Genomic DNA, 144,179 nt, shown 5'->3' with positions numbered 1-144,179 from the left:
CCCCAGAAAAGTAATAGAGGGGAAATTTTCCAATGGGGACACTAGTTCTGGTGACCTGGGGGTACCAAATGAATACCCTTAATTTGCAGGGATTTCCTGTCACTTCGGATGAGACAGGAAGTGAAGAGAAATCTCCGCAATGCAACACAGAAGGCAAAAAAAAAAAAAAAACCCCCGAGTTATAACCCTCCCTTACTCTATCCATAACAAAAAAAAAATAGAGTTTTGGCTATAGTTCTTCTTTAACCACTTGCCGACCACTGCAAGTACATTTACTGCGGCAGTCAGCCCCTCCTGGGCAAAGCGACGTAGTACTACATTGCTCGCCCAGGAGCCTGTAGGGGGCGAGTGCGCCGCCGGAGGCGTGCTCCCGCCCCCGCTCGTTCATGGCCATCCCCGCGCTAGTGACCGGCGGCTCCGATGTCCGCCGGTCACTCGCGATCTCCCGCTGGAGAGGGAGAAAGGCAGGCGGCTGATGTAAACAAAGCCGCCTGTCATTCTCCCTGGTGTAACTGCAGAGACTATACGATCCTGCTATGTAGGATCGTATGCCTCTGTGGTTTATTCAAAAGCCACGCCCCTTGACAGTTAAAAGCACACCCCTAGGGACACACTTAACCCCTGGATCTCTAATAAAGTTAACCCCTTCCCTGCCAGTGTCATTTTTACAGTAACAGTGCATATGTATAGCACTAATTACTGTAGTAATGTCACTGGTACCCCCCAAAAAGTCAAAATTTTAGTCAGGGGTCCGATCTGTCCGCCGCAATGTCGCAGTACCACAAAAAAATCGCAGATCGCCGCCATTACTAGTGAAAAAAAAAAACAATAAAAATGACATAGATCTTTCCCTTAGTTAGTAAACGCAATAACTTTTGCGCAAACCAATAAAAATACGCTTATTGTGATTTTTTTTTTACCAAAAATATGTAGCAGAAAACAAATTGGCCTAAAATGTTAAAAGATTTTGATTTTTAAATTTTTTTGGGGGGAATTTCATATAAAAAAATGTGAAAAATATTGTTATTTTTTCAAAATTGTCGCTCTTTTTTTGTTTATAGCGCAAAAATAAAAAATCGCACAGGTGATCAAATACCACCAAAAGAAAGCCCTGTTTGTGGGGAAAAAAAGGACGCCAATTTAATTTTGGTACAGCGTCGCACGACCGCGCAATTGTCCGTTAAATTCACGCAGTGCCGAATTGCAAAATAGGCCCTGGTCTTTGAGCAGCCAAATCCTCCGGGGCTTAAGTGGTTAAAATCAAAACATATAAAAAAGCAACAAAAACAATCAAACAACTTTGACCCCTTCCATCCCCTCGCTGCATTATCCGTGCGAAACTGCTCTTTCTCAGGATCCAGACAGTTACATCCATCCCCCACACAGCCCCAGAGTTATGGTTCCATTATTTCTTAATTGTACATTTCTAATCTCAGCTAGCAGATGCATATTTTTGCCATGCAACAAAACGTGCCCAAATACTTGGTACAAAAACACACGAGGCTCAGGAGATACTTTGGCGTATTTGTTGCTTGTCAGGCAGCCCGTTCATTAAAAATGTTGTAAAATAAATAATGGCTGATGTCTATTTTGTATTATTGTTGAATTAGTTTTAAATGGAGTATTCAATGGCTACTATAAGATATGTGATACAAATCTGTGGTAGTCCATCAGGACTAGTTTATGCTTGTGGTGTTTGGCTTCAATATGTCCTCTAGATCAAGGATAGGCAACCTTTATAAGGCGGAGATCTACCTGGACAACATGGAAGAGTTTAACGATCCTGAGGTGCAGTGCCCTTTAAAAAAAACTATCAAGCCCCCAACAAAAAGATGGCATGAAGAACACAGTGTGTCTTAGTACTATCCTCTGCCCCCTTCACATTACCCCCCACAGTCCTATCCTCTGCCCCCCATTCAAATCACTCTCCACTGTGATCTCCTCTGCCCCCCTTTCACATTACCCCTCACAGTGGCATCCTCTGCCCCCCACATTGGTGTCCTCTGTCACCTCCTCCTTTAAATTATTCTCCATAGTAGTGTTCTCTGCCTCCCACACAGTAGTGTTCTTTGCCTCCCGCACAGTAATGACCTATGCCCCCCATAGCAGTGTAGTAGTGTCATGTGCACCCCCTCCCCCCAGTAATACCCTGTGTCCCCAAAAGCAATGCCCTATGTCTCCCAAAGCAGCTGTTCTGTGCCTCCCAACACTAGTGTCTTGTGCACCCCAAAGCAGTTTCCTGTGCCCCCCAAAACAGTGTCCTGTACCCCCAAAGAATTATCCTGTGCCTCTCCCACAGTAGTGTCCTGTGCCCCCAAAGTGGTGTCCCCTGTCCCCAAAGTAGCATTGTGTGCCCACTAGAGCAGTGTCCTGTGCCCCCCCCCCCCGCAGTAGTGTCCTGTGTCCCCTAAAGCAGTATCCTTTGCCCCCCCACAGTAGTGTCTTGTGCCCCCCCCCCCAAAGCTGTGTCAAGTGCTTCCCCACAGTAATGTCATGTGCCCCCCCAAAGCCGTGTTCCTATGCCCTCAAAGCTGTGACCTTTGCCCCCCCCCACCCCCACAGTGTAGTATCTTCTGGCTAATTCACAATATCCCCCAAACTCATACAGCAGTCTCCTTCACTCTCCTACCTACACAGCTGTACAGAAGAGCAGAGAGCAGGAGGCAGCACAGTTCTGGAAGGAAGGCCGGAGAGGGAGGTGCTGGAGTTAAAGTTTCATATTGCTAAGCTGCTGTTTGGTTGCTAGGACCTCCTTGTGTCATAGCAACCAATTACCTGCTAGTTAACTTGAAAAGTTATCTTGGGCAGTTCCCTCTCCCGCCCCTGTCACCTGCCTGTGGTCAAAAGGTAGATCTGGATTGGCAAGTTGCCGACCCCCTCCTAGATTTATAGGTATGGATATTTTATACATAGCTCCAGCTTGGATCAATGTATCTATGTATACAGTATAGGGGGCTGATGCCCCAGAAAGCAGGAAATCACTGAAATAGACACTGATGCTCCAGTGATCTCCATTTGCTTCTGGGTCCCCTACTGAGCAGCAGCTGCTCTACTGCATTGTGAACAACAGGAGGTCAGTTGCTTAGCACATGCACTGTTTAAATAATGCTTTGCATTATTTGAATCAATGCAAAGTATTCTCTGATTGGATGAGGTAAGGAGGCTTGGCAGTGAAGTCTAAGCAGAGAACGCTTTGCATTCATTCAGAAATTAAAAGTATTCTTTGAATGGCACCCATGCTAAGTAGACGACCTCATGTGTTCCTATTGCAGCAGGGCAGCTACTCAGCATGGGACCCAGAAGCAAATGGAGATCAATGGAGTAGTGGAGTCTGCTTTAGTGACTTCCAGCTTCCAGTTGGATCAGCCCCATGTACTCTATACTGTACATACTGTAGTTGCATTGATCCAAGCTGGACCTATGTATAAAATATTCCTACCTAGAAATGTTCTTATGCGTCGGGAGTGTCACGGGTCACGGGTCATCCCTTCTTGAACCTTATTATGTTCTAATCTGACATTCAAAGGCCCACATTGCTTTGCTTCAATAACTGTCAAGAGTGCATAGTGACAGTTAAAGTAGTACACAATCTAAAACCCTGGACTGAATGGGAAATGGTTGGAACGTCTATGTGTTTTATATATTGTTTTTTGTGTTCCCACTAAACACATTTCCCATCACTTCCTGGGAACTCTGAATATGTTCCAAATGTTTCAGAACAAAAAACAAACCTTTATGCAGCGGGCGCAGCATCCTTAGCATTCCAGATGAGCATTCCCAGTACTAGGAGCTCCATCTAGTGAATCATAAATAGCTAACAGCCCCATAATCATCTACTGCATATTTCAATAACAATGTGTTAGCAGACAACAAACACTTTGCTAACATGCCGATATAAAGGTACAGAATGTGTTCCTCTAACATGCCTACGGGTTGTGGCTCACAGGTTCCTAGCCCTATGGATCTGCTAATGACAGCTTATTAGCACATAGCGAACACGCTTACTCAGTGGAGGTGTGTACGCTAATGGAAGCTAAGATTTACTGGTTACTCACACAGTTCTTGGCAACTGAAAGGTAGTCTTCATTTTTTTTAATCCGCCTACTTATTTTTCAGTCTATGTCAGGGGTCTCCAAACTTTTCAAACAAAGGGCCAGTTCACTGTCCTTCAGACTTTAGAGGGGGCCAGACTGTCGTCAGTGGGGGGTGGAAAATGTCCCAGGCCCAGCATCAGTGAGAATAAACATGGCTACAAGCTTCATGATCAGTAAGAGGAGGAGTAGTGTACTATCATTGGTATTAGTGGAAGAAACAGTGCCCCATTTTGGGTGTCAGTGGAAGGAATAGTGCCTCATCATTGGTGTCAGTGGAAGGCATAGTGCTCATCATTGGTGTCAGTGGGAGGAATAGTGCCCCATCATTGGTGTCAGTGGAAGGGATAGTGCTCATCATTGGTGTCAGTGGAAGGGATAGTGCTCATCATTGGTGTCAGTGGAAGGAATAGTGCCCCATCATTGGTGGCAGTGGAAGGGATAGTGCTCATCATTGGTGGCAGTGGAAGGCATAGTGCTCATCATTGGTGTCAGTGGGAGGAATAGTGCCCCATCATTGGTGTCAGTGGAAGGGATAGTGCTCATCATTGGTGTCAGTGGAAGGGATAGTGCTCATCATTGGTGTCAGTGGGAGGAATAGTGCCCCATCATTGGTGTCAGTGGAAGGGATAGTGCTCATCATTGGTGTCAGTGGGAGGAATAGTGCCCCTTCATTGGTGTCAGTGAAAGGGATAGTGCTCATCATTGGTGTCAGTGAAAGGGATAATGCTCATCATTGGTGTCAGTGGGAGGAATAGTGCTCCAAGAGCCGGATAAAGGTTATCAAAGGGAAGAATCTGGCCATTGGGCCACAGTTTGGGGACCACTGATCCATGTGACAGGCCATCTCTGAGTTGCAGACAAAAACTTGCCACACCCATTGTAATCTAATTGTGCAATTTCTGTTAGATTTGCCAACTATGTAGTGCAAGTTCTTGTCAGATAACATGTAAACTAAATGAATTGTTCTTTGGTCTTTTGGTGGGTTCTTCTCTTGGTCAGGTCAACTAATCCTGTGATATAAATATGGGACAGTGGTCCAGTACGAGAGTCCCCCAAGAGAGCCCCTGAGAGGGCTGGCTAGGGTGCATTCGGGTTTGAGTTACCTCCAACAGCATGTTCTCGACAAAGGCCTAATGGAGAGCCTGCAAGGGAGTGAGACAGTGAATGACACCTGTGAGGAGCAGAAGGATGTTGCTCATTACCACCTAAATGTAAAGTTATCAGAACTTGGGGTTTGCCGTGCAGAAGTGGTGGAACTACCGGGGTCGCAAGATCATCCGTTACAGAGGGAGAAAGGCAGACGGCTAATGTAAACAAAGCCGCCTGTCATTCTCCCTTGTGTAACAGCAGAGATCATACGGTCCTGCTATGTAGGATCGTAGATCTCTGCTGTTACATGAAAAGCCACATCCCTGCACAGTAAGAAGCACGCCCCTAGGGACACACTTAGCCACTGCATCACTAATAAAGTTAACCCCTTCCCTGCCAGTTACATTTTTACAGTAACAGTGCATATGTATAGCACTGATAACTGTAGTAATGTCACTGGTACCCCCAAAAGTGTCAAAAATGTCAGTCAAGGGTCCGATCTGTCCGCCGCAATGTCGCAGTCCCGACAAAAAAATTTGCAGATTGCCGCCATTACTCGTTAAAAAAAAAAACAACAAAAATGACAAAAATCTTTCCCTTAGTTAGTAAACGCAATAACTTTTGCGCAAACCAATCAAAAGACGCTTATTGTGATTTTTTTTTTTTTGATTTTTACATTTTTTTGAGGGGGAATTTCATATAAAAAAATGTGAAAAATATTATTTTTGCAAAATTGTCGCTATTTTTGTTTATAGCGCATGATCAAAAAATTGCACAGGTGATCAAATACCACCAAAAGAAAGCTCTGTTTGTGGGAAAAAAAAGACGTCAAATTCATTTAGGTACAGCGTCGCACGACCGCCGAATTGCAAAATAGGGCCTGGTCAGGAAGGGGGGTAAAATCTTCCGGGGTTTAAGTGGTTAAAGGGGAATGCTGGGAACAATGATGTAAGTGGAGGTTTGGGTTACCAGGGACCCCCTTATATCAGAATAACCCTTTACACCAGAGTCTGCAGTGTTCCCTCTTACATCAGAGTTCTCACTGTTCTTCCTTAAATCAAAGTCCCCAGAGTTCTCCCTTATTTCAGAGTTCACAGAGTCCGGCTTACAGTGTAAGGGAACTCTGCAAGTTCAGATGTAAAGGGGAACGCTGTGGCTTCAGATGTAAAGGGGAACTCAGCGTATTCAGATGTAAAGTGTAACTCTGTGGACTCTGATGTAAGGGGGGACGCTTGTGATTAAATACATACAATTAGAATTGTTATTTAACCACTTGCTGACTACCGCAAGTACATATACAGCGGCGGTCAGCCCCTCCTGGGCAAAGCAGTACGCCGCTCGCCCACAAGCCTCTAGGGGGCGAACGCGCGCCGCCGGAGGTGCACTCCCGCCCCCGCTCGTTACCTGACTTCCCCGCGCGAGTGACTGGCGGCTCCGATGTCCGCCGGCCACTCGCGATCTCCCGCTGGAGAGGGAGAAAGGCAGGCGGCTAATGTAAACAAAGCTGCCTGTCATTCTCCCTGGTGTAACTGCAGAGACTACACGATCCTGCTATGTAGGATCGTATGTCTCTGTGGTTACCTCACAAGCCACGCCCCTTGACATTTAGAATCATGCCCCTAGGGACACACTAGGGACACACTTAACCCCTTGATCACTAATAAAGTTAACCCCTTCCCTGCCAGTGTCATTTTACAGTAACAGTGCATATTTATAGCACTGATTACTGTAGTAATGTCACTAGTACCCCCAAAAGTGTCAAAAATGTCAGTCAGGGGTCCGCAATGTCGCAGTCCCGAAACAAAAATTGCAGATCGCCGCCATTACTAGTTAAAAAAAAAAACAATAAAAATGACATAAATCTTTCCCATAGTTAGTAAACGCAATAACTTTTGCGCATCCAATCAAAATCCGCTTATTGCGATTTTTTTTTACCAAAAATATGTTGCAGAAAACAAATTGGCCTAAAATGTTAAAAAATTTTGATTTTTACATTTTTTTTTTTTGAGAATTTCATATAAAAAAAATGTGAAAAATATTGTTATTTTTTCAAAATTGTCGCTGTTTTTTGGTTTATAGCGCAAAAAGTAAAAATCGCACAGGTGATCAAATACCACCAAAAGAAAGCTCTGTTTGTGGGGAAAAAAGGACATCAATTTCATTTGGGTACAGGGTTGCACGACCGCGCAATTGTCCGTTAAATTCACGCAGTGCCGAATCGCAAAATAGGCCCTGGTCTTTTAGCAGCCAAATCCTCCGGGGCTTAAGTGGTTAATCACAAAATATACGTATAGTGTATACTAAAAAGAATTTGGTGTGCGCCACTAAAGTCTTCAGGTTTGGCTTGATGAAGAGGTGGCAACCCTACCCAAGATGGCAGGAAGGGGCCCCCTACTGGACCATAATAAAGGGCACCGTAAAGGGAGTAAAGGACCCCAGGATCAGTGGGAAGGGCACCAGGACCAGATGTCAAGGGAACCCTTCATGGTTTCTTGCACCAGAGTCCCGAAGGTTCTAGTTATGCCTCTGCCCTGAAGACACCAACACTGGAGGAATGCTTCTGATGGACTCTGCATTGCATGAACACTATCTCTGCAGGTATGCCAGGGCAGCACACTGCCTGTAGTTAGAGTGGGGAAGTAAAGCGTTTGAAATGTTGTCCCTGCCTGGTCTGAAGTTACTGAAAAGGGTATATTGCAAGTGTACAGGTCGCCGATGGTGAGTCCTGGAAGGACTTTATATTTCCCCTCTGTTTGGACTGTGGTCCCTTTAAGGAAACAAAAGGGGTTAACTCATTGATCAGAGGAAGTGGGTTTAAAAAGACAGGAAGTTGCAGGTGTGGTATGGTGGAGTATAGAGGAGACTTTAGATGGTGGACTTTTGTACAGCCGAGACGGTGCATGTCAGTGCCCTGCCTGGAAACCTGTTGCCAGGGGATGTTACCCTCTCCAAAATTGGGGACTGTTTAACTGCAAGGGCAGATCTGAACTCTTCAAGTCAGTGAGACTGTTTTCCTTTGTTGAGTTTTTTTGCTGCTGTGAAGCCCAGAAGTGGGTGTTTGAGTTAATAAACACTCCTTTGATTGCAACACCTGTGTCCTGGGATCCAGCTGATTCCCCAAACATTGCACAAGTAACCAGAACACAAAGTCTACCAAGTGGGTCTATGGGGTATACGGATATTGGTAAAGAGTGGAGCAGTCTAAAGACACAAGTCGTTCTCTGGGGTAGCGGAAGTCTATCAAGCAGCCTGTCGGTAGCGTGTACCTGATATAGGTGGAATGGCCTCTAACAGCGAGGGAGATGTTGTCGGCACTCCTTTCCTCAGCAGTTTGTCTCCCAGAGCAATAGGAGCAGATTTGCACTGCAGTGTTACCCATCCTGTACCGAGGTGCTTAAGTTCAGACTGACACACAGTCCGGCTGGGTCATCATTGTTAAACTTCCAAGTTTTTTGCTGTCAATAAAAGTCCTGTAAGTGCTGAACAGAAAGGGGAACTAAAGCCTGCAAATACTCACCTCCGCTGCAGTAGCGCCATGTCCACTCATTTCTAAAATGTACACAGCCCTGCAGAGCTAGGCTGGTTGGGTACCTTGACTTTACTACTGCTGAAGAATATGTAACCCCATGTGTAAATTAGGAATTGTTTCTAGTACAGTTTTATAGTAAAAAAAGCATCCTACAACACAACTTACAAGACAAGCTAAAATACCAGAACTATGAGAACACAATGATATTTATCACACTGAGATTCGGTTCACAGTACATTGCAATTACATTATGTAAACGCTGTTGACATGCTTGATCAGATTGTGCATGGTTTTATTGTAAGAGGGTCTGATCCGTCAGCACAGCGAGGGCTGGCGTTCAGAACATTTGATTCCTGTGCATGTCTGAGCCTGTCGAGAATTGTTACATCAGACCTGTAATACCAGGCACAGTACAGAACATTGGTGTGATTCCAGTGTTCTCCTTCCAAGTATTGCTTTGCTAGTTAACCGCTTCTTAGATAATGATCCTTTGTTGGCATGTGACCACTTATGTGTCAATCTTCTTGTATATCAGATTTTTTTCCCTTTACTGGGAAGAAAAGTATTAAGCATTTTAATTACAGTTATCAAGGTTTTTTGCTTCACGTTCACTATAAAATCAATGTAACATATACATGGTGCCATTTTACAAACCACTTTGTAATTATTAAAAAAAAATCCTTACCCTCTCATATGCATGGAATATGTCCCAATAATATAATACTTTAACTTGAGAACGGCTTTTATTGCAGGTAACACTCCCCTCCTTGGTATGTATCCTGTCCAAGCAAAGTATGCTGCTGAACCCTTGTTTTGTTTTTTTGGGGGGAATAGTGAATATTATTAGGTGCAGTGGACACACATACATTGTGCCCCCATTTCTGTCTTTCTCACATTTTTTATAGCTGTGGCTCTATTGCGAGTGGTGCAAATACCTTTGCCTTAACATTTGTTTCTCATTTTCTGACTGCTCTGTGCCCCCCAAACACACCAAATACAGGGAAGCCCTATGGGGCCTTACCCCAACTTGTATTAACCTCCTTTCTTCCATCTAGAGCAGGAGAGTCAAACTCAATTTAATCGTGGGCCACATCAGCATTATGGTTGCCTTCAAAGTGCCAGTTGCATCTGTAAGACTAGATGTCCAGAGCATCCCAACCCCCCCCCCCCCACATCAGATGTCAAGAGTCTCCCCCGCTATTAGAAGTCATGAGTCCCCACACTCCCTTACATCACAGTGCACCCCCTTACCATGTGCTGCTGCCAGTAAGAAGCCAAGGGTGGAGCTGGGAATCAGAAAGTGCCACAGAGAGGTGCAGGATCTCTAGGAGCAGTTCTGTCTTCTTCTCTGCTACTGACTGCTGAGACGGTGTGGGGGATTGGACATGAGCTTCTGTGCGGCTGCACAGAGAAGCGCAGGATCTCGCAGAGGAGTTCTGTCCTCTTCTCTGCTGCTAAAACATGGTGGGGTCAGAGATGAGGAGGGGTGCCGTAGCTGCAGGAGAGGTGTGAGGGCCACATGAAATGGCTTGACGGGCCGGATTCGGCTCCCGGGCCTTGTGTTTGACACCCGTGATCTAGAGGGTTCTAAACATTAACAGGGCCAGCTCTTTCTATAAGAGTGCAGAGATTGCAGTGTCAGGTATCTATCCTTGCTTGAGTTATCTAGACCCCCTCCTTCCCCACTCACCCTAAGAGCTGTCTTTTGGAGTTTGGATTTCTAGCTTCATATATATCAGTTCTTGGTCTGTCACAGACTCTCTGGTCCTATGTGTAGTCCAGGTCCAAGGTGCTCCTATTGCTCAGACCAGGCTGTAACTGACATTGTTGCACATGCTGCAGTAGCTCACAGGTGTCCGGTAACAGCTCTGAACCAGAGAAAAGCCCGCCCACCACTCTGGAAAACAGAGAAAACAAATTGGGATATCCCCAACCTTTACTTGATAAAATTATGGCTCTTTATGACTTCCCTACTGTGAGAATTTGTTTTAATGGCTCCCATTTGACCCAGTCATGACTCCCAACGGCACTCTCCAAGGTTTTCCACTCCTGCCTTATCTCTCGAGTTGTCATGAAGGGCTAAATGCAAAAAAAGGGGGGAGGAATAAATGGACTTTGAAGGCACCGTAATAAAAAACAACACTTTATTTTAGATACGCATTAAGACCACAAAAGTGTGTATCGACCGATCAACATGGACAATTTCATTGATCAGAGGATACAAATGATAGGTGAGTGGGGAGGACCTCACACCTAAAGCATACAATGCAACGGACAATACAAGATTGCATTTGAATGATATACAAAGGAGAAATAGGGCGCTATACGCTGCACACAAGCCGCACCACGGTGCAGGCAACGCAGAGCGTCCTGTACAATATTATAACAGCTTCCACAAGGAAATAAACCAATATATCCAATTGCTCTACATGTTTCGCCTGGTGTTCAGACTTCATCTGGAGCGGTTTGGAATATAGATTCTGTGTGGTAGGATACAATGGGATTAGTATAGTAACATACCATCAGTAAAATGAACATTGATGTTGCAAGTTGAATATGTCCAAGCAATTAACATGTCGCCAGTTAGAACACTAGCTGGCAAATTGCTAGAGTGTTCTCATGATTAACATCTAAAATAGTACAGCTGGCACAGAGGGGGGGGAAGGGAGATGGTAGACTCACCTCCAGTCATGGTCAAACTGGGTGGGCTATGGATCACTGATACAAGGGTCTCAGGAGTAGAGGGGTCACTATGGGGAACAAGGGAGAAAGTAGCAAGACATAAAGGATCATATAAGTCAGGTAACAATACCTACCCATAGGAAGATGTTGCTGGAGCCAACCAGTAGGCACCAGAAGAATAATAAACCAATCTTGTAATTAGTAATCACGAGGGGTGACCTGTTGAGGTAGCTGGAGGAGCACGCACTGCTTATGGTCAGATTAAAAGAGAATCAGGTAGTCACAATATAGGGTAAGCCTGTGGTAGGGAGTGAGATGTCATAGGGCCAGTTAGAGTAGCAGGTAACGGCATCCAAGAGATATAACAGGGGGTAATTATAGCGGCAAATAGCAATATACCCAAGCCAAGAAATATCCCACGAAAATGGAGATGCAGAAAGCACAAATAGCAGCAATGACAAGAACCAGCACCCACAGGGTTAATGAAACCTAATCAGAAGAGTAGATTAGATATATGGAACACCAATACCTACAGAGAAAAATCACAGGAGGGAAGTGCCGAATGTCTAAGGACAGGGGCCGTGAAGGGTGGCCAATGTCGGTGTTAAAGTTAGTATATACTCACCTGTCCCATATATAGCCGGACATAAGGCATATAGTAAAATAGCAGGCAGTTCCTCCAAAGCGAAAAGAGCTAGCAACAGATAGACAATTAAAAACTAGACTGGAACTTTAGATGGACAGAGCGGCGAAATAGGGAGATAAAGATTACCATGCAGCGCGTCCTCCAAATGCTCCTCGAAGATACAGATCAGTGACCCCCGGATGGGGAATGACCGCCATAACGGAGGCTGGATATCTGCCTCCTTTATAGCTCAATTGTTCCCGGGTCAGTGAGTCACCCGGAAGTGACGTCAGTCTGACCCCGGCCGTCCAGCCCACGCATGCGCCAAAAAGCCGTGCGTAAAAGGGTAGGAAACGCCGGACTGGCAGGGCGTGGGAGGGGAGGAGCCCACCAGAAGCCCGAGGGTCTAATGGGCTCATATGCCACATCGAAAGCCTCCAACAGGAAGCGTTGCAATGTGGCTCCCCGGCCGCACAGTGAAACCTAATAAACTCGAGTAGACCGTTGACAATGAAGCAGCGCCACCCAGTGGAACCAGGACATAGCAACATCCCCCAATGACAGCAGCACCTATAGAAAGAAAAAGAAAAGAAAAACAGGGATATATTGAATTAAATATCAGATCCATGAATAAATGATGTTAGATATAGAAAGGTAAATACATAAAATTCCAGCCATGGCAAAAGCCCAACCATATGGGCGTCTGCAATGAGAAGGAACAACCTTCAAACTGAGGAAATATATATCGAAAAATGAGGGCGCAAAAAATGCGCACCAGGTCCAATGAACCATATATGAATCACAGGAATAATCCAGAGAAGGGGGAGGAGGGGGTAGGGTTGTGGGAAGGGGAAAAGGGGGGGAAAAATGGTAGAATTACAGAAAAGATTTGAAAGACTGTGCCTCATTCAACCCCGGGTGGCAGGTGGCATTGAGGCGTAAAATCCAGAGTGCCTCACGTTGTAGGACACGCCTGTTCCAATCGCCTCCACGAGGGTCTTGAGGAATCACCTCTAGAATAAAAAAATGTGCACACCGATTATTAAATCTGTGGTGCAGATCTAAATGTCTGGTGACAGGAGTAAGCATCTTCCCTTTAGAAGAACAGTATACATGGTCGTTAATACGACGTCTGAGTGGGCGTACAGTCTTCCCTACATAGAAGACCCCACAGTCGCAGTACATTAAATAGATCACCCCTTGGGTATTGCAATCCGCTCGAAATGTTGGAAATAAGGTCTCTCCATTGAGTAACAAAAATTGGGTGCCTTCAGCAACCCAGGGGCAGTAAGCACACTGATGGCATCTGAAAGTGCCCCTGTTCCTGGGGGGGGCGCTCTAGACGGTTGATAGAAACTGCTTGTCAAGCGATCGCGTAAAGAGCGCGTCCGCCTGAAAGTCACCTGTGGGGTGGGATTAATGTGTTTGCGGACAATGGGGTCTTCACCGAGCATGTGCCAGTGCCTATTCAAAATACTTCTAAGTAAGCCTTGGTGACTCGAGAACTCAGTGATGAGTCTAACAGTGGGTTGGTGTGGGGCCACGTTGGGTTTATAGAGAAGTTCGGCCCTGTTTTTAGAGCGGGCACGATTATAAGCTTTACGTAATATGCTTTTACTGTACCCTCTCTGAAGGAGGCGGGTACGTAGGAGGCCTGCTTGATGGTTGAAATCAGTAGTGAGCTTGCAATTGCGCCTCAGCCTGATATACTGGGCATAGGGGATGCTACGTAGTAATGTGGGTGGATGCGCACTGGAGGCATGGAGAATAGTATTGCCTGAGGTCGGCTTACGGAATAGGTTGGTCACAACCTGGCCCTCCGAGTCCTTCATAATGGTCAGATCTAGAAAGTTGACCTCAGTAGGATGAAAAGAAAAAGTAAATTTCAAGTTGAACTCATTGATGTTAAGGAGTTCGATAAACTTGGTCAGGGTATTGGAAGAGCCTAACCACACAATTAGAACATCGTCAATGTATCTAAGCCATAATTGGATATGGCAGACATACTGAGTGTAAATTTCTTCAGAGAAGATGTAACGTTCCCACCCCCCAGGTACAGGTTGGCGTAGGCAGGTGCACAGCATGTGCCCATAGCCACCCCCTGTACCTGGAGGAAGTGGGAACCATTGAAGGAGAACCAATTGTGGGTAAGGACAAATGTTAATAGTTTGAGAAGAAACCGATTGAAGGGCCAGGTATGACGATCCTGTTCGGAGAGGAAGGTACCTATCATCCCGACGCCCCGCTCGTGAGGGATGCTCGAGTACAGAGCCTCCACATCCAAAGTCACGAGCAGGGCGTCAGGAGGAAGGACCATCCCCTCCAGGGTCCTCAGCAGGTCCACAGTATCCTTGATATATGAAGGAAGACCCACCACATGTGGAAGTAAGAAGAAGTCGATAAAACGACTGGCGTGTTCGGTGAGGTTACCTATACCCGACACAATAGGACGCCCAGGAGGGCAATGTAAATTTTTGTGCGTCTTAGGGAGGGCGTAGAATGTCGCCTCCCTAGGAAGACGCACATTTAAATAGTTATATGTGTCTTGGTCAATAATGCCATTCTGAAATGCTCCTTTGGAGGTGACCCCTCCATCTACCCACAGGAAGTTTAAACCTAAATCCACCGCCTTCCCTGACCTTAACACCAATCCTAAGATTTGGGCCTTTCTGATAGCTTGTGCTAGCGATATCTATAGATGCCAATTGCCACCTTCCCGTGGTAATCTCACATCTAAACAACATAGAGCTTTACATAATCTACAACGACATCCAGACTTAGTGATTAAAGCCTCGGACAAGGGGGGCAACGTAGTTCTTATGACGAAGGCAAGCTATGAACAAATGTGTTACGACATACTTAACAACACCTCGTGGTATAGGAGGATAAATTGCTCCACGACTGTCAGGTTCGGTGAGGAATACAAAACCCATTGGCGAAGCATTTCAGAATGGCATTATTGACCAAGACACATATAACTATTTAAATGTGCGTCTTCCTAGGGAGGCGACATTCTACGCCCTCCCTAAGACGCACAAAAATTTACATTGCCCTCCTGGGCGTCCTATTGTGTCGGGTATAGGTAACCTCACCGAACACGCCAGTCGTTTTATCGACTTCTTCTTACTTCCACATGTGGTGGGTCTTCCTTCATATATCAAGGATACTGTGGACCTGCTGAGGACCCTGGAGGGGATGGTCCTTCCTCCTGACGCCCTGCTCGTGACTTTGGATGTGGAGGCTCTGTACTCGAGCATCCCTCACGAGCGGGGCGCCGGGATGATAGGTACCTTCCTCTCCGAACAGGATCGTCATACCTGGCCCTTCAATCGGTTTCTTCTCAAACTATTAACATTTGTCCTTACCCACAATTGGTTCTCCTTCAATGGTTCCCACTTCCTCCAGGTACAGGGGGTGGCTATGGGCACATGCTGTGCACCTGCCTACGCCAACCTGTACCTGGGGGGGTGGGAACGTTACATCTTCTCTGAAGAAATTTACACTCAGTATGTCTGCCATATCCAATTATGGCTTAGATACATTGACGATGTTCTAATTGTGTGGTTAGGCTCTTCCAATACCCTGACCAAGTTTATCGAACTCCTTAACATCAATGAGTTCAACTTGAAATTTACTTTTTCTTTTCATCCTACTGAGGTCAACTTTCTAGATCTGACCATTATGAAGGACTCGGAGGGCCAGGTTGTGACCAACCTATTCCGTAAGCCGACCTCAGGCAATACTATTCTCCATGCCTCCAGTGCGCATCCACCCACATTACTACGTAGCATCCCCTATGCCCAGTATATCAGGCTGAGGCGCAATTGCAAGCTCACTACTGATTTCAACCATCAAGCAGGCCTCCTACGTACCCGCCTCCTTCAGAGAGGGTACAGTAAAAGCATATTACGTAAAGCTTATAATCGTGCCCGCTCTAAAAACAGGGCCGAACTTCTCTATAAACCCAACGTGGCCCCACACCAACCCACTGTTAGACTCATCACTGAGTTCTCGAGTCACCAAGGCTTACTTAGAAGTATTTTGAATAGGCACTGGCACATGCTCGGTGAAGACCCCATTGTCCGCAAACACATTAATCCCACCCCACAGGTGACTTTCAGGCGGACGCGCTCTTTACGCGATCGCTTGACAAGCAGTTTCTATCAACCGTCTAGAGCGCCCCCCCCCAGGAACAGGGGCACTTTCAGATGCCATCAGTGTGCTTACTGCCCCTGGGTTGCTGAAGGCACCCAATTTTTGTTACCCAATGGAGAGACCTTATTTCCAACATTTCGAGCGGATTGCAATACCCAAGGGGTGATCTATTTAATGTACTGCGACTGTGGGGTCTTCTATGTAGGGAAGACTGTACGCCCACTCAGACGTCGTATTAACGACCATGTATACTGTTCTTCTAAAGGGAAGATGCTTACTCCTGTCACCAGACATTTAGATCTGCACCACAGATTTAATAATCGGTGTGCACATTTTTTTATTCTAGAGGTGATTCCTCAAGACCCTCGTGGAGGCGATTGGAACAGGCGTGTCCTACAACGTGAGGCACTCTGGATTTTACGCCTCAATGCCACCTGCCGCCCGGGGTTGAATGAGGCACAGTCTTTCAAATCTTTTCTGTAATTCTACCATTTTTCCCCCCCTTTTCCCCTTCCCACAACCCTACCCCCTCCTCCCCCTTCTCTGGATTATTCCTGTGATTCATATATGGTTCATTGGACCTGGTGCGCATTTTTTGCGCCCTCATTTTTCGATATATATTTCCTCAGTTTGAAGGTTGTTCCTTCTCATTGCAGACGCCCATATGGTTGGGCTTTTGCCATGGCTGGAATTTTATGCATTTACCTTTCTATATCTAACATCATTTATTCATGGATCTGATATTTAATTCAATATATCCCTGTTTTTCTTTTCTTTTTCTTTCTATAGGTGCTGCTGTCATTGGGGGATGTTGCTATGTCCTGGTTCCACTGGGTGGCGCTGCTTCATTGTCAACGGTCTACTCGAGTTTATTAGGTTTCACTGTGCGGCCGGGGAGCCACATTGCAACGCTTCCTGTTGGAGGCTTTCGATGTGGCATATGAGCCCATTAGACCCTCGGGCTTCTGGTGGGCTCCTCCCCTCCCACGCCCTGCCAGTCCGGCGTTTCCTACCCTTTTACGCACGGCTTTTTGGCGCATGCGTGGGCTGGACGGCCGGGGTCAGACTGACGTCACTTCCGGGTGACTCACTGACCCGGGAACAATTGAGCTATAAAGGAGGCAGATATCCAGCCTCCGTTATGGCGGTCATTCCCCATCCGGGGGTCACTGATCTGTATCTTCGAGGAGCATTTGGAGGACGCGCTGCATGGTAATCTTTATCTCCCTATTTCGCCGCTCTGTCCATCTAAAGTTCCAGTCTAGTTTTTAATTGTCTATCTGTTGCTAGCTCTTTTCGCTTTGGAGGAACTGCCTGCTATTTTACTATATGCCTTATGTCCGGCTATATATGGGACAGGTGAGTATATACTAACTTTAACACCGACATTGGCCACCCTTCACGGCCCCTGTCCTTAGACATTCGGCACTTCCCTCCTGTGATTTTTCTCTGTAGGTATTGGTGTTCCATATATCTAATCTACTCTTCTGATTAGGTTTCATTAACCCTGTGGGTGCTGGTTCTTGTCATTGCTGCTATTTGTGCTTTCTGCATCTCCATTTTCGTGGGATATTTCTTGGCTTGGGTATATTGCTATTTGCCGCTATAATTACCCCCTGTTATATCTCTTGTATGCCGTTACCTGCTACTCTAACTGGCCCTATGACATCTCACTCCCTACCACAGGCTTACCCTATATTGTGACTACCTGATTCTCTTTTAATCTGACCATAAGCAGTGCGTGCTCCTCCAGCTACCTCAACAGGTCACCCCTCGTGATTACTAATTACAAGATTGGTTTATTATTCTTCTGGTGCCTACTGGTTGGCTCCAGCAACATCTTCCTATGGGTAGGTATTGTTACCTGACTTATATGATCCTTTATGTCTTGCTACTTTCTCCCTTGTTCCCCATAGTGACCCCTCTACTCCTGAGACCCTTGTATCAGTGATCCATAGCCCACCCAGTTTGACCATGACTGGAGGTGAGTCTACCATCTCCCTTCCCCCCCCCCTCTGTGCCAGCTGTACTATTTTAGATGTTAATCATGAGAACACTCTAGCAATTTGCCAGCTAGTGTTCTAACTGGCGACATGTTAATTGCTTGGACATATTCAACTTGCAACATCAATGTTCATTTTACTGATGGTATGTTACTATACTAATCCCATTGTATCCTACCACACAAAATCTATATTCCAAACCGCTCCAGATGAAGTCTGAACACCAGGCGAAACATGTAGAGCAATTGGATATATTGGTTTATTTCCTTGTGGAAGCTGTTATCATATTGTACAGGACGCTCTGCGTTGCCTGCACCGTGGTGCGGCTTGTGTGCAGCGTATAGCGCCCTATTTCTCCTTTGTATATCATTCAAATGCAATCTTGTATTGTCCGTTGCATTGTATGCTTTAGGTGTGAGGTCCTCCCCACTCACCTATCATTTGTATCCTCTGATCAATGAAATTGTCCATGTTGATCGGTCGATACACACTTTTGTGGTCTTAATGCGTATCTAAAATAAAGTGTTGTTTTTTATTACGGTGCCTTCAATGTCCATTTATTCCTCCCCCCTTTTTTTGCATTCTGACATTCAGGACGTGGCACATGTCTTTTTATTTTATTACGCCCCTGTTCTTTGCTGCACCAGGGATAGGCGTAGATATTCTATTTAGTTAAACAATTTTGGGTGGAAGCACCCGCCAGTCACCATACTGGCTTTTGCAGCTTTTTTACCTCAAGGTTACTACGATACCACTCATGTTCAATTATTATACCTATTGTGAATCATTCTTGTTCCTGATCACTGACTGCCGACACTTGGTTGTCCCCAGTCCCTGACCAGGCTTTTTGTGCTTGTTGTTTGTTTCCCGTGTCCCCTTTTTTCCCTATTCTCTCCTCCCCTTTTTCTGTGTTTTATCCCCCCCTTTTTTCTTTATTTTCAACAGTGTCTAATTGTGATCTGAATACTTGGTTATTGGACCCCCCCAGTGGCACCGGGATGGAGTTTATGGGTGAGGCATGGACTGGCTATATGTCGGAGCTGCAACAGAGTGTTGCCACTCCAGTCAGCGATGATATAAGCCTGAACCAATACATCAACACAGTCAAGAAACTACTCAAACGTAAGTCCAACCTGTTTTGGCACATCGAATATTTCTGTAAATATATTCAAGATGGGATATGCCCGATGGGTCTCAGAGTACAACTGTTCCCATCATTTGAGATCACTTCAGCTGAGTTCAAGATACAGTGGGAGCATGCTTTGACTCATTGTAGCCTTGAGCTATGCAGACTATTGGTGACCCAATACAGGTTGGACTTGACGGTTCTTGACTCAGAGCTAGCCACTCTATATGGCAAATATGAAAATATTAAGAAACACGCTAACTATGATAAAAGATGGTCAGAAGTCAAGGAATATACAACTAAACTAAACAAGGACATTATTCACAAGAAACAACTCAAATTTGTAAAGGACAAGTTGGCCTTCACTGAAGGCTATGCCTATCATTGGCAAGGTCCATCTCGTTCCAGACGACCTAGACAACCTTATAATGCTACATCTAGTTCCAGGGCTTCTGACCACAGAGAGACGGACGGTGAATCTGATTCATCGTCCTTCTCCAATACCTCACAACAGTCTGGTACTTCCAATCGCATGCTTACCCGTTCTAGGGCTCGCGATGGTCTCCACAATCGCCCACCTGCTGCACCCAATCCTCCGTTCAAATCAGCCAAACGGTCTGGCCTACCAGCCAAGAAACAGCCGTCTACCCATTCTAACAACAGCCATTCTAGTGCTTTGGGCCCTGTGGATGCATCGGGCCCTGCCCCTGATGCCTACCTGGGCAACATTGCGGCCCGGGCACTGCAGATGCTCCAACCTTCCCTGGCAGACAGTAGCAATCCCCCTGATAGCAATACGGGCCAACTGGGCATTAACACCAGCCCTGCGGTGGGGCCCATTTTGCCCCAACAAGGGGCCTCTAACCCATCTTCTTCGTTGGGTTTACTGCCTGGCAGTAGACAAACTACACTGGACTCTCACTTCAGTCTTCCAGGGTCACAACCCTCCCTTTTTCAGCCGAGTCAACCCCCCATCCCTCCCACCTAAAGTCTAACCTCTCTGTCATCAACCTGACTGGGTATGTGCTTACCCCCGCGGAGGTGGAGCTGCTGGAACTGGGCCTAACTTTTTGCCCCACTACTCCATTAGATAGGTACAACACTATTAAGGATCTATACCTGTTTTGCCGCAACCTAACATACAGGTTCATTTTTGATCAGGAGCATGTCCGCCAGAATAAAGAGCGCGAACTCTCCGAACAGATCAAAAAGTTCACTATTAAAGAATTCATGGCTCTACGTGATCTGATCCTCCTTTTGGAGGAAAATGAACGCACCCCCTCTTTTCCTCCATCGGGCCTACTTTCAGCTGCTCCACCTCCTTTGGAGGTGACCCCTCCATCTACCCACAGGAAGTTTAAACCTAAATCCACCGCCTTCCCTGACCTTAACACCAATCCTAAGATTTGGGCCTTTCTGATAGCTTGTGCTAGCGATATCTATAGATGCCAATTGCCACCTTCCCGTGGTAATCTCACATCTAAACAACATAGAGCTTTACATAATCTACAACGACATCCAGACTTAGTGATTAAAGCCTCGGACAAGGGGGGCAACGTAGTTCTTATGACGAAGGCAAGCTATGAACAAATGTGTTACAACATACTTAACAACACCTCGTGGTATAGGAGGATAAATTGCTCCACGACTGTCAGGTTCGGTGAGGAATACAAAACCCTTATTGGCGAAGCATTTCAGAATGGCATTATTGACCAAGACACATATAACTATTTAAATGTGCGTCTTCCTAGGGAGGCGACATTCTACGCCCTCCCTAAGACGCACAAAAATTTACATTGCCCTCCTGGGCGTCCTATTGTGTCGGGTATAGGTAACCTCACCGAACACGCCAGTCGTTTTATCGACTTCTTCTTACTTCCACATGTGGTGGGTCTTCCTTCATATATCAAGGATACTGTGGACCTGCTGAGGACCCTGGAGGGGATGGTCCTTCCTCCTGACGCCCTGCTCGTGACTTTGGATGTGGAGGCTCTGTACTCGAGCATCCCTCACGAGCGGGGCGTCGGGATGATAGGTACCTTCCTCTCCGAACAGGATCGTCATACCTGGCCCTTCAATCGGTTTCTTCTCAAACTATTAACATTTGTCCTTACCCACAATTGGTTCTCCTTCAATGGTTCCCACTTCCTCCAGGTACAGGGGGTGGCTATGGGCACATGCTGTGCACCTGCCTACGCCAACCTGTACCTGGGGGGGTGGGAACGTTACATCTTCTCTGAAGAAATTTACACTCAGTATGTCTGCCATATCCAATTATGGCTTAGATACATTGACGATGTTCTAATTGTGTGGTTAGGCTCTTCCAATACCCTGACCAAGTTTATCGAACTCCTTAACATCAATGAGTTCAACTTGAAATTTACTTTTTCTTTTCATCCTACTGAGGTCAACTTTCTAGATCTGACCATTATGAAGGACTCGGAGGGCCAGGTTGTGACCAACCTATTCCGTAAGCCGACCTCAGGCAATACTATTCTCCATGCCTCCAGTGCGCATCCACCCACATTACTACGTAGCATCCCCTATGCCCAGTATATCAGGCTGAGGCGCAATTGCAAGCTCACTACTGATTTCAACCATCAAGCAGGCCTCCTACGTACCCGCCTCCTTCAGAGAGGGTACAGTAAAAGCATATTACGTAAAGCTTATAATCGTGCCCGCTCTAAAAACAGGGCCGAACTTCTCTATAAACCCAACGTGGCCCCACACCAACCCACTGTTAGACTCATCACTGAGTTCTCGAGTCACCAAGGCTTACTTAGAAGTATTTTGAATAGGCACTGGCACATGCTCGGTGAAGACCCCATTGTCCGCAAACACATTAATCCCACCCCACAGGTGACTTTCAGGCGGACGCGCTCTTTACGCGATCGCTTGACAAGCAGTTTCTATCAACCGTCTAGAGCGCCCCCCCCCAGGAACAGGGGCACTTTCAGATGCCATCAGTGTGCTTACTGCCCCTGGGTTGCTGAAGGCACCCAATTTTTGTTACCCAATGGAGAGACCTTATTTCCAACATTTCGAGCGGATTGCAATACCCAAGGGGTGATCTATTTAATGTACTGCGACTGTGGGGTCTTCTATGTAGGGAAGACTGTACGCCCACTCAGACGTCGTATTAACGACCATGTATACTGTTCTTCTAAAGGGAAGATGCTTACTCCTGTCACCAGACATTTAGATCTGCACCACAGATTTAATAATCGGTGTGCACATTTTTTTATTCTAGAGGTGATTCCTCAAGACCCTCGTGGAGGCGATTGGAACAGGCGTGTCCTACAACGTGAGGCACTCTGGATTTTACGCCTCAATGCCACCTGCCGCCCGGGGTTGAATGAGGCACAGTCTTTCAAATCTTTTCTGTAATTCTACCATTTTTCCCCCCCCTTTTCCCCTTCCCACAACCCTACCCCCTCCTCCCCCTTCTCTGGATTATTCCTGTGATTCATATATGGTTCATTGGACCTGGTGCGCATTTTTTGCGCCCTCATTTTTCGATATATATTTCCTCAGTTTGAAGGTTGTTCCTTCTCATTGCAGACGCCCATATGGTTGGGCTTTTGCCATGGCTGGAATTTTATGTATTTACCTTTCTATATCTAACATCATTTATTCATGGATCTGATATTTAATTCAATATATCCCTGTTTTTCTTTTCTTTTTCTTTCTATAGGTGCTGCTGTCATTGGGGGATGTTGCTATGTCCTGGTTCCACTGGGTGGCGCTGCTTCATTGTCAACGGTCTACTCGAGTTTATTAGGTTTCACTGTGCGGCCGGGGAGCCACATTGCAACGCTTCCTGTTGGAGGCTTTCGATGTGGCATATGAGCCCATTAGACCCTCGGGCTTCTGGTGGGCTCCTCCCCTCCCACGCCCTGCCAGTCCGGCGTTTCCTACCCTTTTACGCACGGCTTTTTGGCGCATGCGTGGGCTGGACGGCCGGGGTCAGACTGACGTCACTTCCGGGTGACTCACTGACCCGGGAACAATTGAGCTATAAAGGAGGCAGATATCCAGCCTCCGTTATGGCGGTCATTCCCCATCCGGGGGTCACTGATCTGTATCTTCGAGGAGCATTTGGAGGACGCGCTGCATGGTAATCTTTATCTCCCTATTTCGCCGCTCTGTCCATCTAAAGTTCCAGTCTAGTTTTTAATTGTCTATCTGTTGCTAGCTCTTTTCGCTCTGGAGGAACTGCCTGCTATTTTACTATATGCCTTTTGTCCGGCTATATATGGGACAGGTGAGTATATACTAACTTTAACACCGACATTGGCCACCCTTCACGGCCCCTGTCCTTAGACATTCGGCACTTCCCTCCTGTGATTTTTCTCTGTAGGTATTGGTGTTCCATATATCTAATCTACTCTTCTGATTAGGTTTCATTAACCCTGTGGGTGCTGGTTCTTGTCATTGCTGCTATTTGTGCTTTCTGCATCTCCATTTTCGTGGGATATTTCTTGGCTTGGGTATATTGCTATTTGCCGCTATAATTACCCCCTGTTATATCTCTTGGATGCCGTTACCTGCTACTCTAACTGGCCCTATGACATCTCACTCCCTACCACAGGCTTACCCTATATTGTGACTACCTGATTCTCTTTCAATCTGACCATAAGCAGTGCGTGCTCCTCCAGCTACCTCAACAGGTCACCCCTCGTGATTACTAATTACAAGATTGGTTTATTATTCTTCTGGTGCCTACTGGTTGGCTCCAGCAACATCTTCCTATGGGTAGGTATTGTTACCTGACTTATATGATCCTTTATGTCTTGCTACTTTCTCCCTTGTTCCCCATAGTGACCCCTCTACTCCTGAGACCCTTGTATCAGTGATCCATAGCCCACCCAGTTTGACCATGACTGGAGGTGAGTCTACCATCTCCCTTCCCCCCCCTCTGTGCCAGCTGTACTATTTTAGATGTTAATCATGAGAACACTCTAGCAATTTGCCAGCTAGTGTTCTAACTGGCGACATGTTAATTGCTTGGACATATTCAACTTGCAACATCAATGTTCATTTTACTGATGGTATGTTACTATACTAATCCCATTGTATCCTACCACACAGAATCTATATTCCAAACCGCTCCAGATGAAGTCTGAACACCAGGCGAAACATGTAGAGCAATTGGATATATTGGTTTATTTCCTTGTGGAAGCTGTTATCATATTGTACAGGACGCTCTGCGTTGCCTGCACCGTGGTGCGGCTTGTGTGCAGCGTATAGCGCCCTATTTCTCCTTTGTATATCATTCAAATGCAATCTTGTATTGTCCGTTGCATTGTATGCTTTAGGTGTGAGGTCCTCCCCACTCACCTATCATTTGTATCCTCTGATCAATGAAATTGTCCATGTTGATCGGTCGATACACACTTTTGTGGTCTTAATGCGTATCTAAAATAAAGTGTTGTTTTTTATTACGGTGCCTTCAAAGTCCATTTATTCCTCCCCCCGTTTTTTGCATTCTGACATTCAGGACGTGGCACATGTCTTTTTATTTTATTACGCCCCTGTTCTTTGCTGCACCAGGGATAGGCGTAGATATTCTATTAAGTCATGAAGGGCTAGTCTACAGAGGGTGTGTGGATAGGTAAACATTACCACAAAATGGATTAATGCGCAGATGATTTCCTCCTTTGTGTTTCCAACCCCAGCATTGCCTTTCCTGCTATCCTTTGGAAATTTGCCACATTCAAAGCCTATGGTAATTTTAAGGTCATTGCCCACAAATCGGTCACACTTGGCATTTATAAAAAATACCTGGACACCCACTGTCTCCCAAGATATCTTTGCGCTTTAGGAGGAGTCAGTTAATTAACTGCTATATTGAACAATGATAATACAGACTGCTGCTATTTAACCAAATAACGAAAATATTTGTTTGCAAAGTAAAAATGAAAAACTAGTAGCGCAAGAGTCAATGTGAATTGTCTCAAAAGGACCACATATACACATATAAACTCAGTAAAAGAGCTGATGAAACTCAATATGCACTCTAAGTGTTAAATTAATAATCTCAGGAAATAAGTCCTTGTAATGAATAAAAATGTCCATAAAAACATCCGAAGATTCGTGACGTTTATGCAGGATCACCTCTTAACCACCACCAAGTGACAAACCGAGGAGTCAGAAGAAGTGGCAACTCACTAAATGTCGTTGCTCAAATGTTCTCAAATATGAGCAAAACACGCAGGGTTTAAATTGCTGGATTAGCAGGTAAACATACAGTGATCCACACCGCTGAGAATTCCTATCACCTCCTTCTCATAGACTCCTCTTAAGCAATGGTACCATGCAAGAAAGAATGGCTCCAATAGTGAAATACCGTCAAATCATAAACTTTATTGGATAAAACATAAGTATTGCACTCACATTTGATGATGATAAACTAGATTTGAATTGCTTCATTAGTGATTCGTGATCCAAGTTCCCCTTGTTTGTGCTCCCTGTTGCTTGGAGTTGATATCTTTGTCTGGTTGTGAAATACTAGGGTATACTGGTTATTTAGACACTATGCCTTAGACAATTTTAGAAGGATAATATACAGGTTATTTCTGTGCACTCTGAATTTATTTTACTATATGAATTTTTATGAGATTTTATGTCCTTTTTATATTGATTGTGAGTTTGAATGTCTTAATGGTTTTTATGGAATATATTTATACTATAGGTAATATTATGTACATTACCGATCGGCACATTGTAATCTGCCCAGATGATTTTTTGTCTGGATGACACAGTCATTTTTAGTATATGTTTATTTTTCCTCATTATGAATTTTTCCTTGTCTGTGACCGTTTTGCCCATTTAGCGGCACTTCCGGTGCTTATTAGAGCATCAGAAGGGTCACTACATCTATTCTATGTAATTAGATGCAGTGTTGAAGGATACGAGTCTTTGCTTCCGCTATGGTGAGTGCTGGCTCTCCTCCGGTCAGCTTGCTGTGCTGCCAATTGGTTGGAGTTGCGCTCCAGCGGGGGTATTTAGATTCCGCGATGCGCCGTCTGAGTCACGCCCCCAGTTGAAGTCGGAAATGACGAAACTCGCCGGGGCGTGACCAGACGACGTATCCGGCATCATGTGACACGGCGGAGGATCACCCCGGAAGTAACTGGGCTGGCGTGGAGCTAGTCCGGTGTGCAGAACAAGTGTTGATTCCTATCCTGCCGTTTATTCAATAAGTGCCTGCTTTATCATCATCAAATGTGAGTGCAATACTTATGTTTTATCCAATAAAGTTTATGATTTGACGGTATTTCACTATTGGAGCCATTCTTTCTTGCATGGTACCATTGCTTAAGAGGAGTCTATGAGAAGGAGGTGATAGGAATTCTCAGCGGTGTGGATCACTGTATGTTTACCAGCTAATCCAGCAATTTAAACCCTGCGTGTTTTGCTCATATGTGAGAACATTTGAGAAACGACATTTGGTGAGTTGCCACTTCTTCTGACTCCTCGGTTTGTCACTTGGTGGTGGTTAAGAGGTGATCCTGCATAAACGTCACGAATCTTCGGATGTTTTTATGGACATTTTTATTCATTACAAGGACTTCTTTTCTGAGATTATTAATTTAACACTTAGAGTGCATATTGAGTTTCATCAGCTCTTTTACTGAGTTTATATGTGTATATGTGGTCCTTTTGAGACAATTCACATTGACTCTTGCGCTACTAGTTTTTCATTTTCACACTTGACATTTGCTTGCCCTAAAGGTGATAAGCAACATCTCATAGATCATTTTCCTTTGCAAATAGGCTTCCACAACAAATAGGTATTCAGAGATGCAGATTCTGATTCTACACCCCCTTATTGGCTGAATTAACCACTTCTCTTACAGATGTCACTTAACATTATAGCATTATAGCATTTCTAAAATGGATATAACCATGTATGCACTATGCCTTTTTTAACTATTGTCAGTTTTTTTCCTACAAAGTTTATTTTCCTATTTAAATTCAGCGTAACTTTGATATGTTTGGGCAAACACCCCAGGCTGTTTTTCTATGATATACTGGCTAGGTCCAATCAACTGGGAGGACAAAGCCTCCTTACACATTGCTGTGTACTGTAGGTCAGTGTTCTTAGCATATCTTGGACTGCATTTTCCATGGGAAAGACAAGTTGTGCGTAGCCAATATGCTCTTTTTTACCTCTTACCTCTCTATTATGGATTCATCCCTAAGCACTGCCGACACCATTCCTCTTTCTTGTCTGCATCTCTCCTCTCAATTGAATTAGTGACTATGTGATTGGACATTGTACTATCTCTTCCTATGTGGATCTAATGACCCCGGTTATAGGGATCCCAGTTTTTCCCTTAGAGCATTATTGGGCCTCATATCTCTGGTGGTCACATGCATCTCTGATTTCTTTAGCCAAAGCACTGAAGGCCAGTCATCTCAAGTTGCCTAAATCACTTACCAAGGATCTTCTTAACCACAGCCGCTGGTTGCAATATTTTTTAAATACAAGCATTGCAAGACCAACTTAACAAATCAGGCAAGATCTATAAGGAACTTACATAATTTGAGACCTTGTGTCTTAAAATGAAAGTCACTTTTCACCTTTTCTCATTGCTTTATCCCATTTTACTACAGTATGTTAGCTCCATCTCCCTCATATAAAATTTGAGAAGAATAATTGGATGGAAACTGTTGCATGAAACTAACCTTTATAAGGTATTTTACTCTCACCCACAAGGCTTATATGGCATCCTCAGCCCAATAACGAAGCTTTATTCTCAAACCATGATATTTAGGGAATTTTCTCCTTTGCATCTGGCCTCTGTTTGCATTATGAAAGGAAGACTGGGATTGTGTTACATATTTGGCGCTACTGCCTGGTAATCAAACCTTTTAGGGCTCAAGTTTTTGCAACGTATAAAGCAATGATGGGCTTGAACATTTCTATGTCAGAAATCGCCCTCCTTTCCATACTCCCAGGCTCCATCGTTATTGCCAAAAAAGGTCTTCTCCATTTTTTATTTTAGTTATCAGGGCAGTAATTCTAAGGCTTTGAAAAAAACACACACAAACAGTAAAAGAATGGGTTTCCAAATAAACCCAAATTCAATGTATAAAGGAGTTGACTACCCAGCTTCAGGATTCCATACTACTTACAGTATATGAGTATATGGGCTACCTGGATAATTTACATGGGATCCTCAGAATTTAAAGATACCTTCATGCAGAGACAGTAGCTTAACAATAGTCCTGGAAGCACTTTCCTCTTCCCCCTCTTAGCACCTGGTATTACCTCCTTCTTGTTTAATATTGTCATTACAGCTCTGAGACTGACCAGGTGGTTATAATGAAGGCAGATATATAGTATTGGATATTCTGTAAGTTACATGACTGTTTCCTTTCTAGAGGATCGAAAATTGGTCATGCTTGATTTAGAGTCGGTTGTGTACAATCCATTACCAAATATCAATGGGGTGAATTTTCTTTAATGCCAAGATAAGATGCAGTGCATGCAACCAGGGATTTGCCCCACATCTTGTGCTGAGCGCTCTGGGTCCCAAGATCGCTCCACCACAGCAGCCAGCAGCCCTGCGCTGCCACACTGCTAATCACTGAAATTGAATTCAGACCCAAAGGAAGCTTTCTGAGCTTCTCTTTGGCTCTGATTTTTGTGGTGGGGAGGTGGGGAAGCCATGTGCTGGGAGCTGAGAATTTTGGGGGAGGGGTGAAGACTTGCACTGGGAGAAGAGATTTCAGAGGGAAGAAGATTTGTGCTGGGGTGGGCATTTCATCAGAAGAAAGAATGTATGTCCTGGGAGAAGGATGGAATTTTGGCTTTCAGAGGGACCAGAGGCCGCCGTGCATGCAAGAATTTTGTCTGACCCCTGCACTCAGTGTGTTACACACCCCAACCTCTGCACGCAGTGTATTACACATCACTCACCTCTGCACTCTGAGCATTACATACCCATGACGCCAGTGCTGTCTGCATTATATACTTATAACCCCTGCGCTCTGTGTTTTACACACCCCTGACCCTTGTATGTAACATGTCACTGACCCTATCAATCGTACCTTTGCATTTCATACTTATGACCCCTGCACTCTGTTCATTGTCTCAACAGTTGCAGGTTATTAAGCAGTTTATGACTATTTTATTGAAGTTCTTCATTAAGGTCGGCTCAGACATAGGGGTGGATTTACTAAAGGCAAATAGACTATGCATTTTGAACGCGCAGTTGCTGCACAGCTTAGTAAATGAAGGGAAGCTCTGCTGACATCCACCATCCAATCATATTAAGCAAAAATTCTTTTTTTTTTTAATTTTACATGATATGATCTGGTATCCTTTGAAAAAAAGAAGCTTTATCTCATTTACTAAGCTCTGGAGCAACTTCAAAGTGCACGGTCTATTTGCCTTTAGTAAATATGCCCCTTAGTATTAGTTCCCTGTTTGCTTTCAGTGTGCACAAAAGCATATGCAATGAAAATGTTTAATGTTTCAAAATTGATTGTGCCGAAATGTATACATTTCTTTGAGACTCTTGCTTGTGGCACAATAATTAAAGCATATTTTATGGGTACAAGAACTGTGGCACAGCGAGTAGGCTTGGCTTTTATTTAACCATGGCCCTGTAAGTCCTTCCCACTGTTAACCCAATTTGGCGACAGACACTATTCACATTATTACTCCCCTATGTGTGCCCATAGGTGCCCCAGGTCTTTTACAATCCTAGCAATGCCTTAGCATCCAATACAGATAGTCTGTATCTGCCCCTTGGAATGATATGCATTTAATAAATGTATTACAACCTGCATTAAATGATTTGGATTGTTTTTGTTTGTTTTAAAGAGCACTCTTAAATTATTCAAGGTGTCAAATAATTTTTATAATGACAAAAAGTGCATCTTAATTTGTCAGTTTTGGCTCCATAAGTCTTAATAACCATTAACACCCTTTTTCATTTTTTTAATTATTTTATTGTTTTCTTAATAAAGTTTTAATAACCTTTTATCTATACATGGAACAGAACCTATTTTAAAAACAATGCAGTTTCAGTGTGCAAAATATAAAAGTAATTGTGTTTTACAGCTCTTGCAAAATACAATATATTTGAAGAAGAAAAACATACATGGCATGAAGACGATGGTGACAAAAGGATTGGGGGAAGGCAAGTTATCTTTTCTTAAGTACCTGGGTCAATAGTTGTGATTGTGGCTCTTGTAGGGTGGGCTGATTTTTATTTATCTCAATGAGTATATGATTGAACACATTTTGTAAAATGAGATATGAGTCTCCAGTAGTGATCCACCGCAATCATAGTTTTTAAAATGTAACCAGATCACCCAAGTATTAAAGTAAGTTTAATAATCAATGTTTTTTTATGACAGTAATCTCTTCCATTAAGTATAATATATCTACTTGCAGTATCTATTTGGATACGGCTGGTGGTCTATAGGTTTCCTAGTATTTTGGAATTAGGCACTTTCAGGCTGCATTTAGGAGAGTGGGTATCACTTATTTCTCAAATTTGGGGTTGAAAATGGGTGTATTGTGGAATAATAGTACCCATGGGTCATATTAAAGAGCCACTGTATTGATCTTTGATATCAAATTTTCAATCTGTCTCCAAAAGGATTTTATTAATTAAAAACTCCCACCAAATATGAGAAAGAGTGCCTTGGGCAAGTTCACACCTTAGGCACAACTGCAAGGTCTAAAAGCCCCATCTACTTAGGTAGGCAGGGCCCCTATACCATTTTACAAGGAGCTTATAATTGCTCTATGATATGTTAGGACTAATAGAAAGAGATGTCTCAGTTTTGGGTATATATAATGTGACATTTGGGCAACTCTGCTTGGTGCCATTACAAAGATTAATAGTTGGTTGCTTATATAAGGCCATTATTTTGGAAGGTCATAAACACCACTCTAAAAAATCAAACACCTTATTATTAGTAGACACAAGAAGCATGAACAAGAAGAATGCCAACATTTCATACATTTTTAGATTTACATTAATCAAAAAAATTTCACAGTTCTTGCCAATAGAAAAATTAAAATGTAGGCTATACTTTTTGTGTGCCTGATTGAATATATTTTGAGGTACAAGCTTTCAAATACACTTGCTTTCCGTCTTCAGGCCATTTTCTTACAAATAACTGAAAAGTCATATTTACATACAAAGAGCGGTACATATCAAAGAACAAGTTCTTGCCAAAAAACCATCCTCATAACGTGACATTTTATAGCATATACAGTAGTGTCTAGAAGATAACCATGGACAAAAGTTTAATTTACAGTTTACCCTTGTCTCCCACAAATGCAGAGATCACATATTCATTGAGTCCTCCATGTGTAATATGTAAGTGCTATCTTAATTTAAGTAATAATGAAAAATATCCACCTGGAATTGGGGATTTCTTATAATTACTAAATAAAGATACAGCGCAGGAATTTCACAAACCTCCACCATTATGGGATCTAACTGCACAGAACTGATTGTTATAAAAGCAAATATCTTTTTTGACAACTTAGAGTAAAAGCAATATTGAACAGTAATATATATTTTTATATATTTTTTCCTTTCCTAATATATTATTTTCTGTACTAAAAAAGTGTAAAACTTACTTTTTATCAGGTAAATATAAAAATAGTATGTAAATATGTTATCTCACTAGTAGAAAGCAGGTGGAGCCTTATGCCAGAGTCCCCATGCGATGGGAAGTTTCACAAGAGGAGAGCGGAGGAGAGGAGCTGTTGTGCTACTAGCAATCCTGAATTACTAGTCCACCATAAGAAGTCAGCATCTTACCACTAAATATAAAGAGGCAGACACAACGTACAAATACAGTCAATGCTAGGCTTTCCTAATAGAATGCTCAGTATTGCAAACTGAATGTCATGGGTGCACAAGTTAATAAATATTTATTTATAAAATTAAGGTTTTTTTGTGCATCTAAATAGTATATAAAATATACATGTTAATATTAAAAAAAATAATGTGACCACAATGAATTATAATCTTACTTTAAGTACTGTCAGTACTGATCCACTTTTATCCTGTCATTTTCTCCCAATGTACAAATTTCCTTGGTGGCTGTGAAGTAAAACAGCCTGTCTGTGTTCTGCTACTGTTCAACACTGATAAACACTTGAGCACAACAACTTGCATAGGAATGACAAAAATATGTTTTTACTTTTCTTGACTATTGGTGAACTCTGGCATTTAAGTGACATTTGGTAATTTTAGCGAAATAATTTGGAGTCAGCAAGGAAGGCAAACTTAAGGGTTATTATGGTGTGTATATATATATATACAGTGCCTTGCGAAAGTATTCGGCCCCCTTGAACTTTGCGACCTTTTGCCACATTTCAGGATTCAAACATAAAGATATAAAACTATAATTTTTTGTGAAGAATCAACAACAAGTGGGACACAATCATGAAGTGGAATGAAATTTATTGGATATTTCAAACTTTTTTAACAAATAAAAAACTGAAAAACTGGGCCTGCAAAATTATTCAGCCCCCTTAAATTAATACTTTGTAGTGCCACCTTTTGCTGCGATTACAGCTGTAAGTCACTTGGGGTATGTCTCTATCAGTTTTGCACATCGAGAGACTGAAATTTTTGCCCATTCCTCCTTGCAAAACAGCTCGAGCTCAGTGAGGTTGGATGGAGAACGTTTGTGAACAGCAGTTTTCAGTTCTTTCCACAGATTCTCGATTGGATTCAGGTCTGGACTTTGACTTGGCCATTCTAACACCTGGATATGTTTATTTGTGAACCATTCCATTGTAGATTTTGCTTTATGTTTTGAATCATTGTCTTGTTGGAAGACAAATCTCCATCCCAGTCTCAGGTCTTTTGCAGACTCCATCAGGTTTTTTTCCAGAATGGTCCTGTATTTGGCTCCATCCATCTTCCCATCAATTTTAACCATCTTCCCTGTCCCTGCTGAAGAAAAGCACGCCCAAACCATGATGCTGCCACCACCATGTTTGACAGTGGGGATGGTGTGTTCAGGGTGATTGCTTTACGCCAAACATAACGTTTTGCATTGTTGCCAAAAAGTTCGATTTTGGTTTCATCTGACCAGAGCACCTTCTTCCACATGTTTGGTGTGTCTCCCAGGTGGCTTGTGGCAAACTTTAAACAACACTTTTTATGGATATCTTTAAGAAATGGCTTTCTTCTTGCCACTCTTCCATAAAGGCCAGATTTGTGCAGTATACGACTGATTGTTGTCCTATGGACAGAGTCTCCCACCTCAGCTGTAGATCTCTGCAGTTCATCCAGAGTGATCATGGGCCTCTTGGCTGCATCTCTGATCAGTCTTCTCCTTGTATGAGCTGAAAGTTTAGAGGGACGGCCAGGTAGATTTTCAGTGGTCTGATACTCCTTCCATTTCAATATTATCGCTTGCACAGTGCTCCTTGGGATGTTTAAAGCTTGGGAAATCTTTTTGTATCCAAATCCGGCTTTAAACTTCTCCACAACAGTATCTCGGACCTGCCTGGTATATTCCTTGTTCTTCATGATGCTCTCTGCGCATTAAACGGACCTCTGACACTATCGCAGTGCAGGTGCATTTATACAGAGACTTGATTACACACAGGTGGATTCTATTTATCATCATTAGTCATTTAGGTCAACATTGGATCATTCAGAGATCCTCACTGAACTTCTGGAGAGAGTTTGCTGCACTGAAAGTAAAGGGACTGAATAATTTCCAATACATTTTGTTCCACTTCATGATTGTGTCTCACTTGTTGATTCTTCACAAAAAATTACAGTTTTATATGTTTGAAGCCTGAAATGTGGCAAAAGGTCACAAAGTTCAAGGGGGCCGAATACTTTTGCAAGGTTCTGTATATATATATATATATATACATATGTCCATGTGGTCTATATGCCATAATACACACAGTATATATATTTTTTGTTATATACTGTATATACAGTGGAGACCATTTGCTAAAACTGGTGCACGTAGTATTTGCTGGAGCTGTGTATAGTAACAAATTAGCTTCTAGGTTTTATTGTCAAAGCTGCACCAGATTCTTTGTGCACCAGTTGTAGTAAATCTCCCCCAGTATATCTATACTGTATATAATATGATATATAGACCTAAAGGGCACATACAGTTGAATGACCCACAGTTGTGCTGCCTAGTCTATATTTACATCAAGAGGGATTATAGGAAAGGAGAGAAGCTGTTGGGTGATACATAATTCCTCATTTCAGTTTTTTTTAACAGATGAAGCTAAAGATCTCTAGGAATAACCATATGCTTCATACAGTATAATGTAGAGTATCGTCACAATTGTATTATTAATCAGTTACTCAATACATCTCTGGAAAGATTAGGGTTAAAAAAAAAAAAAAACTCAGACAACATTTGGTTCAAAGTTTGCAGACCTAATCTTCATGGCAACAAATTTTAAGGAATACCACCATCCATGCCATGTGTACCAAACAATCCCATCATCTGTTTTAGATGTGTAGGGTCCTTTGTAGTAGACACCATTCAGATTAGCAGAGTGACACCTGGTGGAAATATGAAAAACATTTTACATAGACATTTATATGTTGGTAAATACATAATTTTTTTAGTAAGATTGTGTTATGCCTCTCGTGGTGCACTATAAAATGTTCACAAACAAAAGGGCTTTAAAATATATTTGTTTTAATAATTATGCAATATTAATAAGCAAAAGTATTGCATTTATGTAGATATGGTTTCAAAAAATTACAGTAACCGTAAATACAAAAAACACATTTGCCCTTTTGTTGCTACACTAAAAATGATCTTTACGGTAGAAAACATGGAAAAAGCATTCATCATCTTTTGTATTTACATTTCTTGTATTTATATAATCACACACAAAAAAAAAAAAAGAAAAAACAAAGGGATGCAAATTAAAATAAATAAATGAATACCTAATTGAAACATTAGCCAAGCACAAGGAATAAGAAAAAATAAATTAGTTAATGAGGTGTACATTAGGAGTTGATTCTGATTCCTGCCCCAGGTTAGCTGAGTATTCCTGTTGGTTTATTAGCCACTTCAATACCAGGCACCTTTAGCCCCCCCTCCCCCTTTCTGCCCAGGCCAATTTTCAGCTTGTCGCACTTTAAATGACAATTGCGCAGTCATGCAACACTGTACACAAACTCACAAACTAATTTTTTATCATTTTATTCACACAACTAGAGCTTTCTTTTGGTAGAAACTCGTTTTTCTTCATCTGTTATAATATGTTGCAAATAAATAATTGTTCTTAATGGATTTAGCCTAGAATGTACTCCGTTACATCTCTTTGGTGAAAATAACCAAAATCAGTGTATGTTATTTAGTCTGTAGGAAAGTTATACAGACTATGGTATATATATGAAAATTGAGTAGTTCTGATGTGCTGATGGAGTATCTCATTTCTTGAGGCCCTAAAATGCCAGGACAGTACAAATACCCCCAAAATGACCCATTTTTGGAAAGTACCAGTCCAAGGTATTTAATAAAAGGGAAGGCAGGTTTTTTTTAAGTAGTCATTTTTTTTAAACACTTTTTGGAAAATAAAGACATTTAAAAAAAAATGTTTTTCCATTTTTTTTTTTTTTTTTTTTTTTTTACATATTGTCACTGGTGCAGTACAGTGTCATCATATAGCTGGTGTGGCTGTGATCGGGGACACTGACTGGTAACAGTACGAAAATGTTTTTTTTATAAAAATGTTACATTTTTGTTTATCACATTTTTATTTTTTTTACAATTTTGTTTTTTAAACACACTGTGACCAGAGCAATATGTTACCATAATAGTAACATTGTACTACTCTGGAGAATTGCTCAGGATTTTTTCTTTTTTTACACATTATGTTTGCTTATACATTGCTATAAGCAAGCATTTTACTGAATGAAATGAAATGAAATTCAGTTTGTTTTGTTGTGATTAGCTGTTGCTCAAAGCTAATCACATGGTACAGATGGGCTGTGATTAGCCCTGTCTGTACCATCTTATCAAATTTACCAATCACAGCTAGTAACACAATTGTACAAAATGGATGGCATGAAGTCATCCTATATGTACAACTGTCAAGTGACCTGCTGTGATTGGTCACGGTGGTCACATGCAGAAAGCCGGTACTCTGATCCTCTGTTGATACAGCCAGTAACAGATTGTGCCACTGCGCAGCCCCGCGGCACGCGATCTGTGCTTTCTGACAGCACGTTATATGATGTCCAGTCAGGATGGGAAAGCATCTGCTCGCCTGTCAATTGACTATAGGCTGGGCAGGAAGTGGTTAAAGCAACACATGCCCAGGTCTGCTACTTAGCTCCCTACCAGTTGTGCCCTGCCGCCTGTGCTACCTGTTGGCCGACTCCTCCTTGCTGATCTTGTACCACTCTTTTGGATTGCTGATTGCTGCCTGAATTGAACTTGGAACTGTTTACAGGATTGCGCTTGCTTGCTGCCTGCTCTGACCTTGGACAGTTCACAGATTTCTCTCACATTATCAGCCTCAGGACTACAGATACCATTTCTTACTAATTTCATTTGGTCCTGGTGCCGTCTTGCCAGGAGCTATAGTTGTCAAGGTCTTACCTTGCACTTCTGTTGCCAGCCATCTTGGACATGTGCAGACTGCTGCCTCTTATAAACTCTGATTGCATCATCACTTGCCTGCTGTATGGGTGTCGCACAGTGATGATGCTGGACACCTGACAATGTCTATCACCTGATGGGTTGCAATCCTTGCCCTTGCGTTTGTGCTCCAAGGGGCATCTCTGCTAGCAGCCTTCTATTCTCCTTGCTCCTCCGTGTATGACTTGACTTGGCTGACGACTCTCCTGCCTCTCGACCCAACATCAGCAGACTACCCGGCATCAGCAGCCTGCCTGCTTCTGGACTCCACCCTGGCTTTGACTGACTACCTGCTTCTGTACTTGACCCCGGCTTGTTCCTGCTCTTACTTCCTCACTCTTGCTGTGCATTTATTGTTGTTTGCTCCAATAAACTGCTTTATTTTACCTGCATCCCCCTGTAGTCTGGTTTCCCGGTACCCTGACAATAGCATTATGTTTAAAGACCTGGGAGCAACCAAGTACCAGTAGGCCTGCTTGCCTTAAGGGAACAGGGGCTGTTAAAGTCAGAAACAGAATCAGAAACACTGACTGGCTATAGTTGCTGCCTTAGGAATTGGGCTGAGCATCACAATATCGTAGGGATTACCCACAATCTGCATGTAAAAGTTGCAACTAATTACAATGTAATGAAACTGTTGCATTGTTTAATACATCAGTTTTGTGTTATAAATATTGTCGCATTTTCCACCTGCCAATTTAACAATGTCATAAGTTCTATGTGGTGTTGCACCATCTGCACCAAATCATGTTTAAAGGACTATACAACAGTTTCTATAATGTAAAGTCACATATGCCAAATTAAACACTTGCACCATTGCTCTAATTTAAAAACAGTATTAAAATATACAACATTCCCAGAATGGTGTAGATAGGATAATAAGGATGAGTGGATATTGACAATCAGCACTGCAGCAAGGAGAGGAAATGTGTATGGGCATTACAGAGTGAGCTCACTCAAATCTGGGGCAACACCACAACCATGTGACAAATTAGCAAATTGGAATGCATCAATTTTATTAACTTATTTTAAAAGGCATATTGAAAACTTTTGGCATGCTCCAGTATTTGTTAATTCCCTACTGTTTCTAAATTATAATTCTTACAAGCTGTTATAGTGATCATTAAGGGTTGGTTCACACCAGAACACAGTGTTGGAAAGGCGCACAGTACCATGCAATTTGGTGCGGTGCATTTTTCAAAAGTAGTGCATGCACTACTTCTTGTGAGATCTGGTGAGATTTGAATTAGATGAAAATCGCACTGCAGGGGAACACACAGGAATCGCACAGAAACTCACATGGCACCTTTTGATTCTGGTGTGAACCAGCCCTAAGGGCATATTTACACTGGCTGTGTCACCCAGCATTTTGTAAAGCAGATGTAATTCAGAGTGCAATCATTTCAAAAAGAACATGTTTGCGCATATCTCCTGTGTTGGATTATGTTGTGAGAAAAGCTAACATGTTAAAGTGTATGTACAGATTTGTGCTGTTGGTGTATCACTGGGGGGCAGTTCCCTTCACTTCCAGTCCCAAGTTAGAGGAATCTTCCAAAGGGAGGGCAATTAAAAAAATTATAGGAAATATTCTGATGCTCTCCTTCCATCCCTTTTAGATATAGTTTTTAGAGCTTTTGATGATGATTTACATCATCCCTCCGTGTACCAAGCCAACATTATATTGATAATGAAATCAGACAAGGATACTTCCCTACCGGACACATAAAGACCCATTTTATTATCCAATACTGATACAAAACTACTGGCAAAGGTTTTGCCTTACTAATTGTTAAAACATATGACTAAGTAAGTGCATGAAGACCAATGTGGTTTCATACCTGCTACATCTACCTCCACTAATACATGGAGAGTGTTTTTTAATATACAACATCAATCAGAGGAATCAGGCTCTAGGGCAATACTATCTCTAGATACAGCCTAGGCCTTTAACAATATTAAATGGCCTTATTTATGGGAAACCCTAAATGCTTTGGCATAGGCCCTAAATGTATAGCTTGGGTACAACTTTTCTATGCCCAACCAGTGGCAAAAGTCAGAGTCAATGGTCAATTCTCCCCCTTTTTGTATTTCTCCAGAGGCACCAGGCAGGGGTGTCATTTATCTGCCCTCCTTTTTGCTCTCCCTATGGTGCCATTGGCAATGTGCATGCCATAAAATGTTTTAGACATGCCTCATTAGAGGAAAAGATAGTACTGTATGCTGACAACACCCTATTTTTTCTTCAGGATACCAGTTTTTCCTTAGTTAATCTCATCACCCTGATCCAAACATTTGGGCTATTCTTAGGCCTGGAAATAAACTGGGCCAAATCAACCCTCATGCCTCATAAATCTACTTGACATAGAAGTGCCTCTTTCAGTAGACACATTTGAATACCTTGGTGTTCACATCTCCTCTAGCTTGACAGGGTACCTTCACTTAAACCTACATCCCTCAATCTCAAAGCTCCACTTTAAATCCAAGTGCTGGTGTCGCCTCCTTTTTCTGAGATGGGCAGTGCTAACTTAGTGAAAATGATCTGACTGCCACAGATTCTTTATATCTTGCAAAATGCACCTCTCTGGATTCAAAACTCATACATTTTCATATTCTAGATGCATTGATCCACGAGCTGGTCTAGAAACAGGGTCACTCCAGGATTAAGTTGGAAACAGTGGAGAGGCCTCTGAAGGAGGGAGGCTTGGCACTGCCTCATTTACATTTTTATTATCTGGTGGCACAACTGCAAATGTTTACAGGCCTCATCAGTGTCCTAGTTTTGGACCCCACCCTCCTTTTGATGGAACAGATTCTGAGCTCAATCCCATTTAAAAGCAGAATTTCTGTGCAAATTAAAATCTCTGTCCACTAGAGTTGGGGCGAATGGTTCGGTGAACAACCACATTTGCAGGGCGTTCAGTGGGTGTTCGCCCCGCTGACAGCCCTGCAATGCACTGTGCACTGCATTCTAAGCCCTGACTGGGCAAAGCATTGCCCAATCAGGGCACAGTAAATAGCTGGTTAAGGAGTGGGTGCCAGGAAGCTGAGTCTATAGCTGAAGAAGAATCATCAGCTGTCAATGGGCTTCCCCGCTAACAGCTGAATAAAAAAAAAAAAACATTGCCGGCAATATAAAAAAAAAAATGGCATGTGGCCCCCCCCCCCCCCAAATCCATACCAGACCCTTATCTGAGCATGCCGGGCAGGCTGGAGGGGGGAAGAGCGAATGCAACTTCTTCCTGAACCATACCAGGCCACATGCCCTCAGCATGGGGGGAGTGGGTGCTTTGGAGCAGGGGACAAGGCCCTCATTCACACAAGCCTGGACTGTGGTTGTGGGGATCTGCAGGCAGGGGGAATCTAGAAGCACGCTTTAAAAAGGAGCCCCCAGATCCCGCCCCCCATGTGAAGGAATATGTTGTACATAGTACCCCTACCCATTCACCAAAAAAGTGTAAAAAGTGTTAAAAAAACACAGGAGGCAGTTTTTGACAATTTCTTACCCGGGAGCACCGCCCCCATTGTGACGTCAGCAACTGGTGCATGCTGGATTGGTGACATTACAAGGGGGCGGTGTCGCCAGGTGGCCCCGCCCTTACCTATACAGTATAAGAACTGTCAAATTGCCAACTAGGCATTCAGTGGTTTGCCTTAGTTGACAGCTGAGTGGTTTTTTTTTTGTTTTACTTTTTCGGGTCTCGCGTCGGCAGGGTTGTCGTGATTGACAATGGATTTACAATGGGGTACACTTTTTTTATTTGAAATAAAGGAAATGTTAAAAACTGCCCCCTGTTTTTATTTCCTTTTTACAATTTTTTGGTGAATGTGTAGGGGTACTGTGTACCCCATACTCATTCACATGGGGGGGGGCAGGATCTGTGGGCCCTCCTGTCCTCCAGTTGTGGGCTTCCAGATTCCGATAAGTCCCTTGCCTGCAGACACCCACAAACAGCAGCCCAGGGTTGTGGGGATGCTTTGGGGTACTTTCGGGTTGGGGGGCAGAGCCCCACCTGCCCCAAAGCACCCCCCCCCCATGTTCAGAGCATGTGGCCTGATATGGTTGGGGGGGCATTCAAGCAGCTTTCCTGACCTGCCAGGCTGCATACTTGGATAAGGGCTCGGTATGGATGGGGGGGACCCCCATGCATTTTTTTTTTACATTTATTTATTGCCAGCAATGGTATTACATTGCAGGCAATTTAAATGTTATTTGACTTCATTTTTTTTTTTCTTTAGAAATGTCAGTTTTGCTACAGCAGGTTCTATACATGGTACAGACGTGTCACTGTTCCTGTAAAAATTATATTTTTTTAAAAGATGTTTTGCATTGATACATGTCCCCCAGGGCAGTACCCAGACCCCCTTTTATGGCCAATAACTTGCATAAAAGTCTTCAAATAAGACTTTTTCTCTAGGCAGGAGTTCTGGTCCGAACAGAACAGGGGGGTATTCAGCCCATCTCTTTTGTCCACTATGCTGATTTTACAAAGATTTTGGGACACTACTAAGTCTACCTCGTGATATAAGGGATACTTAGAATACACTCCATTAGGGGATAACATTACTTTGCCAGAAATTGACAAACTGGGCACCTTTGTACAACGGAAGTGGAGAGGTATTACGCTAGTTTCCCAGCTGTTTAGGAACAATGCCGTTGCAGGGCAAAATTTATTTTCCCTCACACCTATCTTTACCAGCATCTCCAGCTGAGACACGCACTACATGCCCAACACAGTTTAACCCCACTCAACACCATACTCAAGGCTAATTGTAAGAGGGGTAACGTTTCCTATGCGTACATGAGTTTACTTAACTCTGTTTTCCACGAAAATCCTTTATCTGGCAAATCTAAATGGGAGCAGGATGTGGGCATGATTTCTGGGGATTACTGGAAATCTATCTTACAAATGATCACTTTATTCTCCCTCTCTAAATCTAGGCACCCCTGAATGGTTAAATTAATACTCTCCTCTATTTCCTAGATGCTTGAGGGACACTGGAAAGTTAAATCACATGTTCTGACGTTGCCCTCAATTATTCAGATATTTGCATGAAATTGTTGATTTAATTAACCTGACATTTAATACTATTGATTTAAATCCCTTAATATACATCTTGGGCTGGCTGGAGATGCCTGAGGACAACCGATTTACAGCTATATCCGTAAGAAGATTATTATATTTAGCAAGGAAGCTGGTAGCTGCGAGGTGGCTCTCAGCTACTTCTCTTACAGTTGCCCAGTGGATCAGGTTGGTCAATGCTACACTCTGATTGAAGAAATTGACATATCAAAAAAGGGGTTGTCCTAACAAGTTCGAAATAATGTGGGAGGCGTAGATGGGAACATTCAAAGCAGCTACAAGAAACCACACTAGAGATAAATCATCTTTAGTTCCCCCCTCAAGATATACACACTTCTAGGTAGCTGTAAGATATCTACATGACAAAGAGAAGGGCAGGTGGGAGAGTCTGTGCAGTGTACAAGGTGCTAGGGATAGGTCCTGGATGCCAGATATATTTCACCACTATTTAGATTGTGGGCCCTTTAAGGGGGAACTGAAGAGACATTATTTGTACTCAGGAGTTCCCACCCATGAAGGGTAAGGGGGTCCAGAGTGGTCCAGATGGAAAGGAGAGGACTCATTTTCAGTACTCTCTGGATTGATAAGTCCTCATTTTAGGACCCTGAATTCTGAGGTTTGGAGAGATTTCCGGGTGGGAGAGAACCTCCAGCCCTTATTACAGAGAATTTCGTTGTGAATTAACCTGTGTTCATCAATGTCCAAAAAATGAAGACGAAACAGTCGGCGCCTGTCTGTGAGGGAAAACGCAGAATACAGTTGTGTGAGCAATGTGGGCTAGCTTGTGGATGAGACACGGTTGCTAAACTGTGGTAACCTCCTTTTTGGGACCCCTGAGGCAGACAGGAGCTTGCACATACCCTGTAAAAGACGAGTGCGATTAGCAGTAAGCCGACTCTTTATTTTTGCTTGCTTTTCCTTGCTAAGGAAAAAGCTATTTTCTGTTTGCCTGTTTTTTTTTTTAATAAAAGGACTGTTTGCTTTTACCAACGTGCTTGGCTAATGATCTCGGGCTCCAATATCACAGCAGTCAAGTTACTGGGTTATCATGTACAACTCAAAAGATAAACTATACGAACGCTAAGAAGTTACCCAAAACTGGGAATGGCGGGTCTACAGATGGTAACTAGACATGGAAAGGCCATAATAGTGCTAAATTCAAATGTGGGAAATACTGTATTTGTAAAGGAACAATACAGGGAACTTAGCTCCTCTTTCTTATACAAATGTTACCTGTTATACCACCATCCACCTTTATCCTGATCAGCACAGTTCTCCTCATAGTTGTCATTGTCTCGATCCCAAGTGCTGAATTTCATCCCATTATGGTTTGCCCACCATTGCACTTCTGGGTGAAATCCTCCAGTGAGAGAGTCTCCAGCTGTACCTGAATACTCTCCACAACTAATCTGGTAACTGCTCTGAAAACAAGGAAGGAAGTTGTAGTAAAATATCTAGTGCAGATTATAAAACTGATTGACATTAAATGTGGTTAGTGTTGTTTTTTTAAAATATGTTTTTAAAACTACTCAAGAAAACTGAAGCATGACTGTAAATCATACAAATTAATCCAAATAAAATCAGAATATCATAAGATAGGCATCTAATATTTAAGTTAAAGAGCAGGTTACACTTAATTGTAGTTCCCTGCACATTGAATTGTGTAGTTTCCCCAGTCCTTCCATTACCTCTTCATTGCCAACTCTGAAACTTTTGTAGTCAGCAATTCGTCTTTGTCCTTCAAAATCCTGGAGATCAATTCTTAATGTGTAGTCGTCTGGATATGGAAAAATGACATGATAAAAATGTTTATTTCAATAAAAATATGTTACACTGTTAGTCTGAGAAAGTGCATTCTGAAAAACGTTAGGACATGTTCTGACAGGCACACAATACATGTGAAAATGAGGTATTGTTATCTGTATGAATCATTTCTTTTATTTTTCTTAAACAGCATTATAACTGGAGGGTGTGACATTAATGAGATAATTATTTCAGACAGCAAGCTCGTGTGCAAACAAATATATGGGATGTACTGTATATTTTTACTTAAAATGTCACATATATGAGGCATACTATATTTATTAAAATCACAACATTTAGTCATTTTGCTGACATTTTGTTTGCTTTATGCAATTTACTGTGTTGTGTAAAATAGCAGTTTTGATCTTAATGCTAATTTAGAGTTATCATTTCAGATGGTTTTTACTTTGCCACCCATTCATATTAACTGTACTTCAGTAGTTCTAAGAGATAGGGATCTTCCATGGCCTCTGTTATTTAACTGAGTTTTTTTTTTTTTTTTTAGAAATTGGTGTATTTTTTATAAAAGCTATATTATATACCAGCTGCACAATCCAGTATTTTACTATTTACCTACTAATATTTAAACCTGTATTATAATTTTATTACTTTTTCCCTAAATATAAATGTGGTTTAATGTATAAAGTGAACTAGCAGAGGGCTTATTTCGGCCCCTACTAGTTTAGCATAGAACAAAATATATTTTATATAAAAAAAAAAACAGCAGCACCCCAGTGGTAAAACATTTTAAAAAAAATCAAAAAGTACTGTATCTTCCCAACCCCCAAAACTCCCTGCCACAGTGCTGTCTTACAGGTGCAGCAGCAAGCATCAAGGAGGTTGAGGAAGCTCACCGTCAGCATCTGAACCTGGAACCTCTGTGGTGTCTTGCTGTTTTTTTTCTCACTGTGCCACTTGAGATGCTGGACAGCTACCTGCCTGATTCCTTGGAAAACCTTGGTTTGTGTCTTGTTTTTGATGAACCTTAAACCCTTTGCTCCTCTCATGAGCTTCCTGATTAAAGCCATGTCCCTCTACTTCTTGTTTCCGGATTGTTATGCTCCTCTCCAGCCAATATCTTGCTCTTGTCACTCCTGCTGCCGTCCGTACCTTCACAACCATTTGTTACTGAACTTTGGTTTCTTCCTTCAGCTATGCTTTTGCTTGATCCCTCTGCAACCACTTGTTACTGACCTTTGACCTGTTTACTGACTACACTTCTGCTTGATTCCTAATCCCTACCTGACACCATCTGCCACCTTTTAAGGCTTGAGAAAGGTGCACATTGCCAAAAAAATGCATTGCCTGCATACCCTGTAAAACCTGTCCAAGGTCGACTGTGCCTGTGTGCATGCAGAGCACTTTTTCTGTCTTCCCCTTGTGCGTGTGCGCTCGGGTCACTACTCTCTGCTCACTGCACTGCTGGCTGCCTGTCATTTAACAGTCCCAGCTGTGTTTACCCTACCGAGCTGTGTGCTGATCCAGATTCTCCTCTCCATCCACACTTGTCTATCTGTGTCTTCCTGTGAGTCAGTGATTGTGTCCTCTCACCAAGCTGGATGCTGCTTTTTTACATGTAAGTGGATACTTTTTTATTCCCGATAAAGTGAATTGCTGTACTCTCGCTCTGCACTCTGCCTTTTGTCTCTCATTTATGAATTTCCCGAAAGTTATCATTTACTAATCAGAAGTATGGTTCAGAAAGTTAACTGGATTCAGTAGACACACTGATAATTGTTTTCCATTCCTTTAGATGCCCCATATTTTCTAATTGGTATCACCTGATCAAGAACCCAAACCTTTCCCACACCAAAGACACACTCTTGTGAAGCAATGGACAGAACATAAGAGGTAACATCCTTATACCTCCTAACCCTAGCAATAAAAAAAAATTACATTTCTTTCTTAAGGAATATTAATGACATTGTTTCATTCCGAAAGCAAACATTAACTTTACTATTTTTAGGATCATAAGTTCAGCACCACTAGCCTTAGTAGTAGTAGTACACTAAGGAGAGTTACATAATCTGTGAAAATGTGAAAAAAAGGTTTATGTCTTTCAATTCAGACTGGGATTCAAGTCATTACTAGGTGACAGAATAAAAGGTCTGTTAATGATAATGTAAAGTACCTTGCAATGTTAAGAAGTGCAAGTTATCATTTCCTAGCCAGAATTCTCCCTTTGCTGAAGCGAAATCCCCAAATCCTTGTTTATAGTCAGTCCAATTCCTAATGGAACAGAAAATCAAGTGTTTATGTGTAGTTATAATATCGGCAATTATAGTTTTATATTATCTACAAGATTTAAATGTTTATTTTGCAACTGGATAGATGAATGGACACGATACTTATTAACGCACAATATAATTTTGATCCAAGTTAATGTCTGCTTGCTAATACAGGGTCAGGAAAGATTGTTTCCACTTAAAGGGAAATAAAATGCTTTTTGCTCAAATTTCCAATGTTTTATGAATGACTGCAAGTTTAGAAATTGATCTTATATGTCATTTTTTCATTACTTGTAAAAAATCTACAATATACAGTAATAAAAAGTGCTTCCATAACACTTTGTCTGCAGAGCATTCTGAGCGTTCTAAAAAGATGATTTGCAGTAGCTTTTCACTGGTAGGCTGGGTCTCTCTCATTGATTCTCCATATACAGTAGAGCCATATAAACTAAAGACAAGGATGATGTTAGGCCCTCTCTCTGATTCAGCATGTGTATTCTACAACAAAGCTGAATGCCAAGAGAATAGAACACACTCTCTTTACAGCATAGGGATAAAGAACTGTAGCTCTTAAGCTCCACCTGCTAGCTGCTTGAACTTGAAAAATTCATATACAGTATTTTTCATAGTTACTTATATAATGCTTACCCCCAAGGGGTCAATAGAAATATACCAGGTCTCGCTTACCTGCTCAGATGATGCCAGCCTTAGATACTAGTTCCAAAGCACACTGACAAAGGCTCAATTTAGGGGTGTTTGTTTGAAGATTTATTGTAGTATGTGAACACAGACAGGTACATAAGGGTGCAGGATACTCCAAAACATAAGCAATCATAAGAGGACAGATTCTCAGGCAAAGCCCTTCAGTAGCAGGCTTAAATATTGTTGGAGGTAGAGGGGACAGCCAGCTAGTCCGGGACTCTATAAGAGCGGTCACAGTTCTTGTAAAAACCTCTAGTGTTTATTTCTCAAAGCACAAGAACACCTGGGGATCTAGGTGAAAGGTTCTACTCATAATGTCAGCTCCCCAATTAGCTCCCCTGTGACACTTATCAGTGAAAGGGGCCCTTCTCCAACCCAGCTTCCTAAGAAAGTGTCCTCCAGCAAGTTTGTTTAAGTTCAGTTTTTCTCCAGGGCCCTCAGGCAAGCACATGCTGAGGCCTAACTGCAACAGCTCTTCAGTGCCACAGGCTGCCTCGCAGAGGCAAAAGAGAGAGAGAACTGAACAGACCATTCCAAAACATTTATCTTCTTCCCAGCCACACCTTCTGGTCCCCACTACCAGGGATTGGCTTGGGTCAGATAAAACCCAGTGGCTGACCCTCCTACTCCAGTTCTGGAAGCTTCACCCAGAGGCAGGCAGGCCTAATAAATAAATTGCCGCTCAGCTAGGTACAGCATGACCAAATACGACATTTAACCAGCCTAGGGCAGGGCACTAAATCTAAAAAGAATTAAAAAATATTTTGGTCCAGGAAAATCTGAGCGCTAGTTGTAGATAGAGCTAGATGGGCTAGTCAGCTTCTGGTTTCATATTTGTGTCTTAGGTGTTTCATCATTGAGACCTTCTTGCAATCAATACTAGCTCTGTTCTTGTCCAACTGGGAGTCCTCAGTGTTACCACCCACCTTTGAGTTTTTCAGCATCAAACAAAAGATGTACTTATAAAATGCCTCAACCTTATAAAAAGATTTACCGAAAGAAATTTTGGCTTCCATCCAAACGTCTCTGAAAAACTGTCCAGCCCCCTCCCTCAGACATGTCGCAGTACGCATAGAATGATGTGTTGCTTTGCAATGGTTTAATCTTGTAAAAGCCACTCTGTTTATGTCCATCGTTGTAAATGTCACCACAGTCTGATCAAAAAGCAAATAAATAAATAAATGACAGAAGATGAATTAGTGACCTATAAAGCCTGTGAAACTTTGGTGTATTATTGCCAAATTCGTCTGCAGTTTGTTACATATTCTGATTCTTCTATATAGAAAGATTAGACATATAAAAATAGCTGCTTTTTCTCATTAATATCACTGGACAACACTAATACATTATGAAAGGAAAGTTCTAGCATTACTTCCTGCTGACTTGGATATTGCCCATTTGCTAGAGAGCTACTCTATTTAGGAGTCCTGTAGTGAATGTTCAGAGTCTAAAGCATGGCTGGTCACTAGGCCGAGAGAGAAGGTTGCGATGACTAGTTCACATTACAGGAAGCTGTGCTGTTAATTAACACAAGACACTGGATTTAGGTATGAAAACAAGGCTGATTGTTTATGACCCTAAAACGGTTGATGAGGCAAGAACAGGTGGCGTAACTTCCAAACGTTCCATACTTTTCTCTATCCTATAGTTTAGCTTTAACTCTCCAGCATCTACTAAAAACAACAGTAATACATAGAAAGCAAAGTAAAGCCTCATAGAGATCTACTATAGCATGAATATGTTTTCATTTTGATGGATTATCAAAGAAATGGCAGAAACAATACAAATATTGTATTACTGGTTAAAGTGACTTGGCCCCAGAATTGTTCAGTTTACTGTTAAAGAAAAAAAATAGTATAATTACCTGTGCCAAATGCTGTTGTTCCATACTTCACCCCCTATGTAACCTGTAGTGGGGGGGGGGGGGGGTTAGCGGATGGAAGCACAGCATATGGCAGAAGTGCCCCAGAAGTGTCGAATGCTGAAAAGTCTGGTGGAGGCTGCAGAACTTGAACAAAGAGACCACCAGAGTAGTAAATATTCTTTCTCTTCCTTGGCAGGGAACTGCTTTGGACATATGGTCAAGACTAAAGATAATTCCAACTAGCATTAATTACATCTAGACTGGTAGAATTATATAACCCAATGCAAACTAAAAAGGACACTAAGGAACCATTTACACTATACATTGCAAGAATGCATGTGTTTTGTGCATGTAGGAGATCTATGTAAAGGCCCCCTATTAATTTTGTATGGGCTGAGTATGTATCTTAATGCACGAAAAAACAGACCTGCAACTTTTTTTTTTAACAGGTAAAAGTTTTATTAAATGTAATGCAGCATACAAAGGCCTTCAACTTTTTATTGCAGCACCCCACAATACATAGATGGTGTACTGTACATTTGTATGTTGCGGTGGGCTATAGTGCACATGGATATTGTTGCATCATATATGTGCATTGGAATAGCGTTCATTTTAAGTAGAATTCTGAATATACCTAACTTACCACATTTTACCTCAACTCACACCTCAAACACATATCAGAGAATTAAAAACATAGTGTGTATGGCTGCCTCTCCTCCATAGTTGTCAGTGGTTGGGTGAGCACTGACACAGAATGGCAGCAATTATTAACCCCTATTGATCTTAAACCTGTGCTAAACCCATCAATTTAAATGTTTCCCAAAACTGTTATATTTAAGGCATGCTGTGAATGATAACTGTTAAGCCCCGTACACACGCAACGATTATCGGCCAACCGATCGTCCGACTTTAGTCCAAGTTGTGTTTTGTTGGTTGGAATGTGCCTAGACTGCACACAAATTTTCTCGGCCAACAAAATTCAACTTCAGAAGTGATGTCATGTGTTGGTTTGTTTTCTTTGTGTTTTTTCTTCACTGAACATGCCCAGACTTGCGCATCAGATTTTTCCCTGTCAAAATCTGTACTGACTGCACGAAAATCGGCCGTTGTGTTGACGGCCAACAAAAATTTTATAGTCTGCACACCAGATTTTTTTCGGCCGAAAAGTCGGAGTTGGTTGTCGGAAGCATCATACTAACAAGCCGGAAATCGGCAGATCGGACGTTGGCCGAAAATTCCCTGCCAATTTTCGACGCGTGTGTACGGGGCTTTACAGTTGCTTCTGCTCTCAACCAAACTATCAACCCAACAAATAGGTGTATTAGCTTATCAGATGTGCAGCACAATAACAACTGAAGATCAAACAGAGGATAAGATGGCAGCTTCCTCGGCTGTAATAGAAAGGATGGTTTAGTTCCACTTTAATGCATGTCTAAAATTTAGACATAAGCAGTCCTGCCAGCTTTAAATATGCCAACAAATGTTGGCAGGTTGCATTTAAAAAGCGAAATAGATCTACAATTTTATCCTATAACAGAAATGTTATTTATAATGGTTTTACCATTTAGGGCAAAGTATCAGATTGTTGTTGTAATAACCCTCCGCTACTAAAACGTACATTCCCTGCTCCCCTTTCCCTCTTCCCTGTTCATCCTCCAGGGGCCAGGTTAGAAATCTCTGTGTATGCTCTAAGTTACTCTGCTTTAGAGCTTACACTGGATCTTCCCCCAGCCCTCACTTACCCTCACCTGCAAGGGCCTGCTCCCCTAATACCTATAAGTACCAGGCATTTCCATTATCTCCAGTAGACAAACAACATAGAAGCACAGGAAAGGTAAATATTATTTGCAGAGGAGGTGGGCTATAAAGGATACCTATTACTTTGCTGCAAATTGAAAAAAATGACAGATTTACTTTAAGGGTAAATTAGTCTAGAATTATACAAAGCAATCACGATATACAAGCCCGATTCCAAAAAAGTTGGGACACTATACAAATTGTGAAAAAAACAGAATGCAATGATGTGGAAGTTTCAAATTTCAATATTTTATTCAGAATACAACATAGATGACATATCAAATGTTTAAACTGAGAAAATTGATAATTTTAAGGGAAAAATAAGTTGATTTTAAATTTCATGGCATCAACACATCTCAAAAAAGTTGGGACAAGACCATGTTTACTACTGTGTGGCATCCTCTCTTCTTTTTATAACAGTCAGCAAACATCTGGGGATTGAGGAGACAAGCTTCTCAAGTTTGGAAATAGGAATGTTGTCCCATTCTTGTCTAATACAGGCTTCTCGTTGTTCAACTGTCTTAGGTCCTCTTTGTCGCATCTTCCTCTTTATGATGCGCCAAATGTTTTCTATAGGTGAAAGATCTGGACTGCAGGCTGGCCATTTCAGTACCCGGATCCTTCTTCTACGCAGCCATGATGTTGTAATTGATGCAGTATGTGGTCTGGCATTGTCATGTTGGAAAATGCAAGGTCTTCCCTGAAAGAGACAACGTCTGGATGGGAGCATATGTTATTCTAGAACTTGGATATACCTTTCAGCATTGATGGTGCCTTTCCAGATGTGTAAGCTGCCCATGCCACACGCACTCATGCAACCCTATACCATCAGAGATGCAGGCTTTTGAACTGAGCGCTGATAACAACTTGGGCTGTCCTCTTTACTCCATATGACATGGTGTCCCAGTTTTCCAAAAAGAACTTCAAATTTTGATTCGTCTGACCACAGAACAGTTTTCCACTTTGCCACAGTCCATTTTAAATGAGCCTTAGCCCAGAGAAAATGCCTGCGCTTCTGGATTATGTTTAGATATGGCTTCTTTTTTGGCCTATATAGTTTTAGCCGGCAACGGTGAATGGCATGGTGGATTGTGTTCACCGACAATGTTTTCTGGAAGTATTCCTGAGCCCATGTTGTGATTTCCATTACAGTAGCATTCCTGTATGTGATGAAGTGCTGTCTAAGGGCCCGAAGATCACGGGCATCCAGTATGGTTTTCCGGCCTTGACCCTTACGCACAGAGATTGTTCCAGAATCTATGAACCTTTGGATGATATTATGCACTGTAGATAATGATAACTTCAAACTCTTTGCAATTTTTCTCTGAAAAACTCCTTTCTAATATTGCTCCACTATTTTGCGCCGCAGAATTAGGGGAATTGCTGATTCTCTGCCCATCTGGACTTCTGAGAGACACTGCCACTGTGAGAGGCTCTTTTTATACCCAATCATGTTGCCAATTGACATAATAAGTATCAAATTGGTCCTCAAGCTGTTCCTTATATGTACATTTAACTTTTCCGGCCTCTTATTGCGACCCGTTCCAACTTTTTCGGAATGTGTGGCTCTCATGAAATCCAGAGAGTCAATATTTAGCGTGACATTTCAAAATGTCTCACTTTCAACATTTGTAATGTTATCTATATTATATTGTGAATAAAATATAAGTTTATGAGATTTGTAAATTAGTCCATTCCTTTGTTACTCACAATTTGTACAGTGTCCCAACTTTTTTGGAATTGGGTTGTATAAACTACAGTTGCCCTTAGCATGCATTCAAAACTAGTTATAGTTGATATTGTCAAATCAGCAAAAAATAATTTCTCATTGGTTGCTTTGGCTTACTGCACTTTATAGATTACTCTTTGCCTTACTGAATATATGCAATGGTCTTAGTGGAAAATATCCAAAAGAGTAAAAAAAAAGGAAAGTATTATGAACTTACCCGCATAGCTCCGTATTTCTCCGAGGTTGATAACTAACATCTCATCTCCCCGATCCATAAACTGCAGCTCCCTTTCTCGTAATAGATTCTCAATCTTTATTTGCTGCAACTTGGTTTGCTGCTCAAGAAGCCTCACTTGGGCCTTTAGTCTCAGCTGTTCTTGTAAACAGGCATCCAAAGCCTTCCATAACAGAAACACAGGGTATTTTTTATGGAACTGAACCAAATGATAATGCAAACAACAATAATATGATGCATTCCCAAGTAGCATAAACATTATAATTCCAATACCAATGTTGGATGCACTGTACTAAGCAAGGTCACAATGTAGATGGCTACTGTGAAAGAAATGTATCTGCAGCTTGCAACAAGTATTTGAATAAAAATTAGTTGAGTACTTTATTGGAGCTCCGCTCAAAAGGGGAAGCTTCGCTTGTCTGCCTCTTCTTCCCTTCTGCTGCCACATTTAATACCTTTTGGGGGATTGGGTACCTGGTTTTGACATGTACCTGCTCCGATCACCATGGGTTCCACCCCCCCCCTCTCCCCCCGCAGCCAGCTCATTTGCAGAGCGCAGTGCGATTTGCATATGCACAGTAGGAAACCGGCTATGAATCCTCAAGGATTCGCTGCTGGTTTCCCTTAGCCGAGATGGCGGGGCGAGCCACTTCACTTTAAGAAAGGGTTCTTCCAAAGTTGCAAATGAGCCCTAGCATACATTTAAAGAGAACGCCCAACATGACTTTTGGGTTACATTTGTCAGGACACAGTCACAGGTTGAGTCTTCCTTGTTGTCTCCATCTTGATGTACTTATGCAGTAAGAAGCAGCGTATGTGAAAAGAAGAGTATCTGGTTTTCATAGGTCTCTGATTTTCACAATGTATTTCCTAGAACCACTGCTAGTTTTTTTAATTTCTGCCACGGTCCCCATTTCTACTCACTCCCTGCCACACAGACAACCATAACAGGAAGTAAAGTGAAATCTTTTCCACGAGACATAGAGATCCAAAGAAAAACAAAAAACGACTTGCTCCCTACTCTACCTGAAACATAAAAAATATTACATTTTGGTTACAGATAAACTTTTTGGGATTTTTTATGTGGCATAACTGGGTATCTTACATCAAGCATGTAAAATATTGGTCCCTAATACTTAACATCCTTTTTATAGAGACGTTTAAAGGAAGATATAAAAGACATAAATAATGCATCTATCTAATCATTACCACATAAGTAAATGTATTTTTTAATGAAAGCAGTGTATGTACCTGAATTTGACATGGTATCAGCCTCTTGAAATGTATGTTCAGCAGGGATGGAATGTGAGAGGAAGAAAGAGTACAAAAAGCCACTTAGTTAATCTGCTGATAAGAAGCATGCTGATAGGAAGAGAAAGCAGAGTGACAGAGAGATAAGCTCATCACTGTGGTGTTTCTCCTTTCACTGTCCAGACTTGGCTTAGAAGAATTGGCCTAAAGTGTAACTCCACTTTTGTTGAGAAAAAAACATTCCCCTCTGGGTGATCTATGTACATTACAAGGATTTTTAACAAACTTTGTTGCAGATTCCTACCTTTTGTTATTCTGAAGAAATCAGTGTTTGTCCCTCTGTGCCTCTGTGCTGAGTGGGCCTAATGGGAGTGGTTTTATAATTATCTAACAGCTGTGGCAGCTGCAGGGCACTAACGGGAAAGCTGCTGGGCCTGCATCCCTTTAGAAGTGTTCCTATTGGGGGGGCGTGGCCGAGCTGCGGATGTGAGCGGACGCCAGGGACACTAGCTCCGCCGTTCATCCTGTAAACGATCCTTCCTAGCACCGGATCCGGTATCCTTCTCACCTCTGGGGAGACCCTGTAGTAATCTACACATCGGGGCGCATCTAGCGGGCGATCCCGACACCTCCTTCACTATGTCCAAGCGGGGTAAGGATGGCAAGGCGGCTCTGGCCGTGGCGGCCCAAGATGGCGGCTCCCAGCAGCGAGCCTCTCAGAAGGAGAGGTACATGGAGGCTGCACAAAAGCTTTTCGCCAAGTCAATGCCTCGGGATCCTCCTGTGGATGGCGGGTCGGCGCTGCCGGTCTCCCCGGACTCACACTCAGATGCGGATGACACAGTGCCGCTGGGTGACATCTCGCATCAGCTGAGGGATTGGGAGACGGCCGGCCTGGAGCAAATCCCAATGCATTCATCCCCTTCTCCTGATGCGGAACCCACGTTGCGGGACATTATGGCGGCTGTAACTACCTGCACTACCTCCATCACGGCTCTAACTGCTGAACTGAAGGGGGTTAAGGCCGAGCTCTCATTCATGCGCCATGATATGCAAAAGCTCAGGGAGCGCACGTCTGCAGTAGAAGGACGGGTGAGCTCCCTGGAGGATGACATGGCACCCATGCAAAGGGAGGTGAAACACACTGCATTGCTCACAGCTCAACATGCAGCCAAGTTAGACGATTTGGAGAACAGGCTTCGCCGAAATAACATCAGGGCCATTGGAATTCCAGAAAGAGCTGAGGGTAAGAACCCTGTGGGCTTTATCGAACAATGGTTAACAACTACGTTTGGGCAAGATGCTTTTACCGCCATGTTCTCGGTGGAACGTGCGCACCGAGTCCCTATGCGCCCTCTCCCTCCAGGGGCCCCTCCCCGTACGTTTATCTTCAAACTCCTTAATTACAAGGACAGAGACGTCATCCTGGCTAAAGCTAGAGAAATGCAGGGGCAATTAAAGATTGACAACTCGAGAATATCACTGTTTCCTGACTACTCTGCTGATGTCCAAAAACAGAGAGCGAAGTTTGTGGATGTTAAAAGGAGGCTGCGGGACCTTAACATCCCCTACGCTATGCTGTTCCCTTCCAAGCTGCGTGTGGTCGCCAGAGGTGAGGTCCTATTTTTTGAAAAGCCTACTGCCGCCGCCCAGTGGCTGGATACCCATGGCGGGGCGCTACGCGCTGCCGCCTCTCCCGGACGTGGAGCCCCGTGACACTTCAGTTGGATTCCAGGGTCCTTTGGATTTCTTGCCTCTTTGACTAGGGAGTACCCTAGTTATCTTTTGTTCTGATATCCGGATGTTATGCTAGACTATTGAATATTGGCGGATGCTGTTCACGAGAAACACCTGCGACTGCCCCTACCATGCTCGCAGTTCCTGAGGAGATTGCTGTGGCATCTGCAGTCCCTCCCCGGATTCCCCCTCGTTGTCCTGGTTGGACATACCCTGTTGCCCTACCCCTGTCCCCTCACGTGGCAGACGTGGTTCCCTTCCTCTCCCTCTATCCACTTATTCCCTGGACTGTGACTTTGTTCATCTATTTCTTCTGTCTACTGTTGTGGCCTGCTACACTATCGCTGGTATGGATCTTCTATGCTCAGACTTTCCACGGTGCCTTGGTTCTTCTCTCCCATTTCTGTATGCTTGCCTACCATGGTTGCTTGGAGGTCCTCTGTCCTGGGGTATCCTCACAGCTGTTAATGTGGGTACCTGGTCCTACAGGTGCGCACCAGTGCGGGCACCGGATGCTCCTCCTGCTTGTATGTTTTATCCAAGACTATGGCTGAGACTGTTTGTTTAGTGTCCTGGAACGTTCGGGGCCTGGGGGACCCGGTCAAGCGGACAGCGGTTTTCCGGCATGTTAAACGCATGCGGGCAGATATTGTCTGTCTGCAAGAGACTCATTTCCCTCCGAATACTGTGCCTAACCTAAATCCTAAAATGTTTAGTCATCAATATCACTCAGTGTTTTCTAGTTACTCCAGGGGAGTCAGTATTCTCATTAGAAGGGGGGTCAGGTTTACTTGCTTGCAAATTGTGACTGACTCAGAGGGACGATTTATTATTCTACTGTGCCAAATAGCGGGTCTTACCTGTGTGCTAATTGTAGTGTATGTACCTCCACCTTACTCCACTGGGGTCCTCAAACTTATTATTGATCATATGGTCAGATTTCCTGATGTGCCTCTCCTAATGGTGGGGGACTTCAACACGGTGCTGGATGTTCAGTGGGATAGGTTCTCCCCTCACTCCGGTGGTCCTCATGCAGCTGGGGGGCCTACGCCTTTCAGCCGGCTGGTGGGGGAAATCGGCCTGACGGATCTGTGGCGGATGGGGCATCCGGGGGAACGGAAGTACTCCTGTTACTCGGCTGCTCACTCCGGTCTCTCTAGAATCGATATGGCGATGGGAAATGGCTCTCTCCTGCCGCTGGTGGTCGGGGCGGACTACGAGCCGAGACTGGTCTCTGATCATTCCCCGCTTTGGGTTCGCCTGACCCTCCTGGTAGGACGGAGTAGACCTCTCTGGAAACTTAACTCGTTCTGGTTGTCTCTCTTCCCTAGTCCTGACCCTGTGCCGGCTTTGTTGTCTGATTTTTTTGCGCGTAATTTACGTACGGCTGAACTGGGGGTAGTCTGGGATGCTGCTAAGGCGTTCCTCAGGGGTCAATTCATATACATCATTAATGGTATTAAGACTGCCACTAAAGCCTGGGAGACCACGGTGCTAGAGGAGGTATCTAGGGCAGAGGGAGCCTATGTCGCGGATCCATCGGATGCTACTCAGAGGTCATGGTTAGCTGCCCAGAATTTGGCCACTACTGTGTCAGTTCAGCGAGCTGAAAATAAGCGTTTTTTTCTGCAGCAGCGGTACTTTGAAGAAGGGGAAACCACGGGTCATATGCTAGCTATGTTAGTCCGTGCGCAGCAACCGGCGGCGTTTATACCTATGATCAAGGATCCCCAGGGGGTACAATGGACTGCAGCGCCTGACGTTGGGAGGGTGTTGCGTGATTTCTTTGCAGACCTCTATTCTTCAAAAATCACAGCTGGTAGCCAGGAGATTGAGGATTTCCTGGATGCTTGCGAGTTGCCCACGCTTTCGGCCTCGGATGCGGCTATGCTGGATGCTCCTCTTTCAGAGGATGATATCTTTGCCGCTTTGAAATCCATGCAGAATGGTAAATCACCGGGGGTAGATGGCCTGCCTTCGGAGGTGTATGGGAGGTACGCTGAGCGACTGGTTCCAGTCTTGCTCAAGGTCTACAACGAGTCGTTCCGTACTGGAGGCCTGCCGGCCTCTATGTCCGAGGCGATTGTGGTCCTAATACTTAAACCTGGCAAAGACCCCTTACTGGCGGATTCTTATCGGCCCATCTCCCTCCTTACTGCTGATGTTAAAATTCTAGCTAAAATTCTGGCCACACGGCTTTCCCAAGTAATTCAGACAGTTATCCATCGCGACCAATCGGGATTTATTCCCACCCGCTCAACTGCCCTGAATCTTAGGCGCCTTTACCTTAACCTCCAAGTACCTGTAGATAACCCGGGCAATCGGGCTGTCTTTTCGCTGGATGCCGCTAAGGCATTTGACAGTGTCGAATGGACATATTTGTGGGCGGTCCTAAAAAGATTTGGGGTGGGTGTGAACTTTCTGACATGGGTGCAGGTGCTGTACGCAAATCCGACAGCTAGGTTGAGAATCAATGGGGACCTGTCTGAGGCTTTCAGCCTTCATAGGGGTACTAGGCAGGGCTGCCCTCTCTCCCCATTGCTGTTTGCCATGGCATTGGAGCCCTTGGCGGCGCGGATTCGCTCCTCGCCGGGGATAGTGGGCTTTAGGAGAGGCCCACGCATGGACGTCATTTCACTGTATGGGGATGACACCTTGCTCTATTTGGGCGACACCCAGGGGTCCCTGCAAGCTGTTATGTCCCTAATAGATTCCTTTGGGTCCCTATCGGGCTTCTCCATCAACTGGGACAAATCGGTCCTCATGCCGCTGGAGCCGCTACCTGCGCCCCTCCCTGACTGCGCTTCTCCGGTAAGGGTGGTGGACTCGTTTAAATACCTGGGGATTATTGTAACCAATGACCCGTCTACATACCTGACTCTGAACTTAGTGCTTCTTCTTCAGAAATTTCGCTCTAAATGCTCGAGCTGGTGCAAACTACCATTGTCTGTTGCAGGGTGTGTCAATTTAATTAAGATGGTCTGGTCTCCGCAGCTATTGTATGTCCTTCATAACTCCCCGGTGTGGATCCCTAGGAGATGGTTTCGTAGGATAGAGTCGCAATTCCGGGACCTTATTTGGCGTAAGAAGGTGGCTAGAATCAAACTATCTACATTACAACTGGGGAAGGACTTTGGGGGCATGGCGGTCCCAGACCCTAGAATTTATTTTCTGGCCTCCCAGTTTCAGCATATGGGGGGTTGGGGTGTCTTAGACCCACTGGATCCTATTGGCTCTGTTTTGATACCTCAGGACTCCCCACACCCAGTGCTGGTTCATCTGGAGGCGGGATTTGCCTCTGTGCAGTCGGGGCTTCCGACGATTAACCTGCTCAGGATGGTCTGGCGCTGTGTCAAGGGGATGCTTCAGATCCGGGGATTCCTCAGTAGGACCCTGATCTGGCGCAACCGGAACTATAGGGAACTGCTCAAATTGGAGGGGGCTGAGCTTTGGGAACGGTTTGGTATTTGCTTCATGATACAGTTGTTTAGAAACGGAATACTGAAGTCCTTCCAGGAGCTGCAAGCGGAATTTGGTCTCCCTAGGAATTTCTTCTTCAGATACTTACAGTTGAGACATGCTGTATCGGTCCAGGCACAGTCCACCTGCTTGCAGCCTGCTACTCACCGCTTGCTCGGGGATGTCTTCCAGGTCTCGGACAGGAAGGGCATGATCTCCAATGTGTATGCCATATTGTTGGGGTCCCTGCAGGATCCGGCCTCTCTGCCGGCTCGGGCAGGGTGGGAGGGGGACATTGGCCCTATTGATGGCGAGACATGGGATCTGTGTCTCTCTTCAATTCCTTTGGTGTCGGTGTCTGCATCTCACAAGGTGTCGCATCTAATGCTGTTTCACAGGGCCTATAGGACACCGGTGCAGTTGTTCCGATGGGGTCATAGGTCCTCCCCACTTTGTCCGAAATGCGATAGAGACCAGGGCACATTAATACATATGATGTGGAGGTGCCCAAAACTTTTTCGCTATTGGTCAACGGTAATTGATACCATCTCTAGAGTATATAACTTTCAATTACTGAGGGATCCGCTGGTCTGTCTGCTTGGAGCCCTGGAAGTGGAAACTTTGTCTCCAAATGCACATGTGGCTGTCTTACGATTGCTCTACATTGCACGAAAGCTCATTGCTAGATACTGGATCTCCCCCAGGGTGCCTGGCGCGGGACAGTGGATCACTCAGGTTAACGCTTCTTTAGTACGAGAAAAACTGACATACCAGCACCGTAGGGCACATCGGAAGTTTGCGTCATTGTGGCAGCCGTGGCTGGATGATCCGACCTTGGCACCGCCTCAATTGGTTCTGGATAGGCTACTGACAGGCTGATTGTTTTAATTGTGAACACCCTTTGTCGATGGATTGATGGGGAATGTGGTGGACCGGCTCTCACTATGCACTGCTGGTCTGATCCGCGCTCCTCGCTCTCCATACCCTCTTTCACCCTTCTTTCTGAACCTCTACCCCCCTCCCCTTCCCTCTCCCTCTTTCGGTCCTTCTGTTATCTGCCGCTGTTTCCCCCTCTCACTGAGCCTGTAACCACTCTGTGGTCTGAGCTGACTAATTCTGGGATTGATCCTGTGTGTAGGTTTAATGATTATTTTCTCAGCACTCAGCTCGTGATTATCCTAATAACTCCCTCCTCCCCTATTACCCAATCCCACATTGTTTCCCTCTAATTCCTCTATTGATATGTGATGTTCCTGTTGTTTACCTTGACATGGCTTGTTATTGCGGCCTTCAGTTGTATTCAGGGATACTGTTGCTGCTAACTGGTTTATGTATTACTGTTACTGCTGACTGCTCTATTTTGCATTGTGATATTTATGCCATGCAATGTTTAATATTCAATAAAGTATTATATTTTCTCTCTGAAAAAAAAAAAAAGAAGTGTTCCTATTGGGAGTGTCTCACCAAAAATGACATTTTTGTTGCAGGGGATGCCAGAAATTTGACTTGTATCTTAGGCAGACTTCTGGAAAAACTGGTGAGCCAATCACACAAGCAGGAAATGATGTTTCTGGGGTGTGGTCAGTACACATTCTGTGTACAGAACAGCTCCAGGCAGCCATATTGCATTCTATTTTCAGAAAATTACAACAGATGCAGATTGAAAAGGAAAGGTCATTTTTAATAACATTCAATTACAAAATGATTTGTGTCGCAATTGTATACGCTATATTGTTTTTTCTTTATTTGCTATTTTTTTCCCCCATGAAATTGGATTTACCCTTTAAATTATGCAAGTCATCAGAATAAAAGCCTGGTAAACACTGGGTTGAATGGGAAAAAAACCTGCCAGCTCCGTTTGGAGCCACTGTACTAACAATCTGACGTTAGTACAGTGGTCTCCCTCGCTGAGCTGTTGTGTTCTGACAGGGGGATGGCCCCCGTTGAATGAGATCGCTGATCGGGAGCTGGTCACCTGCTGGTTTTCCAGCATGCATTTCAGACAGAAGCTGGTTGAAAGGCTGGCTTCTGTCGGACCAGCTGCCATACACATAGGCTGAATGTTGGCCCGTTTTTATTAAACCGGCCGATGACGCCCATCATTTAGCCTGTGTGTACGGAGCTTAAGGACATATGTTAGTACTTTAGGAGAAATCTTTGTATTAAAGCTGAATATTGTAGCAAAAGCTAGTTTTGTTATGTTATCTTTTAATGGACTATTCAGTTGTATCTTGTTAGTTTTGGCTGAAGATCTGCTTTAGGGCTGCAGGACTCTGTCTTAGAATTAGGAGTTCCAAGATGCACTTTAGCAAATTCAAAATTGTAGTAGAACTATGTTTCTTGGCTAGGTATTACAGTTTCTCCTGGCCTGACCACAGATCTAGCCATATTAATGGGAATACAAATCCACATCCGGTAAATATTTTCTGGTGACATCTCAAAAGTTCTAGTGTTATGGTCATGAGCGAAAACAGACCTCCCAGGAATTGCTTACATTCTTGTAATAAGCTCTTCAAAACCAACAGCTTGGAAAAACAGTAGAGTCATTTAAGAACCATCAGAAGTGTTCCAAGGGATCATGCTGTCATAATTGAAGCGGCACTCCAGGAAAAAAACACATCTTTATTAGGTCTAGCATGTGTCAGCGCCAGCAATGATAACCCTCTTAAAAAAACCCTTGCATGTGTCAGGACCAGCAATGATCCACCACAGCAAGTGACAGGGCCAGCAATGATAACTCCCAACAAGTGCGGAGGGTAGTAATAAAAAACTCCAGCAAGTATCAGGGCCAACAATGAAATTTCACAGCGCAACACTCCTATCAAATGTCAGGGCACGCAATAACCCACTGCACAATAATAACGCACAGCATGTGTCCGGGGAAGTAATAACCCGCTGCACAATAGTAGCCCCCCAGCACAACAATAACCCTTAGCAACAAAAAAACCCCGCTGTTCCTGGAATAAATAACAACCCTGTCAAGAAAGGGTTCACCTGCTGGTGGCACTGTGTCTCCCAGATCTATAGGCTGCAGTTCCGGTGTCCTCCAGCACGTGTCCCTCAGCAGCCAGAAGCTCACATCATCTCATGCAATCAGTCATCACCTGATGCCGGTTGCAGGAAGTGTATGTAAACCCTATCCCTGCTTTTCATCCCTGCCTTGGTGTTCTGTCTCCATGTGCCCCTGACCTGCGTTCCTGGTTCCTGATCCTGGACCCTGACCCTGTAGCCTGATCCCTGCCTCCCTGCTCACTCTGTTTGCTGTTTCCCTCCCCCTGTCCTGTCTTGTTCCCAGCTCCCTCTGCTTGATCCCAGTGTATGACCCTGGCTCTGTTAGGACTACGATTTGTTTATCCTGTTTCCTGTATATACTTGGGTTGGGCAGTTGTTCACTATGTGTCACTATTGTTTGGTTTTTGGGTTTTGCTTTTTTTTTTTTCACACAGTTTCGGTATATTGGAGGTGCGTTTACATTTGTGTTCACTTACTCTTAGATAAATTATATTATTTTACACTTTACTTGAGCCTGATATTCTCTGCGGCAGTTCACAAATTTCTGGTCTCACCTGTTCTTGACCCCAATTTTTCCTTTCAATAATAACCTCTGGCAGCAATTATGACCCCCATCTAAAATAATAACGCCTCTATCCCCAAAAAATACCCCCCCCCCCCCCAGCTACAATAATAACCCTATCACTGATAATAACCTCCACTTTCCCCAGCAATAATAACCTGCTGTCCCCATAAACAACCCCTAGCACACCACAATACCCTTAGCAGCAATATTAACCCCCATGGTTTTCAGCAATATTAACCTCCAGCAGCAATATTAACCCCCAGCAATGATAATACTCCTATTGTCACCAAAATAACCCCCAGCAGCAATATGAACCCCCAGCAATGATAATACTCCCCATTGTCCCCAGCAATATGAACCCTCACTGTCCCCCAAAACAACCCCCAGCAGGAATAATAACCCCAGCAAAAATAACCCCCACTGCCCTCAGAAATAATACAACCCCCAATGTTCCCAGCAATAATAACCTCCAAAAGCAATATTTTTTCCTTAGCAATAATAACAACCCACACTGTCTCCAACATTTAGACTACCTAGAAACATTTGGACCATGGGTTCAAATCCCAAGCATGGTATCACCTGCTTAAATTTTAAACAGTATGCTGAAAATAGGCGAAGGCCTAATTGCCACTGCCACATCAGCATGATTGTTTCTATAATTTGCAAGCTCAATTGCATGCAATGGTAAGTATTATTATGTGGAAATAAAATAATCAAACACTAGTGAATACACTTGGTGTTAGCATGGATGGGATGTGAACTTATGACCTAAGTGCTTTTTTTTTTTATAAGTGCAGACCACTAAGCAAATGTGTTGAGTATAATAAGACTTGCATAATACACTGCTCCAAAAAAAATAAAGGAAGACTTTTTATTCAGAGTATAGCATTAAGTCAATGAAACTCCTGGGATATTGATCTGCTCGGTTACGTAGCAGAGAGGGTTGTTAATCAGTTTCTGCTGAGTTGGTGTTAATGAAACAAACAACAGGTGCACTAGATGGGCAACAATGGAACAACTTTCAAAACAGGAATGGTTTTACAGGTGGAGGCCACTAATATTTTTTTCCCTACTCATCTTTTCTGACTGTTTTCCACTAGTTTTGATTTTGGCTAGGGTCAGTGTCACTACTAGTAGCATGAGGCGATACCTGGACCCTAAAGGTTGCACAAGGAGTCCAACTCCTCCAGGATGGCACGTGCCATTGCCAGAAGGTTTTCTGGGTCTTCCAGCACAGTCTCAAGAGCATGAAGGAGATTCCAGGTGACAGGCAGTTACTCTAAGAGAGCTGGAAAGGGCCTTAGAAGGTCCTCAACCCATTAGCAAAACCTGTATCTGCTCCTTTGTGCAATGAGGAACAGGATGAGCACTGTAAGAGCCCTACAAAATTACCTCCAGCAGGCCACCTGTAGGAATGTCTCTGAGCAAACAATCAGAAACAGACTTTATAATGATGGCCTGAGGGCCCAACGTCCTTTCATGAGCCCTGTGCTCACTGCCCGGCACTGTGGAGATTGATTGGCATTTGCCATTGAACACCAGAATTGGCGGGTCCACCACTGGCACCCTGTGCTTTTCACAGATGAGAGCAGGTTGACCCTGAGCACATGTTACAGATGTGAAAGGGTCTGGAGAAGCCTTGGAGAACGTTATGCTGCCTGTAACATTGTTCAGCATGACCGGTTTGGTGGTGGGTCAGTGATGGTCTGGAGAGGCATATCAATGGAGGGATGCACAGACCTTTATAGGCTAGACAATGGCACCCTGACTGCCATTAGGTATCGGGATGAAATCCTTGGACCCATAGTTAGACCCTATGCTGGTGCCAAGGGTCCTGGGTTCCTTCTGGTGCATGGCAATGCCTGGCCTCAAGTGGGGAGAGTACGCAGCCAGTTCCTGGAGGATGAAGAAATGAATACCATTGAATGGTCCCCACGCTCGCCTGACCTAAATCCAATAGAAAACCTCTGGGACATAATATCTCGGTCCATCTGACGCCACCAGGTTGCACCTCCGTCTGTTTAGGAGCTCAGTGATGCCCTGGTCCAGATTTTAGGAGGAAATACCTCAGGACACTATCTATCATCTCATTAAGAGTATGCCCCAACGTTGTCATGCATGCATACAAGCACGTGGGGGCCATACAAACTACGGAGTACCATTTTGAGTTGCTGCAATGAAATTTCAGCAAAATGGATTACCCTGCTGCATCATTTTTTCACTTTGATTTTCAGGTTGTCTTTGAATTCAGCCCTCTGTAGGTAGATCATTTTCATTTCCAACAAACGATGAAGTATTCTTTCGTTCCTAACACATTACCCAGTCCATATCAGCATAGATATCCAGCGTGATAGTTTTCCCTATTGAGATCTGATGTTTTCAAAGTGTTCCTTTAATTTTTTTTGAGCAGTTGTAGTTTAGTTTGATTAAATAATGAACATAGATAATTAGAACTCTAAAGTCTCCTAAAAAATAAATTTAATATGAAAAAAAATGAACATATTACGAGCCCTCAGTGTCATGTTGAACTGGAACCTATTATTCCTACCAATCATATCCTAGACATCACCCGTCTTCAGTCTTCACGTATCCTGCCCAGAAAGACCTTTGTGGTGCCCACCCTTCGGTCCAAGCTTCTCAAATGAGCACATGACTTTAAACTCTTGGTGCATCCTGGTGTGCAATGTACCTGTTTACAAGTGGTAATGAGTAAGCGACTTTCCATGTCGTGAAACGTGTCTACCTGCAATTGTCCCATGTCTCACAGTTTTATCGTTGTTATTGTTTGATGAGGAATAAATCACTCTGTTTTTTATTTGAATTTCCGGAGTGCGGTCACTTCTTTCCTATGTGATCAGTTCACCGGATGAGGGATCCAACCTGCACCTGAAACTATCTCACCTGGAGCGGTCACACCTGTACTTGGATTTCAGAACAGTTTTTCTGCAATGTACCTGTGCCTTCCTGCAGGGTTACTACTGCTGACCTTCACTTCGGAAGGATGTTGAAGATTATGTTCAGGCTTGCTCCTTTTGTGTACAGTCTAAGTCTTCCATATCTGCACAAGAAGGTCTCCTTTTACCCCTACCTATTCCAGATGAACCATGGGATTGCATCTTCATGGACTTTAGTTCTGAACTACTCCCCTCAGCAGGATCTGCCATTATCTGGGTGGTTGTGGACAGGTTTTCTAAAATTTGTCACACAACTCTACTTCGAGGACTACCTTCTGCTGTCACTTTGGCTTCCATCTTTATGGTATGCCCTCACACATCGTTTCTGATAGAGGAGTTCAATTTACAGCTTGCTTCTGGAGGGCTCTAGCCGCATCCTTTGGAATCAAGCAGGTCTTCTCCTCAGCCTTTCATCGGCAGTCAAATGGGCAAACTGAAAGGGTCAATCAGAATGTTGAACGGTGTCTTTGTGCCTTCATTTCTGCCCGTCAGGATGCTTGGGTAGATCTTCTACTCTGGGCAGAGTTTTCTCTCAATAACCACACTATTTCAAGCTCTGGGGAGTCTCCCTTTTTCACTGTGTATGGTTGCCATCCTTCTGTACCATTTCCAGTTCCCGACCCTCTCCTGCAGTGCCTGAAGCTGCAGAGATGCAATGATCCTTGAATTCTATCTAGCCAGATGTTTTCAAGAATATACATCTGGCAGCTTCCAAATACAAAGTAACTGCAGATCATCATCGCCGCGTGAGTCCCAAATGGTCTCCCTGCAGGTTTAAGTCAGATTGTACTAGTATGCACTGCATGCTAGTACATTATGACAGACTTACGTACAAAACAGAGCCCTCTAGTGATGAGCTTTAAGAGCTCTCCCCAGTCCCAGGCGGTTCCATCTTCACCTGGTCTTCCTTACGGGATTCGTATTTTCAGTCACTTGATTGGCTGGGTCAGGGTGACGTCACATCCACGCATGGGTTCGGGAAACCATGGCACACAGAAAATGTGGTCTGAGTTGTGCAGCTCAGATCACTGACAGGCAGGGGGACATTTATGACAGAAGAGACATCTAGGGTCTCTTCTGTTATAAAATGGCTGCCTGTAAGCTTTTTTTTAAATTACTGATTTTACTACCACTTTGAAAACAAGGCACCAGTGTCAGCTTCCAGATGTATTCCCTTACAGTTATCCTGTAAGCCTTCTAATGGAACTCCACTTTGTTTTTTTCAGTGAAGCCTGCATAGCATTAAAACCAAGATCAGCAGATCGCTGGCACAATGCTTAGGCCCCTGCAGACTATTTCTCTATTTGCAGGTCTGTAGTGAGGTAGAGGAAGTATTAAGCGCTGCGCAAACTGTTGGCGCTATATAAATCCTGTATAATAATAATAATCAATGGACAACAAAGGCAGTGATGTCACCACACTTGTGCTTCATTGAGAACTACAAGCCCCTTTATCACAGTGGCAGATAGTACTTGTAGTTATTTCATTCATTTGATTTTGAGCCACGTACAGCCAAGTCAAATTCAAAAGATGATAGTAGCTTATGGAGAGAAAAAAAAAACTGGATTCTGTAATGGAGGGGGTGATTTGGGGGTCGGACTAACATGCAACATGTTCAAATAGATGGACTTAGCTTTTAACATAAACCTGACAGAAATCTAGAGACTACCACTGTTCCACTTTTGAAAAAGCTAGTTGTCTTGCTGCAATTCTGAGAAAATGCAGGGCGAGGGAAATTTGGGCCACTACTTTTCTCAGACTTTCCTTATCTGCATAACTGCTCTGGGTTGTTGACTACTGGTATTAAAGCCAGTGGGTAATTTTAAGGGCCAGGCAACTGGACTACTTGGAAGGTCATTAGTGGCACCTCTGCATTTTCCTTGACAGATAAACCATTACTGAGCCTCTTTAACAGATTATTGTAAGGTTCTGGCACTCTCAGTGCCTCCTATCACATTATTTCCGGGTGATTTCCATCTACCTAGATAGAAGAAACACATATAGGTGTGTTTCCCTTTAAGACTGATGCTGTCATCACTCAGCGCCGGACTAGATGGCTATTTAAATCGCCGGTTCTCACTCACATGTGTTCGTTCAAACACCCTTACCTGGATGCTAACTTGGCTTGAAGCTTTCGTGCTTGCAAGCATACCTCGCTGACGGAACCTCGCTGCGCTGATCCCTGTATCCCGCTTCCGGATCATCCGCTCCTCCTGAACCAACCTTCGGCTGTATTGCTATTAGTGCTAAGTACCCCGCAGGGGAACCCTCTATAAACTTATACTAAGCTTACACTATCTAGCTCTGCATAGTAAAGACTATTTATCACATCTGCATATCTAGATTGCTAGCTCTTAAGACTTCTGCTACTTATTCCTGCACTGGGTTGATCTCTCTTGTATGTCCACCTGCTACTCTGTCATCTGCTACCATACATGATTGCTAAACCTACCTGCATCCATCTGCTACTGTCTTACCTTCAAGTGTCTGTCACCTACCACCTCCACTCAACCTGTCTCTTAAATCTGCATCACTGTGTTACTACATACATAAAGTCACTCTAGGAACCAGCTTGTTGAGTGTGTGTATTTACTAGCTGAATTAAGACCTTCCACACATGATGAGTCATTGAGGTTGGGAATGGTATCTCAGCATCTCTCTTACATGACTACTGAAGTGGAATATTTCTGCAGCTGAAAATCCACACCATACATGAAACGCAGGAGCGTTACAGATTGAACGAACCTACAAATGGATTCAGCAGAAATAACCACTCAGGTGACACAATTAAAACAGCAAGTAACTGCGTTAATACACGCACTTGCTGAATTAAAAGAAGACAATCAGGCTCTGTCGCAGCAGGTAATTAGAGTGACACAACTTACCTCTGCTCAGTCTCCTGAACCCAAAATAAATCCTCCTTTGGTATTTACAGGCGATCGCAAAAAATTTCGCAAATTTAAAAACGCATGTGAGTTACTTTTCTTGTTAAGACCCCGTACCTACCTTACTGATCATATTAAGGTTTGTACTATTATTTCTTACCTAACAGGCGATCCTCGGGCCTGGGCAGACTCTCTTTTTGAGAAAAACGACCAGCTTCTCAGCTCCTATGCCTTGTTCCTAGCAGAACTTACTAGCCTATATGATGATCCCAATAGACAGAGTACTGCCGATTTTCAATTAAGATCCTTGAACCAAGGTGGGAGACCTGTGGAAGACTTTGTCGCAGAATTCAAGAGATGGACCCTTGATTCAGAATGGAATGATGCATCTCTGAAAACCCAATTTAGGCTTGGCCTATCAGAAGCCGTTAAAGACGAGCTCGCCCGAGCGGATCTGCCAAAAACCCTGGATGCATTGATACAACTCAGTATCACCATAGATAGAAGACTACGAGAAAGGAAGTCTGAAAAGATGGGAATGCCATTATCCAGTTCTTCTCGGATTTCGGCCATTGACCCCACTCCTAAACCCGCTCCAGATAACCACAGACCCCGGCTACCTAGGGAAAAAAGGAAACCTAATAAAAATGGTGATCCTGCCTGGTCATGGTCCAAGCCTGCCTTAAACAGTCAGCCTTGTCACTCTGACACATCCCATTTGGACCCTGATCCTACAGAGATGGATGAGGAGCCTATGGAGATTGGTGCCATACATACTAGGTTGTCCTTACAAGAAAAAAGAGATCACAGGAGAATCTGTGGCCTTTGTTTTTATTGTGGTGAAGGGGGACATTTCATTACATTCTGCCCAACCAGACCCCATAGGCCTAAGGCTCTCCCAATGGAGGCCAGGCGAATCCGAAGGGTCTTCCCTGAAAAACAGCCTGGAAATTATCAAGGCTGTTGCCAGCCCTGTCCCCGTTCTATATCAGAGAAGGACACCCAGAAATTAACAAATATTGGAATAGATATTCCTTCAACTCCAGTGAACTTGATACCACGTTCTAAAAAACCTCCTGTACCACCTCCTGAGGATACTCCTATTTTTGCAAGCACATTTTTAGCTTCCAATGAAAATATTGAGATTCTTGCACCTGACTGCGTACGCGCTTCTAATGGCACGGTGGTATGTAGGAAGGATCTGAGGATGTTTGAAGAAGCATTGGTTGCTAGGACTACTAGGATTACTTCGGATGGTTATGCGTCCGATTCTAGTGAGGGGTTCATGTAGCAGACACCCTAACAACAAGTGATCCGATTCTCACATCGGTTACCAACCTGATCCGATTCTCATATCGGCAACAAGTGATCTGATTCTCGGATCGGTTACCAACCTGATCCGATTCTCATATCGGCAACAAGTGATCCGATTCTCAGATCGGTTACCAACCTGATCCGATTTTCATATCGGCAACAAGTGATCCGATTCTCAGATCGGTTACCAACCTGATCCGATTTTCATATCGGCAACAAGGGATCCGATTCTCAGATCGGTTACCAACCTGATCCGATTCTCATATCGGCAACCATTTTTTTTTTTTTTTTCCGATTTTCATATCGGAGACCAGTCTCATCCGATTCTCGTATCGGCAACCAGTATTTTCCGATTCTCGTATCGGCAACCAGTCTTATCCGATTCTTGTATCGGCAACCAGTATTATCCGATTCTCATATCGGCAACCAGTCTTATCCGATTCTCGCATCGGCAACCAGTCTCATCCGATTCTCGCATCGGCAACCAGTCTCATCCGATTCTCGCATCGGCAACCAGTCTCATCCGATTCTCGTATCGGCAACCAGTGTTATCCGATTCTCGTATCGGCAACCAGTCTTTTCCGATTCTTATATCGACAACCAGCCTTAGAGGCCTTCCGGAGCCGGCCTTACAGGGGGGGTACTGTAAGGTTCTGGCACTCTCAGTGCCTCCTATCACATTATTTCCGGGTGATTTCCATCTACCTAGATAGAAGAAACACATATAGGTGTGTTTCCCTTTAAGACTGATGCTGTCATCACTCAGCGCCGGACTAGATGGCTATTTAAATCGGCGGTTCTCACTCACATGTGTTCGTTCAAACACCCTTACCTGGATGCTAACTTGGCTTGAAGCTTTCGTGCTTGCAAGCATACCTCGCTGACGGAACCTCGCTGCGCTGATCCCTGTATCCCGCTTCCGGATCATCCGCTCCTCCTGAACCAACCTTCGGCTGTATTGCTATTAGTGCTAAGTACCCCACAGGGGAACCCTCTATAAACTTATACTAAGCTTACACTATCTAGCTCTGCATAGTAAAGACTATTTATCACATCTGCATATCTAGATTGCTAGCTCTTAAGACTACTGCTACTTATTCCTGCACTGGGTTGATCTCTCTTGTATGTCCACCTGCTACTCTGTCATCTGCTACCATACATGATTGCTAAACCTACCTGCATCCATCTGCTACTGTCTTACCTTCAAGTGTCTGTCACCTACCACCTCCACTCAACCTGTCTCTTAAATCTGCATCACTGTGTTACTACATACATAAAGTCACTCTAGGAACCAGCTTGTTGAGTGTGTGTATTTACTAGCTGAATTAAGACCTTCCACACATGATGAGTCATTGAGGTTGGGAATGGTATCTCAGCATCTCTCTTACATGACTACTGAAGTGGAATATTTCTGCAGCTGAAAATCCACACCATACATGAAACGCAGGAGCGTTACAATTATACATTACTTTGAGAGATTTCTATTTTTTTTAACCACATTACTTATAATATTTGTAGCGCTACCCTCAAAGAAGCTGCTGGTTAAGACAGGTCCTCTCTTCTTTGTTTCAACCTCCTCAAAGGCCTCAGTCCCTCTGACACGACAGGTGCAGAAACACAGCAAATAATTATCACCCAATAACATACTCTATTTAAACAAGAACCAAGCAGTTAGCAAAGGTAAACTCAATGCATTATTACTCAGTGAAGTTGATAACCAAGCAGGAAGAAATAGGTTGGCAATTGTGGTAACACAGTCCAACATGCAGAATGGCCAACAGTGAGGGCTAGGCATAAATGGCATAAACTGCTCAGATCAGCATAAACAATAGCAGTGTCAACTTAAGTGCAGCAGTGGGCAGTAATGAGACTTGATCTAAAAATGCAGGAGTTATACTGCCCATGTACACTGATGACGGCTGTGCTAGGCCTAAACCGACTGAATAGGGGCAGTCAAAATTGAACATTATAAACAGTGAAGGGGAAATTAGGGAAACCTGCAAGAAGGATGCTAGAGATGGTCCTTAAAGTTGATCTTCTGCCAGCTAACGTTGGGGCCCTTTAGGTGAGTGTTGGTGCACTTATGGTGGTCCTTTAAACCTAAATAACCATTTTATTTTCCCAAATTAACACTTTTTGATATCTGTTCCCAACAGGATGTCTTATTTTATCATTAATGGGGTACTCGGTTCACTATCTGAGACACATCACTAGTAAGTCTATGCATAGATAAAGAATACGGATGCGGTATACAACACATAGAAACCATCTATTAGTCATATTAATCTATACATGTCCATTAGCCACCAAGAAGTATACAGGTTTATAAGTGTATAGCTATTCTCTGGAAGATGAATATCTTTCTTTTATCTTTTAGAGAATGTGATACTATTATGTGGAGCAATATCCTCTTATAGAGTCTATTTCAATCCATTTATTATAGGCTCCAAGCTGCACATATTTAATAAGTACCAAAAATACCTCTAATCTTATGTTTTTTTTAGACTATTATAAACCATAACATTATATTTAGGAAGAGCATTTGATGTGCATGATGTATTTGTATTATTAATATTATTTTTATTACTTCTCTCTTTTTTAATGTTTGCCAATCTACTTTTCCTATTCATATATTGAAAAAAGGAAGGTCTGTTAGGCGGTTCAATAAAGTTCGGAGCTACCTGCAAACTTAAAAGAGAGGCACACCTGAATACAACAGGGGGATTCTCCCCCACTTTTTTTCCTTTTATTTTCCCTTTATTATGTATGATATTGCAGTGTGTGTTTTTGGAATTGTAGTGGTATATGTTTTTTGACCACAAGATGGAGCTGTATCCAGGTACGCTGTTTTAGATCTATTAAAATAAATAAGAGTTTGTTTTTTTACTGTCAACAGGAATTAGTAAAAGAGTTTCAATTTATTTTTAATTTCCCTTTTGTTTTTAATCATCTTAGACAGACCCTAAGGTTCTTTAAAGTTGTTAGTTTCCAGCTTGCCTCTCTTAAATGTGAGGCTCGTTGGTTTAGTTTCCTGTGTGGACTGCACAGGTTATATATGTCTCACTAGTATGAGTGGAGTCTCCCCTCCTCTTCCTGTCAGTGAGACACAATTAATGTTGCAGCCACCGCCCCGGGTAGTTCTATTTATACTGTGCAATGTTGTGCGCTGACCACATTCCTCACAATGTCATGAAACGCGTAGGAAGGACTAGTGACTGTTCATTGTGTTCCGACATTGTTCAGACATCATTGCGTACTGGGACACCACGGCCATCTTGGTGGTTGGAAACATACTGTTTCCCTGTTATGATGCCTGTATAGATTTTTACCAAATAAGTGTTACTCTTTTAAATTAAATAAAAGATTTTTTGGAATACACTACACTATGATATGCCCCTTTTATCCTTCTACATCTCGTGAGATTGGCAAAGATACTGTGGGCAGTGGAGGAATATTTTATTAAGGAGAAGTGGGGGACACAATCCCGTGACACCATCAAAGGATTACTTTAAACAGGTTTGATTGACCTCCCTTGGAGGAGGTCCACATTGAGGGGTAAGAGGCAGTGTGAACAGGTGATATTTACGGCTCCTCTTTGAAAACTCCTTTCCTCTTTTGCCTTATCATTCACCACTAATCAGCGTTCCTATGTGAACCAACTATGATTATGTAAATTGGACTCATAATCTGATTTTTTAAATATTTTTTAGTCACTGCACCTTGTTTGTAATTCTTGTTGTTTCTTACGTTGTTATTCCAGCATATGTGCTAGCAGCTGTTGTATTTTGCAATTCGCTTTCAACCTAGCGCAGCCTATCCTGCTTTATATTATGCTGACATGCTTTTTTATCATGCATGTTGTAAGTGTTTTTAACCTTTGTTCATAATAAACTTGTGGAAGGCTGAACTTAGAAGTGCCTTCTATTTTCTTCCTGGTCCTTTAAACCTACATGCAGTAAGGTGACAACAGGTGCAAAATAGTTCAGTGCAAGGGGAAAATAGGAGTGAGCTAGATCTAGTGATGGTGCAAAACAACCACAGCTCAGAGTTGGCACTGGTGCAGTATGGACTTAAAAGTATGGAATTGCTTTGGATGGGTGCAGGTTGGGTGCTATAATTGTCCTGCTCTCAGCAATATGGCTACCAGGGGCCCTCTTACTAACTTCTCAAGGTGGCGGTGGGCTTTTGCGTTGGAAAGGGTCCCTTCAATCCTTTCCTGGTGTGACTGCAGCTCAAACTGTCAGAGCGGTGAATCTGGTAAATGCTCTAGCCTCTTGGCAACAATCCCACAGGGTCGACAAGGCTGACAGTGCTGCCGATTTTCCGGCGATCTTGCCCTCAAGCTCAGGCTCTTTAGGACTTGCTCTGTCTCCTGCTCACACAGACAGGTCTGGATGCGTGGACTCCTGAGGCACCAAGAGAGCAGGCTTTTCCTGGGCAATTCAATGAAAGCTCTCCCAAGCAACTCCCTACTCACACAAAGTCTATTGGAACCTTTAGTTCAGAGAGTCAGATGTACCAATACATAGTTGTGGCTTCGGACTACACCTCTCAGGATTCCAGGTCCTCTGGATGGAGGTCTATGGGTTCACTGGACTCAGATCTCCCCTTGGTGGCCAGTGAAGGGTTTTGTAGTACAACATTAACATCACAAAGGGCAAAGTAAATAGGAACAATGTCTCCTTCTAAATAGTCATAGCCCAGTACCTGGCTACATATGTTTTATAATGCAAACATTTCAGGTACTTAAAAAAAAAAAAAGACTTACCTTTGCAGGCAGTCCAAAAAAGGCAAGGATGCACACAAAATATTGAGAATAATAACTCTCCATTGTAAGAAATCTAGAAAAAAGCAAATTACATAATGTTATCATGCTAATGCCTCCATAGAGCTGGTAAATGCTAATTCCTAAATTGTATTTTAGGGCCCTATTACACTGATCAGTTTTTCAGTTAAAAAACGCAGAAGAAATATGCATTAAAAAATACATTCCTTTAAATGGCAGAGATTCATGTAGGTCTTAATAACACCACTTTTACAATGTATTATTTTTGCACCAAACTTGAAAGGAATTACCTCCAATTTGTGGGTAACAGTGGTGTAGCGTGGGGGGCGGCCGCACCGGTCGCAACATCTGGGGGGGGCGCATCCGTTCCGCAATGTCATGTCAGATGTCACTCACTCTGTCATAGGCTGGCCGCCGCCTGCTGAGTCTACTCTCGACTCTGCCCCTGGCTCACTGTCACTGTCACTGCTTCGGCTTGGCAGCTCCGCTCGGCTCCCCAATCTGATCCAGCCGGCGTCGCCCACTGTGGAGTGGTGGTGGGGGGAGACAGGCCAGGTGTGCGCCGTGCGGTGCGGAGATGGACTGGCTGGGGGAGAGACTAACCAGTGCAGCGGCCGCCCAGCGCAGCGCGGGAGACGGGGAGAGAAGAACCACACCAGGCCAGCAGAGCAGCAGAAGAAGCCGGCGCGGCGAGGAGGAGGACGACAGGACAGTCAGCAATTTCAGCAAAGAAGGTAGGTGATACAAGGCCAGAAAGCCTGGTGACAGTGGTGCTGCAGCAGCCAGGAGGAAAACCTAGCCTGGGGTCGGTCGGGACAGGTGAAAAAAAGGTAGGAGTAGTGTACTGGCTCTGGCTGTACTAGTCACTGTCTGACTGAGTGAATGTGAGAAGACTATGTAAAGGGGATCTATTTTAAGGGGAACCTGGCCTGCTGTAAGGGGGGAGATCTAAATGGGGAACGGGACCTCACCTCCATAGGCGGCTCTCTAATTAGGCAAATTAGGCGGTCGCCTAAGGCCTCGCACCTACAGGGGCCTCGCGGCCAGTGGCAGAGCGACATTTAGAAGGGCGCAGTCAGGGAAATCTCCCAAGTAAAAGATTGCTTTCCTCGGATATAAAAGTTGCAGCAGTGTGCTGCAATCCCTTCACTGCGGCTGCCACTGACACTTACCCCACCTTCTCTGCCTGGGGATTGGCCATCTGATCATGTAATCCTAAAATGTGGAGGAATCGGTGGGCGTGTACCTGCATCAGTAGGAAGTGACTGCCCGGTCAGCTCACTCTGCTATCATCGGTTGTTGCTCTGGGAGGAGAGCTCTGCCCTGGCCTGGGAACATAAAGGTAACCAGGCCCCGAATTGTCACTCTGCAGGCTGGTCATAGATTTGCAGTGTCTACTACGCAAAGGGGGTGAGGAGCCCCAGGGAAGTTGGAAGAGTCTTAGAATGGTTGGTGGAGGAGGAGGAGAAGACGAAGGCCCTGGGTGGCTGGGGGAGGAGAGGGTGGCTGGAAGAGAAGGAGAGGGTCCCTGGGTGGCTAGGGAAAAAGAAAGAGGGTCCCTGGGTGGCTAGGGAAAAAGGAGATAGCCCCTGGGTGGCTGGGGGAGAAAGAGATGGCCCCTGGGTGGCTGGGGGAGAAAGAGATGGCCCCTGGGTGGCTGGGGGAGAAAGAGATGGCCCCTGGGTGGCAGGGGGAGAAAGAGATGGCCCCTGGGTGGCTGGGGGAGAAGGAGATGGCCCCTGGGTGGCTGGGGGAGAAGGAGATGGCCCCTGGGTGGCTGGGGGAGAAGGAGATGGCCCCTGGGTTGCTGAGGGAGAAGGAGAGGGCCCCTGGGTGGCTGGAGGAAGAAGGAGAGGGCCCCTGGGTGGCTGGAGGAGAAGGAGAGGGTCCCTGGGTGGCTGGAGGAGAAGGAGAGGGACCCTGGGTGGCTGGAGGAAGAGAAGGCGAGGAACCCTGGGTGGCTGGAGGAGGAGAAGGAGAGGGCCCCTGGGTGTCTGGAGGAGAAGGAGAGGGCCCCTGAGTGGCTAGAGGAAAAGGAGAGGGGCCCCTGAGTGGCTGGGGGAGAAGGAGAGGGGCCCCTGGGTGGCTGGGGGAGGAGGAGAGGGGCCCCTGGGTGGCTGGGGGAGAAGGAGAGGGCCCCTGGGTGGCTGGGGGAGGAGGAGAGGGCCCCCGTGACGCCAGAGTCAGTTGCCAGGGAAGAAAGTGGAGCTGAGCCAGTCCTGCATATCTGACATCAAAGACAAACATGGTGGAGCTGGAGCCCTTTGCCCTACACAATGACAGCACCCGAGGTGGAAGGTGAGGGGTAGCAGGGCTGTGACATTATATAGCATATGGACTCTGTACATTATTGGTAGTTTTGGTTGGAGTTGTCCTTTAGATGTTTAACTCTGTATTGTTTTTCCCCCCCAGCTGTGAGGGACTGAGGAATGACAGCCCACTATGCTGGGACTTATAGTGCCCTAGAAAGTGGAGGACTGAGGAACCCTCAGTTCGTCACAGAGGGCACTACAAGTTCCAGAATAGCAGGCTGCCATGCATTAGTCCCCACAGAGGGCACTACAAGTCTTAGCATAGCAGGCAGTAGTTCCTCAGTCCCCTACAGAGAGCAGTACAAGTCCAAGCATAGCAGGCTTCCATTCCTCAGGGAGGAATGGCAGTGCACTATACTGGAATTTACAGTGCCCTCTGTGGGGACTCAGGTATGGCAGCCTTCTGCAGTGGGACTTGTCGTGCCCTAGACTGTGGCGGACAGAGGAAGGGAAGTGTAAGGGGGACTCTGGAAACTCTGATGCAAGGGGAGCTTTGGTGACCATAGAGTTCCCTTTTACACCTGAGTCCCCAGCTTTCCCCCTCAAATCAGGGTTCCCAGAACTCTCCTTACATCAGAGTCTTCAGCATTCCCCCTTAAATCAGGGTTCCCAGAACTCCCCTTACTTCAGAGTCCCCAAAATTCCCCCTAAATCAGGGTTCCTAGAACTCCTCTTACATCAGAGTCTTCAGAGTTACCTCTTACAGTTTAAGAGGGAAACTCTGGAGACTCTGATGTAAAGGGGGCTCTGTGAAATTTGATTTAAGAGGGGGACTCTAATGTAAATAGGAATTCTGTGGACTCTGATGTAAGGAGGAGATGCTGGGGGGAATCTGATTTAAAGGAGAACTCTTATGTAAAGGGGGACACTGAACTCTGATGTAAGCAGGGACTCAGGGAATCATGACCTATAGGGAAATGCTGGGGACTGTGATGTAAGAGCAGACATATATACATACATACATACATACATACATACATACCCGATGTTTAATGATCTTTGATTAAAGAAGAATTGGTTAGAGAAAATTCTAGAAACTGTGAATTCGTAGTACAAAGGTTAAGGCTCTTAATATATGCAATTTATACAGTTAATTTTTATCGCTTGAATTATTTTTCCCATTATGGGCGTGAGTGGGGCCTCATGTCCAAGTTTTGCCTTAGGCCTCGCAAAACCTAGAGCCGCCTCTGCGTCACCTCACCTCACCCTGGCCTGCTGTAAAGGGGGATCTATATGGGAGACCTCACCCTGGCCTGCTGTAAGGGGGGATCTATACGGTGGACCTGATCCCCCATATAGATCCCCCCTTACAGTAGGCCAGGGTAAGGTGAGGTCCCCCATATAGATCCCCCCTTACAGCAGGCTAGGGTGAGGTGAGGTCCCGTCCCCCATATAGATCCCCCCCCTTACAGCAGGCCAGGGTGAGATGAGGTCCCCCATATAGATCCCCCCCCTTACAGCAGGATAGGGTGAGGTGAGGTCCCCCATATAGATCCCCCTTACAACAGGCCAGGGTGAGGTTAGGTCTGGGGTCCCCCATATAGATCCCCCCTTACAGCAGGCCAGGGTCCGGACCTCACCTCACCCTGGCCTGCTGTAAGGGGGGATCTATATGGGGGACGGGACCTCACCTCACCCTGGCCTGCTGTAAGGGGGATCTATATGGGGGACGGGACCTCACCCTGGCCTGCTGTAAGGGGGGAGATCTATATGGGGGACCTCACCTCACCCTGGCCTACTGTAAAGGGGGGGATCTATACGGGGGACCTGGGATCTATATGGGGGACCTCACCCTGGCCTGCTGTAAGGGGGGATCTATATGGGGGACTAGGTCCCCCATATAGATCCCCCCTTACAGCAGGCCAGGGTGAGGTGAGGTCCCCCATATAGATCCCCCCTTAGAGCAAGCCAGGGTGAGGTCCCCCATATAGATCTCCCCCCTTACAGCAGGCCAGGGTGAGGTGAGGTCCCCCATATAGATCCCCCTTACAGCAGGCCAGGGTGAGGTGAGGTCCCCCATATAGATCCCCCTTACAGCAGGCCAGGGTGAGGTGAGGTCCCCCATATAGATCCCCCTTACAACAGGCCAGGGTGAGGTGAGGTCTCCCATATAGATCTCCCCCTTACAACAGGCCAGGATGAGGTGAGGTGAGGTCCCCCATATGAAATACAAAAAAACTATCAGCGCAAACCCAATATATGTGATAAAGTAACTCAACCTCAATTCACTGTGCATAAATCAGGTGTGTGAAAGTATATAAGTGGTATCCGGCAGCATACACCAATCGTGTTTCACAAATCACAATAAACTATAAATCCTACCAAAATGTGATGCGCCAGAAATATAATAAAAAAGTGATGACTTTAAATACAATAAATCATATCCAGTTCATAAGGCACATAGCAATGTGTGTGCTTCCAATAAAGTGATATGAAGAGTGTCCCCGTATCCAATTGAAGAAAATCCAGTGATGAAAACAAGTTGTAAACACCAATTAGTGAATCCCTCCACCAGGTGAATTAGCCTCTCACCTTCCTAAAGGACCCAAACGGGCCAGCAATCACATGTATCATGGATCAGACTTCCAGGAAAGAGCCACACTGTATTGCACCTCGAGGGATCCCGGGACATATATAAAAAACAGATGAAGAAATCTAGTGCTCTCTGCTTACTAATAAGGGTGTGCTTTATTAGAGAAAGGCAGATCAACACACATTTGTTGGGCACTCAGCCGTGCCTGCTGTATAAGCGATGTCAGCGATCTGTTACCAGAGAGAGACTCTGCGTCGGCCACGCACGCTCCGTCCCCCTATACGCGTTACGTCGAGCATAATGCTCCTTTGACTTCCTCGGTAGGGAAGTCAAAGGAGCATTACGCTCGACGTAACGCGTATAGGGGGACGGAGCGTGCGTGGCCGACGCAGAGTCTCTCTCTGGTAACAGATCGCTGACATCGCTTATACAGCAGGCACGGCTGAGTGCCCAACAAATGTGAGTTGATCTGCCTTTCTCTAATAAAGCACACCCTTATTAGTAAGCAGAGAGCACTAGATTTCTTCATCTGTTTTTTATATATGTCCCGGGATCCCTCGAGGTGCAATACAGTGTGGCTCTTTCCTGAAAGTCTGATCCATGATACATGTGATTGCTGGCCCGTTTGGGTCCTTTAGGAAGGTGAGAGGCTAATTCACCTGGTGGAGGGATTCACTAATTGGTGTTTACAACTTGTTTTCATCACTGGATTTTCTTCAATTGGATACGGAGACACTCTTCATATCACTTTATTGGAAGCACACACATTGCTATGTGCCTTATGAATTGGATATGATTTATTGTATTTAAAGTCATCACTTTTTTATTATATTTCTGGCGCATCACATTTTGGTAGGATTTGAGGTCCCCCATATAGATCCCCCTCACCCTGGCCTACTGTAAGGGGGTGATCTATATGGGGGACCTCACCCTGGCCTGCTGTAAGGTGGGATCTATATGGGGGACCTCACCTCACCCTGGCCTGCTGTAAGGTGGGAGATCTATATGGGAGACCTCACCTCACCTTGGCCTGCTGTAAGGGGGATCTATATGGGGGACCTCACCTCACCCTGGCCTGCTGTAAGGGGGGATCCATGGGGGACCTCACCTCACCCTGACCTGCTGTAAAGGAGGATCTATGGGGGACCTGCCCTGGCCTGCTCTAAAGGGGATCTATGGGGACCCTTGTCATAAAGGGTATCCATGCCATAGATTCCCCCTTTAGAGCAGGATCCCCATAGATCCCCTTTAGAGCAGGCCAGGGTCCCCATAGATCCAATTTAGAGCAGGCCAGGGTCCCCATAGATCCCCCTTTAGAGCAGGGTCCCCATAGATTCTCGACTTTAGAGAAATGTCTCAATAGATTATATGGGGACAATTCTCTAAAGGGGATCTATGGGGACCCTGCTCTAAAAGGTGATCTATGGAGACCCTTCTCTAAAGGAGGTTCTATGGGGGACCCTGCTCTAAAGGGGGATCTATGGGGACCCTGGCCTGCTCTATAGGGGGATCTATGGGGGACCCTGCTGTAAAGGGGGATCTTTGGGGACCCTGCTCTAAAGGGGGATCTATAAGGACCCTGCTCTAAAGGGGGATCCTAAGGGACTCTGCTCTAGCTCAAGTGCTAAATTCCCGCGCTTTAGGGGGCGCAAATTACTTGCCTTGCCCCGGGTGCTGACAACCCACGCTACGCCACTGGTGGGTAACAAAACCTCCAATTCATAAATAACTGGAGGTAATTAAGACCAATGGTAATTTGGACCACATAGACAGGCGCTCTGCACTGTATAGCAGGCAGCATACAGCTACCCCCTCCCCACCTGTCACTGGATGTCAAGGATGCTGTTGACTTCACAGCCAACAAGATCAAACCAACCTGTGACACCGACAGTGGGCTGATAAGGAAGCTGGGACAATCAGGTCTGTTCTGTCCTAGTGATTGAGAACAGGCAGTGGGTGGATTCTATAGCCAATTTCAGACTGTCTATTGGCTATGGATCCTACCACTGCCTGCTGTCAATCACATGAGGAGGGGACCTGATAGTGGATTAGAGTCTTTGAATGCCCATCAGACTCTGCTCACCGAGCGTCAAAATTCCAGTCTGTGTGAAAGATGCAGCGGCAAGGAGGGAACTGTATGTGCGCTACAGCTTCACTGCACTCTTGATGAATTCCTTTGAGTGTTTTTATTATATAAATACAGTGCATATTTTTATATATTGAATGTGCACCTATGTTCGGACTAGGAGCATTATATAAGTAAGACTAGGAGCAAAGTACATAAATACTTTTAAGTTCCATTTTAAATTGGAGGGGGAGGTTCAGGATAAGATATGAGGCCAATAAGAGGGCACTTTTACACTTGGGGGGGGGGGGGATTGTGTTTTTACTGCCGTCCAACCACTCCCCCTTAAGCTGCCATGGCAATGGAGAGGTATATATAAATATATATATATATATATATATATATACATACATACATATATATACACACACAGACACTCACCAGCCACTTTATTAGGTACACCTGTTCAACTGCTTGGTAACACAGATTGCTAATCACACATACATATATATATATATATATATATATATATATATATATATATATATATATATTGTGAGGGATTAGCTCGGTGGCGGGTGTGAATGACCCCTTGGGGGGGTTCGTTTACACAGGGAGATAGCCGAGGAGGGGTTATAAACAACAGTCTATGGTTTTATTCTTGCAATTTTCTTCAAACAAGTGCAAGCATCCAAAACATCAGAAAGCAAAAATAAAACTCAAAATAAATCCTGGCCGCTGTGGGCGTCTACCTTCTCACACACAGGAACCTACCTAAGGAGTCTGTCCCAACCTACTGCTGGGCAGACACTGCTGATCCTACAGCAGACACTCAATAGTCCATTTATTTTCTCTTCACACAGAAAATGTCCATTTGTTTTTCTTCACACAGAAAATGTTCAACACCTCACCTTTAGAAGTCTCTCATCTGACTGCTCTCCTCAGCTCACACAGCCTCAGGAGGCAGCAATCAGTAATCATCCCCTGGATAACTTATAGAGTCCTTAATTGCCTCATTCTAAATAGCTGAAGCTTTTTTCAACGTCCTTACACCTTCCTGGCTACCTCTGCAGCCGACACCCTATAGTAATTGGTGAATTGTCTAAACCAAGCAGAAGTGTATCTCCCATCTGTGACAACACTCACAGATTTACCTGACTTCCTGTCACACCCCCCCCCCCTCTTGTTTCAACCCTAGGGTTGGGACACAGGTTGCCAGCCATGCATGTGTCAGGCACTGCTCTTGACTCTCACTGATAAGCCTCCTAGTATCTTCCCAAGTAATGTTCAGTCCATTTGATTCTTTGTCTGCTGCAGCTGCCAGAGATATATCCTTCTGAGCAATCTGCTTTGCTTTTTCCATCAGCCACTGTCTTTCATGCTGATATGAATTAATTTCCCTCCCCAGTTCATTAACAACTGCTAACCTTTGTTGAAATGCTTGTCGGGTTGGCTCTTTCTTTAAGTCCGTTAGCTTGTCTATATACACTTGTTTTGGCTGATCCTCTCCATCTTCATATAGCCAATTCTCTGTATCTTCAAGCTTCAGGATGAAACTGTTTCTGTCATCTTCATTGACAGATTTCTCATAAATGCCACACAGCTTGTCCCTCATCTCATATACACATTCCTCAACTGCATTTTTGGCATCATTTCACTCCTTCACAAGTGTGTCCTGCATAACGTCTGTCCTATCCGCCATGGAGGACCGTGATCCATAGGCAACTCAATTGTGCTAGTCTTAATGTCTTAAACAGTCTTGGGCCGCCTCTCTCTGCAATCAATAAATGATTTCCACCAAGCTTCGAGAACCTCTGCTTCACTTGGCTTTGTTCCAAGAAATGTCTGTACCTTTTCTAGTGGATCTATTTTATCTTGATCCACGCTGACTGCTCCCACTACTGTTTCTTTTAAGGTTTGAAGGACCCCTAGAGAGTCTGCATGTATTCTTAAGACGTCTCCTAATTTGGACGGGGACTCTTGACGTCCCTCTGTGACTTGAGTTGCCTCTCCATACAGCTGTACACAATCATTGACTCTTTGTTGTAAAAGGGAATGATCTTCTTTCTTGAGCTTGGCTTGCTCTAAGATGCTGTGCAGAGGACCTTCCATTTGCGACAACAGGCTGTCACACATTTCTTCAAAGTGACCCCTGTTCCTTTTTCCAGAGACATCAATATCATTCATAAAACATTCAATATTTAGAGGCAAATCTGAAGCATTTGCACTCATCAACTTCTTAAGCTTTTCGCCCTCCTGAACGAGTCGCAGTAAAAGCCTAATATTTGATTTGATATCCAGTTTATCTTTCTTGCCAAATTATTCACAGAAAGACCTCCTCTCTGCATCAGTGAAGAAGCATGGAACTGCAACAACATAGTCTACTACAGGCTTCTTCAATGCACTTTCTGCTACTGCATTACTTTTCCCTTGTAGCTCCTTTAGTATTTTCCTGATTTGGTTGAATTGTATATCTGCTGAAATATTTGACCGTTCAAGGTCACCCAGTTCCTTTTCGGTAATATTCTCGGAAAGGCAATTATTAATTTGCTTCACGTTTTCATCAACAGCCTTAGTTTTCTCCACTAGGTGGTGTTTTTTTTTTCTCCAAGCTTTATATCACTTGCCTTCTTCACCAGCCTTTCAGCCTGAACTGAGAAATCATCAGTTTTCTTACACAGCTCCTTTGCTTGCTGAAGTTCTAATGATACATTTTCCAGTGCTTGAAGTCTTTGAAGGAACTGTTTAATCCAGAGGGATGATTCAAGCAACATGTAATCAAATGTTTGATGCTCCCTCAGGACAGACCCCAAAACACTGATCCTTTTATAAACTGCATCAGGCACACTATCCCATCTTTGGGAAAGATCCTCTGTCCCCTGTAATTCCTCTTCAAGTTCTTCCAATTGAGTCGTCATCTCTTCTACTTGCTGTTCTAAGGCTCGCTTAGACTTTTCTAGCTCATGAACGCTTTTCCCAAAATCATCCTTGGAGCTGACCAAATCTTCCATCTCTGTACACAGCTGTTTGTTAACTTTTTCTAGTTCAGCCTTAAACTCCTCCAAGGAGCGAGCCAAGAACAGGGCTTTGCTCTCTTTCTCATGAGCCTCTGCTTCTGCACAGTCACGTTCTTCTGCATATTTTGCAGACACAGTCTTCTCCTCACCAAGCATCTGATCAAACTTCTTTTTCTTCTTTTCCAGGTTGGACACAATCTGACACTGGTGATCAAGATCCACTCTAAGTTCATCCAGTTCCTGCTGAAGTCTTGTCTTTGTCCTCTCAAGCTTGTCATAAGCAGCTGTTTTTTTCTCATAGCGTTGATTAGCAGCTTCAAGGTCTTTCTGCAGTTTCTTTTTCACTTCTTCAACATTTTCTAACGAACAAACGCTTTCTTCCATTCGTTTTTTCATATCCGCTATCTGAGCTTGCAGTGTTGCGACTTGCTCTGATAGGTTTTTCTTTGCTTTCTCTTCCTCTTCTAATTGTTCCAGGAAGCCATTTTTCTCATCTTCCATTTGTTTGAGTTTTGTGCTAAAACTCAGCCTTTGACATCTCTCTTCCTGTAAGAGTTCCTGAGTGTCTTGCAGCTGTGATTCCAAGATAAAGAAATCTTTGGAAAATTTTCTAGATTTGCTGTCTGCTTGAGAAAGCCGATTTGTGACATTGTCCAACTCAACCTGCAGTCGGTTTGCCTTCTCTGACAGCTTAGCACACAATCGGTCACCTTCTGATACTTTGACTTGTAATTCCAGAAGCTGTGCCTCTACTTTTTTTCTCTTATATTCAGAATCTTCTTTTCCCTGCATAAAAGCCTTCACCTCATTGGCTAGTTTCTGGGAATGAGAATGTATTTCTGCCACACAGGCTTCTTTCTTCTTTAGCTGCTGCTGGACACATTGGGCTTCTGCTTTTAAACTTTCACAGTCTGTACGTAATTCATCTACCACATTGCTCAAAGTGGTGAGCTCATACGCAGTACTCAGTAATTTAGCCTCTCTCTCATTTTTCTCCTTGGAGCTGAGAGACAAGGTAGTTTTCAGAGAGACATTCTGTTCCCGCACATCCTGCAGGTCTATTTTGGTAGCTTCTAAAGACTGAAGACTTTGTGCCAGCTGATTACGCAACTCAAACATATCACCCATACTTTGCTTCTGCAAAGTCTGAACTTCAATTTCCTTTTCCATGAGGATGGTATCTTTCTCCCTTATAGTCTCTTGACATTTTTGCAACTCGACAAAAAGAAGAGCAGTGGATTCTTCCCACTGTAACACCTGAGACCTGAGTAGTTCACTCTTTTCCTGCTCCATCCTAAGCAACTCCAGGGCTTGTTCCTTCTGCCTAGAGGATTGTTGTAGATTTTGTAAATTTGTCTTCAGAACCTCAATCTCTGCAACATGCAGGACCTCCTTTTCTTCCAGTTGTCTTTTCAAGACATCCAGTTCAGCCATGCACAAAGACTTGGTTTCCCCCGAAACGATGGCCTCCATTTGCTGCTAGTGTCTCTGTTCCAAGCCTACCATGTTCTCTCGGTGAGCCTGTTGTTGAGCTGCAATGCTCTCTTGGTGAGCCTGTTGTTGAACTGCAATGTTCCGCTGAAACTCCGCATTTTCCTGCTGTTGAGCTGCATTTGCCTGCTGTTAAGCTGCATTCAATATAATCAGTTGTTTCAGCATCTCCTCCATTTTGGGTTTACTTTCCATCTGAGAACACTGCGTCTCCATTTGCACCAGTGTTACTAGGGACAACAGCCTTTCTCCTCAGCAGACTCTGTTCAGGCATGTATGGGGCTTGTTCAGGCGGTAACATCCCCTCCATCCAAAGAATTCGGTCTCTCATCTCAGCCATCTTTGCTTCTTTCAGGCGCTTTGACCGCCCCATCTTCAGTCACTCCACAATAAATTTTTCAAAGTCCAGCAAAAAGTTTGAGAACACTGTCTCTTTAAAGCAAGTAGCTTTTCTCTCTCTTGCAGGATCTCCTCTCCTGCACACACAGATTGTGCAGTCTCGTGCACCAGACAAAGTTCATAGAACAGATGAACAGATGGGATCTCTGCTTCTGCCCAATGCATACCTCCACCATATGTGAGGGATTAGCTTGGTGGCGGGTGTGAATGACCCCTTGGGGGGGGGTTCGTTTACACAGGGAGATAGCCGAGGAGTGGTTGAAAACAACAGTCTATGGTTTTATTCTTGCAATTTTCTTCAAACAAGTGCAAGCATCCAAAACATCAGAAATCAAAAATAAAACACAAAATAAATCCTGGCCGCTGTGGGCGTCTACCTTCTCACACACAGGAACCTACCTAAGGAGTCTGTCCCAACCTACTGCTGGGCAGACACTGCTGATCCAACAGTAGACACTCAATAGTCCATTTATTTTCTCTTCACACAGAAAATGTCCATTTGTTTTTCTTCACACAGAAAATGTTCAACACCTCACCTTTAGAAGTCTCTCATCTGACTGCTCTCCTCAGCTCACACAGCCTCAGGAGGCAGCAATCAGTAATCATCCCCTGGATAACTTATAGAGGCCTTAATTGCCTCATTCTAAATAGCTGAAGCTTTTTTCAACGTCCTTACACCTTCCTGGCTACCTCTGCAGCCGACACCCTATAGTAATTGGTGACCAAACCAAGCAGAAGTGTATCTCCCATCTGTGACAACACTCACAGATTTACCTGACTTCCTGTCACAATATATATATATATATATATATATATATATATATATATATATATATATGCCACTGCTGCAATCCTAGGCATCTCTGTACTACAAAAATGATGCCCACTGTTATGTTTGGCAGGCAGTACTGTCTGCCGAACGCAACACGTTAAACTGAGGGGGGTGCCCTGCAAGTGGATGCAATGCACCTGGTTGTGGGGTGCTGATGCGGTGTTTAAGGGATTATAACGCCTCCTCACCATCTGTCAAATGCCCTCTGGAAAGCAATCCAATGTGGAACATACTTCAGAGGTTAATGCAATTGTAAATGTGGCCTTGGGGAGCTATACAAATTAATATGACAGCCTAGAGGCAAAATAAATACATGGTGAAATGGAGTGACAGCTGCCCTCACTTCAAATAAACTATAATGTGCAAGAAAATAGAAAAAATAAATTCTCAATCTCCCTGATTAGAAATAAGCACAAAACAGTATTACAACTAAATCTCTATGTTACTTTAGAGAGCATTTGAATGTTTGAAAGTCTTGTAATTGGTTTCCTTTAAAGTAGTGCTACAAAGACTTTGCACTCTGAGAAATGGATTGTTATGCTGTTCAGATACCCAAAAAAGTCAAACTGGGCAAACCTGCACCCAATTTCCAGGGTGTGGGTTTCTAGGCACACATGCTTCCCATTAGAGTTAATGTTGCAATAGTCATGTTTCAGACGTCATCTTGAGACCACAGCTTGTTGCTCTTATTTCATATCTTTCCAGTTCACTTGAAACACATTCTCATGCTAGAACTTAACTTTATTGCTATGTGGAATATTAAATGCAGGATTTTCCATAGAAGTAGGAATGGTCTTACTTTATACTCCAGCTGAAACAAATAAACCCTACACAGCTTCATTATATTGTTTATTCATAATCTGAGGCTTTGTAAACTGGACAGCTATATACAATATCACTTTTCGTTCTCGCCAGTGGCGGCTGGTGCTCAAAATTTTTGGGGGGCGCAAAAAGAAAAATGTAATAGGTATTGCTTCGCGGCAAAAAACGCGGTAAAAAAATGTGTGACTTTGAGGTCATGGTACAGGCATGGCACAGGTGATGGTACAGGCATGGCACAGATGATGGTATCTTGCTGTCAGTGCTGAGCACAATTTCATTGCGCTGATTCCAGCTTGCAGATTTGTATTCCTCTCGGTACTCTCCCAATATGACAATAATTGGCTGGTGAGAAGGAATATCTCGCTTTAACACACTTCAAATTTTACAGGTTGGCAACAAAGTCTCTTCTCTTTCCCCCAAAACCACACCATTTCTATTATGATGTTGCTGGTGCAAGTAGAACACTGCCTCACCACAACTTACCTTTGGGGTAATTGTAAGAACTGCCAATTCAACTTCTTTTTGAGGAATGGTAGTTCATACATCTACCCTAATACTTTATGAAATAAAATGCAACAAAAGTATTCATGGTTGTATGTTATGTTATGTTTTCCTTCTTTCAAAATGTTTTTATTTAAGATGGGAAGTTTTGTAATAGTTTTGAAGGAACATTTAAACAGTTTAAGACCATGATTTTAAAGTGGTTGTAAAAGCTCAAGGTTTTTTTTACCTTCATGCATTCTATGCATAAAGGTAAAAAAAACTTCTGTGTACTGCAATACTTACCTGAGCCCCATCTTGATCCAGTGATGTGCACAAGAGCAGTGGCTCTCCCGGGTCTCTTCTTTCTTACTGCCTGAGCCATTGGCTCCTGCTACTGTCAATCACAGCCATTGAGCCAATGAGGAGAGAGTAGGGCGGGGCCGAGCCACACTCCATGTGTGAATGGCCACACAGAGCAGTGGCTCTGGAGCCCCTATAGCAAGTTGCTTGCTTTTGGGGGCAATCGGCAGGAGGGAGGGGCCAGGAGCGGCAGCGGGGGGACCTGAGAAGAACAGGATTGGGGCTGCTCTGGACAAAACCACAGCACAGAGCAGGTAAGCATGACACGGTTATTATTGATAGGAAAAAAAACTCTGCCTTTATCCTAAGTTTACACCTATGCATTTTTAGTGCGTTTTGCAGTTTGCAGAAACGCACTACAGTCCATTTAACATGGTTGCCTATGGTACACATTTACGGCTGTGCTGTGTTTTTCAGCCGGTAAAATTTTGGAAAGGTTCAGGGACTTTTATTCCTGCAGCAGATTGCGTCTTGCATGTAATAGACTTCAATCGGCCTGCACCAATCGGGAAGGGGGGGAGGGGTTCCCTGCTGACAGCTGAATGTAAAACCAAGAATTGCAAGTAAAAAAGAAGCATATCTGACAGCCCCCCCCCCCCCCCCCACTAAACATATCAAATGATCAGTGATGCTATGCTTGGCAGCCATGGCAGAAATTATACCCTCATCGAACAAGACCCATTAAAGTGAATAGTGCTGCTCTGAACAACAAACACATGCAAAGCACATATTTGAAAGGGGCAGCAGGGGGATGGGGGCGTAGATGCTAGAACCAATCCCCTGCAGCAAAGCCGGAGGGAGAAATAGGAGGAGAAGCCACCAGGGCTGTAGGGGGAGGCAGAAGAGGATTGGTGTATGCAATAAAGCAGTACAGTCACCCCCCCCCCCCAATCAGCAGGTGCCCGGACCCCAATTTTGAACTCGTCTTTTTACAGGAGGGCCAGATTTACTGCCTTAAAAGTGGCCTTGGAGCTTCCCACTAAGCTCTGGGGATAATTCCCTTGCACATGGAAATGTCCCCTGAAAAATTAACAATCTGTTTGCCTTTAACCACTTGCCCACCGCTCACATGGAGCGTACTGCGGCAAAGTGGCACGATCCCGTCCAGCGACGTAGACCTACGTCGCTGGACTCCTCCCCCTGTAGGCGCGCTCCCGCTGTTTTCATTCACAGCGGGAGTTGGGCCAGGGGAGGAGCAGCGGCGATCGCCGCTGCTCTGCCCCGATCGTCGGGGGATCGAGTGCGGAGATCCGCCCGCCTGTGTAAACACAAGCGGGCGGATCTCCATAGTGACAGGGACTGACAGATCGGAGTGTTCAGCATAGCTGGACATCCGATCTGTCCCTGTCTCACACAGTCACCTCCCCCCCCACACGTCAGTAAGCACCAGGCATACATTAACCCCTCCCTCTCCAATAAAATTAACCCCTTCACTGCCAGTGTCATTTTTACAGTAACAGTGCATATGTATAGCACTGATTACTGCAGTAATGTCACTGGTACCCCCAAAAGTGTCAAAAATGTCAGTCAAGGGTCCGATCTGTCCGCCGCAATGTCGCAGTCCCGCAAAAAAATCGCAGATCACCGCCATTATGCGTTAAAAAAAAAACACCAAAAATGACAGAAATCTTTCCCTTTGTTAGTAAACGCAATAACTTTTGCGCAAACCAATCAAAATACGCTTATTGCAATTTTTTTTACCAAACATAGGTAGCAGAAAACAAATTGGCCAAAAATTTAAAAAAAATTTGATTTTTACATTTTTTTGGGGGGAATTTCATATAAAAAATGTTAAAAATATTGTTATTTTTTCAAAATAAACGCTTTTTTTTTGTTTATAGCGCAAAAAGTAAAAATCGCACAGGTGATCAAATACCACCAAAAGAAAGCTCTGTTTGTGGGAAAAAAAGGATGTAAATTTCGTTTGGGTACGGCGTCGCACGACCGCGCAATTGTCAGTTAAAGTCGCACAGCGCCAAATCGCAAAAAGTGGCCTGGACGGAAGACAGCAAAATCCTCCGGTGGTAAAGTGGTTAATAAACCAACCACTCTATATCCACTTTTAAATAGATTTTGGTCTCCAGGTCATACAGTACTCTTCCTGCCTGCAGACTTCAATTGCTGTGTTCTTTATCTAGAAAGCTAGTGCCATATCCTCTACCTGAATCTGTGGATTTTGCTTCCCCAGCTACTCCACCACAGAAATGTACTGGTACGTTGCTGCCTGTTTCTGGGTTTAGGGCGCATGAAAGTGCACCCGCCCCCCCCCCCCCACCCCCCCGCCAACATCCCCTGTGATTGTACACAGTGGGAGTCTGTAAGCAGGTCCCGCCCAATTACTTATTTCCAGGACCTGCTGATTGGTTATGTCAAATCATAGCCCAGAGCCCTATGTTAACAATAAACACAGGGGCTCTGTACAGAGGGAACAATCTCTGTTTCTTATCACTGCAATGGGGTAAGAAACAAAGAATTATTTAGTAAAAAGCAGCACACATTACAAATTGTTAGGCAAACATTTAACCCCTTGATATCACCCTAGATTTTAAACTTTTCCCAGCTAGTGTCAGTGTATAGTATTATCACTGATCACTGTATTACTGTCACTGGTGATCTCAGTATTAGTTAGTCAGTTCCTCCCCAACATCTGTTAGTGTCAGATTACCCACTGCACTATTGCAGTCCCATTATAAGTAGCCGATCACTGCCGTAAGTGCCAGTTCACATTTGTGCGATCACAGAGATTGCATGTAATTCAGAGCGTTCTGCTCCTAAATTACATGTGATCTCTGTGCGGTGCAAATTCAGCCATACAGTTTGTATGGCTGAATTCACACCGCAATCGCACTAAAAGATGCACAGGACCCTTTTTTTGGTCCGCAGCAGAATCAGATCGCATGGTGGTTCACACTAATGCGATCCGATTCTGTGCAAACTTTCAGATCGCACTGCGATATGCGATCTGTTCTAGGGTGTGGTTAACTTTAATTGACACCCCCAGCGTATCACATATGGCAGTGTGAACTGCCAGGGGTGCGGATGCGATGCGGGAACACGCTCTATATTTGCAGCATTCCCGCATCGCACAAATGTGAACCGGCACTTAGTAGAAACAAAAAAAAAAACATGCATATTTTCTATTTTTGTATATTTGTAAATATTACTTCTTTTTGTTCAATAAATTTGAGCGCAGCAATCCTGTACTTTTTTCGCATCTATGTGGCCTATGGTAGGGCCTGATTGCATGCACCTTTAGCTGAGTGCCGTTCACCTCACCTGTTCACTACATATTTTACAATAATACATACGGTAGTTTCTAGACACTATAGCTTTCAAGCAAACCAATCAATATACGCTTATTGGGATTTTCTTTTACCAAAGACATGTAGCAGAATACCTTTTGGACAAAATTTATGAAGATTTTTTTTTCCAAATTTTAGTCTTCTTTGTTCATATAATAAAAAATAAAAAACCTAGTGGTTATCAAATGCCACCAAAAGAAAGCCATGTGTGAAAAATTATATCATTTTATTTGGGTACAGTGTTGCATGAAATTTCCAGTTAAGGCTCGTACACACGATATGAAAATCAGAAGTAAAATTTCCTCCGATGACCAATCTGCCCATTTTCGGATCGTTAGTATGGTGCTTTCAACAGCCAATTACTAATTTTGTATGACAAAAACTGAATGTGCAAGCTATAAAAATTTTTATCGTACTTCTGAAGTTGAATTCTGTCAAATGAGAATTTTTGTATGAAAGTAACCTCTTCACTTTCCATATGAGACTGACATGCAACAAAAAACGGACGAAAATATGTCCAATAATCTGGTTGTGTGTACGAGGCTTTACAGTAGAGCAGTGCTAAATAACAAAGAATGGCCTGGTCATGAAAGGGGGTAAAATCGTCCAGGGCTGAGGTGGTTATTCTACCTATACAGTTCAACCTTTTATGCAATCTGCATTGTACAGTTCTCCAACCAATGTTCTACAATTGCACAGATGCAAACTTTGTACTTTTGAAAACTCTTTAAAAAAAAGACTGAACAGAAAACATGGGATGCAATATGGTTTTTGTTGAATCCCAGTACCAATTTAAATAGCATTTTGTACTATCTTCTGCCCTCATTAAACTCACTAAAAACTGCATTTTTATTTATAGACACAAAAACTCTTAAACCCATGAACAAAATGTTGTTTTTGGATAGCAAGGTCTGGGTAGATCTGGTAGGTCTGGGTAGATCTGGTAGGTCTGGGTAGATCTGGGTAGATCTGGTAGGTCTGGGTAGATCTGGTAGGTCTGGGTAGATCTGGTAGGTCTAAACAGATATTTGACTGCTCATGAGGATGCTTCTACAACAGTTTCAGTGTTTCTTCTAAAAGTATGAATAATAACATACTTTTGGTAAAACAATTATACCTGAAATATAACAAAATAGTAAAAAAAAAAAAAAAAGTATGAAAAAGAAAGAGAAGTTTTATACTGTAATTACAAGACCTACAATTCCTCATAAGATGGGGAAATGCTGGTACCTGTGGTGCCTATTGCATTACACATTGTTTTTTTATTTTTGAACAGCTAATTTTGCAATCTCCTATTGTTTTAGCAATACTTTTTTATAGTGATACACCATGTAAAAAGTAATGGACGATATATTTTAAGTCCCTAGAGTTTTGTCTTGACCTCAGTAACAATTGTTGGTGAGCTGCAAGCATATTATCACAATTACATGCAGTAGTACTAGGATTGGAGAAAGAAAATAGTCTTACCCTCCTGTCAGAATGTTGTGCTTTTTCTTTCTTTGCGGTGTTGTGTCTCACTGCTTTTTCCAAACTTCTGCTGTCTATGCTTCTCTGTTGAGCAATGCAGTAAAACAGATCTGCTGTGAGTCAGGGGCCAAGAATGTCTTGGATTATCCAATTTTACAGGGAATACAATGAATGCATAACATGGGCAGGAGGTTCTAATACACAAAAGGGAAAACGATTACATCAAGCCTAATACTTAACACATTTTTAAAGGCACCAAAAGGAATTACTAATAGAGATTTGGGAATATAAAATATGATATGGTAATTCATTCTTACCTATTATGTTGATAAGTAATGATGATCTGCAATTACTATAAACCATAAGAACCAGTGCAGCAAAAAGTGTTGAGATGCTTCTAGATTATTTTGGATTACTGCACTGCGTATATTGCTCTTTGCCCTGTTTTTTTTTTTTGGGGGGGGGGGTGGTAAAGCTGTTTGTGATTCTTTTTACAACTTTTAGCAGTGTATTTATATAAAAAAAAAGTGCATAGCAATTCGCCCAGGGAATGTGAATGTACATTCGTTCTGTGTGAATGCTGCAGAACAGAAATGCTGTTAGGCCACTTCCTGTGTTGGTGGAATATTTTTTTCATCAAAATAGAAAATACTGCATTTGGCCAGTGGCCACTAGATAGGAAATCTTACATTTGCCCCCCCCCCATTTATTCATTTATGTGGGGAGGGGGTGTATTTATTTTTACAGATTCCAAAAAGCAGAGCTAAAGCCCCCACAGCCAACCAGGCCAGGATTGTGTGGAAGTGGCTATTGTTCTTGTCAATATGGGGACAAGATGCTTTGGCAGGGAGATCCTCTCTTGAGAGATAAACCTCCATGATGAGGGCTTATGGCCTGGTTTAGTTCAGGAGAGGGAAGCTGATGCGTTTCGTCAGAGCCCCTTTGATAACGTCAGCTCTGATGAAGCGCGTCACTACTGAAGGCGCAATACTCAGCTTTTTATTCGTGTTTTTTTATAATAAATTTTTTAGTTGAATTTTACGCTATGGCGTCCCTATTCTTCATCTTATGATAGTGATGCATACCGAGGTTTCATTCATCTGAGCTTGTCACTGCTGCGGGACATTCTGTGGTCTTCCTGGTCCCATTTGAAACTGGTACCAACCTTTACCTTCATCTACCATTTGGTTGCCCCTGGAGTTACAAGTGCATTCCTCACGGGTATCTGGTAAGGAGCTTATATGCTGGTGGTGGATTTATTGAAGGGTGAGTTTCTGGTTCATCTGCACTTTTCCATTTGTGAAGGCATAATACTCTGCACCTGCTATTTACACCTCTCGGCATCTGATGGTGACACAGTGTATATTTCACTGATATTTGGTAAGGGGTATATACACGGGTTGTGGAGTAGCATAGTGGTGGTTTCTCAATCTTCCCATACTCTCCTTTCTGTGAAGGCGCAATACTCTGCATCCTTTGTGAGTGTACTTATCTATCCACTTTCTTCAATTGTTAGTTGGTTTTATGCTATGGCGTATTTTTTATTGCATGCCAATGGGGATACACGTTGACTGTATACATCTGAGTTGACCTGATGGCATCTCTCCAAGTTCCTAAGTAGTATCGGCATTGGCGTCATCCTTCTACAACATCTACAGGTTCACCTTATCCGGCTGCTTGGCTTAAATATACAGGCGTATATTTCACTAGTTTCTGGTAAGCAGAATTTTTATTAGTCGTGGATTGACACAGTGTGGACATTCCAGCCTATTTGTACCTTATTGTGGATGAATACTGGAAGTGGATTATCAATACATGCTTATTGGACTTTTTATTTAACACTTTATTCACTTATTAATACATTTTTGTCACTTTGCGTGTACACAATCATTTAGCATGACTTGTTTACATATATATACTTAGATAAGGGTCTGGTAAGGCTTTTACATGGACACCACTATTTTTTTTTCCTTGAACTCTTCTTTTGCATGGCCCTTCCCCTGAAAGTGTAACTAAAGTTACAAACATTACATAACTGCATTCATACCTACCTGCGCTGTGCAGTGGTATTGCTCAGAGCAGCCCTAATCATCCAGTTCTTGGGTCCCCGGTGGCAATCTTGGCTCCTCCTCTTCTTTTTATGTCCCCTTGGCCAACAGTTTGCTAAGGGGGACAGGCAGTGTGTGCTTGCTCCTGACCTGTGTATCTATGGAGCCGCCCTCCATAGACTTACACAGCGGGATATAGGGCGCCCCCAACGTCCTCTTCACTGCATTTGATTGACAGCAGCAAGAGCCAATAGATTCTGCTGCTGTTGGAATGCTGTGTGAAGAGGAAGAAAGGGGAGAATGGATGCAGCTGTGCACATTGCTGATCTCGTCTCCCCTTTCTTCTTCTTCATACAGGGAAAGGGGGGCACAGGGAAACCAAAATAGTTTTTTACCTTAATGTAAGCAATGTATTGAGGTAAAAAACGTTTTTACGTTTAGTATCACTTTAAAAGCCATTCTGGATCTGCAGGGTCTTTATTCACATTTACCCAGCTGAATGTTCAGAGCGGGGATGAGTCACTGGATGTTAGGATGTAAGAGGGTGCGGACTCCCGAAAAAGTAGGAGCCCTGAGTAGAAAGCTGTCACATTTGGCAGTGGCAATAATACCGCTGCTAAAGGTTTTACTTTATACTGCGACTGCAGGTACGCTTGGCCAAACACCCATTTGTTCAGCTGTGTGCACAGGAATCTCTATAGACGGTACAGTTCTGAGGTCTCCCTCATAATATTTCCTCTTCTATTCAAATGTTTGCATTCTATAGTGTCAATCTATTTAATCTATTTGTCAATGTTCTTTATGGTAAAATTTTCTTATAGCTATTTTATCTTAGTATTGAATGATAAGTGAATGTTACATTCCCTGGCAAAAGGCAACAAATAAAAATTGACATTACAGACATATTACAAATATTACTATTAAGTTACTTTTGCATAAATGATGAGACATTTACACTTCAAATTTTTTTATACATAGACCCCTAAGATCAATACTCATTTGCCATTTCTTTGGTTACACAGTGGTTAACTGCTTCAATATATTGTCACATAACCATTGGTTAATAGGAACTTCATGCATGTACATGCTAATGTAAAATGACAATGGAAACTTACATTCCCTTGCTCACCTATACTCAAACACTTCACACTTAGGCCAGTACCAAAAAAACATACTGTGCATTCACAGCTAAGCTTTGGTGATGTGAACAACCATTATAAGTGTTGCTTTACATCGACATCTAGTGGTGATTTTTAATATTGCACTTGTGTTACCGAACTATTTTTTTAAAATGTGAAAATGGGATTCCAGGGATTACAAAAAAATGTACAAATTAATTTCATGTTATTATGTAATAATTATGTATATATATTTTAGTTTATTTATTACTTTCAAGAATACAAAATACTTTTAACAGTTATTTTACAGCTGACCTCCAGGCAAATAATATACAAAAACTGATAATAGGATAACTCTCGCGCTAAATCACACAAAATATAAATGTGATACCAGTGTGTAGATCAAATAAATATACAATATTAAATGATGTATAAATACATATGCTGCAGCTTAAACCACAAAACCAATATAAAAAAGGGTGAAAAATAAACTCCCACAAGCTGTGCAAAAACACTTCAAAGAAATAAGTGTTCAAATAAATATGTGCAAAATATACATTATTGCAACAAATAATTATAAAAAATAAACACATATGAGGTGGAATTGTGCACAAAATAAATCACATAAAGTCCATTAATCAAATGTGCTAAAGTAGTGACAGGTGTGAAGAAAGAAGCTCCGTGCTAAATGTTGGACAACACTTAAATCCACCACCTGCGTGATCCCTCTCCCATCAGCTGGTAACCCCAAGATGCCCCCCATTTGCATGGTCAGGGCTACAAGTGCAATGACAAAACACTGTTAAGTGTAGGGGTCCTCCTTAAATGATATCTCCTCTCGCATGTACATATAAGGAAAAAACAAAGGGGAATCCACTAGTGCAATACAGTTTTAAAACTCCAATTTTTATTGTTAAAACATAGTAGTTGCACTCACATAAACCAAAATCAACAGCATATGTAAAATATGGGGTTTGGGGTGTTCCCCACGTCCTCACCAACTCCAGGCTAGTGTGCCAGATGTGGAGGAACGGCCACCGCTTAACCCGTTCATTTCTCCGGTCTGCCATGTAGCCACGCCCTAACGTTTCATCATTCCGACTTTGTCAAAGGGGGGTGAATATACAAAAACTGCCAAGGAATGCAGTTATGTAATAAAAATATGAAGTTCTGGGTAAGGGACAATTGAGATAATGTTGGTTACTGTTTAGAGTCCTACCGTTGTATTGATTCTGTTCGCTTTGATATTTTCTTTTTTTCTTTACATATGCGACCATTTGTCCCCTTTTACACGGGCGCCTCCGCTGGACCAACTCTGCTTGCTCTGCAAGGGTTGCTCCGCTGATCTCCACTGAGCAGGCAGATGACAGGTACATCTCCTCTCATTGTGCAGAGCAGAGACGGACAGGATGGGATCGGATAACGGCGGGTGTTAGTGGACATGTCACTGCTGACATCTGCCGCTCCATAGGGGTGAATGGAGGGTCCAATCAGGTCTGCCTGAAAAACTGACAGGCGGACCTGATCAGACAGCCCCTGTGAAAGGGGCCTCCGAGTCAGAAAATATGTGTTTTTTTTTGTTTCTCCTCTGTAAATGTAGAAATATTTTAATAAACAGATTGGAATAATAAAAATATTAAGTCCATCTGTCTGTGGCTGCTTTTTTAATGTGACTTTGTTAAATACATGTTTCTATGCATAGTTCCGAATAATATACATTCATGGGGCAGCTATATTTGCTCATTACATACAGTATACAGGCTTTACTCTATGGTGCTCAGCTTGTAGGTTTTGTTGCCAAAGCTTAACTGCTTTGTGCCTGCACTATAGCTGGAAAATGGCTACAACATAAGCTTAGTTTGCCATGGATGTCCTCGCATTATCGTGCTGCCCACGTGGCCTCTATGGCGCGCGGGTGGCGCGTTGGTGGCGCACTATGTGTTTGCGGAGTCTTTCGGACTCAGCTGATCACAGATTGAGGTAAAGGGCAAATCACAGCTGCCCTTTACCACATGATCAGCTGTCAGCCAATGACAAGTGATCACAGGATGTAAACACAAGCCGGCTACCGGCTTTTCCTTCCTCACGCTGACAGTGTGAGGAGAGGAGAAAGCCAATAACGGGCTTATGTTTAAAGGGTCATCAGCACTAATAATCAGGGCACTGATCATCAGTGCAGTCCCACCCACCAATTAGTGCCCACCAGTGCTGCCAGTCAGTGCCCACCAATGCTTACAATCAGTGCCCACCAGTGCGTACAATCAGTGCCCATCAGTGCCACATATCATTGCCCATCAGTGTTGCCAATCAGTGCCCACCAGTGCTTACAATCAGTGCCCATCAGTGCCCATCAGTGCTGCCAATCAGTGCCCACCAGTGGCTCCTCATCAGTGTCACCTATCAGTGCCCATCAGTGCTGCCTACCAGTGCCTATCAGACCGCCTTTCAGTGCCCATTAGTGCCACCTATTAGTGCCGCCTACCAGTGCAGCTTTATCAGTGCCTCATCAGTGCCCACCAGTGCCACCTCATCAGTTCCACCTATTAGTACCAATCAGTGCCACCTATCAGTGCCCATTAGTGCCGCCTATCAGTGCCTATCAGTGCAGCCTCATCAGCACACATCAGTGAAGGAGAAAAATGACCAAAATTTTATAACAAACTTTAAAAAATGACCAAAATTTTCAGTCTTTTCATTTGTTTAGCAAAAAATAAAAAAACCCAGTGGTGATTAAACACTACCAAAAGTAAGCTCTATTTGTGTGAAAAAAAATGATAAAAATTTTGTCAAAATTGTGACAGCGTGGAAAGCTGAAAATTAGCCTGGGCCGCAAGGGGGTAAAAGTGTTCAGTAAGCTACTGGTTAATTGAACAAGCTGAGGTTAGAAGCTGATTGGTTTCTATTCAGAAGTGAGCTTGATTTCCCCTCTGAAGCTTTAGTAAATAAACCCCTTTGAGTCAACCTACTAAATGCCAACAATGCATTGCCTATGTGGCCAACATCTTATATTGCAGCTTACCAATCTTTTAATGTGGTGGCTGCAGTTGTTTTCTTTTTTCTATATTTTTACTGGGTGATCCATTCAGTAACACACTACCTGTTTTAGAGTGTCTTCACTCCACTGGAGGATTGGGAAAGACACCTTTGGGCAGCAGCATTGTCAGTCTGGGGGAGGGCAAGGATGCCAAACTGTTCCCCCACCTTCCCTTAGGTTTAGGGTCAAGGCGCCCCCCCATCCCTGCAATAAACCATTGCGCCCAGGGCAACCGTCCCTACTGCCCACCCCTTGTCCCGGCCCTGTGTGTTAGACTAACAAATTGAGATGGACTTGACTAACAAAAAGAAGCTGAAGTCCAGTAAACACTTTATAGGCAGTTATAGTAGTTTTTTTTCCTTTTGGGATAAAAGTTTTACATAAATTAATAAAAGCTGATTACTGTAACTACCCCCCATGTCAGTATGAAATGGTTTGCCTCCCCCCTTTAGCTGCCTGTTTTGCCTGAAAGCTTGGTCTGGCTGAAAAATAACAGACTTACTGGCTGAGTCACCAGGTGAAAATGAAGAAAAACAACCCTAGAAAAATAATGCAGCCACCATATTTAAGACAGTGACTGACCTGCCTGGTAGAGCTTTGTAAATCTGAGAACTGGATGGACAGATAGACAAATTCTTTGGTTTGGTAAAACAGCTCTCATGTAAGTGATGTAATGTATTTACCTTATTGCTTAGAGTTCAGGTTTATAAATATGAAATATCTTATGTAAATAATTTATATTTAGCACTTTCTAAAAGTCATATATGAAAAGGAAAGGTGAAGCTAAAAGTAACAATACAGCAGTTGCATTGATCATTGCTGGCGTCATTCTGAAAATGCTAGTAGTAAGGCTGTTTCTGTTTTACTTTTAAACCACAGTGCAGGCAGCAAACAAAAGTCCAAGCAAAGTCAAAATTTCTTACCTATGCACTTTTTCAGGCCATTGGCTCAGACAGCAGTGGCGGCTGGTGTATATGGGGCGCCGCCCCCCTATCCATGCGTCCAACCCCCTAATCTACATGCGGGGCGCCGGACGCATGGAGTTCAATGGGATTTTTTTTTTTTTTTTAGCCATGTGATTAGAGCCAGAGGCTCTCACAGGCTAAAAAAAAGGGTGGACCCGGGGCGCAGAGCAGTGCGTCCCGAGCCCACCCATTGTGTGACAATAGCGAATGGAAATTCGCTATTGTCACACGGATCCTCCTCCTGGCCAATCAGGAAGCGCGACTGATACGCCGCCACAGGACTCGCCGCCACGCCAGAGAAGCCGCAAGCCGCCGCTGCCCGGCCCGCTCCTCAGAGAACATCGGGCGGTGTGCGGCGGGGGATGTGATTGGAGGGAGGGATCCGATACTGGACTGAGTATGGAGAGAAACCCGATCCCCAGGGTGTAGAGCTGTGAGCACCGGACACCCCGGACACCCCCGACACCGAGGTGAGTCCCGGGACCCGCACTGCTCAACTCAGCCCTCTGTGTGTGTTTTTGGGGGGATCTAATACCGACCGATCGCCGGGATCGGACTGGTGGGGTGTCCGGTGTGCGCTGTGTGCCACCTCCCTCTCTCTGCTAGACGTAGCCGGCTCCCCTCCCTACACGTGGGCCGGACAGAGGGAGCGGGGAGCTGCAGAGGAGCTGGGACTGGTGTACATATGTGTTATTTCGAAACAAACCCCTATTGTTAGGCATTAGGTGTCCTAGCAGTACTGTGTTGGCAAGTTTTCTTTTGTTAATAACAGACCAGTTGGCCAAATTGCCAAGCAGCAATTGTTGGTAAATAAACTGGGGAGGGGACAGGTAGTGAGTCTTTTGGCTTTGCCAGTAATTCTGCCAATGTTTGCTGCTATACTTGGCTATAGAATATTTATTCTTTGTATACCGGGGAGACAATACAAGCTGAGAACTCCCTCCACTCCTGTTTACTCTGACCTCTGCACCACAGTATTAACCTCCCTGGCGGTATGATTCTTTTGGATTTTAGGTGCTGAAAGCGGTACCATTATTTTGCATGTAATTCTTGTGAATGAGCAGTCCAAACCAACTGTATACATTTATTATATATATATATATATATATATATATATATATATATATATATATATATATATATATATATAATGTATACAGTTGGTTTGGGCTGCTCATTCACAAGAATTACGTGTATGTATACATATACATATATATGTATATATGTATATATATATATATGTGTGTGTATATATATATATATATATATATATAATGTATATGTGAATATATATAATGTATATGTGAATATATATATATATATTGTATATATGTATATATATATATATATATATATATATATATATATATATATACTGTGTATATATATATATATATATATATATATATATATATATGTATATATATATATATATATATATATATATATACATATATTTACATAAAAAGTACAGTAAAACTGCAGGAAAGGGCACTGGGGGGCAATGTAATGTGATTTTATTTTGAACGGTATCAGTGTGTTTGGTGCATTTTACATTTGAATTTGCCGCCGGTTCCACCCCCCGGCGGACGTCACGTCACCGGAGACGGAAGCCGGGGCTCGCAGACGATCGGGAGGAAGCTCCGCCGCCGCACACCGCCCGCAGTCTTCGCTGGATCCCGGAGAAAAGGTAAGTAAAACCTCCTCCAGCATCCAGCGATCTTCTTAGCGCTACCCCGAGTGTGACTCGGGGTTACCGCTTTTGGCACTAAAATCTTACCCCGAGTCACACTCGGGAATACCGCTAGGAAGGTTAAGCAACAGCATGTGTCTAGACAGTGCTAACACTTTATGGCCACAGAGTGCTGCTCTTTTGTTGATCTATAACCGTTTTCTCTGGATTATATTCTGTGCCTTGTGGATGTTTTTAAGGGTAATAGGCTTTCTTTAGTTTTCCAGTTGCAGCAACACTACCAATATCCACCTGCAAAGCTTCCAAGAGCATGAACTTCTAAAGCATATTGGACTAGGTGGGACTTTAGATGAGACCCAAGCTGGTGTTGCCCGGCGTCTCCATCCCTATAACGAGAAACAAAATGAGGTTGAAGGATTGTAAGAGGTTGGGCTGTCTCCCTCTCACCTGTTCCCCATCCACCCATTAGCGGCCATGTGCCTCCAGTGTGAGGACACTAAATTAAGAGTGTAGGACTGCAGATTTAAACAGGGTGCCGTGAAGTGGCTCTGCAGCTTTCACATGCGTTTGCAAATGTGTGTCAACTAAACCCCTGTTCTTTGTACCAAGAGACAGGTTTTATTTGGTTGGTGACAGACTGGAGGGTGAGTACATCAGACTGGGGGCTGGCTGACTTTCATGCACCTCTTACAATCCTTCAACCTCATTTTGTTTCTCGTTATAGGGATGGAGACGCCGGGCAACACCAGCTTGGGTCTCATCTAAAGTCCCACCTAGTCCAATATGTTTAAAGCAACCAGGGATGGAGACGCCTTGCTTACAGCTTGGTGCCTCATCTAAAGTCCCACCGTGCGATTTTTGTGCGTTTTTGGTGGATGCAGTTTTGATTTGACCCTAATGTTTTCCGTATACAGGGATGGAGACCAATAGCATGACCTGCTTGTCTCATATAAAGTCCCAAAGGAAATTAGGGATTTCAAAGGCAGTGTGCTTTACAGGCCATGCCCCATACATAAAATCCCTTCCTATCCATATACTGCATCCACCAAGGGGATGGAGGTGTAATGCTTTTCAGCTGGTCCTTTCCAGTTTGCACCATGGTTATATTATAACCTAATTATTTGAGCTTTTGAGACAACAGCCAGTCGTGCATGGGGATGGGTTGGGGGAGGTTGGGCTGTCTCCCTCTCACCTGTTCCCCATCCACCCATTAGCGGCCATGTGCCTCCAGTGTGAGGACACTAAATTAAGAGTGTAGGACTGCAGATTTAAACAGGGTGCCGTGAAGTGGCTCTGCAGCTTTCACATGCGTTTGCAAATGTGTGTCAACTAAACCCCTGTTCTTTGTACCAAGAGACAGGTTTTATTTGGTTGGTGACAGACTGGAGGGTGAGTACATCAGACTGGGGGCTGGCTGACTTTCATGCACCTCTTACAATCCTTCAACCTCATTTTGAACTTCTAAAGCAGCTTCTGTAGACTAGCCATTTTCAACCAGGTTGCCCTCTGAGTTCTTCAGAGGTGCATTGGCAAGATACCTAAACATTGCTCCAAATTGCCTAAAAATTTTCAACAGATGGAGCAAACCTGTCTATTTTTGTTACACAAAGCCACAGGTGTATTGGGCAGCAGTACAACCTTGGGCACTGTGCTGGCCAGCTTCCTAACAACCGATGCCATCATAGGTTGATAAGGAAGACATCGGGCACCTGAGGACGTCCTTGTTTGCCCCTCCCCTGCTACTCTCCATCAGCACTGGGGTCACATTAGCTCAATCGGTGGGATGGATGGAGGAGATCACACTTCCCCACACCCTCTTTACGGTGTACGGTCACCGGACTCCATTATCATAAAGGGCCACATCCGGCCCCCGACACCTCCAGAGGGCCGCAATAGTAATCCCGATCATTGGTGTCAGTGTCCATAATAATAACCCATCATTGGTTTGTTTGCGCCCCCCCCCCCCCCCCAAATTTTTGAGCACCAGCCGCCACTGTCCGACAGTATTGAAGCCATTGGATCAGTTTGAAAAATAAGCATCTAGCATTTTCAGAATGCTGCAGGCAGTTATTAGCCTGGATGCATACTATTACCATCACCTTTCCTTTTTACACGTCTTTTCACCTTCAGCTATTTAATACTGTTGGCACCCTGTTAGCTAGCAATGAGATGTATCCTGACACTTCACATAGGCTTACTTCCCAGAGGCTTCAAATGATAGTCTGTAACCACTAAGACCAGGCCTTTTTCTAACACTTTTGTTCACATGTAAAAATCTGCATTTTTTGCTAGAAAATTGGTCATATTTTTTTAAGCAGAGACCCTAGAAAATAAAATGGTGGGTTTTGCATGTCACACGGTTATTGCCCAGCGATTTTTCAAACGCAATTTTATGAGAATAAATACACTTTACTGAATTTTAAAGCAAAAAACACAATACATAACCCCATTTTTCAGTAAAATATAAAAGATGATGTTACACAGAGTAAATAGATACCAAACATATCACACTTTAAAACTGCACACGCCTGTGCAACGGCGGCAAACAGTGTACATTTTAGTAACCATAGGTGATGTTTTAAAAGCCTTTAAAGATTACCACTTTAGATTTAAGAGGAAATCTATTGCTAGAATTACTACCCATGATCTGATGTTTGCAGTGATACCACACATGTGTGGGACGATTGCTGTGTGCGTGTTGGACCGACCCATGCATTTGCTTTTGTGCACGAGCATGGGGGGGGGGACACTTTCATTTTTAAAATGATTTATTTATTTTTACACTGTTACTTTACATTTTTTTTTATTTGTTTTGATCACTTTTATTGCTGTCACAAGGAACGTAAACATCTCTTATAACGGCAATAGGTTTGATGTGACAGGTACTCTTTATGGAGAGATCTGGGGTCTGTAAGAGCCAAATCCCTCTTCTGCCCTTAAAAGCATTCAATCACACCAAGATTGGTGTTTTTGAAAGCTATCAATTTTCAAAAATGGCATCGTTAACAGCCGGGTACACCGGAAGTGAAATCAGGTCATCACGAGAGCTGATCAAAGTTGATCCGGGCTTTGTTCGACTCTCGACTCTCCCATCAGCCGACGAGAGCGCCAGCTGATCTGTCAGGGAAGAACTTGGTAAAGAATGGCAAAGATGCCAATTTCCAAAATGCGCCGCGCGGGACTGTCAGGGAATGGCAGATATGCCAATTTCCTAAATGGCCGCGCAGGACTGTCAGGAAATGACATATATGCTAATTCCAAAATGGCCATGTGGGACGTCCTAATTAGTGCCAATTATCAACACCCACTTCCTATATAAACTCAGCACTGGCTGCCATTCATTGCTGGATTATCTTCAGCTAGTACCTGATTTCCTTGTGCCTTGAAACTCCTGCTTGATTGACTACCCGTTACCGACCTGGCTATCCTTGACCTGCATTGGCTTTCTCCTGCTCTGAACCCAGCTTGCCTTATGGACTTCTCCCTGCCTGCTCCTGATTGACTACCTGTATTTGACCCTCGGCCCAGCTTCTGACCATGATTTGCACTAACCTGCCTGCACTTCTAGTGATCCAAGTGACTGTCTTTCCTACTGCGGATCCGATTCCTGACACAGCTACACCTGCAGGCAACCCGTGCACCTTTGGGCACAGCACCCTCTGTCACCATCTCCAGGGGTGCTCTGCACTCAGCCGCAAGGGGAGCCCTCTCGTCACCTCAGCCTCAAACCAGGTTCGTGACATGATCGCTCAGGTCTGCTGATGGGACAGGAATGCCCCGGAAAGACACGTAATCCCCTCCCGCTGCTTATAAAAGCAATCCAGGATTTTTTTTAAGTAATCTTTATTTTAATTTTTCAAAACAAATAACAATACAAGGTAAAACAAAATGCCTTATTGTAATAAAAAGATGCTCAATACGCATACTAGATTTTTCCATTCTTCTACACCTATATGACAACATACAGTTAGCTAGGACAGTTCTCCAAATGATAACCACCACACCCATCAGGTGGGTAGTGGCAATGTAAGGCATGATAAGTGAGAAGGGGGCACATCAAGGCTGGGAAAGAAGGAGGGGAATTGGAGGGTAAGACAATGCTCAAAAGAAACAAGAGAAGGAAAAGAGTCAAGGAAGGCAATGTCTCCTCTCCAGGATTGCTTTTACAAGAGAGCCGACCATTGGCTCTAAAAAATGGTAAAACCACTCGAAGTTCAGCGACGTATGGGTACATCACTGGTTGACAAGAAGGTTAGGAAATCTCTTACAAAGTTTTTAGTAAAAGTGTTTTATGGGTATGTATATCCTGTCAATAAAGTAAATTTGTTTGTTGGTTCTTCATTATGCGTACAGGGTGGCATGGGGGGTTCTTGCTGGGCCAATAGACAGATCCTGGCGGGACTTTCATCTCAGCCCTGGTACAATGGTTATGGGTCTTCGGTGTTCACTCTCCCTACGTTGTAGTTTGGGGATTACAATACGGTTTAATTACCCTTTTCACAGGACTTGTATAATAAAATTGTTTAACCACTTTACCATCGGAGGATTTTGCTGTCTTACGTCCAGGCCACTTTTTGCGATTCGGCACTGTGCAAATTTAACTGACAATTGCGCGGTCGTGCGACTCCGTACCCAAACGAAATTTACGTCCTTTTTTCCGCATAAACAGAGCTTTCTTTTGGTGGTATTTGATCACCTGTGCAATTTTTACTTTTTGCGCTATAAACAAAAAAAGAGCGTTTATTTTGAAAAAATAACAATATTTTTAACATTTTTTTATATGAAATTCCCCCCAAAAAAATGTAAAAATCTAATTTTTTTTTTAATTTTTGGCCAATTTGTTTTCTGCTACCTATGTTTGGTAAAAAAAATCACAATAAGTGGATTTTGATTGGTTTGCTCAAAAGTTATTGCATTTACTAACTAAGGGAAAGATTTCTGTCATTTTTGGTGTTTTTTTTTTAACGAGTAATGGCGGCGATCTGCGATTTTTTTGCGGGACTGTGACATTGCGGCGGACAGATCGGACCCTTGACTGACATTTTTGACACTTTTGGGGGTACCAGTGACATTACTGCAGTAATCAGTGCTATAAATATGCACTGTTACTGTAAAAATGACACTGGCAGGGAAGGGGTTAATTTTATTGGAGAGGGAGGGGTTAATGTATGCCTGGTGCTTACTGACGTGTGGGGGGGGGGGGAGGTGACTGAGTGAGTCAGGGACAGATTGGATGTTCAGCTATGCTGAACACTCCGATCTGTCACTCCCTGTCACTTAGGAGATCCGCCCGCTCTGTTTACACAGGCGGGCGGATCTCCAAACTAGATTCCCTGACGATCGGGGAAGAGCAACGGTGATCGCCGCCGCTCCTCCCCTGGCCCGACTCCCGCTGTGAATGAAAACAGCGGGAGCGCGCCTCCGGTGGCGCGCGAGCGCCGCCTACAGGGGGAGAAGTCCAGCGACGTAGGTCTACGTCGCTGGACGATAACGAGCCACTGTGCCGCAGTAGAGGCACAGTGAGTGGAGTTAAAGTGGTTAAGATTGCCACATCTAACGTTCTGTGTTCTGTAACCTTATGATTCATGAGGGAAGTTACATTGTACTGTTTGTGATCCCTGTATTGTCTTTTTATTGCATACCTTTAAATTAAAAAAAAAAAAAAATGTAAGTGAGTTGCAAGCAGGAACTTGGTCACAGTAACTGGAGCCAGAGCCAGAACGTCAACACACCATAGACAATGTGGGTTCAGCAGACTCCTCCCAGGGTTCCCCAGATTTTCCTTTTTCGGTTATGGCAGGAGAACTGGAGGAGCCTGAGGAAGTCTCCACAGCCAGTGAAGGTGGACAGCCTTCTGCTGACCCTGAGGCTACATTAGAGTTTTCTGACCTTATTGTGCACAAGGAAAACTTTGGTACTGAGCAAAACAGCAGCAAGATGATTTATTGTGTTGTGTATATAAAAAGAATGATGAAATTGTTGAACAGGTGGTGGTCCCTAAGTCCCACAGACAAGTGGTGCCCTAACTTGCTCATGGACACTTGCTAGAAGGTCATTTAGGGGTTGAGAAAACCACTGAAGGGTGTTACGCAGGTTTTACTGGTCTGGGATACAGAGAGATATTGACAAATATTGTCAATCCTGTCCTGTGTGTCAAATGTTAGCCCCACTACCCCACTTCCCGAAGTCCTTTAGTGCCCTTACCCAATATTGAAGTGCCCTTTGAGAGGATTGCCATGAACTTTGTGGGTCCACTCCCCAAGTCTGCCCGGGGTCATCAGCATATTCTTGTAATTATGGATTATGCTACCCATTACCCTGAGGTAGTTCCCTTACATACTGCATCTGCTAAAAACATTGCCAAAGAGTTGTTCATGGTGTTCAGTCGCTTTGGGATTCCTAAGGAGGTCATTCCAGACAGAATTTAGCAACATTTGGGCAAGCTCAGAACATATGCAAGTATGTCCCTAGATAAGCCCGGCACCGAGGACACTGTATTGCGCGTAGGGTACATCCTGTGGAGTCACACAAGGGTGTAGTACACTCTATGCAAGAACTTGACTTGAATCAACTCATCCCTGAAAGAAATCATCAGTTTAGGGCCACTCTCCCAAGCACGCATCCCACCTCTCCCTATGTAAAGAGGGAATGTCATCTCTCCACATCTCCCACACTTGCCAGCTTAGGGGAGGCAGTAGGAAGGAGAGCCCACAATTGAGGGTCAGGGATGGTATGAAGATGGGAGAAAAAAGGATTACCCCAGAGAGGATGAGCAGGGGGCCACTGATTTGGACACAGAAAATGATGGCAGGCAGCTCCCCACACCCTTCAGGTGACACGCGTCAGTCCTGGAACCACATTATATGCTTTGGGCCCTCTATAGGGCAAATTTCGGTGGTCGGCCAAGGAGCCCAAAGATCAAATCAAGGGCCTACAAACCACCAGTATACAGAGATCAGCATTGCCGCCCAGTAATAGACACGAAAGTTGGGCAATGCCAGATTGAACTCCTATATATAACGAATAATTTATAACTTATTATTACCCAACTGCAGCAACGCATAGACCAGTGGATGAATCCCCAAATCTCTTTTTAGGCGTGTGATTTCCTCTGCATGAGTTTCCTTTGGAATCACTGTGCTCCAAAAATGGCACTGGGGACTCTGAAGTTACCTTCTCATCTAACTGGTTTAGCTTTTCCAAATTTCTATATGTATTATTTAGCATCCCAGTTAGTTGTGCTGCATGATTGGCTGCATCCCTCTCCATGTAATGCTTGTACCATCACCGAAGCTGCTATAGTCTCCTCACTAGAGACTTTACATAATAATATATACCAGAGACAATTCAAAGCTTGCCTAGGAAAGACAATATTATAAACTATGCTGCCTCTTTTTATAACCATAGTGACCCATTTCTCCAAGGATACTTGAACCACCTCTGGAACAACCCGCTCTGGAATAACCCTGCACTGCATGAATTACTCACGATCCCTCACTCACAATTCTGGATAACCAGAGGTGTTAAATACCTCTGTCATCTATGCACTGAGCGGGGCCTTAAGTCCTTTGCCCACCTGAGAGAGGATTTCAACCTTCCCCCCCTTCTCTGTTTTTTTTTTTTACTGCGCCATGCACTTGGAGCACAATTTGTCTCACTCTCGCTTCCACGGCCAATGGCCCCACACGAGAAGTATTGATTTCCTTATATTACTCTGCACTAATGGCTGATTCTAATCCAAGGTTAGCGGCTGCACAGGCCAGCTGGACTGCTTTGAATATCCAGATCACTGATGAAGATTAGACTGAATTTGTGGATACCTATAAAAGTTTGGTCATAGTCTCTAGAGATAGAGTTATACAAATCAAGATATTTCATCATAGCCTCCTCACTCCTTATCGAATGTGCAGAATGGGACTGCGCTCCACACCTAAATGTTTCAGAGGTTATGGAATTCAGCTGATTTCATCCATTGCTTCTGATCCTGTCCCTTAATGTGACCTTGCTGCCTGTAACGCTCCTGCGTTTTTAGTATAGGCTGGATTTGCAGCTGCAAAATCTCCACTCAGTAGTCATGTAGAGATGTGTTGAATACCAGATCCAACTCTCCAGGACTCATCACCGTGGGCCTGTCAGCTTCAACATACAGATATATACACACTCAATGAGATGTTCCTGGAGTGATAGGATGTATATGATAGTATGAAGGTGATGTGCTGAAGGGACAGGTGTGAACAGTGACAAGGATGGTAATCACTTGATAGGTTTGTATAGGAGAGTTCAAGATGGTATTTAGGAATGCAGATAGGTTAGTATCGAGTATGCTAACAGGTGGTGAGGACAGCAGATGACAAATACAGGATAGAGTAACCCAGTGCAAGGATAGATAGTAGTAGACAGGAGAGCTAGCAATCTATGCAGCAGTGCAGATGATAGATGGTAGTAGGCTCAAGAGCTAGCAATCTATGTAACAGTGCAGATGAAAGGATAGTAAGGATAGGTAGTAACAGTCCTTAATGTGCATAGGTAAATAGTGCAATAAGGTTATGGAGGGTTCCCCTGCGGGGTACTTATCACTTGTAATGTTAGTAGTTTAGAGAGGTCCAGTAGATAAGGAATGATCCGGTAGCGAGATACAGGGATCAGTAGCGAGGTTCCGGTCTGCTCCAGGTAAAGGGAATAGCTGGAGGTTCCGATCGAGAGACAGGCTTGAAAGCATGTGGATAGCAAGGCAGGTTGAACGAACAATGTGAGTGAGACCGCCGGCGGTTGAAATAGCCGCTCTGCAGCGCTCAGCAGTGACATCATCGTTCTTAAAGGTATATGCGCCCCTCTCCTCCTCCCCCAGCCACCCAGGGGCCCCTCTCCTTCTCCCCCAGCCACCCAGGGGCCCCTCTCCTTTTCCTCTAGCCACTCAGGGGCCCTCTCCTTCTCCTCCAGACACCCAGGGGCCCTCTCCTTCTCCTCCTCCAGCCACCCAGGGTTCCTCGCCTTCTCTTCCTACAGCCACCCAGGGTCCCTCTCCTTCTCCTCCAGCCACCCAGGGACCCTCTCCTTCTCTTCCAGCCACCTAGGGGCCCTCTCCTTCTCCCTCAGCCACCCAGGGGCCCTTTCCTTCTCCCTCAGCCACCCAGGGGCCCTTTCCTTCTCCCTCAGCCACCCAGGGGCCCTCTCCCCCAGCCAGCCAGGGGCCCTATCCTTCTTCCTCCAGCCACCCAGGGGCCCTCTCCTTCTTCCTCCAGCCACCCAGGGGCCCTCTCCTTCTTCCTCCAGCCACCCAGGGGCCCTCTCCTTCTCCCTCAGCAACCCAGGGGCCATCTCCTTCTCCCCCAGCCACCATGTAATTATAAAAAAAACCCAGAGCAATGAAGATAAGGAAATCTACAAGATTAGGCAGAAAGAGGCCAAGCAAGTTATAAGAACTTCTAAAGCGCAGGCAGAAGAAAAACTAGCTCAGTCTATGAAAAAGGGGGATAAGACATTCTTCAGATATATAAATGAAAAAAGGAAATTAAAACAAGGAATAACTAAATTAAAAACAAAGGACGGAAGGTATGTAGAAGAGAATAAAGGGCTAGCCGACTGCCTTAATGAATACTTCTGTTCAGTTTTTACAGAAGAAAAAGAAGGAGAAGGACCTCCACTTGAAAGGATGACTAATGAATCATTTGATGCATGTGTCTTTACAGAGGAAGACGTTCTAAAATTGCTGTCTAAAGTGAAGACAAATAAGTCACAGGGTCCTGATGAGATACACCCAAGATTATTAAAAGAGCTTAGTGGTGAGCTGGCAAAACCATTAACAGATCTATTTAACCAATCATTAGTAACAGGAGTCGTCCCGGAAGATTGGAAATTGGCAAATGTCGTGCCCATTCACAAGAAAGGTAGTAGGGAGGAATCGAGCAACTATAGACCAGTGAGTCTGACATCAATAGTAGGCAAATTAATGGAAACCCTATTAAAGGATAGGATTGTGGAACATCTTAAATCCCATGGATTGCAAGATGAAAAACAACATGGGTTTACTTCAGGGAGATCATGTCAAACAAATCTTATAGATTTTTTTGACTGGGTGACTAAAATAATAGATGGTGGAGGTGCAGTAGACATTGCATATCTAGATTTTAGTAAGGCTTTTGACACTGTCCCACATAAAAGACTTATCAATAAACTGCAGTCATTGAGCATGGACTCCCATATTGTTGAGTGGATTAGGCAGTGGCTGAGTGACAGACAACAGAGGGTTGTAGTCAATGGAGAACATTCAGAACAAGGTCATGTTACCAGTGGGGTACCTCAGGGATCTGTACTGGGACCAATTTTGTTTAATATCTTCATAAGTGATATTGCAAAAGGCCTCGATGGTAAGGTTTGTCTTTTTGCTGATGACACAAAGATATGTAACAGGGTTGATGTTCCTGGAGGGAAACGCCAAATGGAAAAGGATTTAGGAAAACTAGAAGAATGGTCAGAACTCTGGCAACTGAAATTTAATGTGGATAAGTGCAAGATAATGCACCTGGGGCATAAAAACCCAAGGGCAGAATATAGAATATTTGACACAGTCCTGACCTCAGTATCTGAGGAAAGGGATTTAGGAGTAATTATTTCAGAAGACTTAAAGGTGGGAAGACAATGTACTAGAGCAGCACGAAATGCCAGCAGAATGCTTGGATGTATAGGGAGAGGTATAAGCAGTAGAAAGAGAGAAGTGCTTATGCCGCTGTACAGAACACTGGTGAGACCTCACTTGGAGTATTGTGCGCAGTACTGGAGGCCATATCTCCAGAAGGATATAGATACTCTAGAGAGAGTTCAGAGAAGAGCTACTAAACTAGTACATGGATTGCAGGAAAAAACTTACCAGGAAAGGATAAAGGACCTTAACATGTATAGCTTGGAAGAAAGAAGAGACAGAGGGGATATGATAGAAACTTTTAAATACATAAAGGGAATCAACTCGGTAAAGGAGGAGAGCATATTTAAAAGAAGAAAAACTACCACAAGAGGACACAGTTTTAAACTAGAGGGGCAAAGGTTTAAAAGTAATATGAGGAAGTATTACTTTACTGAGAGAGTAGTGGATGCATGGAATAACCTTCCTGCAGAAGTGGTAGCTGCAAATACAGTGAAGGAGTTTAAGCATGCATGGGATAGGCATAAGGCTATCCTTCATATTGTCACGGAACCATGAACCAGACGTACAACAACAGATAAGTGAAAATAAGAAGGCTTTATTTTTTTTTATTTTTTTTTTGCCGTTTCAAAGATTTTATTGGAGTTAACAAATGTAGTACAACGTTTAACATGCACTGGAGAATTACAGAGATACAACTAATAACCCATAGGGTACAGAGAGCAAACAGTAAAGTAACAAACAGTCGTAACCTCAGGAAAACCTCAGTAAATGACAACAAAGGCTATGAACCAATGGGGGATCTCGGGATGGAGAAGGGTAAAAGGAACCCATCCCCTAGGCACCCCGTAAAGGGAACAAGCTGTGCCCAGGAGGAGAGGCGCGGCCAACAAGCACTCACCAAGTTATGAGGCAACTGCAAGAGGGTAATCAGATCCCGGAGGAGGGAAGCGTGGGACAAATAGGGCTGTCCTGGGCAGGGACCAAGACAGCTGGAGCATGAGGTTACGAGTAGCAAACAGGGGGAAACATAGCTCTCCGTTACCACATGACCAGTGGTTGAACAATAGTAGTTGAACCAGACAAATACGTTGTCAAAAAAGAAAACGAAAAAGAGAAAAGAAAAAGAAGAGGGGTCAATAGATAGCAGTAATGGAAAAAAGAGAGGGGGGGAGGAGGGGAACAGAACAGGGAAGTAAAGAGGAGGGTGAGAGAGGGGTGGGTGGGAGAGAGAGAGAGGGAGGGGTGGGGGGGGGGTAAGACAGGTCGCCGGGGGGACACCAGAAATAAGCGGTGTGAGCTATGCAAAGCTTGAAAGCCGATTAAGGAAGCAGCAAGGCTTCGTCAAAGTTGGGGGGCAGATAATGGGTCACCCAGGGGTGCCAAAGTTTATCAAACTTCTCCACCTTGTCAGTTAAGATCGCTTCTATTTTTGCATGGATCATCGCGTTGGTGACTCTATGTTTGAGTTCTGGCAAAGGCAAATGGGACGTCTTCCAAGCTTTCGCTATAGTTTGTTTGGCCGCTGTGGTGACCTGCAGGAATAACTTATGTCGAAATTTAGAAACATTGTCTGGTTTCAGGTTCAACAGGGCCAGCGAAGGATCCGGGGAGATGGGTACTTCCATGAGGGTGGAGAGGATTCGAAAGACCGCTTGCCAAAACTTTTGAACTGTAGGGCAAGTCCACCAGATGTGCATGTGCGTGCCTACAGCTGAGCAACCCCGGAAACATACGGAGGGGTACGTGGGTAAGAACTTAGCAATGCGCGCTGGCACAAGGTACCAGCGCATTAGAACCTTGTAATTCGTCTCGGATGCCACTACATTTTGCGAGGCAGCCTTCGTCGTCTGCCAAATTTGTGACCAGTCTGCGGGGTCAAGCGTAAGCCCCAAATCATGTTCCCATTTAGCAGTGTACGGGGGGGGGTTCGACTCGGGGGGTCTGAGAGCCTGGAATAGAGCATGGAAATCAGGCCACGGGTATGTGGGTCGTGAAGGCAAACGTGTTCGAAGGAGGTCAGGGTGGGCAAGGAAGTGTCGGTTTGAATGCACGGAGTTAGGAAGTGTTTAATCTGTAGATAGTGGAAGATTTCAGAGCTTGGGAGCCTATGTGCGTCTTTTAGTGTTTGGAAAGTCTTGAAGGCATTAAACAAGATTAAGGAGTGTGCCCTAACGAGGCCAGCAGAAGCCCATCTGTTGAATGAAGACGGAGAGTCCCAAGCTGGGGGAAAAGAAGGGTTATGTAAAAATGACAATAGAGGGTTGTGAGGTGACCGGAGTTTGTATTTGAATTTCAGTGTGTTCCAGAGACGAAGGGAATGGCACAAGATCGGGTTAGTTAGCGAACGACGGTCTGAGGGTGCCAGCCACAACAGATTAGCTACAGAAAGGGGATCACATTCCACTGCTTCAAGGGACACCCAAAGGGGGATTTCTTGGGTGGCGTGCCACTTGGGCAGCTGTGCCAACTGAGCCGCCTGGTAATATTTGGCAAATTGGGGAACACCCAAACCTCCCTGTAGCTTGTGAAGGTAGAGGACCCTACGGGGGATCCTGGGCCTGGATTTGCCCCAGATGAAAGAGAAGGTTTGGCACTGGAGTTGCCGAAGGTAATAAGAGGGGACAGGTACAGGCAAAACCCGGAACATGTACAGTATTTTAGGCAACAAGGCCATTTTAGCTATGGTGATCCGGCCTAACCAGGCTACAGGTAAAGGAGCCCAAGTTTTCATGAGTTTAGTGAGGTGACGCAACATGGGAGGGTAGTTGGCCATGAAAAGTTCAGACGGATCCGCCGTGAGCTTAATTCCCAGGTAGAGAATGTGATGAGTAGCCCAGGTAAAGGGGAGTACAGACTGCAGTTGCTGAAGGAGTGGGGGGGGGGGCAAGGAGATGTTAAGAGCCTTCGACTTTCGGGGGTTGACGACTAGTCCAGAAAATGCAGCAAATCGTTGTAGGAGAACAAGGAGATTGGGGGTGGAGGTTAGCGGGGATGTGAGAAACAGGAGGATATCATCTGCAAATAAGCACAATTTGTGGTGATGTCCTCCTATTTCCAAGCCTTTAATATCAGGACTAGCACGAATTTTCTGGGCCAGAGGTTCGATAGCGAGGGCGAAGAGGAGAGGGGAAAGAGGACACCCTTGTCTGGTGCCGCAGCCTATAGGGAATGTGGGAGATCTAAATCCCGCATATCGAACAAAGGCTGATGGCGAAGAATAAAGTGAGGAGATCCAGGCTAAGAAGTGGGGCCCGAAACCCCACGTGCGGAGCACAGTGTGCAGGTACGACCAAGATAGGGTGTCGAAAGCTTTTCTAATGTCAAGGGAGACGAAGCACGTAGGGACTTTACGTTGGCGGGCCAGGTAAGCTAGGTGTATCGCTCTACGCACATTGTCACCAGCCTGACGGCAGGGGATAAAACCTGTTTGGTCCCTGTGCACTAAAGATCCCACTATCGGGTTTAGGCGGGCCGCTAGGATTTTGGCCATGATCTTAATGTCAATATTAAGGAGGGATATCGGGCGGTAATTAGCCCAGGAAGTGTCATCAGTCTGTGGTTTAGGGATCATCGAGATGGCAGCGGTGAGGGAATCAGGACCAAAGGAATGGCCCCTGAGTACGGAATTGTAAGCCTTGGTCAGCATAGGAGTCAGGAGGTCAGAGAAATGTTTGTAGTAAGAGGCTGTAAACCCATCCGGACCCGGTCGCTTATTGAGTTTAAGAGTTTTGATTGCATTACGAATTTCGAGGTCCGAGATGGGTGAGTCTAGAGCTTCACGTTGCGAAACTGATAAGGCGGGCAAGTCGAGGTCTGAGAGGAAGTCAGAAGTCTGCGCGTCGGGGGAGGGTTGAGGAGGAGAGTAGAGCTTGGACAGGTGGTGACGAAATGTCTCTAAGATCTTGACCGGATTGCTAGTGTGGGTTGTGGGGGAGGTTTTAAGGCGTATAGGTTTTCGGACGACATTGGCTTTACGAAGGGACAGAGCTAAAAATGTATCAGGTTTATTGGCTTTAATGTAAAACCTGTGATGAGACCGTCGCAGTTGCTTTTCGGCCGAATCAGTGAGGAAGAGATCCAGCTCCAACGCGGCCTTGTCCAGGGCAAGTTTGCTGTCCGGGGTGGGTTGTGTTTGGTACTGGAGGTGGGCACTGGTGTAGGCTGAGTCTAGGGTGTGGTAGAGGTGTCGGCGTTCCTTTTTGCGACGAGAGGCCAGACTAATGAGGGCACCGTGGATGACTGACTTGTGCGCTTCCCAGAGCGTAAATGGCGTGACGTCAGTTGTGTCATTGTGGGCAATATAGTCTTTAAGCGCTCCAGCTATCTCCAGTCTGTGGGAAGGGTGGGTTAGGAGGGTGTCGTTCAACGACCAGGTGAAAGAACGCTGCTTGGGTATCAGGGAGTCGAAGGTGGAAACTACTGCGTCATGATCCGACCATGGGATTGGAAGGATCGAGGAAGCCAAGAGTGAGGGTGAAGTAGCTATGGAGGTGAGAATATGATCAATACGTGAGGATGTCTTGTGCGGGTTGGAATAAAAAGTATACTGCCGTTTCGACGGGTTATGTTCGCGCCACGTGTCGATTAGAGAGTGAGCGTGGAGTAGCTGCTGGAAGGTGAGTCTACTTGTGGACTGCAAAGGAGCGGCTGGGGATTTGTCCAGAAAAGGATATAAGACCTGATTGGAATCTCCACAGAGGATAACTGTGCCTTTTTTGTGTTCTTCAGTGATTCGGAGAAAGTGGGAGAGAAAGGCCTGGGGGTTTGCGTTAGGTGCATAGTAGGAAGCCAAGGTTACTTTCGTGTCTAATAAGGTGCCAATGAGTATAAGGTACCTACCTTCAGGGTCTGCAATGGATGAATGAAGTGTGAACGGTACCGTTCTGTGGAAAGCTATCAAAACCCCCCTCTTCTTAACTGAGGCCGACGCTGTAAAAAATTGAGGGTAAGAGGAAGTTAAATATTTGGGGGTATGTGAGGCCGAAAAGTGCGTCTCCTGGAGGCAAGCTACATGCACATCAAGGGAGGCCAATGAGCGAAAGGCCTTGCGCCGCTTTTGTGGAGAATTGAGACCCTGCACATTGAGGGTCAACACATTTAAAGAGGCCATCGCGCAGGTGTGGGCTGGGAGCCTAGATTAAGGAACCAAGTTATAACAACCGGAGCCCCCCGGCGAGGAGGAGGGGAAAGGGGAGGGAGAGAAGGAGAGGCAGAGAGAAGGCTCAGACTAGGAAGATAAGGGGAGGAAAGGAGAGACACTGGGAGCAGCAGACATATCAGCTCAGGCAAAAGTACGAAAAACAAAAAACAAAAAACCAAGAACATCCTCCGTCAACGCAGTGGGAGACCACCTACGCTGAGGGAGGAGAGCCACCACCGGAAGTCTCCCGAGGGAGGGTTTCAGAGGTGGGTGGAGGCAGCAGTGTCAGCCGACGGGTGACAGACCCGCCCGTGGGCGAGATATGGTGATAAAGTCCATGTTGGTGACCAGGAGAGACAATAGGTTACAAAAGGAGGAGTAACCGTGTCAGGGTGTAGCATAACCAGTAGGTACAAGCACAATGTTAAAGAACATTAAAAAAAAAAAAAAAAAAATGGGGGGAAGGGAGATAGGGTCCATCAATGTCCCCAGCGGGGGGGATTCTTTGGGTAGAAGAGGAAAAGAAGTTCCCGGCAGGATTAGAGTTACCGTGAGTACAGTCCAGACTGTGCAGTCGTTGCTAGGATGGTCAAGCGTGGAGATGAGATGGTGATCCGTGATGCATAGCTACCTGACGAGAGATCCAGGGTCCGCCGAAGGAAGCCCGTGGGGTTGGCCTAGTGAACAAACTCAGTCTAGGGGACAACAAAAAACAAAAAAAAAAAACAAAAAAAGGGGGGGGGGGAGAGAAAAAAAACAAAAACAACAAAAAACTTCAAAGTTAGCATATGAAGAACATTGTGGCGGGAGTCGCTCAAAAGCAGGTGGTACGAAATAAGCAGGGACTTGTGTAGATGGGGCTCTCAGTCCATCGAGTCCATAAATGCAGGCAAGGGGGAGATGTGCCGGCTCCGCTTAGGGGTAGTGGGTGTAGTGGCTGCAGGTTTCAGGGGGGAGCGTGAGGCAGAGCGCCTGCACTGTTGTTGAGCTGTGGGTGTCACAGGGGCTGTAGTCAGGTGCAAGTCCTGGAGGAGCTGCTGGAGGTCATCAGTGGTTTTGCAAGTGTGCTTGCGGCCCTGGTAGGTGAAGCGCAGAGAAAAGGGGAAGCCCCAGGAGTAAATGATATGGTGTTGTTGGAGAACTTGTAAAAGAGGTTTGAATGCCCTACGCTTGATAATGGTAGCCTTGCAGAGATCAGTAAAGAGCTGGTACGTGTAGCCCTGGAAATGTAGGGTATCTTTTTGCCTTGCAGCTTGAAGGAGTTGTTCCTTAGTTTTGTAAAAATGGAGCTTGGCTATGATATCCCTGGGAGGTCCCTCAGATTTACGGGGAGCTAAAGCCCTGTGTATGCGGTCCATTTCCAGGCGCTCAATAGGGATGGATGGGGAGAGTTCCTGGAAGAGAGCTGTTACCGTGGATTGCAAGTCCACGACAGTTTCAGGGATCCCCCTAATCCTGATATTAGAGCGTCTAGCTCTGTTCTCCTGGTCCTCTAAGTGGTCCTGTAAGAGCTGGTTTTCCTCCCTGAGGGCCTCTAGCTCGACTGAATGGTGAGAGACACTGATTTCAAGCTCGTCAGCCCTGAGTTCTAGGTCAGCAGTACGTTGGCCCAGTTCTCTAATTTCCTTAGTAAGCTTGTCAGTAATTTGGTCTGAGGTGGTTTTTAGGGCCTTATGGAGGATACGCTCAAAATTCTGCAGCATCTCAGTAGGTGAGGAGCCGTAAGCTGCAGTAGCCCTCTGGGTGAGTGGATAGTCGGAGTCAGACTCACCTTCATCGGGGTGAGGTAAAATGTTCCTGGGGGTCCTGGGTGTGCTGGGGCCGGCGCGGGAGACAAGCGGCGGCGCCATCTTGGAAGATGCCCTGACCAGGACATCGCGGATATTGCGGCTCTTGATCTTCGCTTTGGCGCCTCCCGAGACCATGGCGGGGCGGAGGAGGGTTGCGGGAGTCAGCGGGGTATGATCGGTATGCTCGGAATGCGGCTGGTCACCGTGGAGAGTGGCGGGCTGTCACCAATGAGCTCAGTCAGACATGTCTGACTCGGCGAGTTCCGCGCATGCGCCTCGGCACAGAATGTTCTAATGGGAAGGGGGTCAGATGGCCGTGCAGGGGTGCCACACCTTCATGTGTGCCGCTGAGTAAGGCAGTATGGGAGATGAAGAGAAAGGTGTAGTCTTACTGGTGTCCGGATGCCGCTATTCAGGCAAGACCGCGGCTTTTGGGCCTACCTAGGCCTCGATGTGTACGTTTCTCCCGGAGCTCTATTTCAGCAAATGACGGGTAGAAATGGTCCCCCACGGCTTCAGGAAGCCGATCCTGGTGTGGATTGTCCGTTAAATTGTAGGATGGAGGAGGATTGAGACGGATTTAGTTTCCGTTCGACGGAGCTTCTCACTCGTCCGTCCGCTGTCTTATTCTCAAAATAAGGCACTGGGAGGGTACCCCATGGTCCAAGAAGGCTGATTAGTGGACGGATGGTATGTTAGGAGTTGTAATTCGGGCGGATTGCTGTGGATTAATCTTGTAAATGGCAGAGCTCTTCACACAGCAATCCACCTCGGTCCGCCTGAGAAATCCTCTTTTCTTTCAGCTTCGCCCTGCAAAATATAGGCATCCACCGAAGCCCAAGCTTCTGCAGGGTAGCTGGGGAGAATGATGTGGTTCCGGATGGTACCCTGCACTCAGATTGTGTTGGATTGAGGTTAGGCCGCAATGGCGCCGGGCTCTGTAGTAGGCCGCGATCCCGCCGCTCCGGTCCGCGGAGCTCTGGGGATAAACTGCGGGTAGCGGGCCGATACCTCGTCCTCCGCTGAGGTGGGGGAGATAGTTTTTGGGGTGATCAGCGGTGTTAATAGGCTAGATGGGGGATCTTTTAGTTCGCTGAATGCGGAGCTCTGTATCCCTGCGTCCTGCTCCGTCCGCTTCCGGCCACGCCCCCAATAAGAAGGCTTTATTGAAAATCAAGCTGTAAAGCAAAAGTCCAAACGGATGGCGAAACCGAGGCAGAGTCCTTGCGAAGCCAGAGGTCAGGAACCAGGAGGGTAGTCAGACGAAGCCGGGATCAGGAACCAGCAGGGTAGTCAGACGAAGCCAGGATCAGGAACCAGCAGGTTAGTCAGACGAAGCCAGGATCAGGAACCAGAAGCAGCAGCAGTCTTAGAAGCATGTGAACACAAGAGGACCAAGCAAGGAACTGAAGCCACAGACCTCCTATATATATGAGCTAGGCATCCAGCTCCTCCCAGTGGGAAGGAGGAGCCACAGGGTGGGAGGCTACAAGAAACCCAGAAACCAAGATGGCCGCCAGCACATGTCAAACGAAGGAGAACAGCAAGAAGGTAAGACCATGACAGTACCTCCCCCTCAAGGGCCCCTCCTCCACGGGATAAAGAACGGTTTCTGAGGGAAGCGTGCGTGGAAGGCTCGAAGCAAGGCAGGAGCATGGACATCTGCGGAGGGAACCCAGGAACGCTCCTCTGGACCATAACCACGCCAATGAACCAAAAACTGCACCCGACCGCGGACCAGGCGTGAGTCCAGGATATTGCTCACCTCATACTCCTCACGATTGCCCACTTGGACCGGACGAGGCCGAGGAACCGAGGAAGTGAAAATAAGAAGGCTTTATTGAAAATCAAGCTGTAAAGCAAAAGTCCAAACGGATGGCGAAACCGAGGCAGAGTCCTTGCGAAGCCAGAGGTCAGGAACCAGGAGGGTAGTCAGACGAAGCCGGGATCAGGAACCAGCAGGGTAGTCAGACGAAGCCAGGATCAGGAACCAGCAGGGTAGTCAGACGAAGCCAGGATCAGGAACCAGAAGCAGCAGCAGTCTTAGAAGCATGTGAACACAAGAGGACCAAGCAAGGAACTGAAGCCACAGACCTCCTATATATATGAGCTAGGCATCCAGCTCCTCCCAGTGGGAAGGAGGAGCCGCAGGGTGGGAGGCTACAAGAAACCCAGAAACCAAGATGGCCGCCAGCACATGTCAAACGAAGGAGAACAGCAAGAAGGTAAGACCATGACACATATAAGATAGGGCCAGGGACTATTCATAGGATTCAGATATATTGGGCAGACTAGATGGGCCAAATGGTTCTGCCGACACATTCTATGTTTCTATGTTTCTATGTAACCGATGATAGCAGAGTGAGCTGACCGGGCAGTCACTTCCTACTGATGCAGGTACACGCCCACCGATTCCTCCACATTTTAGGATTACATGATCAGACGGCCAATCCCCAGGCAGAGAAGGTGGGGTAAGTGTCAGTGGCAGCCGCAGTGAAGGGATTGCAGCACACTGCTGCAACTTTTATATCCGAGGAAAGCAATCTTTTACTTGGGAGATTTCCCTGACTGCGCCCTTCTAAATGTCGCTCCGCCACTGGCCGCGAGGCCCCTGTAGGTGCGAGGCCTTAGGCGACCGCCTAATTTGCCTAATTAGAGAGCCGCCTATGTGTGTATGTACACATTAGATTCCTTAAAATTGAAAATCGACCAGAAGGCTCCTGCCTTAGGTACTAGAAAAACATGGGAGAAAAGCACCCAGATGATTCTATGTTTCCTGCATCCATGGCATGATTGTCTTGTAGCAGTATCAATTCTTTAACATAATCTTGCAAACATTTTCTCTTCTGAGATCTGTTGGTGATAAATTAAATGGATTCAGTAGCCAACTTTAGAATTCTCCATTGTACTCCCACCTAACTGTCTTGTACCACTGATCTTTGAGGGTAGTCGTCCAAACACTCCAGAAGGAGGAGGCTACAATCATCAACTTCACTCAGGCCTCCTGGCCCCAACTGGAAGAGACTATCTGAGTGCACCTTCAAAAAGACCTTTCAGATATCTTAGCAACTTCTCTGGACTTGATTTCATGTAAAAAGTAGCTTTGAGGCACCTCCACTGTAATCTGTTAAATCTACACCCTGACCTATTAGATTTGGCCTCCTGCACCCTTCTGAAGTTCAATAGGCTTGAGTGAAAGATGGCTGCCTCCTCTTACTAGTCTGTGGCTATAGTCCCGGACATTTCTTCAGGTCATTCACTTAATTGCATTGTTCAGCGTTTGACCAAACAATAACCTCCCACTATAGGAAATGTTGAAGGCTTGTGTGAACGGTATATCAGTGCAGTAATCACAATGCTCTCATGGCTATGAATGAGTGTGTCAGGCTTGTACTAGGTCTATCAATGCATCAACCAGAAGCCATCTGCCAGGTTCAACTTCTCCAGAAACTGTGCCAAATCTTGCAGTTTCCAGTCTTTAATTTAACGCCATTTCTAAACAGTTTATATATCGAATTAACAATGTTGCTAGTTGACAGGAAAAACCTGTCACTGTATAGATTCTCTACAAGCCTGATGGCCAGATCACCACAATTTCTGAATTCCAGATGTGCTTCTGGAAGTGTGTTTTTGATGCATTCCAATATGTTCTCAATGCAATTTGCCACTTCCCAGATGTGTTCAATACAAAAACAATGTAACATATTTTGCTTTGACTGCACTGGTGTTAAATAGGTTATTGGAATCCAAATTAAACACTGTCCATGCGTTCTTGCTGCAGAAAAAAATTTCCCTTTGGAATTAATAAAGTATTCTGTAAATGCAACTGAGTTATAAAAGAGCAAAGACACTCGATGTGCCAGACGTTAGGGGACAGCATCCACTTCTGGAAGGGCAGTGCTTAAACGTGCATCAGCCATCCTATTTCAATAAAGCTTAGAGAACCGGTTACTGTAAATTGGTCTTCTGGTGAGGTCTCTGCCATCCTTCATTAACAAGCACTTTACACTCTGTCATTATGGGAAAAGAAGGCCCTTGGAAATATCTGCATGCTTTTGCAGTGGTAGGGCTTTTTTGGAGCATTTTATTTCAGGGTTTCTGCTCCAAAAATAAGGCAAAACATCATAATTTGCAGTCCTTGAGCACCCTTTTAAAAAACATGTCCCACATTGTCCTCTCCTACCTTTGCTTGTCTTCTGTGCCACTAACAGGCGTGGCAAGCTCATATTTGCACAAAATATGTAGAGAAAAAGCATATATTACCTCTCACCAAAAAAAAAAAAATGTACACCTTCATCCACTTACTTCAGAAACAGCAGCAGGTGAGCCCAGGCAACACTTCCAGAGGCAGACAGGAGACAGAACCAGTCAGACCGTCAAACCCACAGGAGTACACAGCATAGCAGGGGAGCCAGTACAGCACATCCAGAGGCAGACAGGAGACAGTCAGAATCTGAGACAAAACCAGTCAGACGGTCCAATCTCCAGGAGAACTCTGCACAGCAGGGGACCAACAGCAACAAGTCCTTACCTGGCAGGACTGCAGAGAGAGAGAGGGAGGGAGAGAAGACTCTTCCTCCACAGACCTCCAAGACTGTTTACGCCATTTCTTGGCGCCTGGCGGATACCATCCCTTGCTGCCCCCTGTGACATCATCCACAGCCGCTCTCAGGCTGATAATAAAGTTAGGAGAGCAGTGCAGTGCGCTGTATATACAAGACACAAAGAAACCCAATGGAGAGGCAATAACATTGCAGAGCTTTTATAAAACCACACCTGTCTAATATTAATACTGTTTAAGCATCATTTTGCCCCCAGCCTGGCACACAATTTTTAGGAAGATTTATTTCCAGGATTCAGGCCCTTCCAACTCCATGAGAGACTGAACATGGAGGGGTAGGTTCGGCGGGGGAGATGTACTTGCAGCAAACAAAGTACTTACCAACTGCAATCAACAGGTAGCCTGGAGCATGACCAAAAAAGAACACTTCAGTTGGGGGAGGGGCTGTCTTTTGTCTAGCTAGGAAGAGGGGGTCCTGTGGGCTCCAGTGGAGATGTTAACCCGTTGTGTCTTGACATGAGGTGGGCCGGCCAGGAAAAATGTTTATCTCATGTGCATGCAACTAGAAATGATTTAGCCTATGTATTACTATGTGGCTAAATAACAATGATACACCGCAGGTAAGAGGAAAAAGCCTCTCAGTTGAGGCAAAGTGCTTCAGTGCAGGTCGGATTCGTCATCCAATAGTCCAACAATTCAAAGAAAATGTAACCGCACTCAGGAGAAGTTGAAGAAAGAAGTGTTTAATCCCCCGTATAATGGAATACATACAGTGCTTCACATAGACACAGGACAGGTAAACGCGTTTCACGATTCTACAGATCGCTTAATCATTACCAATGATTTGATCAGTAATGATTAAGCGATCTGTAGAATCGTGAAACGCGTATGTATTCCATTATACGGGGGATTAAACACTTCTTTCTTCAACTTCTCCTGAGTGCGGTCACATTTTCTTTGAATTGTTGAACAATGACACACCAGTCAACTTGCAGGGTGTTATAGTATGGTTGGGACCAGTGGCGGCCCGTGCATAGTGGGCGCCAGGGCGCCGCCCCCCTACTCCTAAAAAAAAGAAAAAAAAAAAGAAAAAAAAAAAAAATGACAGCGAACAAATAAAGTTTTTTAAAAAAAAAATTGGGTTCGCCGGCCTTTGTAATTGAAGTGGTGGCTAGGGGGGGGGGGGGGTGGGGTTACGTCCCAGAAGAGGCGCCGATCGGCAGCCTTTTGGGGGCGTAACCCGATCGCAAGTCCTTGCGATTGGACACCCCCACTTTCGGATATCCTGGCTGTGATTGGTCCAGTCTCCAGCCTGGACCAATCATCATCCAGGACATCCGATCCCTGACGTCACAATGGGGGCGGTGCCGGTGCGTGAGTCAGTCACTCACCGTCACCGCCGCTCGGAGGACGAGGGAGAAGCCGCTCTCCTTCCCGCCGCCGCCGCCGCAGAGAGGACGGACTGGATCGAGGAGGGAAGAACCCGCCGCCGCCGCCAGGTAAGTGCATTAAATTGAAGGGAGCACGCACGCTGCACTCTGCATTAAATTGGGGGACAATGCTGTGGGCACTCTGCATTTATTAGGGTACATTACTGTGGCACTCTGCATTTATTGGGGTACATTGCTGTGGCACTCTGCATTGATTGGGGGACAATGCTGTGGGCACTCTGCATTGATTGGGGGACAATGCTGTGGGCACTCTGCATTTATTGGGGGACAATGCTGTGGGCACTCTGCATTGATTGGGGGACAATGCTGTGGGCACTCTGCATTTATTGGGGGACAATGCTGTGGGCACTCTGCATTTATTGGGGTACAATGCTGTGGCGCTCTGCATTTATTGGGATACAATGCTGTGGCACTCTGCAATCATTGGGGTACAATGCTGTGGGCACTCTGCATTTATTGGGGTACAATGCTGTGGCGCTCTGCAATCATTGGGGTACAATGCTGTGGCACTCTGCAATTATTGGGGTACAATTCTGTGGCACTCTGCAATCATTGGGGTACAATTCTGTGGCACTCTGCAATCATTGGGGTACAATTCTGTGGCGCTCTGCATTTATTGGGGTACAATGCTGAGGCGCTCTGTATTTATTGGGGTACAATGCTGTGGCGCTCTGCATTTATTGGGGTACAATGCTGTGGGCACTCTGCATTTATTGAGGTACAATGCTGTGGCGCTCTGCATTTATTGGGATACAATGCTGTGGCACTCTGCAATCATTGGGGTACAATGCTGTGGGCACTCTGCATTTATTGGGGTACAATGCTGTGGCGCTCTGCAATCATTGGGGTACAATGCTGTGGCACTCTGCAATAATTGGGGTACAATTCTGTGGCACTCTGCAATCATTGGGGTACAATTCTGTGGCACTCTGCAATCATTGGGGTACAATTCTGTGGCGCTCTGCATTTATTGGGGTACAATGCTGAGGCGCTCTGTATTTATTGGGGTACAATGCTGTGGCGCTCTGCATTTATTGGGGTACAATGCTGTGGGCACTCTGCATTTATTGGGGTACAATGCCGTGGGCACTCTGCATTTATTGGGGTACAATGCTGTGGGCACTCTGCATTTATTGGGGTACAATGCCGTGGGCACTCTGCATTTATTGGGGTACAATGCTGTGGCGCTCTGCATTTATTGGGATACAATGCTGTGGCACTCTGCAATCATTGGGGTACAATGCTGTGGGCACTCTGCATTAATTGGGGTACAATGCTGTGGCGCTCTGCAATCATTGGGGTACAATTCTGTGGCACTCTGCAATCATTGGGGTACAATGCTGTGGCGCTCTGCATTTATTGGGGTACAATGCTGAGGCGCTCTGTATTTATTGGGGTACAATGCTGTGGCGCTCTGTATTTATTGGGGTACAATGCTGTGGGCACTCTGCAATCATTGGGGTAATGCTGTGGGCACTCTGCATTTATTGGGGTACAATGCTGTGGCACTCTGCAATCATTGGGGTACAATTCTGTGGCACTCTGCAATCATTGGGGTACAATGCTGTGGCACTCTGCAATCATTGGGGTACAATTCTGTGGCACTCTGTAATCATTGGGGTACAATTCTGTGGCACTCTGCAATCATTGGGGTACAATGCTGTGGGCACTCTGCAATAATTGGGGTACAATGCTGTGGGCACTCTGCATTTATTGGGGTACAATGCTGTGGGCACTCTGCAATCATTGGGGTACAATTCTGTGGCACTCTGCAATCATTGGGGTACAATGCTGTGGCACTCTGCAATCATTGGGGGACAATGCTGTGGGCACTCTGCAATCATTGGGGACAATGCTGTAGCTCTCTGCAGTGATTGGGGACAATGCTGTGGCGCTCTGAATTGAAAGGGGCATGCACGCTGAACTCTGCATTGTGGGGGCACAGCACAGTGTTTATTGCATTGAAGGGGGCACAGCACAGTGTTTATTGCATTGAAGGGGGCACAGCACAGTGTTCATTGCATTGAAGGGGGCACAGCACAGTGTTCATTGCATTGAAGGGGGCACAGCACAGTGTTCATTGCATTGAAGGGGGCACAGCTTCAAAGTCACGCAATTTTTTTACTGCGTTTTTTGGCGCGAAGCAATACCTATTACATTTTTCTTTTTGCGCCCCCCCAAAAATTTTGAGCACCAGCCGCCACTGGTTGGGACTAGAACTCATGACCTAATAGTCTATGTCCCTGTGCATAGACCACTACACCAATGTGCTGAGTACAATAAACATGCCTGAAAGTTTAGAATGAATAAAGAATGAATGTTGTTGATAAATTAGAGAGCTGTGTAGTCTGCTATTATTAAATCTAAAGGTTAAAGCACATAAGATACATAACAATACATACTGTAAATAATAAATGTAACCATAATAGATGACATTGCTGTGTAATACTGACTCAGAATACAGGAATTTCCATTCATGGGAAAAATGCAACCGCAAATTGGTTTACTCTAATCCTAATTCCCTATACCATCTAGCTGAGGTTTTTACACTTGCAGCTTCACCTAATTGAGGTGTGAATTACTCTAGCTGGGAGAAGTTTATTAAAAAAGTGAGCAGTTCTACTCCTTTCTTTTAGGCCCCTTTGGGCTCTTTCACACGGGCGCATGTCCGTATTTCATCAAATTTTTTTGCGGATGAAAAACAGACATAATGCATGTCAATGGGATTGCGGATGTCAGCGGATGACCATCCGCTGACATCCGATTTTCGTCCTTTCAGTTCTGTTCCGTTTTTTGGAACGGAACAGAACCCTATTTTTCTTCCGTTAAAAAAACGGTACGGATGCAAAATCGGATGTAAGCGGTGTCATCCGCTGACATCCGCAATGCCCATAGACATACATTATGTCCGTATAGCACCCGCAAATGGATGGGATGATATGCGGACATACGGAGCAGATGACACAAGGCCCCTTTCACAAATACGGTCCGTTTGTCCGTTTTTCATCCATCCGTTGATGGATGGGAGCCTTTCCTCCTGGGTTGAATCTGGCCTTGCAAAAGGCTTGTCCCTAGTTGAAGGTAGGTTCTCCCTAAGCTGTCCAAAGTTCTGATGCCTCCTGGTAGGATAGGGCTACACTCGGTCTGGCCTTTGGGCCGGGGTAGAGAAAGCCCGTAGTGTATGTGCCCCTGGGGTGGCAGCCCAGGGGTGCCTTAATTCTCACTGGTGAGGGGCAGCTCGCCTTGAGTTTTTCGGCACCGCCGTTCCTTACCAATCCTTACCACCGCCGTTCCTTACCAATCACATCCAGGAGCAGTACTAACTGGCCACGGAACCAATCCAGTTTTCCCGCTCCCTTCAAACTGGTAGGGGCAGACCCATTCAAATCAGGAAGGCATTGGAACCATCCGGCTTTCTCTGGTTTGGCCTACTCCGGTCCTCCAGTTACGCCCAGAGCGCCCCGGTTAACTTCGGCCACCACCGATACTAACCTTCAGGTTCCATTCCAACACTGATAAGAACAGATACTACACTTGATCTTAGCCAAAAGGCCGAGAAGCGACATACATGTAAAACAATGGACTTATAATGCATGCAAATGTGGAACGTCCATGTGCATCCGAAGCAACCACCGCAGACAGGCCCACCACCAAACAGACTGGGTGAGAGTGCTCCCCAACAATAACGTCTCCCCAGCGAATGTGGAGGGACATGTGAGGCAGGAGATGTATGTGTAAAGCTAAAGACCCACCAACACCATAGGGAGAGGAAGGTTATACAGATGTATAGATAGCTGTGTTATATACCTTGTTAGGTGTCTATTATAGACACACTCACATAACAGGAGTAAAAAGTTGGAGACAAAGGGGCTGCTGCAGTGCGGCTGTAGCTGAACCTCAGCGTGGGATGTTATCCTATTTAAATGGGGATGGAATACATAAGCTTTCTATCGTATATCTAGTGAAATATCCCTACTGGGGATGTCTGGATATGAGGCGAATTTACCTGTGGAATGGCGGGTCATTGAAGACTTTTTAAATCTGTATGAAGATGATCACTTAAACAGGAACAGACAAGATGGTAGAGTCTATGGATATGCCAATGAAATAGATATGTATCCCCACCTATTACACGCATCTATAAAGTGTAACCGGGAAAACGGAGGTTATTGGAAACATCTATCAGGGAGTACAGTCTGTAATGTTCAATGATATGATCCAAGCTCTTACCCACATGAAGCCACCATGCTGGTGGACGCCGTCTCCTGAGTAGGAAGTGAGTATAACCCCGCCTAATATGGCCCTCAACCCGACGCCAGATTGCGCATGACGTCATGCGCAACGTGGGGGGGTCAGGTTCTCAACTGCGCGCGCACCTGGAGGCGCGCGCGGTGTCGTTCTAGATACGGGTCACAATAGGCTGCCCAGAACGGCCACAGCAAAAGCCGTCCAGACAGGGAATGTCCGGTCAGCGATGTGCGAGAGGACCACACATCCGCAGAGAAGTCTGGGGAGCACGTCACCATCCGGGCGGAGGGGAGAATGCAACGGGGGACGCAAAACAGATACCAGACCTGGGTGGACATGCAGTACAGTTGCACCAAGACAATTAGACATGGAACAAAATTTTAAATTACTGAAAAAACACCTTATAACAATATTATATATTTGCTTTATTGTACGTAACATAATGTCAAGGAAACGTGGAGGAAACATATGGTCCTTCACTATTTCTACATAAAGGTACACTAAGGGAGAATCCAATGATCCCCTGAAGGAGAACCAAATAGAAGAATAAATTTGTAAGAGTATTATATTTGTAGATGCTACAGCCGGTTATAATATTGAATCTTGGAGAGACATTAATTGGCATTAATTGTTTAAAACAAATTTTCAAAAAACAGTATTTCCAATAATTGGAATAACTGATAACTTACCAATCTCCAGAGCCAGAACTCCGGTATCGCAAGATGTAGGTGATCGGGGTGGACGATGTGGTGCGTGGAAAGGACATGAAAACTGGACAAAGCACCTGGATCAGATTCAATGGAGTTAAACAAAATAATTTAAAAGGAAGGGGGGAGAGAAAAACGATCTAACCTAGGAATGGTTTATAGATCAGGACTTCATTAATCCCTGGAGGCGTGGTGGCCTCTAGGGCTTCGATCCAATAGGATTCCCTTTGTAAAATGCGTTTATCCCAGTTACCCCCGCGGGGGTCCTGGGGAATAACCTCCAAAACAAAAAATGAAACCACAGAGTTGTCATATTTGTGACGAAATCCTATGTGACGTGTAACACTAGTTTGTATGGTGCCCCCCTCGGAATGGTAAATGCGGTCACCTATACGCTTGCTGAGTTTTCTGATAGTCTTACCGACATAAAATGCCCCGCAGCAACAGGTCATGAGATAAATCAATCCCTGTGTATTGCAGTCAGCGTGATGTCTGGAATGGAACCATTTCCCATTGGGTAGGTGGATGCCTGTTCCAGTTCTAACCCAAGGGCATTTATCGCAAGACCCACATCGGTATGTACCTTTTTTAAGGTCATGGTTGGTCGTTTCATTGGTGTAATGGCTTTTGGTAAGGCAATCACAGAGGGAAGTGGCTCGTCTGAATACCAGACTAGGTCTGGCATTTAGATATTTGCTCAGGGTATAGTCTTGGGTAATGTAGCGGGCATCCTCCCATTTACAATTGTTCATTAGTAGACTGTATAACATTTTGAAGGAACTCGGCTCCATCTAGTGGCCAAACTGCCACACTGCAGCTTGGTGGTTTTCATCAGAAGTTTCTAGTGGCCAAACTGCCACACTGCAGCTTGGTGATGTTCATCAGATACTACGATACCCACAATTCAGTTGGAACACCAGGGTGCATTGCTTCACCGCACAGCCTTTTGGGGGAAGCTTTATAAAGGAAGGGAGGAGCCAGGCTCTCTCTCTTGTCTCCTGACACAACAGCTAGAAGGAAGCAAGTGCTGTGGGCTGATGCTGCGGACTAGGCCTGAAGCCTGGGCCTGAAGTGACGGAGTGGAAGCATTTCATCTTCAGTAAAGGGGCCTTCCCAGAGAACCCATTGATGCTCTGCAGAGACTGGTGTTGCCCACATCTAACCACAAGCGCGGCTGGTGACAGAAATCGGAGGTGGAGAGCTCGGGAAGAAAGAGGCCGTTTGGTGAGCAGGGCACATGCCCAAATCTGTTTCTCGCTTGGAAGAAAGTAACTTTAGCCGGTGCTAACTACACTTCAGATAGTACGCAGTACACTCAGCGGCCGAGTGCACCTTCCAGGAGACTAAGCATTTAAACACAAGTACATAAGGTGTCAGGGGCCTATATATGCACCACTAAGAAGATTAATACGCCCAATTACGCAGTAACATTGCGGGTGATTGTAACTTTTTTTTCTCACCCCTTTTGACTATATATCCTTACTTTTGGATTACAAATAGCTTGTGCACCAACGATTGCTAGTGAAGATTCCAAACCAAAAGGAAGGAACTGTGTATGGGATTCAAATAGGTTCTGCCTACCTGATACAAGAGACTAGACGTGTGTAAAGTATAGCCTGAATTGGGTAAAAGAAAGCCTATGAGTTATCTTTTAGTTGCATAAGTATACAAAAATAGCTATCTTAATTATATTGTTTATTATTGTGTCAATAACTTTATCTTTCTTAGTTGACTCTTGTGATGTCTTTTGAAGTCAACTTGTACTTTAACTCTCAGTAAAGCTACTTTGGTTAAGCAAAAGTCTGTGTGTTGCACCTTGTGTCACCCAGAGGGACTGCGGCTGGAGAAAGGTAACAAGTTATTATTACTTATTGGGGTGATATATCCTGAACTGTGTTCTCCTGTAGCCATTTGGTATTATAGTCCCATTTCGTGTCAGTTGTGCCTAGGGAGGGTTCGAGCCAATTTCAGGGGTTGGAAGGCAGGACGTAGACCCAATAATCTAATCAGCAGCTCCTGCGGGGTGGTGCTACACGTGGGGGCTCGTCCGGGATATCTACGGTCCTGCAACAGTTCCCTCTCAGTGACAAAATCGCTGATCGCACAGAAATGGACCCTGCCGCTGCAGCCCGGTGGTGCAGAGAAGAAAATGTCCTTATCGGCCATGGTCTGGTGATTGGAATCAAGGGAGAGAACTGGACAGAGGAACAACTACTCTCAGTTCTGAGAACATATTCCAAGGACAGGAAACTTTGGGTGATGGACATGAGGACAGATACCACCAATCAACACACCTACGTATTGTGTGAATGGAAGAAGGGGGTCCCAGATCACTTCAAGGGCACCAGCATAAAAACTATAGATCAAGTAGAGTTATTCCTGATACACCCAGAAGGTGAAGAGGAAGACCCTATACCCACTACTACAGGGGGACTGAGCACAGAAGAAAGTGCCAAAAAGGAGGGATTCAGTGCACCACCTTTGACTACCCTTAGCTCAGAACTATGCGCTGTCCTGGGGGAAATAGTAGCCAAATGTAACAAGGATCCTCCAAACTATCTGATGGCTGGATACAGGAAGCTCAGGACTTTTTCTGGGAAGCAACCTGTACCCTCAGTGGAAGATGGATTCGAGGAGTGGCTAGATAACGCTACTCAGGCCTTGGAGGAGTGGGAGATACCAGAACAGCATAAGAAGCAGCGAATCACAGAGAGTTTGAAGGGGCCTGCATTGGAGGCCGTACGCAACCTCAAGCTAAGCAAGAAGGATTGTACTGCACAAGACTATCTGGATATTCTACAAGATGTGTTTGGCCGGACAGAAAAGGTTACTGAACTTCTTTACCAACTGGAGCACTGTTACCAGAAGGAAGGAGAAAAACTGTCTGAATTCATCGGGCGTCTGGATAGGATCATACATCAGATTCTGTTAAAAAAAGGGTTGGATCCCCGGAAGGTGGATGAGACTCGAGCACAACAGGTGCTGAGGGGAGCTCAACCTCTAGACCCTATTGCTATACTGTTGCGAACTCGCCAGGACGGTGGCATCCTGGAGTACCCTGATCTGATCAGGATGGTCCGGGAAGAAGAGGTCATGTTGGATAACAAAAGGAAGAGCCAAGAACGGGAAACAACCGCCCGAGTTAGAGTGATAAGTGCGGAAGAAGGCGACTCACAAGTTGAGCTCTTAAAGACTCAGGTGTCACAGCTAATAGAAATGGTATCCATCCTGAACAGTCAGGCATCTGCTCTATCTAATAGAAACACAGAAGAGAAGCCTGCTAAACACCCTAGTTCCAGTGTTGAACCAGAACAGAAACCTAGGAGGCCGATAACCTGTTTCAATTGTGGAGGGGTAGGGCATGTCAGAGGAGTATGTCCCAGTCCAGAGGAGGCTGCCTTCAAACACCGCAAGCCGGCGGAAAACTTCAGAGGGCTCCGGTGAAGGAGTCAACCGGGCGCCCAACAGTTTTAATGGACTCCAAGAGATCCCTTAAATTTAAGAGCCACAGTCAGGGAGTAAGGCCCTCTTTAAATGCCTCTCATTCCACGACTTGGGCCGATAAGAGGCGGGAAATCAATGCACACCAGGCCCAGGAGGAGATGAGGCCCGGTAGAAACTCAAAAAGGAAAGGAGTACGGGTGCAGGTAGCTGAGCCCGGCAGAAGGGCTACTCCAAAAGAATTTCCTGTCAAGCTAGTGGGGCCTTCCCCTGTAGTCTCAATCCAAGTGGAAGGAATTTATACAAAGGCTTTACTGGACACAGGAGCCCAGGTGACTCTCCTGTATAGGGATTTCTACGATAGACACCTCAAACATCTGCCCCTGCAGAGGCTGGAAGACCTGGAGATATGGGGTATTGGAACACAAAGTTTTCCCTATGACGGGTATTTGCCAATCAAATTAACTTTTGACCCCTCCTTGGCCGGCAAAGCTGAAACCTTCGATACTTTAGCAGTGGTATGCCCTCGCCCACCAGGGGCCAATAAGAGTTCCCTCATTATAGGGACCAACACTGACCTAGTCAGGCGATTGCTGACACAACTAGTCCAGGGACAGGATGCCCCAACTCTGAAAGTTCATCCCATGTTAAGGCAGGCCTATCAACGTCTAGGTCTGGAACAGAAGGCCCCTGCCGAAGGAGTTGGAAAGATCTGGAAGCTGGATAAAACAGAGAAGGTGTTGCAGCCGGGAGAGGTGACCTGCTTGAGGGCTTCTGTCAAGCTCACTTGGAAGCAGCCAGGCCCTTTCATGGTTCTTGAATCAGGCCCATCGGAGGCACAGAAAGGGATAGAAGTGATCCCCGAAGTGATCCCATTGAAGGCATTACAGAAAAGTCATGGGAAGGTTTTGGTGAGTGTCAGAAATACTGCTACTACTCCGGTGAAGGTGCCGGCCAGGGTGCTGTTGGGCCAGGTGAACCCGGCCACCCCAGTTGCCCCATCAGATTTGAAGAGGGAAGACGGGGGCGAAATCACCATAGAGGAGCTCTGCTCTGGAAATACGGCCCTCCCACCGGAATGGAAGAAGAGAGCCAGGGCCCAACTGATTCGATGGAAAGAAATATTCTCTAGAGATGAATTCGATGTGGGGTGTGCAAAGAGTGCCACCCATAATATCCGCCTACATGAAGATAAACCCTTTCGGGAGAGAGTCCGACGGGTTCCCTTGGGTGACTTAGAAGATCTACGGGAGCAGTTGGGGGAACTCAAGAGAACAGGGATTATTCGAGAATCCAGGAGCCCGTACGCTTCTCCAATAGTGGTAGTCCGGAAGAAAACTGGGTCCCTGAGGCTCTGTATCGACTACCGAACACTGAACAGAAGGACTATTCCAGACCAGTATACCACCCCCCGGATTGAAGACGCTTTACAAAGTTTGTCAGGGGCCAAGTGGTTCAGTGTGATGGACTTGAAGAGCGGATACTACCAGATCCCCATGAACCCTGAGGATAGGGAAAAGACAGCCTTCATCACCCCCGTGGGGTTCTTTGAGTTTAACCGCATGCCTCAAGGGTTGTCAGGAGCCCCAGCCACCTTCCAAAGACTGATGGAGAGAACTGTTGGAGATATGAACCTGATAGAGGTACTGGTATACTTGGATGATATTATTGTGTTCGGCAGAACCCTAGAAGAGCATGAAGAGAGGTTGGAAAAGGTCCTAAAGAGGTTATATGAAGAAGGCCTGAAACTTTCTCCGGAGAAGTGCCAGTTTTACCAGTCCTCGGTCCATTACCTGGGTCACATTGTGTCTGCAGAAGGAGTGTCCACCGACCCAGAGAAGCTGGATGCTGTTACTTCCTGGCCGAGGCCCACAAATGTGACTGAGCTCCGATCATTCCTGGGTTTCTGCTCCTATTACAGGAGATTTGTGGAAGGGTTTGCCAAAATTGCCCGACCCCTCAATGAATTACTCAGAACCGAAGGGGAAGATGATGTTCCAGAACTAGTCAAACCAGTGAAACCCGCCATGGGGCCTAGAAAGCCCAAGGAATCTATTCAGGATCAGTGGACCTCGAAATGTGAGGAAGCCTTCATTCAGTTGAAGAAGAGCCTGACCACTGCCCCTGTGTTGGCCTACGCAGACCCCTCAAAACCCTACGAACTACATGTCGATGCCAGCAGAGATGGGCTAGGTGGGGTGTTGTACCAGGAGCATGACGGTCACCTGCGGCCCGTTGCTTATGTGAGCAGAAGTCTGATACCTTCCGAGAGGAATTACCCCACACACAAGCTGGAATTCCTGGCCTTGAAGTGGGCTGTAGTAGACAAACTGAAAGATTACTTATATGGAGCAGAATTCATAGTCAAAACGGATAATAATCCACTTACCTACCTGCTGACCACTGCCAAACTGGACGCTACAGGACATAGGTGGTTAGCCGCTCTCTCTAGCTTTATGTTCAGTTTAAAATACCGACCAGGTGTTGGGAATAGGGATGCAGACGCCCTCTCCAGAAGGTCTCATGCCCCCAACGATCCTACTGAAGAATGGGCCCACTTGACCTCAGAGGGAGTGCGCGCCCTATGTCAGGGAACGGAATTTCGATCCAGTGGAGGAGCAAGAGCCGAAGAGATTGGGGTCTCAGCTGCTGGAGTACCCAGGTGTTATTGCAGGGTGACCCAGGTTGAAGAAGAAGGTTTGCCTAGGCTATCGAAAGGGGACTTGAGGAAGGAGCAGTTAAAAGACCCTTTGGGGAAACTTTTGCTGAAGGCCATAGAGACTCAGCGCCCTGAGCTGCTTCTAACAGACTCCCCTCGGGAAGCCCGATTGTTGCATAAAGAATGGGACCGGCTACAGATACGCCAAGGGGTGGTCTACCGAAGGGGCCCCTCTGATGATCTGGAAGAGAAGTGGCAACTGTTCCTACCAGCTAAATTCAGGGAAGGAGTCTTGGCTGCTCTCCATGACAATCATGGTCATCTGGGGCCTGAAAGGACTTTCCAACTTGTGAGAGACAGGTTTTACTGGCCCTGTATGCGGGGTGAAGTTGAAGGATACTGTCGTTCTTGTGCTCGCTGCATCCAGAGGAAAACTTTGCCACGTCAAGCAGCCCCAATGGGCCATCTGCAAAGTCAGGGGCCTATGGAACTGGTGTGCATTGATTTCCTTTGCCTGGAGCCTGACTTGAGTGGTCAAGGGAATGTCCTTGTGGTAACAGATCATTTCACCAGATACGCCCAGGCGTTTCCAACAAAAGACCAGAAAGCCACAACAGTGGCCAAAGTATTAGTGGAAAAGTTCTTTGTGCACTATGGTTTACCGCAACGCCTCCATTCAGATCAGGGAAGAGACTTTGAAAGCCGGCTGATTAAGAAGTTGCTAGACTTGTTAGGCATCCAAAAGACTAGGACTACTCCCTACCACCCACAAGGGGATGCTCAGCCTGAACAGTTTAACCGGACTCTTTTGAACATGTTGGGGACCCTGAGCTCAGAAAAGAAACAGCACTGGAGTAAACATGTAGCTGCCATCGTACATGCCTACAATAGTACTGTCAGTGATGTTACAGGATACTCCCCATACCGATTAATGTTCGGGCGGGAGGCTCGGCTGCCAGTGGACTTGGCTTTCGGCATATCACCTGATCACACCTCAGCAGCATCTCACAAGGGGTATGTGGACCGGTTGAGGAAGAGCCTAAAAACGGCCTACGAAAAAGCCCAAGTCTCATCTGATCAACGGGGGCTGAGAAATAAAAGAAACTTTGACCTGAAAGTTAGGATCCAGGATTTGCAGCCAGGGGATAAAGTGTTGTTGAGGAACTTGGGTATCCCTGGGAAACACAAGTTGGCTGACCGTTGGAAATCCCAGCCCTATGTCATCTGTAAGCAGCTGCCAAACCTTCCTGTGTATCAGATTAGGCCGGAAGGGAGAGTGGGCCCACTGAAGACTTGGCATAGGAACCACCTATTACCTCTCTCAGAAGCAGTTCGCCTATCTCCTGACCCAGTCTCACATGAAGTCCCTTCAACGTCTCAAGGGCACAGGCCAGTTACCAGATCTCAAACAGCATTTCCAGATGTGAGGGATGGAGATTCTCCAATTGAAGATCTGGAAGATGAAGAGGAGGTACCTGATTGGATGTGGTCATCTCAGTTACCAGAACCCACGACTGCGTACCTGTCTTCATCCGAACTGGTTGAAAGAGGAACCCTTCGGGCAGAAGCTCCTGAATTTGTGCCTTTCCACATGCTTACAGAAGAAGTAGCTGATGGTGAAGATCCTGAGGAGGAGGTTGCACCTTTCTCTGAAGAAGAATTAACTGCTTCTGAAACCCCAGAGTCCAATGCGTTGGGACTAGAGGAGGAAGCTCTTGAAGAATCCCCAAGAGCGGCTGGTTCCAGCACTTCTAAGATTGTGACTCCCAAAGAACAGAGGGAAAGAAGAGTCATTCACCCACCCAAAAGACTAACTTACGACCAATTGGGGAAATGCTCGGAAGAAGCTGTCCTTACTTCTAAGAGAACTCTTGATCAGCCTAGTTCTTCCACTGCAGATTTAGTGGAGGACAACCCTAGCTCACCCCCAGGCACATCTGTACAAGCCACTCAAGTGTCGGGGGTTTGTGAACAGAACCACCTTCCCTCCCCCAACAATTGGTGGGAGGTTCCGCTGTCGGCCCTGTGTTTTAATGTGCAGTTGTTGGGTTTGAACTCTGCTTCTGATAAGGGACATGGTTTACCGTTGTGCATGAGTTAATTGTTTTTTTTTTCCAACGTATGTGACAGGATACATGCTGTCGTTATCTTTGGGGACCAAAGTTTCTAAAGTGGGGGGAGTGTGTAGCGGGCATCCTCCCATTTACAATTGTTCATTAGTAGACTGTATAACATTTTGAAGGAACTCGGCTCCATCTAGTGGCCAAACTGCCACACTGCAGCTTGGTGGTTTTCATCAGAAGTTTCTAGTGGCCAAACTGCCACACTGCAGCTTGGTGATGTTCATCAGATACTACGATACCCACAATTCAGTTGGAACACCAGGGTGCATTGCTTCACCGCACAGCCTTTTGGGGGAAGCTTTATAAAGGAAGGGAGGAGCCAGGCTCTCTCTCTTGTCTCCTGACACAACAGCTAGAAGGAAGCAAGTGCTGTGGGCTGATGCTGCGGACTAGGCCTGAAGCCTGGGCCTGAAGTGACGGAGTGGAAGCATTTCATCTTCAGTAAAGGAGCCTTCCCAGAGAACCCATTGATGCTCTGCAGAGACTGGTGTTGCCCACATCTAACCACAAGCGCGGCTGGTGACAGAAATCGGAGGTGGAGAGCTCGGGAAGAAAGAGGCCGTTTGGTGAGCAGGGCACATGCCCAAATCTGTTTCTCGCTTGGAAGAAAGTAACTTTAGCCGGTGCTAACTACACTTCAGATAGTACGCAGTACACTCAGCGGCCGAGTGCACCTTCCAGGAGACTAAGCATTTAAACACAAGTACATAAGGTGTCAGGGGCCTATATATGCACCACTAAGAAGATTAATACGCCCAATTACGCAGTAACATTGCGGGTGATTGTAACTTTTTTTTCTCACCCCTTTTGACTATATATCCTTACTTTTGGATTACAAATAGCTTGTGCACCAACGATTGCTAGCGAAGATTCCAAACCAAAAGGAAGGAACTGTGTATGGGATTCAAATAGGTTCTGCCTACCTGATACAAGAGACTAGACGTGTGTAAAGTATAGCCTGAATTGGGTAAAAGAAAGCCTATGAGTTATCTTTTAGTTGCATAAGTATACAAAAATAGCTATCTTAATTATATTGTTTATTATTGTGTCAATAACTTTATCTTTCTTAGTTGACTCTTGTGATGTCTTTTGAAGTCAACTTGTACTTTAACTCTCAGTAAAGCTACTTTGGTTAAGCAAAAGTCTGTGTGTTGCACCTTGTGTCACCCAGAGGGACTGCGGCTGGAGAAAGGTAACAAGTTATTATTACTTATTGGGGTGATATATCCTGAACTGTGTTCTCCTGTAGCCATTTGGTATTATAGTCCCATTTCGTGTCAGTTGTGCCTAGGGAGGGTTCGAGCCAATTTCAGGGGTTGGAAGGCAGGACGTAGACCCAATAATCTAATCAGCAGCTCCTGCGGGGGTGGTGCTACAGTAAGAATGGGCCAGTGGCGTTTCAAGATATTCCGTAGAATCTCATCATGTGCAGAATAGGTGGTAATGAACCTGACACTTGTGTTATCCTTTTCAGAAGTCGTTTTGTACAACAATTCAGCTCTAGAGTGGGCTTTGGCCCTGTTATAGGCTTTCCAGAGCAGCGTTTTGGAATATCCTTGATCGCTAGTATCCCATATGCCCAATATCTCAGGCTCCGCAGAAATTGTTCTGCGGAAGCCAATTTCCATGCCCAGGCTGATCAGTTGCGTGAGCGACTCCTTGCCAGAGGATATTCCAAAACGCTGCTCAGGAAAGCCTATAACAGGGCCAAAGCCCACTCTAGAGGCCACCAGTCCTGACCTATAAACCATTCCTAGGTTAGATCGTTTTTCTCTCCCCCCTTCCTTTTAAATTATTTTGTTTAACTCCATTGAATCTGATCCAGGTGCTTTGTCCAGTTTTCATGTCCTTTCTAGGGATGATAGAACGGTTCGGGTCGACCATCGGTTCGACCCGAACATTGGGTGTTCGAGGTTCGGCCAAATTTAGAACTTTTTGCTGAAAAAGTTCGGAATTCGGCAACCAGAACCGACCAAAATGCAATGGGCCAGGAAATTGGCTTTAAAAGCCTGTGATTGGACCAGAACCATTAGTAAAAGCCAACTGAGGGGGCAGGAGAATGCTAGGAATGTGATTGGAGTGACTAGGGGGTCCCTAGGCCAATCATTAGTGAATACGCCCCCCAGTATATAGGATAGCCCCCACCAAATTCCTAGCATTGTAATACAGGGACATGGAAGAGAGTGGAAGCAGTTCTGTTAATTTTAGTTTAAAAGTGTCATTTAGCATTTATTAGTGTGAGGAAAGGGATATCTAGTGTAGTTAGGGTGCTCTTTTACACTTTAGTTAGATGCAAAAATGTAGTTTCTGTAGGGAAAGTGTTAAGTGCCAGGGTGACCGTAATGTAGTGTAGGGTGAACTGACACTGACTGCAATGGCAGGGTGACCGAACCCTTCCATCTCAGGGTGACCGTAGTGTAGGGTGAACTGACACTGACTGCTATGGCAGGGTGACCAAACCCTTCCATATCAGGGTGACTGCTATAGAGAAAACATTGTTTCTCTTAAGTCACATTCGGTGCACTAATATGGCTTCTCGCCGGTCAGCCTGCTTTTTGGCTGCAGGCGTTTATAGGGATTTTTTGAGGACAAGTTTGGAGTCAGGCATGACATCTGAAAATGTGTATAGGGGGTATACATACACACCCATGTATGTATATATACACCTGCACATATATAGGTGTGAAAGGAGCAGAAAACACTACTTGCGCTAATGAAATAATTAACACCAATATAGATACGCTCCTATCACACCTATATATGTGTATGTGTAAAATACATATAAGTGTGTGTGTATATATATACCCCTATACAGAAGTTCAGATGTTTTGCCTGCCTCCAAAGAACCCCAAAAAATGCCCAAAAAAACGCTAGCGCCAAAAAAAAAAAAAACACCCAGATGTGTTGTTGCAGGCATTTTTTGGGGGTTTTTGGAGGCAGGAAAAACATCTGAACTTGTATATAGTGGTATATATACACACATACTTATATGTATTTTACACTTACACATATATAGGTGTTATAGGAGCAGAGCCATATTAGTGTAAATTATTTCATTAGCTCAAGCATATATTTCTGCTACTATCACACCTATATATGTCTAGGTGTATATATACATATAAGTATGTGTGTATATATACCCGTATACACAAGTTCAGATGTTTTGCCTGCCTCAAAAGACCCCAAAAAATGCCCAAAAAAACGCCTGCTACTAAACCGGCAAGGTGTGATAATAGCAAAGCCATATCCCTGTTATAAGTGACATAATACAAACGATCCTTTTTTTTTTATGGTTCTGGACATGCTACAGAGCTGAAACTTCACAGGTACACTTTTTAGACCCCCCCAGATACTAAATCCAAAGAAATTTTTTTTTTTTTAATTTGTGTTTTTTTTTTATAATTGTCTCTCTATCAAAAATGAAAAATTTTAAGAACTCTTTTTTGTGTGATTAATAGTCCCTGGGGTATGACCCAGAACCCTAGGCACTTTTTAGGGGCATTTATTGGGTTTTAGGGCTTCAAAATTGTGTTTTTTGATTACCGAAGTTCGGGTCCCATTGCTTTCAATGGGGTTCTGAAATCCGGGCCGAACTTTCAGGAAGTTCGGATGTTCTGGCCGAACCGAACTTTTGAAAAGTTCGATCATCCCTAGTCCTTTCCACGCACCACATCGTCCACCCCGATCACCTACATCTTGCGTTCCCGGAGTTCTGGCTCTGGAGATTGGTAAGTTATCAGTTATTCCAATTATTGTAAATACTGTTTTTTGAAAATTTGTTTTAAACAATTAATGCCAATTAATGTCTCTCCAAGATTCAATATTATAACCGGCTATAGCATCTACAAATATAATACTCTTACAAATTTATTCCTCTATTTGGTTCTCCTTCGGGGGTCATTGGATTCCCCCTAAGTGTACCTTTATGCAGAAATAGTGAAGGACCATATGTTTCCTCCACGTTTCCTTGACATTATGTTACGTACAATAAAGCAAATATATAATATTGTTATAAAGTGTTTTTTCAGTAATTTAAAATTTTGTTCCATGTCTAATTGTCTTGGTGCAACTGTACTGCATGTCTCTGTGGACGTCCACCCAGGTCTGGTATCCATTTTGCGTCCCCCGTTGCATTCTCCCCTCTGCCCGGATGGTGGCGTGCTCCCCAGACTTCTCAGCGGATGTGTGGTCCTCTCGCACACGCTGACCGGACATTCCCTGTCCGGACGGCTTTTGCTGTGGCCGTTCTGGACTGCCTATTGTGGCCCGTATCTAGAACAACACCGCGTGCGCCTCCAGGTGCGCGCGCAGTTGAGGACCTGACCCGCCCACGTTGCGCATGACGTCATGCGCAATCTGTCGTCGGGTTGAGGGCCATATTAGGCGGGGTTATACTCACTTCCTACTCAGGAGACGGCATCCACCAGCATGGCGGCTTCACGTGGGTAAGAGCTTGGATCATATCATTGAACATTACAGACTGTACTCCCTGATAGATGTTTCCAATAACCTCCGTTTTCCCGGTTACACTTTATAGATGCGTGTAATAGGTGGGGATACATATCTATTTCATTGGCATATCCATAGACTCTGCCATCTTGTCTGTTCCTGTTTAAGTGATCATCTTCATACAGATTTAAAAAGTCTTCAATGACCCGCCATTCCGCAGGTAAATTCGCCTCATATCCAGACATCCCCAGTAGGGATATTTCACTAGATATACGATAGAAAGCTTATGTATTCCATCCCCATTTAAATAGGATAACATCCCACGCTGAGGTCCAGCTACAGCCGCACTGCAGCAGCCCCTTTGTCTCCAACTTTTTACTCCTGTTATGTGAGTGTGTCTACAATAGACACCTAACAAGGTATATAACACAGCTATCTATACATCTGTATAACCTTCCTCTCCCTATGGTGTTGGTGGGTCTTTAGCTTTACACATACATCTCCTGCCTCACATGTCCCTCCACATTCACTGGGGAGACGTTATTGTTGGGGAGCACTCTCACCCAGTCTGTTTGGTGGTGGGCCTGTCTGCGGTGGTTGCTTTGGATGCACATGGACGTTCCACATTTGCATGCATTATAAGTCCGTTGTTTTACATGTATGTATATGTATCAATAATAATTTC

The 144,179-nt window shown here is 44.7% G+C and overlaps 1 protein-coding gene across 1 annotated transcript; it reads right to left on the bottom strand.

Moving 5' to 3' along the window:
• Window positions 1–34,554: 34,554 nt before the first annotated feature.
• Window positions 34,555–93,564, bottom strand: FGL1 (fibrinogen like 1). Its single transcript, XM_082265034.1, has 8 exons — window positions 93,426–93,564; window positions 74,325–74,397; window positions 52,362–52,542; window positions 47,749–47,908; window positions 45,956–46,053; window positions 43,710–43,798; window positions 43,255–43,442; window positions 34,555–34,845 (listed from the first exon to the last, which is right to left on the bottom strand). Exons 2-8 carry the CDS (start codon window positions 74,385–74,387, stop codon window positions 34,686–34,688), a joined length of 939 nt encoding a protein of 312 aa, XP_082121160.1. The 5' UTR covers window positions 74,388–74,397; window positions 93,426–93,564; the 3' UTR covers window positions 34,555–34,685.
• Window positions 93,565–144,179: the final 50,615 nt, after the last annotated feature.

This window comes from Pelophylax lessonae, assembly GCF_965119305.1.
Source record: "Pelophylax lessonae genome assembly, chromosome: 1".
In the NCBI taxonomy this organism is placed as follows: Eukaryota; Metazoa; Chordata; class Amphibia; order Anura; family Ranidae; genus Pelophylax; species Pelophylax lessonae.
Note: the sequence above shows the minus strand (reverse complement) of the source record. Positions and strands in the feature narration are given on the sequence as shown.

What these genes read in the sequence shown, in the direction of transcription:
- FGL1 (XM_082265034.1), bottom strand. Translation starts at nt 74,387, where the DNA reads ATGGAGAGTTATTATTCTCAATATTTTGTGTGCATCCTTGCCTTTTTT. An exon ending in TTTTTGGACTGCCTGCAAAG is followed by an intron (nt 52,543 to 74,324) that starts GTAAGTCTTTTT and finishes CTGTTATGGAAG; the next exon opens with GCTTTGGATGCCTGTTTACA. An exon ending in TCAGAGTTGGCAATGAAGAG is followed by an intron (nt 43,443 to 43,709) that starts GTAATGGAAGGA and finishes CCTTGTTTTCAG; the next exon opens with AGCAGTTACCAGATTAGTTG.